Source organism: Rhinichthys klamathensis, unplaced genomic scaffold (genome assembly GCF_029890125.1).
Source record: "Rhinichthys klamathensis goyatoka isolate OS25496 unplaced genomic scaffold, OSU_Roscu_1.1 h1tg000167l_1, whole genome shotgun sequence".
Lineage (NCBI taxonomy): Eukaryota > Metazoa > Chordata > Actinopteri > Cypriniformes > Leuciscidae > Rhinichthys > Rhinichthys klamathensis.
Window position 1 is genome coordinate 609,939 of NW_026606698.1, and position 137,283 is coordinate 747,221.

General features: G+C 38.7%; 2 protein-coding genes across 18 annotated transcripts in view; one reads left to right on the top strand and one right to left on the bottom strand.

The window, feature by feature from the left end:
- Positions 1-5,975, top strand: part of mtmr3 (myotubularin related protein 3) — a 36,266-nt gene extending 30,291 nt beyond the window's left edge. For 2 of the 17 annotated variants that reach the window (XM_056259370.1, XM_056259371.1), the window contains 6 exons: positions 1-649; positions 762-872; positions 1,593-1,634; positions 2,282-2,370; positions 3,845-3,898; positions 5,794-5,975. The exon at positions 1-649 is cut by the window's left edge and continues 714 nt beyond it. In XM_056259370.1, coding sequence (XP_056115345.1) covers positions 1-649; positions 762-872; positions 1,593-1,634; positions 2,282-2,370; positions 3,845-3,898; positions 5,794-5,965 — 1,117 coding nt within the window. In that variant the 3' untranslated portion in view covers positions 5,966-5,975. Of the gene's footprint in view, positions 650-761; positions 873-1,588; positions 1,639-2,269; positions 2,371-3,230; positions 3,258-3,844; positions 3,899-5,793 lie in introns of those variants that run through there. The other 15 variants (XM_056259376.1, XM_056259385.1, XM_056259379.1 and 12 more) reach the window with 13 other exon arrangements.
- Positions 5,976-19,922: 13,947 nt separating this feature from the next.
- On the bottom strand, positions 19,923-120,337 carry LOC130091481 (citron Rho-interacting kinase). The gene is made up of 40 exons (XM_056259386.1): positions 120,033-120,337; positions 113,757-113,861; positions 113,519-113,662; positions 113,320-113,439; positions 93,724-93,894; positions 93,587-93,640; positions 93,323-93,376; positions 90,651-90,791; positions 87,356-87,481; positions 85,839-85,934; positions 85,461-85,577; positions 83,606-83,715; positions 80,946-81,120; positions 62,290-62,487; positions 57,556-57,609; positions 49,065-49,262; positions 45,376-45,569; positions 44,039-44,174; positions 43,859-43,963; positions 41,045-41,185; positions 40,084-40,191; positions 39,565-39,763; positions 38,503-38,664; positions 37,562-37,585; positions 36,460-36,597; positions 33,991-34,165; positions 33,112-33,200; positions 32,489-32,593; positions 30,155-30,324; positions 29,841-29,921; positions 28,197-28,332; positions 27,567-27,706; positions 27,341-27,433; positions 27,066-27,174; positions 26,669-26,797; positions 25,849-25,929; positions 24,653-24,731; positions 24,394-24,567; positions 20,242-20,560; positions 19,923-19,988 (listed from the first exon to the last, which is right to left on the bottom strand). Exons 3-40 carry the CDS (start codon positions 113,660-113,662, stop codon positions 19,965-19,967), a joined length of 4,869 nt encoding a protein of 1,622 aa, XP_056115361.1. The 5' UTR covers positions 113,757-113,861; positions 120,033-120,337; the 3' UTR covers positions 19,923-19,964.
- Between the last annotated feature and the right edge of the window lie 16,946 nt (positions 120,338-137,283).

Genomic DNA, 137,283 nt, shown 5'->3' on the forward strand with positions numbered 1-137,283 from the left:
ACGAGAAGTCCTTGAGCAACGTCTTTCTCTTTTGGAGAGCTCCACAGAGACGCTAACGGAGGACTTGGGCGTTGTGCAGGAGAGTCTGGCACCCTTAATTATTCCGCCTCCTCTCAAAGCCCTCGCTGAATCGTCGTGCCTCAAACAGGGTCTCCGCACAGCAGCCAACCCGCAAGGCGCTCCCAGGACTTTAAACAACACCCCTAAACGGCCGTCTCTCAGTGCCTTTCCGCCCTCCACTGACCTCCTCCACTCTGTGTATAACGGAGACTCCCCCGACCCTGAGCCCCCCACGCCACGCACAAACGGGGAACGGGCCACGCTAAGCCGACAGGTGTCACTCGCCAGCTGTGGCTCGCTGACCCTTCACGCACGGGGCGCCTGCTCCCACCATCGCTGCCTGCACTTAGGGTTTCTGGGCCGGCCGAGCTTCAGCCCTCCAGAGCCCCCTTCAGCCCGAAACCATCTCGACGATGACGGGTTGACCCTGCACACGGACGCCGTGCAGCAAAGGCTGCGGCAGATCGAAGCGGGTCACCAGCTGGAGGTGGACGCTCTGAAGAGGCAGGTACAGGAGCTCTGGAGCCGTCTGGAGAGCCATCAGGCTGCTGGGATGCTGCGACTCAACGGAGACATGGGAGATGAAGTGGTGAGCCGTGCACACTAGTGTTTAATTCCCCTCACATGGTTTGGGTTTGGGTTTTTCAGCCATGTTTGAAGGTTTATCTTAAGAGACGTTTTTTCCCCATCTTTCTTGTCAGACCTCAATCACAGACTCCGACTTCAACCTGGAGCACAACTGTCTGTCCCGCTGCAGCACTGAACTCTTTTCTGAGGCCAGCTGGGAGCAGGTGGACAAGCAGGACACTGAGGTAAAGAATTAAACTAGGTTGACTGTGTTTATTTTAAAGGTAGGGTAGGCAATTTCAGAGAGGCTAGCAATAGCAAGCTAGCTTTGAAAGCATAAGATCCCACCCTCCCTTCAGTACGCTCTCAAAAGCTACGCCTCCTCCTAAACACATGAATGAGCACAGCCAAAGCAGGATCTGCAAAGTGTTACACGTTAAATTACCTCATGTCTCAAAGCACATAACACTACAATAATAATAATAAACAAAAACAACCTGCAAAGCTCTGACTTGCACCACCTGACTGCTGCAGATTAATTTCGCCATTGATAGTATTGCCATAGAAACACACAAATCCGAGTCCGAAGATGTGATCAGCTCAGAGAAGAACGTCACGGGCTGCCATCTCGTTTACAGTTACGACATGGTGTGAACTCAACATAAGCTCATTGCTGATGACGTGTGAGGTGCGTGGAAGTATGCAAATACATAGGTTAACAGGCAGATAGGACATCGTATCATTGCATTAGAACCGAATGCAAAGTGGACTAACATTTTTTTGGTCCTGAGACTTCCACAGAAAATATATGTACATGTTTTAATATTTAGACGACTTCTATCATTGATTGCTATCAGGATGTGAAGAGAGTTTCAACCAGTATAACAAAAAGTGTTTATGAAAAACATTGCCTACCCTACCTTTAATCTTTGTTTTGTTTATATGACTGTTATTGTACTAGAAAGACTTTGGATTTGTTGCACCGGTGTATGGAGAAAGAATATAAGGTCGGTAAGTTTTTTCAATGTTTTCGAAAGTAGTCTCTTCTGCTCACCAAGGCTTCATTAATTTTATCAAAAATACAGTAAAAATAGGAATTTTGTTGAAAATAACTGCATAATATATTTCAAAATGTAATTTATTCCTGTGATCAAAGCTGAATTTTCAGCATTATTACTCCAGTCTTCAGTGTCACATGATCCTTCATTCAATATGCTGAATTGCTGCTCAAGAAACATTGATTATTATCAATATCATTTTGTGCACTTTTTTCAGGATTATTTGATTTAATAAAATTTTCAAATGAACAGCATTTATTTGAATTAAAAATCTTTACTGTCACTTTTGATCAATTTAATGCATCCTTGCTGAATGAAAAAAAGCTTACTGGCTCCAAACTTTTGAACAGTAGTGTATATAAATAATTATTTGAGAGGTTAGAATTTATGATAATAATATGTCTGCTGACTTTAAGGAAATGATGATATTAAATTAGTCCCAATTTACTTATTAAAACTGATTCCTCATTGCATGTTAGTCTAAAGAAGAAAATACATCACATTACTTTAATGCATTGTGAATGCCATGTTATGTAATGTTTTAGGTCTTTATTAGGCAGTTGGTCCCTTTATTCAGAGCTCAGTATTTGTTGCAGGTGACCCGGTGGTACCCGGACCATCTGGCTGCTCAGTGCTACGGCTGTGAGAGAGGATTCTGGCTGGCCACTAGAAAGCACCACTGCAGGTTCGACAACATCACAAACCCCTCACACAAAGAACACATCTCTACAGTCTTCTTTCTGTTACTATTTCTTTCTGGCTCTTGTAGCTTGTACATGTACCTTTTTTAGGGTCAGATGCATTAGTGTTGACTCACTTTCTTCTTGACGTCTCTCGAAAACCTTGTTTTTTCCTCTCTAAAATTCCTCTGGTCGTCCAGTAAACAGAAATGTTTGGCGAAATGTTTCATGACTCCTAACTCATTACAGCAGCACTTGTAAACACAGCAGATTAAACAAGCTGCCCAACTGTGAGGACTAGTACAAACTGCCCAATGAGTAAACAGCAATATGGTTTCCGATTGAAGTTGTGCAAATATCATGCATAGTTTCAGTTTTTAGTAGCAGAAAGCTCCTACTGAAAGCCTACATTGGCAGCTTTCTGACTGAAATGGAAGCTCATAACAAGTGACTGATTTGAAACACTCAACCTATGCAGCAACGTCCTACAACATGCACACCAAATAGTGAAGATTGCAAAAGAGAAAAAGATCATAAACGTAATAAACAAATACTTCAATTTATAGTAGTAGAGTTGTGGACTATCACCCAGTATTTGAGTGCATTATGAGTTATTTTCATTAATGCATGAAATATTTTTTGCAGTCTTTTATATTTCTTTCAACTCCATCTGCCATTTTGAAAGATTTTTTGCCACAATGCATTCTGGGATTCTGTTAAAGTATCCTTAGATTTGGCCTAAAAACAAAGGTACAGCCTTAATTGTGTGTCAGGCCAGTGATTCCTACAAATGCTTTCTAGTTAGAAATCTCACTAGGTTTTACACTACTAGGATTTGAAGTTCATTTCTCCTCCTGTACCACAGAGGCAAGGAGCGTATGGAAGAGGTTTGGTGAGAATTGTCCTCTCTCTCTGTCATTCTCAGGCTCTTGTACGTCCTGTTAACCCTGCATCGCTTCAGAGTGACCTAACCCTCCTCTCCTCCTCCATCTCTTCATAGGGTTGAAGTGGGCTGTCTCTGTTATTGTTCAGGGGGAAATGTACAGGGCGAAACTGTACCGTAGTCATTTCATCCAGAGAGCCAGTCTAAGAGAGAACACAGAGGGGTTTTGCCCTGTCTTCTGTTCATACACTAATGTTCAAAAGAGTGTAGTTAGTAAGGTTTTTTTTTTTTTTTTTTTTTTTTTGAAATTCATAAAATTAATCAGTAAAGACATTTATAATAAAAAAAATTAAATGCTCTTTTGACCTTTCTATTAATCAAAGTCTCCTGAGCAGCAGGATTGTAGTTCATCATCATATTAGAGTTTTTTCTGAAGGATCGTGTGACTAAAGGCTGGAGTAATGATGCTGAAAATTCAGCTTTGATCACAGGAATAAATTACACTTTAAAATATATTCACACAGGAAACAGTTATTTTTAAATTGTAATAATATTTCACAAAATTACTGTTTTTGCTTTATCTGTTTTTGCTTTAGATCAAATAAATGCAGCCTTGGTGAGCAGAAGACACTCCTTTCCAGACCAGTAGTGTAAATAAATCTAATCTTTTAAACAAAATGCTGTAGAAATGACACTTGAAATCACTTTCTAATGTTAGTTAAGGTTTTCCTGCACCAAATCCAGCCATAATTCAGTTTTTCTATAACCAGCATTTTCCACCCTCAATGTTTTTTAGACCTCTTAAGACTATAACATATTTGAAAAATTATTTGTTTAGTCTCTTTGCATGTAAAATGAGTGAACACTGCAACTGCACAGGCTTTGGCATGTAAATGAGGTCATATGTTAATGTACTTCTGTTCCTGGTGCCAGTACCATGATTTATGAATACACCTGCAGTATTTCTATAGACTTCATCGAACTTTACTTCATAAGTAAATCCTGTTTTCAGTGATATGGCTCAGGTAAACTGGAAGTCATGGAGATTCATGGATGGAAATTGTGATTGATTTTTATGTAAAGCCTCTCCTTTGATGTTCTCTCTGCCCATGCAGTTGTGCATGTGTGTTTGAGTATGATGGTATACATGAAGGGCTGCATGATTCTCTATAACACACAGTGTGTGGCGCTGATGATGCACCTCTTCTCACTCCTTTGTGATTACAGTAGTTTGATGTTTTCTTGCAGTAAGTCTGCATGTGTCTGGGCTTCATTTCGCCCAGACCTGAAGAAACCCCTCCCACCCTTAACACTTTAACACAGTCGTTTCCTGTTCAGGACATGATGGAGAACTTTTTAATATGTATATTTATTTTGTACAATGTTACTAGTAAAATCAAATGTGTTTAAATTAGGGCTATCAGTATGTATTTATTTGAGGAGCTTTCTTAGTGATCTTAAATGTGATGGATCTAAATAATATCAATAAGAATAATTCTTATTTTTATTATATTTAAAAATGTAGTGCATTCAGTTTGAATGCATTCATATTCTCATTATTGTTATATTAAATTATAGTGCTTTTTCTGTAGTTTTTATTTTTTTTTAAATGTAGTGCATTCAGTTCTAATGCATTCAAATCCTCTCTTAAAGAAAAAAATATGAAGAGTTTGGTTCCAAAACGCAATAAATCCATTTAGATTAATTTGAGTAAAAATATGTTTTCTTTACCAAGTGGAAAGATGAAAACCACTATTTTCTCTTTCAAACTTTCACATAGAATTTGTAGGTCGTAATAACAAACAAAAAATTAAAATCCAGGTTTTGATTTTCAAAGATTTATTATAAAAACGGATTATTTTTTCCCCCAAAATGCAATTAATCCATTGAATCAATATAAAAGTTTTTTTTTTCATATTGAAACTGTTGAAAATACACAACAACGTAAGTTTATTATTATAATATTTTTATTAAGAACTGTAAAGAAGATTGAAAACATTTTTCCTCCTCCCGAGTGCCTCATCTTCTTAATCTCCTCACGTATATGATTCGATTTCGATGCCTTACGTTTCTCACCCAACCACAGGTTCATCAATCCAGTCAAAAATAAGGCGCTGCCGTTACTGTTTACATTGCGTGGAATGGTGCGTTGTGATTGGTTGACAGCGGATATATCGCATTCTGCAGAGAAGGGAGACTGGCGTTTCTCGCGGTTTGGAAAGAAAGGGAGAAAACATGACAGAATAACACGGCGGATATCGCATTTTACTTAAATTAAACATTGACTTTTCAATACCAAGCAGATACAATACTGATTTTTGCCGTGAACTATTTTTTTTTTTTTTAGAAATGGCGTTTATCGCGTTTTGGAACCAAACTCTTCATATATAGTCTTATATAGTCTAGCTTAAATTCTAAAAGTGATTTATAAAGGTTCTAATTCTATTCTATCTTTGTTTTTCTTTCGAAACTTTTCTTTCTCTGACTCCCTACCCCTCCTCTCTGTCTCTTTCTCTACTGTCCCGACCTCTACCGCCCCCTGCAGGAATTGTGGGAATGTGTTCTGTGCCAGCTGTTGCGATCAGAAGATCCCGGTGCCAAGCCAGCAGTTGTTCGAGCCCAGTCGTGTGTGTAGGTCGTGTTTCAGCAACCTGCAGGTTCCCGCGTCGGCTCTGGAGATGGAGCTGGACAAACCCATCACGGCCAGCTCCAACTGATCCTAGACCCGCACACGGACAACTGCTGAGGACCCACAGGACGAGATGGCGAAGCTCCAGAGACTGCTTTGTGGGGGTGAAGGCGCTTCTTTCCCACCTGAAAGGGAATCATGTATATATGGAACGATGTGGAACGCACAGAGTCGTCCAGGGAGGAGAGGAGGCTTAGCACTTTCAGTTGGCGTTTAACAGAGAACTTCTTGCGGAGGCAGGTTACGATTGAGAGCTTGTCTTGATTTGCGATGAAACTTATCCTGTACCTGCTGCATAGAGGGAAGGCTTTCACCAACCAGCGGACAGCGTGCGAGAATAGGGTTTCCTCCCTCGTCATCTCACAAAGATCAGATTATCAGTGGTGTTTCTGGGAACGCCACAGGGTGAAAGGTGCTTCTGGGACGAGTCCGCAAGATCCTAGCTTTGTTTTTGAGTTCTCATCTCCGTCTTTCTACAATCTGCTTTGCGGGAACCTGCTTTTTTTCCTTTCTTTTTGAGGTTGCACAAGTGATTCTGGGTGCCAGACAGCATTCAAACTTTCTAGGGTTTGAATGCACCAAATTTCCAGATTCTTGGTTAGTTACTCCAAAGTACTTTCTCAAATAGAAAAATCATTCACCTTCTCTCTAACGTTGACTGTATAGTGACAGGAAGTGATGTCAGCACGGGCCACTAGAGGGCGCTCTCGTCTCTCTGATCTGCTGTGTGGACGCCGGCTGGTTTAGACACGGTCTGCTTCTGAGACCTTCTCACTAATGCTTTTTTTTTTTGTAACATACATGCGAGACAAATGAGATAATATATTAGAATGATATAAGAATGAGACGTATAGCATTTAAGATGAGAAATTGTATAGAATTCTTCAATAGTGGCTCACTAAATTAGTCACCAAATATAAGTTGTGTTGTTTTCCCCAGTTGTAGCCATTTGGGGGAGTAAATTTCTTTTTAATGTATTTCTTATTTTTGTCCTTCTAGTGATGCTGAACAGTTGTATGTGGAGAGAGATGTATGTGATATGCTGCATTAGGGCCCCAGATGTTGTTTTTGTTATTTTTTTTGCGCTCTCAACACTTATTTATTATCAAGTTCTTGTTTGAATTGTATGCCCAATCCTGACAATTGATACACCACAGGATAATCAGTGTTGATGGGTGTGAGCTGCCTTTGCACTGAAGATGAAGCCCCTTCCACACACACACATTTGACAAAACACAATCAAAATCTCTTTAGCTCGCTTCCCAGTTTATCCACTTTTTTTTGGAGGTTAATACTGATAATTCCCTCAATCAACCAGAGTTCACCTGATAATACATTTACTCACCCTCAGAATTCGGAGAATCTTCATGCAACTCTTTTCCATATAATGACGGGTCATATCGACTGCAAGTTTTATTGTATTGCTTTTGTCTTTTTTTGGAGCTTGATGGATGTGCTCACTATTATATGGATAACAGTTAAATGAAAAAGTAAAACTACGAGTAAATAATGACAATTTGAATTGTTTGCGGTGAACTATAACCTTGACATTGGGCTCGCCATCTGATGCTATAATGACGTGAGACCTGGAAGCTCCTGAGAGTTTAGGGCCGTGATGATGGGCGTTAATTCCTAAAGCTGATGACCTCTGCAAGAGCGCTTTCAGTGTCACCGGTGCGACAGCTTTTGCATTAACGCCAATCCATGAATGTGAATTTTTTTTTTTCAGAATGAGTAAATTCCATGGGTTTATATTTTGCACATTGGTAATCATCAGAAATACACTGTTGCAGACTTCTGTAAGAATTAAACAAAGTGGAATTCCAACTGAACCGACTCCTGGACTCAATTCACTGATCCGACTGTGTTTACACTGCACTGTTAGCCTGGGAAAACCCAGACAACTTCCGGCACATTTAGATTTGCTCTGAAAGTTAGTCTGGCAAAGAGCTCATTCAAGCCCATTTCCAATCCACCGAAATCGCGGCACCAATCAGAAGCGTTGGGGCGGGCTTTACACGATGACGACAGCGCTGGGATTTTGAAGCAGATTTTGTAGCCTACATTACAAAGATGGAGGCCGCCGTCGAACATCACTCGTTCCAATCAGCTATCGCGTCTGTTTTAAGCGATTTGAACGTTTCCTTTTAGTTAAAACCCGAGCAAAGAACAACACTCGGAGATGTTTCTCCGCCGCTCTGCATACGTCATCTCCTTCATCGCTCTGATTGGGTTTAGGTCTATCCGCGACGTCCGTTGGTGACGCCCCTCTGGAAATGATTTGTCTATGACGCTTTGCCAGACCATAACTCAGTTACAACTGAGAATGCTCTGGTTTTAACCAGGCTAGTGCACTGTCACTCAGTAGCACAAACCAAGATTCCCAAACTTTTTTCTCAGCCAAACCCCTTTTACCTAAAATGTTTACTTGAAGTCCCACTGAGATTGTAAGTTAAAATTTTAATAATGCAGGGTTTTTCCTGGCTCAAAACGAGGCGGAGGTGGTAAAATTCTGATCATGTATTTTAATAATAAGATAATTGAATTTTTATTTTTCGTAGACCATCATATACTGTTTCCCACAGTATTTTTGTGGGTGGAGCTTGGTACCTCTAGGGGGGAACTGTTTGTACATTTTAAAGATAAATTCATTAATCTGGTGCACTTTGAGTCACTCGAATCCACTGTTAAAAATAAATAATCCACCGCCAACCACCCGATCCTATGATATTCTTTGATTTAGATATCTGAATCTGATCATCACATTACAATTATTCAAATTCTCAGTGTTAAGCATGATAATAAGTAGGCTGATTTAAAATTAACATTTATTTAAAATAAAAGTTCTTCTTTTGGCAAAACTACAATTCCTTATAAGCCTAAACAGAGGCTTTGCTCCCTTCAAACTTAAATTGTCAATGTTTCATTACATCACTGTTGGAAAACACTCTTATCAAAATATTATTATTTTTTACCTTTATAAAGGGCATTTTCCCCCTAATTGTATTAAATGTATGCTCCATCTTTCATTTCAAATTCTTAATTTTGATCAATACGTTCAATTAGAATAATAAGACACTATAGGGCTGTTACCAATCAAATTAAAAAATTTACATTGAAAAATTACAACTGTATTAGCCTAAATTAGATTACTTTGAATATTTTTTTAATATACAAATAAGGAATGTTGAAAAGAATGATGCTTTGAAACTAAACCGCCAGTAGGTGGCGGCATTCATTCAAACGATTCATTCAAACGGCTAATTTATTCAGAATGAGGCAGTTTATGAATTTTTGAATCTTTGACTCAACCGATTCGTTCAAAACGCTGAGTCATTCAGAATGAGGCCGTTTATGAATGGGTAATTGAATCTTTGACTCAACCGATTCGTTCAAAACGCTGAATGAAACACGGCCGCGTGGTCCTGTGAGATGGTTCTGCTGTGATCTTTGTTTGGAACTATTTTCGCTGCTGAAACAGAACAAAAACAGTCATTTCGTCTAAAATGTAAGTGACTAAATTTGAACTTTTTGTTTATTGAACTGTTGTCAGTGTAATCAGTGTCTCGGTTTTAATAGTGATGGTTTACAGGAAAACAGTACTCTGGTATGTTATAAATAAATGCGCGAGCCTCAACAGCGCAACTTTGTTACCGTCATTAGGCCTACATTAGGTAGGCTAGTATTATAAACTATAGGCTATCAATCGCCACTTACATTAAATTAAATTAAATCAGAATCATCCTCGCGGTTTCGGTGATTGCCTAGTTATTTTTTATTTTATTTTTTGATATTGAAAGTTGCTTTAATCAGGGCATTTGTCCGGTTGGGCAAGTAAAATTCTCTTTCACTTGCCCCTTAAAAAAACACACGTGTCCCAGACAAGCGTTAAAGGGTTAGTTCACCCAAAAATGAAAATGATGTCATTAATGACTCTCCCTCATGTCGTTCCAAGCCCGTCAGACCTCCGTTCATCTTCAGAACACAGTTTAAGATATTTTAGATTTAGTCCGAGAGCTTTCTGTCCCTCCATTGTAAATGTATGTACGGTATACTGTCCTTGTCCAGAAAGGAAATAAAGACATCATCAAAGTAGTCCATGTGACATCAGTGGGTTAGTTAGAATGTTTTGAAGCATCGAAAATACATTTTGGTCCAAAAATAACAAAAACTAGGACTTTATTCAGCATTGTATTGTCTTCCGGTTCTGTTGTGGATCCGCGTTCAGTGACGCCGCTGACGTAAGACGCTGCTGACGTAAGACGCTGCTTAAACTGTGTTCTGAAGACGAACGGAGGTCTTACGGGCTTGGAATCACATGAGGGTGAGTCATTAATGGCATCATTTTCATTTTTGGGTGAACTAACCCTTTAATGTCGAGCCTTGGCATGTGTTCTCCTTGATTGGTTTTCCCTGAAGAGAATTACATTGTTGAAAACGAATGTAAAAGAGTGACGCACGTTCATTGCGGTTTACCGAAATGAGAGTTTCCGTGTCTATATTAAACTCAACACATAATGATTCATCTGATTGTGATCCGCGCATCACCATCGGCAAACAAACCTTATACAGTTTGAGAATGGACACACACAGGCCGGGAACCCGCAACAGAACCGTTACAGCGCAAGTGTGTAAAAGTGTACCTGGTAATTCTCTATGCCGTAAACAAACCTGCAGACCACTTACCATATAATCTTGGAGTAAAAAAAAAGCAAATTATAAAAATAAACAAGCTTTTGTATCTGATCTATTAAACAGCCTCGATAGGCTTTTTACAGCCTCGATATGCCATCTTTAGAAGTTTGTCTTTGACCTTGTGTTTTTGTGTTAGCTCTGTATATTTCTATGGTATCGCTGTCGAAGAATAATTAGCTGGTGAAGTGGATTTACTTTATTGGATTGCTTATTTTAACAAATTATCATGAGCATTGTAACGTTTGAAGTGGATGTCATATCAAAATGTCAGTAGAACGGGTAGATTTGAATATGAGCAGTTAATTTATAAATCTTGTTGTGTTTTTATACCGCTGTAAATCATTCTACAACATTTCCATAACCTATTTACAATCATAAATTGTCCTTAACTGCAGATTAAAGATCTGCAGTTATCTGCAGAATTGTTTATTCCATATAGATTTCAATGATTTATTTGATTTGTGAAGCTGTTTAAGATTGATTTTGAATAATATTAATTAAATCAATAGACATTTGCATTCTCAGGCTTTTCCATATGATTGTAGTAAACATTCAACCAACAAACACTCAAAATAAACTGCATCTTGATATTTACAAACTCATCTTGTTTTATAACATTTAGCTAGCAAGTATGAAAGCACATAGTCATTTGGCATACACTTCATCAAGTTGTGTCAGAGTCCTCGGCGGTTCAGTCCTGGGTCCGTTTCACTGGGCGTTTGCTTATTAATATCTAAACTACAACAAAGTAAAGATACTTCTAGGGAAAAAAATCCCTCTGAGACTTGTTTTGAAAGTTTTTCGAATCACCAAAAATTGGTTTCGTTTTACTTAAAAAAAGTTTCAGAATAAAACAAAGACAATAATTTAAAAAGGGAAAAAAATAACAGAAATGCATATAGATCTTCACCCGAATTGTGGCCCAGAGCAACAGTTCGGTATTTTACACTTAAAGCCCTGTTTTAAGATCGTTTCTGATGAAATCGGAACTGCAGAAATTCAGCTGCTCCCGACGAGCTGGATGGCGCCTTGCATGGCTGCCGTCGCCCGTCGGTGTATGAATGAGTGAGTGAATGGGTGAATGTGAGGCAAATTGTAAAGCGCTTTGGTGGCCATTGGGTCTGTGAAAGCGCTATATAAATGCAGTCCATTTACCATTTTACCAAATAGAACAGTTAAGATTAAAATTTGGACACATGCTGCTGGCCCGAGAATTTTCGGTTTCTGTGGTTGATCGTTTTGTGGTGAACAGTGCATCCATGCAAGTCAATCCACACAAAAATATTTTTTGGCTTCGTAATCTTTAATCAAAATCTGAAATTTCCCCTCCCCTCTGCATTGGAGGACCTTCCCTGATGACGTAGGTTTCATGGTTTGGGCGTCTTCTTAACATCCGTAACCACGCCCCTCCAACTGACAGTAGACAGGCTGAATGAAAACACCTACTTTTCTAGATCCAATCAGGTGCTAGTTGGAAAAAAAGCCACGCCCACTATTTTGCCTCATTTAGTATTCCGTTTCTCTCGGAAATACGTCACAACACTGGAGAAAAGTCGTTTGCAACTTCCGGTTCACGGGGACTTTAAGTGTAAAATACCGAACTTGTCCTCTAAGAGTTTGGGGCTGTACTTATAATGCAGTCATCCCCCTTACAAGGAGTAAAAGCTATTTTGAAAAAAAAAGCCCAGTATATTCTCATCTTGAATATGGGTGAATGAATATGGCCTTGAATATGGCCATATCACGCTGTAGCCCAATTTTTTTTTACAGTCTATGAGCCCAAGACTGGTTGCCCACTGAAGCTATGCTTGAGCCCTTTCCTTTTCCTTAAAGGAAAAAACCTTTCCTTTTCCTTTAAATCCTCCCTTGTCTGGCTTATGCTACTCTGAGCAATGCCTGAACTTTGTATTTTGAGCACTTCTTGCGTTGTTTTTCCCTCTTCATGATGACTCGCTTGGTTTAGTCCTCAGTTGTAAGTGGCTTTGGATAAAAGCGTCTGCTAAATGATTAAATGTAAATATACCTGGATGAGACCTTCTGGGAAAACTAGGGTGCTGCTGGCGTGGTCTTTTCTGGAGTCGTTCAAATAAAAGATCGTCCATAAATATTTCAATTTTATCAGTTACCTTTGAGATGTGTTAATCATTTAGAAGAGGTTCCAGTTTGAGGGATTTAACAGAAGATTTCATATTTGGGCCTCCTGGCAACACAACAATCTGTGTGATCTTACCTTCATGCTGTGGAATTACAAACTGGAAGACCGAACACAACCAGCTCAGAGCTAAAGAGGGTCGGGCTACTGAAGGTCTATAAAGAAGTTCGAGAAATGAGACCAATCATAGGCTACAAAAGAGTTAATAAATTAAATGTGGTGCATGTATGGACCAGGTCAATAGATGGACATTCTGTAGCATTACATTACAGTGGTGATGAAGAGCGTTGTCTTGTTTAATTACGTGTTTTTATATGAAATACTGCTGGACTGGCTGTATGTTCTACATCTACACTCACCGGCCACTTTATTAGGTACCCCATGCTAGTAACGGGTTGGACCCCCTTTTGCCTTCAGAACTGTCTCAATTCTTCGTGGCATAGATTCAACAAGGTGCTGGAAGCATTCCTCAGGGAGTTTGGTCCATATTGACATGATGGCATCACACAGTTGCCGCAGATTTGTCGGCTGCACATCCATGATGCGAATCTCCCGTTCCACCACATCCCAAAGATGCTCTATTGGGTTGAGATCTGGTGACTGTGGAGTAGGGGTGGGAATCTTTTACCATCTCACGATTCAATTCGATTCCGATTCTTGAGGCCACGATTCGATTCAAAATCGATTTTCGATTCAAAAAGATTTTCGATTTAAAACGATTCGATTTTATCCATAATGATTTCTAATCGGGTTTCTGATCATGATCTACTCTCATCTGCTTTGCTATACAGAATGACAAACGGAGACCAGTGTTTCCTCTAGGATTTTTTCCAGCTGTGGTGGCAGGCCCATTTCGCCAGGGGGAGGGGGCGTGGCCCATGAGTGATATTCCCATTGGCCACGCCCCCTTACCCCAGGTGTTTAAACCTCCCCTAAGCATTATAACATTATAACATGAAAGGCTCGAATAAGAGCGGCAAAGCGATTATGCGCATCCCGTGCGCAGAATGATGCACTTGAAGCAACGCGAAGTCACAGCGCGCAGCGCTCCGGATTGAAAAGTTCAAAGCACAAAGCGAAGAGATTATATCTGTCTATCTATGCTTAATGTATTATATATATGCAACAGTTTATTGAGCATTTTCTTTTAACAGTTTTAAATTTCAGTTACAGTGCGCATGAAGAACAATTCATAGCGCTCTCCAGTGCTGTAATACAAACACCCGGGAGAAAGGATTATGATTTAGAAAACGCTATAACGCGACGCGCTGTGTGAATGCTGAATGGAGAATGACTGAGGAGAGATGAGTTTCTATTAACTTTAACTAACGACTTAGATATTCATTTTTACCTCACATTATGCTATTGAATGACTTTAGAAGTCTTGGAATATAGTGCGAACACTTTATGGTGCTTTACAATGTTTTTTATGCCTTTAGCTTAACAATAACACAATGGTATACACATTAATATCGGACCTCACTGAGAAGCTGCAGCCGTGGCGGGATTATTTTAGGTGTGGCGGCCGGCCACGGCAGAATGAATGTAGAAGCATCATATTTAGAAGCATCAGAAGCTTCATAGAAGCATCCATATTTGCTTCCTTTGATTTGCCGCTCACGTTCAAAAACCGGCTGCGTGCATGACGTCCGGACGTCCCGTATAGGCTATAGTTACAAAAATGGAGGCGAACAGCCAGCTGATTTTATTTATTTATTAAATCGATTCTTGGGCATTTCAGATCGATTCTGAATCGTTGCAAATGTGAATCTAGATTCTTCTGTGAATCGATTTTTTGGCACACCCCTACTGTGGAGGCCATTTTAGTACAGTGAACTCATTGTCATGTTCAAGAAACCAATTTGAAATGATTAGAGCTTTGTGACATTGTGGAAGTAGCCATCAGAGGATGGGTACATGGTGGCCATAAAGGGATGGACATGGTCAGAAACAATGCTCAGGTAGGCCGTGGCATTTAAACGATGCCCAATTGGCACTAAGGGGCCTAAAGTGTGCCAGGAAAACATCCCCCACACCATTACACCACCACCACCAGCCTGCACAGTGGTAACAAGGCATGATGGTTCCATGTTCTCATTCTGTTTACGCCAAATTCTGACTCTAACATCTGAATGTCTCAACAGAAATCGAGACTCATCAGACCAGGCAACATTTTTCCAGTCTTCAACTGTTCAATTTTGGTGAGCTCTTGCAAATTGTAGCCTCTTTTTCCTATTTGTAGTGGAGATGAGTGGTACCCGGTGGAGTCTTCTGCTGTTGTAGCCCATCCGCCTCAAGGTTGTGCGTGTTGTGGCTTCACAAATGCTTTGCTGCATACCTCGGTTGTAACGAGTGGTTATTTCAGTCACTGTTGCCCTTCTATCAGCTCGAACCAGTCTGGCCATTCTCCTCTGACCTCTGGCATCAACAAGGCATTTCCGCCCACAGAACTGCCGCTCACTGGATGTTTTTTCTTTTTCGGACCATTCTCTGTAAACCCTAGAGATGGTTGTGCGTGAAAATCCCAGTAGATTAGCAGTTTCTGAAATACTCAGACCAGCCCTTCTGGCACCAACAATCATGCCACGTTCAAAGTCACTCAAATCACCTTTCTTCCCCATACTGATGCTCGGTTTGAACTGCAGGAGATTGTCTTGACCATGTCTACATGCCTAAATGCACTGAGTTGCCGCCATGTGATTGGCTGCTTAGAAATTAAGTGTTAACGAGCAGTTGGACAGGTGTACCTAATAAAGTGGCCGGTGAGTGTATATTACAAATGGTGCACATTTTTAGATAAAGTAGGCCTATTTTATATTTAAAGGGATAGTTCACCCCAAAATGAAAATTGTGTCAGTAATTACTCTCCCTCATGTTGTTCAACCCCGTAAGACTTTCGTTCATCTTCGGAACACAAATTAAGATATTTTTGATTAAATCTGAGAGCTGGATCACTCCTCCATAGGCTTCTTAAGGGATCGAAACTGGCCGGCCCAAAAGTTATTAAAGACATCGTTAAAATAGTCCGAGTGACTACAGTGGCTCAACCTTAAAGTAACAACAGGTAGTTTTTTGCTCTCGGGCTCCCCCTACAGTTGGGAAACAGTATTGTCCTCTACTACTGTCGTAAACTCTGTCATCCTACATGCACGTGCAATTGTTGACAACCAGGATAGCCCTGAACACTGTAGGAGGAGGTCACATGCAGGTGTTCTGCTTGCGTCGCGTGTGAAATGTCTTCATCCCAGGTACAGTGGCATATATTTCAGCATGTCATATGAATATAATTTCATGGGTTTTATTTTTTTCTAACGACAAATGATCGCGATGCTCACGTTTACAAGCCAGCGTCATTATAGTAGCCTAGTCTATTGGTTACCGTTTTACTGGATCTATATGATACTTCAATGCAATGTTTGAGTGGTTGATAATAACCATATATCGTCAATATTATAATATCAAGCTACCATAAATGAATCTGCAAATTTTACAAATCGATTTGCATTATAGCTTGAGGCAAGACAAATAAACAAATATCACAGACATGTTAGGTATCCTAAAATATGATTTTATTAATAATCTTCCTCCTTTCTTTGTACATGTTGAGTAGACTACACTTTTTAGGTCAAACATATGCTATTTGCATTTCATCGATTGCAAAGTTCAAATCAGAACGAGAATACTAGCGATTGCTAACCATCAAAAACTAGAATATCGTTTAGCTACCAGATTGATAATTCGCTACTACTCTAGCGAATTAGAGAGGTTAGAGAGAGGCATTCTTTTTTCGATGGAGGGTTCGATGCTCCCTGCACACGCAAGGTCTCTCGCTCGCTTTCTCTCTCTGCCGTCCGCGCGCGTTGGAGCACAGTCTCTGTCTCGCGTGCGTGCGCGCTCGCTCTAGATTCCAGGAGATTTGAACTAATTTGCGGTATAACTTGTCGATCACGAGTGGCTCAACAGGTAGATCTATAGATAAACTCATCTTTCAGGCATTTAACCGACCGGGTTGACAATTTAGCGTGAGAAACCGGGGGTGTGGCGTACGTGTGAGCGTGTGAAACCAATCAAATGCGGGTGTCTCACGGCCAATGCGTGAGAGTTGGCAGCTCTGCAATGTTGATCCTCGTTCTGCCTTTAACGCGATCACTTTCTCTTTTTCTCTTTTTGCTTTGCTCCGATAAAGCCTTTGCTTTCTTGTTTTTCTGTGCAGCTTCGGCCATGACTATAACATTTGGCTCGCAAGTCCGATTTTAAGGAAGTGGGGGTGGTGGTGGAAGTGACGTATATGCCGTAAAGCAGTCGAATTTTGTAGTTCTCTTTGTTCGCCGGTTACTACCCGAAACCCGAAGTTTAAAAGTACGATTAAAAACGCTACAGACCCCGTCAGGCTATGGCAGACGTGTCATTCAACCTATTGTAAGTCGATGTACCATCACAAGAGACTTGGAAATATATTATGAAGGTTGAAAAGTTACCTGTTGTTACTTTAAGTTTATCAAGCGACGAGAATACTTTTTGTGCGCAAAAAACAAACAAAAATAACGACTTTATTCAACAACTATTCATTTCCTTCTCTGTGGGCCTCGAGTGAGTTCACGCAGTGTAACAGCGCAGCGCTTCTGTGTTGTACGTCACACGCATCACACACATGACCAGTGTCGGCCAATAGTGAGCCTGCGTGTGACGTACAACACAGAAGCGCTGCACTGTTACACTACGTGAACTCACTCGAGGCCCACAGAGAAGGAAATGAATAGTTGAATAAAGTCGTTATTTTTGTTTTTTGCGCACAAAAAGTATTCTCGTCGCTTGATAAACTTAAGGTTGAGCCACTGTAGTCACTCGGACTATTTTAACGATGTCTTTCATAACTTTTGGGCCGGCCAGTTTCGATCCCTTAAGAAGCCTATGGAGGAGTGATCCAGCTCTCAGATTTAATCAAAAATATCTTAATTTGTGTTCTGAAGATGAACGAAAGTCTGACGGGGTTGAACAACATGAGGGAGAGTAATTACTGACAGAGTTTTCATTTTGTGGTGAACTATCCCTTTAATGCGGTTAGCTCAGAAATAACATGGCAACAATTGAAAATGAAAACTTATGGTTTTGAAATCGTAAATTATAGTAATATGTAATGTTGTTACGTAATGATGCACCGCTTTCAGATCCCTCAATCCCAGCGGTTGGACTCGGATGATGAATAGTTAATGGATTGAAAGTGAATACGTGATGTAGTTCTGACAGACCAACAAAAAAAAGACTCCACACTAAGAATACGGTGTATGGCTCATACTTTAATAGTGTTTAATATAGTGTAATTTCTTTATACAAAAAGAAAGTTCAAGGTAAGCAGCCTTGTAGGTTGAAAAACATCGATTATCAATATTAAGGTAGTACATAACGGGACGCCCCAAGTCAGATTTATCATGCGTTTGATAGGATCACTCAGGCGTTTAGTTACAATTACCCATGAAGTCGAAAAGCCGCTAACTGAGCTTTATATCCCACGAGGACGACAGGTCTTCAACAAACCTTACCGGACATCACACAGCTCAACAGGACGTCCGTTAACGCGAAAGCAGCAGACATTTCCAGAAGAGCCCCGTGGATTTGCTGCCGTGTGTCGACGAAAGCTTCGTTATTTCCAACAAAATACGATAAGTTCACTTGAACATCACAAGGACACTTGTAGCGAGAACATGACGTGTCTCCTTAAAAAGATTTACAAGCTCAAACTCTAGCATAAAAATATACAATGTGCAGTAGGTTCGATAATGTCAGTCAAATATATCTTAAAAAACTGGACAAACTGTAATTAAGAGCAGCCAAATTGACTGTTTACCACATTAGCATACAACATAAAGGGAAATAAAAGCTTTTCTGTACTTTTCTGTAGGAAACCCATTTCAACTGTCGAAACAGTTTAATAGCATAAAAAATAGACTTCATTGCTTCATCAGTCAAGTTCCGTTCAGCTATAAAAATTGAAATCACCATATTTACAATGTGCTAATCATGAGGTTAAAGGAATATTCCGGGTTCAATATAAATCTACAGCATTTGTGGTTCGCTGGTTACCACAGATCATCATTTTATCTAAACCAAAAATGGTGGTTACAGTAAGATACAATGAAAGTACATTTTTAATGCGAGCTAAAATGGCTCACTAAACTCGTCAGTGCAGTTATATATCCAATAAAATAACTTTGATTATGTAAAGCCAGTAAATGTGGGATACCAGAATGAGCCTGTTTACATGAAGAATAAATAACACCGAGTGTCCCCGACAGTAAATGGACGTGGAAGTTTTATTAGTGTTTTATTATGTTTTCTGAAAGGTAATGTCTCTTTTGCATATATAAACATGACTATTTAAATATTAACTAATGTGGATGCATTTACAGAACAGAAATATGAACATTGGAACAATATTATTAGAGTTGAAGTTTTTCATAACTCAGACTGTCAACAATATTTTCACCATGTTTTCAGGAATAAAAGGTTATACAAGTCATCAGGCAAATACTAAATGAACATTTACCTTCAGTAAATAAATGACGGGTGAAAGTGGCGAAATGGAGATTTCTGGGGGAAAAACACCACTTTTAGAGATATGTATTGTAATTAAAATCTACAGATGCTAATAGATAAAGTCTAATAAACAGTTAAATGTGTATTTTTGTATGTTTACTTTCCACAAGTCTGATAGAAAGAAGTTATGGAAGCAAAATAGCCCAAAATCTCATCCAGTGCCTGAAGGAAACGATGGGTTTTGCCTGTAGAGTCTTGCCTTAAATTCATAAAGTCCTGTTTACTTCCATTGTAAATGTATTACTGTCTGTTACCACAATTTTTACTCCAAATAAAATAACGGAAGAGTTAAAATGAGCTAAATGATTTTCTGTGGTGATGGCCATTATGCCACGAAATGCGAGTTTTTCCTACTGAACCCGAGATATTCCTTCAAGGTCTTTGCCCAAAAAACTGCAGTTCACAATGGACCTTCATGAATGGTTACAGCGTGGACAGATTTGACAACATCAGCAGCACAATGTCCCAGACTCGAGTAACACAACATGGCTCGGTTCACGGTTACAGGCATGAGATGATACAGTTCAGAGTTTTACGGAGCGCTGGAAGTGGACGATGGCTCTTACGTCATCCCTCCGGGACGTTCTCAGACTGAAGACTGGTCCCAAACCTACACCACCACCAGGATAAAGAGGTCACTTCAACACTTCCCTGTCTGACGCAGAAACATCATTACTGCTGCAAAGGATGCTGATTTTCCCAGAGACTGGGCATTAACTGTGCACCCTGTTTGAGGCCATAACTAGAAGGAATTTAACTAAGCAGCAGATGTTCATGTATTTGTGAATGCATGAAGATCGTCAAACCTGAGGTTTGTATCCCTAGAAGGATACACAGTTTACGTGGCAGTGTCTCGTGCGTACCTTGTTGACGGGCGTCAGCTGGGTGCGTACAGAGCTAGTGTGAAGCCGCGAGCGCTCTCGGTCTCTCTCGCTGCCACTGCTCTCGAAGCGCCCGGGCGAGCGCTCTCTTCGGCTGTCTAGCACAGCCCGACCGGGGGATTTCTCGCGCTCCAGAGGCCGGGCCGGAGATTTGTCCCGCCGGAACTCGGTACGGCCCTCGCGGTAGCGGTGAGGAGTGCTGGGCTCGCGGTGAAGCGGCCCCTCCTGGGCCCCGGGACCCGAGGCCAGGCGCTTGGAGATGTGCTCGTTGTACGTGGGCGGCCCACGCTTGTTTGGGCTGCTGTGGAGGTCAGATTAATGGCTGATTTGGGTAAATGCATGATGCACGGAAACGCATGTGCATGTGAAATATTCAAGCATTAAAGGGGTAGTTCACCCAAAAATGAAAATTAGCCCATGATTTACTCACCCTGAAGCCATCCTAGGTGTATATGACATTCTTCTTTCAGACGAATACAATCAGAGTTATATTAAAGGGGTCATATAATGGTACATGCACTTTTACAAGTTGATTGTACTGAAATGTGTGTTGGCAGTGCCTGTACACAACCATCATATAATGATTAAAATCCATCCAGTGTTTTTGTTTTAATCTCATATGTTTTTCCCTGCCTCAAATCGAGCCGTTCATGAGGACGCCCCGCCCACGATTGTTGATTGACAGCAGCGTTTCAACACAATCCCGCCCTGAGCGAGCTGTCATCATAGTCTGCCATTGTTGATACGCAGAATGGCGTCTAAGCGATTGTGGTGTTCTGTTCTTGGGTGCAATAACGAACACAGTCATTTTGATGTTCCTAAATCCGAACCGCTGAAGACGCAGTGGCTGAGTTTAGTTTTCGAAGGGAATATTCCCCACGAGCAACGTCAATGCTTTCATGTTTGCGCGATTCGCAAATCATTTCTCAGCAGACTGCTTTATAAACGAGGGTCAGTATAAAGCTGGTTTTGCTAAGAAGCTGCTCCTGAAAAAAGAATCGATAACTATTCATTTCCCTGCTGCACCTCCAGAAGAAGTGAGTGTAACATTTTATTAACCTTTATATTAATCTGCAAATCGCTTGCACGCTTCACAATGAATGCGTCTAAGGTTTACACTCAGGGTACATTACGGCATGTTTTCTATGTACGACGTTCTCAATATAATTCATAATCCCACGTTTATAATGAACAACGCGTTATGGTTATTGTGTTATTACAAACTGAGTAGGTATACATCAGTAAACGCATAGCGTTCGTACATCTCACTAAGTTACTCTGCCCTGCCAGTCAACAAAGATAGATCAAAGTGACATTACGTTAACCAACCATTCAGAGACCCTGTTCGAGCCTTAGTCGAACTTCTTTGCGGCCGTCATATTGTTCCAGGTCCGACTCCGGTTCAAACTGATACGGTTGCACAGATGTGTCCTCAGAGACTCCCGCTGCCATTCTTTCTCCAAAATATTTTGTGTTGCCTCAAGTGTTGTCAAGGCAACACTCCACGTGCGTTGTGTCGAAACGCCCGCAGAACAGAGGGGCGGAGTCAGCGAAGCTCATTATCATTTAAAGGCGTATGCACTGAAACGGCGTGCTGAAAACAGAGCTGTTTTTGACCAGGTAAAAGGAGTGTTTACTTACAATACTAATGAGAATTTTTAATTAAAGTATATTACAAACTTTTAATTTAGACCCTAAAGAATTAAATTAACTTGTATGAAAATGGCATTATATGACCCCTTTAAAAAATGTCCTGCCTCTTCCAAGCTTTATAATGGGAGTGAATGGGTATATTTTTTTGGAAGTCCATCAAAGTGCATCCATCCCTGATAAAAGTGCTCCACACGGCTCTGCGGGGGTTAATAACGGCCTTTTGAAGTGAAGCGATGCGTTCGTGTAAGAAAAATATTCATATTTAAAACTTTATCGACTAAAATAACTAGCTTCCGGCAGACGGCCGTGCGCAAGTCGACTTACGCCAAAAGAGTAACACTGGACGGTGTATGACGTAGATGTAGGAGTAGCGTAAGCTTTGACGCCTCTCGCGGTTCAAACACACAGGGCTGGGCAACCGCGTTCGTCATTACGTTGTGCATCAAGTTCATAGCTGTCAACATTTGGTTTTCAAAATCCGGGAGATTTGTGCGGGGACCATTCGGTGCGACGGGGGTGTGGGGATGGTATGGTGCTCGATTTCGTGTTAAGCTTTCCGCGACTGCGCAACTGGGTTATAGGTTGCCAGGTTGAGATGACAAACGGGTTGAAATTGTATATTTGTGTGTGGATTGTGTGAATATAATGCTTTTAATACAAGATCTGGCAACTGGTCAACATTAGACAAACATATTGGTCCGATTATTCATAAAGGAGTTTGGGCCATGCAAATTACGGGAGAAACCCGGGAAAAACAGGAGTGTTGACAGGTATGGTCAAGTTCAGGTGTTAAGGTGATGATACACAGGGCAACTTTTTGAGCAATGTTGCCGTCAACGGGCAACCAGATGAGACACAGGGCCCATGACCGATCTCAATTATCCAGATAGAAATGTATTGCCCATTTTTAATGGGAAAGTGCCCAAGCAACAATCTCTCGGCAAGATTGCCCAGCAACATTGCTCAAAAAGTTGCCCTGTGTATCATCACCTTTACTCTTTTGGCGTAAGTCGACTTGCGTACGGCCGTCTGCCGGAAGCTAGTTATTTTAGTCAATAAAGTTTTAAATATGGATATTTTTCTAACACGAATACATCGCTTCACTTCAGAAGGCCTTTATTAACCCCCGCAGAGCCGTGTGGAGCACTTTTATCAGGGATGGATGCTCTTTGAAGGACTTCCAAAAACATATACCCATTCACTGCCATTATAAAGCTTGGAAGAGCCAGGACATTTTTTAATATAACTGAAAGTAACTGAACTGTATTCGTCTGAAAGAAAACCGTTAGGATGGCTTCAGGGTGAGTAGGCTAAATCATGGGCTAATTTTCATTTTTGGGTGAACTATCCCTTTAAGCAACTCAACGCGTGGTGTGATTTTTCCACAGGTAAGGGATGTTCTCAGCGAGAGTCCCTTGAACCGTGGGAAGATCACTGAAATGCACAAGCTCAAATATTTGATTGCTTTTAAACAATGAAAGGAGCAGCAATATTATAACAGACGTCAATTTTTGCTGGGATTAGGAATGGAATGAAAAGTGAGTTTTGGCAGAACATGAAAGAAAGTTTCAACCGTTTCAGATTGAATGTTTTTTTAACAGAATTACATCACTTGCTATTGGCTGAATCCTTTCATTGCCTGTTTGCTTTTACGGCAGGAAGGAGTTCACCTGTCCAGTACCTGTGCTGTTATTGTTACCTAAAAATTTAAAAAATGTATATTGTTAAATGAAATAAGACTGAAGTAAAATAAAATATAAATATTAGATAAAAAATCTTAAAAATGTTGCCATGGCAAGTAATTGAAATAAAACAAGTCCACGTTGAAATCTTAAAATTACTAGAAGAAAAAATGAAATGAAAAAAAAACGTAAAAAAAAAAAGACAAAAGTTCAATAAAAAAATTATTAAACTTAAATTAAAAATAAAATATAAAAATAAAAGATCATTCAAAATATTAATACATACTAATACTATAATATCACATAAATAATATGATCATAACACGGTACAGATAACACTGTGGCAATCACGTCAGATTATAGATCTAGCAAACATGTCATCCTTTGTCTTGTCATTTTGCCAGAAGTACATAAATATACAAATAGTATGTTCAGGTTACAACATTATTGTTCATTGTATTTTAATATTTCCGGCCCTCTGTTTTCTGCTCAGAATGAACCAAAATGGAAAAACACTGAATCTCATTCACTAATGATTGCGTACATTATTCGTATTTATACATACATTTTAACTTCTCAGGAAAACTTTCCACTTAATTCACAACACATGTATACACTCATCAATCTTTTAACCTCGTTCGAATATTGATGAATTTTGAGTTTTCTAAATGAGCGCCCGTGTGTCCAGGGGTCATTAATTCACATAAAACACACCTGAACCATCTCCATATAAGAACTCATTAAATCATATTTCAAAGCGGGACGATAAGTTTAATATATTGTGGTAAATAACCCGCACCTCCTGCTGGAGCCGGTCCTCTGCAGTTCCCCAGACTCTCTCACCAGGCTGCCCTTACAGCAAATGACCCGCAGCTTGTTCTGGTAGGACGAGGCCAGATAGATGGCACCAGACGATATGGCCGGTCCCAGGTAACGGGGGTTAGGAATGTCCAGGTGAGCGAAACTGGGAGGCCTGTTTTAAAGGGGATTTAGTGTCACTCTCAAGTCCTAATGTTATTTTGGTTTCTAATAAGCATGCAGTGTTTCTGTCATCCTACCCAAGAGCTGCATGTCCCTGAATCTCGATCACATCCAGCGAGTTGAAGTTGGTCACAAACAGATACGGCTCTCTGAAAGCTGGAAACAGACAGATGCTTCAGTTAGTGATTCTGAAGATTAGAGATGCACGGTAGACTGGACATAAATTGTTTAGTTTTTTTTTTTTTGGCCAATCTCTATTCCAGACTTGCACACAAACTGCATTGCAATCATTTCCCAAAATGTATTTTGTGTGGAAATATTACGAAGTCTATAAACAGGACGTTAACTCAGGCCAGAGACGCTGAAGACGGACGCAAAGCTGAGAACACAGCAAAGCAAACACTGTGCTAGGCACAGCAAGCTCACTGTTTGCGATGCCTGAAATATTGGATGAAATATAGAAGTATTGAATTGGGGGTGGGGGTTTGTGCTTTGTGTACAGCGGTAAAAGCTATATCTCTGCTGTTCCATTAGCGCCACCTACTGTCAGAGAGTAAATCTGTAGGTGTCACAAAGCTAAAGTCAGGCCATTCTGTTTTAGCTTTAAATCTTGAAATTATACAATCCAATTATAAAAACAACTGCTCATTCTGCATGTTTGTAGCATCTTTGTTTGGGTCATGATTAAATGCAGTGGTTGCTTCTTATTTCAAATGGCTACTCGTATATATATATATATATATATATTTGGGCTGTCAAATGATTAATCGTGATTAATCACATCCAAAATAAAAGTTTTTTTTTACATAATATATGTGGGTGCACTGTGCATAATTATTTTATATATATATAAATACACACAAATGCTTGTATATATTTAAGAAATATTTTCATGTATATACTGTATTTTATATATCATTTATATCATATATAAATATAAATATTTTATATATAAATAATATTTTTTTCTTAAATATACATGTGTGTGTATTTATATATATACAAAATAATTATACACAGTGCACCCACATATATTATGTAAAAAAAACTTTTATTTTGGATGTGATTAATCGTGATTAATCATTTGACAGCCCTAATATATATATATATAAACAACAAATACATTTCCTTAAAGGAAGAAACCGAAAAAATCCAGTATTGGAATTTGCCAATTTGCTTGTAAAAAACAATCATGATCAATGCATCCATACTGAAGATGATCATTTTTACATTTTGCACATTTGGGTTTGTCAAAAAAAGAAGACTGGCTAACCGAATGTCAGGGGAAGTCGACTCCACTTCAGATCATCAGGGCGACTTCTTCGACCATAAGCATCCACGAACACACCGATCTCTGTTATCAGAAATTGAATAGAAAACTGTGTAAAAAAAAATCAATACAATTTAAGTGTTTTTAATTGTATTTTTCATCTAGGTACTGTGACTGCTGTAGCTATTGTATACTGCCCACCATTTTTAAAATATGAAAATATAAATAATAAAATATCTAAAATATAGATGTAGTAGTATGGAGTTTCCAGCAATAAAAATGTAAAAAGTGTTTCATAATGTAGCATGTTGCATTTTCGTCACATTTAATGTTTAATTCTGCAGGTGGCAGCATCCAATTCCAAATACAATTGGAGAAAAATTCTAAATACCATATTTATTTCAGTTATAAATAAGATTTTATGACCAATATAAATAGTTATTTTGTATTTTTAATCAGAGTTTGTTTGTTTTGTCTTAACTTTTGGCTAATCAAACAAATAGGTTGATTTCATTTCATTCACCACATTGACAATGGGAAGTAAAGTCAAGCATTGCACTGATAGAAAATTAAGTATTCAATAAAACAGCAATACATGCTGCATACTACTTTCTTGTATTATATACCATTATGTATGCAAAGTAATCAACATGTGCTTTTTTTTAAAGGCATAGTTCATACATAGATTACAGGAAAAAACAGCATCATACTTGTTTGGAACAACATGACGGTGAGTAAATAATGATTTTGTCTCAACTATTGCTTTAATATTGTCATGCAATAGGAGATGGCTGTAGTTTAGAAGGTGTGATGGGTGTCTGACCGTGGAAGCAGAGCAGATATTCTTCCTTCTGCGGAGTGCTAGACACCTGGACGATGGAGATGGGGAAACTGTGGGAGGATCCAGTGAACACAGCCGACGCCAGCGACACGTCATTCTTGTCCAGGAACTCTGCCAAACACAGCCCATCATGCAAAACGCTGTTTACATAATGCACAATTACAAATTATAAGTGCCTGATCATGTTCTCACAAATGGCCCGCCAGCCGGTCCAACCAGATATCTGCACTGGAACATGCAAATGTGGAGAAAATGACTGCAATGACTTAGCTGAATGCTTTTAAATTACAGATCCATCACATCTACATCCCCAATGATACAGGAGATTGAGGACTGACCCTGATCTAACTGGCTCACAGGACGTCACTGTAATACCTACCATCCAGAACACACTGCTTCATCTCAATCTCGTAGAATTTATTGGTACCAATGATGATGCTGTAGCTGGTGAAGTGGATGCAGCTGCACGGCTCGAGCGTTTCAATCTCCTGAGAGATAAAGAGACGGATCATTAGAGGTGTGTCCGTGTGAAGGAGTTCGAAAGCAAAGCACATCAAACATCGCAGCTGTTTGCGATGGAATTACGTTGCTAAGTTTGATGCGACAAAGACGAGTTCTTTTGCTTCAAGACTCAGAATCTCAAACGTTACTTGCCTTCCGTATACAGAACTTGTTCAGATTGTCGTTGTATCGCAGAATGGTGACTTTATTGGGCATTGCGGCACAAATGCATGGACCATTTTCTATCTAAAGCAAGAGTAGACACAAAATACTGTGTAAGGTACAAATTTGTTGGGTTACACGTCACAAAGGGCATGATGCAAACCAGTGCACTAAAAATAGAGTGGAAGTTGCAATGCAGTGAAACACACAGCCTTACCCTGCCTGTGGCAAACAGATGACAGCCCTTGACGGTCTCAAAGATATATGGCACAATCTCTGGCAGTGTGGGGAGGTGAGACTGGGACAAAGACTGTTTCACCTTCTTAATCTCCACCAGACACAGTGCCCGCTCATCCCCTACAACACATCATCATAATCCACTTATTTCCCATGCATCCCTTGCAAAAATGATTAGCATGATTAATGTACTAAGGTATTTTCATAAAGGTATTTACAATTTATTCTAAGAATTTGCACGGAATCCACAAACTGATAATTTTTTTTTTTACCTGAATTCACAAGTCGCTTTGGATAAAAGCCAAACAATATGCATTCAAAAAAGAATAAACCTTGCATTTTTTAATGCATTTGCCAGACGCTTTTATCTAAAGCGTATGCATTTGTATTAGTTCATGCATTCCCTTGGAATCAAAGTGTTGCAAGCACCATGCTCTACTGTTTGAGCTTCAGGAATAAAATGGTGTGTAGGACAAAAATGCATGATATTATCATGTCAAAAAAAAAAAAAAACATTGCAATACCATGGTACTTTTGTTAATGTTGCGAGTCAAAATCCTTTAGTTTTGGTTTCTGAAACCCGCAGTAATGGTTCATGATCTCTGCTCACCCACGATCATCAGCAGCTTTTCGTGGTCCTTGATGATGTGGATCTGAAACACGGATCCCAGTCCCGGGATGTGAGTGAGGGAGTTTTTAATCACGTTCAGGACGTAGAGACCCTCCTCTGAGCCTACCAACACAATCTGATGACAAAAACAAGATAACCCGATGACTGTGTATCAGACTACAACAAACAGACTGAAAATAAAGAAATAAACCTTGAATATTCAAACCGATTGAGAGTAAAATTATAGCCTGACTACGTCAGACTTCGTACTTCCGCTCAATTTCATTTAGCTTCTGTACTTAGTCTTGAGACATCGACATGTCTCTCAGTTTTCCTCCGGCCTGAAAACAGCCGGCCAATCAAGGAACAGAGGGCGGGCTGAGAGCCGTGACGTAGACGCTAAGCGCCGAGTTTAAGATTGTATTTTAGGTTAGGGAAATCGAAAACGACCGCGGATATGGAGACGCGGATGCAGTTCGCTCTGTTGTGGAGAATAATCCCGGCATTTGCAAACTGAAGCCCGAACAAGAAGAGTGTTAAACATTTTGAATGGAGGTGATGTTGTGGCCCTACTCCCGACAGGTTTTGGGAAAAGTTTAATTTATCAACTATTACAGATCGTCAGCAAGAAACTAAAGGCGATAGTTGTGATTGTGTCCCCCTTGGTTGCACTCATGGAGGATCAGGTTAAAGGAGTAGTTCACTTTTGAAAAACCTTTGCTGATAATTTACTCACCCCCATGTCATCCAAGATGCCTATGTCTTTCTTTCCTCAGTCGAAAAGAAATTACGGTTTTTGATGAAAACATTCCAGGATTTTTCTCCATATAATGGACTTAAGTGGGAACCATACGGTCCAAGGTCCAAAAATACAGTTAATAACAGTTTCAGATGCAGCTTAAAATGTCTTTAAACGACACCAGACGATGAATAAGGGTCTTATCATGCGAAACGATCGCTCATTTAAAAAATAAATAACAACGTTTAAGTTTTATAAGCTCACATGCTCGCCTTTCTCTGTTCTGTGTGACTCTCCTGTTCGAACTCGTTCATCAAAATGAACAAATCTTTTTCCGAGTCAATTCGTTCATTTCGGTCGTTAAATGAATCAAATGACTCGAAAAAAGATTTGTTCATTTTGATGAACGAGTAACTGTATTTTGGACCTTGGACCGTATGGTTCCCATTTAAGTCCATTATATGGAGAAAAATCCTGGAATGTTTTCATCAAAAACCGTAATTTCTTTTCGACTGAGGAAAGAAAGACATAGGCATCTTGGATGACATGGGGGTGAGTAAATTATCAGCAAAAGTTTTTTCAAAAGTGAACTAATCCTTTAAGGAGGCAGCAAAACTCGGTCAGCCATGTTCACTCTGGTATTTCGCTCGATGGTTTCGTTTTCGCATCATACATGTGTTTACAGTGGAAGTTCGATGCGGCTGAGCTGGCGAATAACACACGTCATAACCAAACGTTATGTGATTGGCTTAACCAATGATTTTATACTTCAGACAAGCGCCCCTCCCCCGCGAGAAAGAAAACACTTTTCAATTATGCCATGCCAAACTCCGTCTACAAGGCAAAGCGAAGAAGCAGAGTTTGGTATTACCAGGCTAGTAAAGTTAGGGGATTGACACAGATACCTGGTCAGTCAATGGAAGGGTGCAGTTGATATCCAGACGGTCGTCTCCTTCTAGCTTGAGTAAAGAGTTACCCAACAATTTCTGTACAAAACCAAAAACACCATCATGAGCATGTGTTTAAAAAGTGTATTTTATGTTTTATGCACTTCGCAGACATTTTTATTCAAAGAGACTCGCAGTGGATTCAAGATATACTGAACACTTCAGACTGCGTCAAGCTGTACAGTTACAAAGAGACAGACAGCTTTCCCCCTATATCGTCACACAGACTCTAAATGTCAGATTGAGTGGTGTTTCTGGTTCCTCTCACTCACAGCATCTGCTTCAGCTTTCTCTCTCGCTCCACGACTGCTGGCCACGATGGCTTCCAGCACGGCCACCCAGCGCTGTTTCTCCGAGAATCCTGAAGTCATGAGGTACAGAGTCTGCCCGGGCCAGCACGTCGACTGAGGAGACGACTCCAACTTCAGCACGTACGGCACATCTGAGCGCATACAAATGTGCATGTTAGAGGACAGGGAAACACTTTCTTCCTCCAGACATGGGCTGCTTTCTGAATCCACATCCAAAAAAATTCACAAATAATTACAAAGAATTGGAAAGTAATACATTAAGTTTTTGAGTAAAAAGACTGTGCTCCGATAATCATTACCAGATTTTTTTTTGGGGGGGGGGGGGGGGGGGGGGCAGCGGCTATTTGCACTAAGTGAAAATAGCATATTTTCTTAGTGACAGATGCTATTTACACTAAGTTTAAGTATCAATAGATTCTAATTACACTAAATGAAAATAGTGATAGATATTATTTAAGGCGAGACACTACAGGTGAATAGGGTAATTTTTTTAACTAGCAGATATCACCATGAAACTTTCCCAGTTGATTACCTACATTAAGATGAGAAAAAAATGTATTACAAGTTTTCTGTAATTTAATGGTTAAATATGCAAATTAGGCATAATCTAATTAAATATGCGCTACTTTGCATATATTTAAAAAAATGAAATATGAGTATTGGATAAAGCCAGGTTCAAACTTATTTTTTCATTGTGTTCACATATTAGATGGGAAAAAAATTACAGAGGGATTTATGGATATCTACTTTTGTTATCCTGTAAATCTGAATATACTGTCAATAGCCTTAAAAAAATATATTTTTGCCATGTTTTTTGGAATAAAATGTTATATAAATCGGGCTAGGAATAATATATTTACAAATCCCTCTGTAAATGTCTAGTATAATATAGTATAATAATATAACTAGGTACAAGACTGGAAAGTTTGATGTATATAGGTGCTACCGAAGTGGAGATTTCGGACTTTTAGTATGAGAGAAAAGTCATTTTGAGAAAACGGGCTTTAAAGATTTAGCATCAGCCAATAGGCTTAATGCCGAGCGTCACGTGACCAAACCGGAAAACGGGTCTCATTGCATCCGCTTGTCAGAGAAAGTGTTAACGGCCGTAATAACTAACTACGATATCTATGGATTTTTAAGGTAATCAGCTAACCTACTAAGTTCACTTTGTTATTGGTATTTTATGCTATTTAAATATCTAAACGTTAGTGTGAAGAAGAAAAATTAAAAAACTTTTAAATATCAATCTGCACATGTGAGGGACATTGGTTATGCTCATTTTTGCTTGGCTCCTTTTAAGTTATCTTGAGTAAAACCGCAAAAATTTCCATGAAGCACATACAAAAGACCTGAATCGGAAGCGATCTGATCTGTTTTCCGGCTTGGTCACGTGACGCTCGGCATAAAGCCTATGAGATTGCGCATTTGCGCCCTTTTACTTTCACGATTGGTTGCTGATAAAAAGGAAATGACCATATTTGGATCCGACAACATTGTACAGGAGAGAGAGAGCTTTCTAGCGGTGTGTGTGATGACAGGGTGCAGATCGCGATCGCGGAGCAACGGATGATTTACAACGCCAACTTTTGATGAATGTATGAGAAATCTACAGACGCAAACAGACAAAGTGCAGTAAAATAAAGACCTAAATGTGTATTTTGGACTTTTTTTCACCACAAGTCTGAAAGAAGACATGTTTTTGAAGACAAATATCCCGAAATCTCAAAATTGACCAGTGACAAAAAAAATCTATGTTTTTGCCTGCCGTGTCTCGCCTTAAACTATAGCAGTAGGCCAATTTTCTTTGCTAAATAGTAGTTAGATGCTATTTCTACTTATAAATAGTAGCAGATACTATTTGCACGAACATTAAATGGTATGCAATAATAACAGAGTAAAATTTATTAAAATGATTAAATGGATGCCACCTTATTTGGGACAATAAAGCCCTCCCTAACCGATAAACACTTTATTATTAAAAACGTGTATTTCCACTTTTCAAATATTTTCCTCATTTTTATTGAAAATAAATACTTTTACAATCTGATACATGATGGGGAAAGGGAAATCAAACTCTGGTTGATTTGCGTCAAAACTTTCGGCCACGCGTCTTCCCCTACACTAATGCTACTAACGTCGATCCAGCGTCTTCCGTAATTTGGTCCGGCCCAATCAGACGTCAGTGGGCGGAGTTAGTGTAAATAGCCTCTGCCAACAAGGCGGGCAATTTGCACTTAGTGTAAATAGACACTCTGATTTTTTTTTAGTGCAATTTCACAGAAAGTTTGTCACCTGTCTTGGCAGTGTTGGGCAGCTCAGAGGCGCCGACAGAAGAATGAACAGTCACGTCTCCATCAGAGAGACACAACTCAAACTCATCCAGCGCCTTCACCGACTCTGAGAGGACAGATTACACATCATTCACATCAAGACATACCTGTCTAACACATTCCCTGCTGGAAAATAGATCAAACTAGCTTGATTAAGGTGGTAACTAGTTTAACATGGTTTATAGCTGGTCATTTATGGTCATTCCCAGCTAGCATACAAAGTATGATGTGTAACGAAATGCTTTTTATCACTCTCCATACATTGAATAAAATAAAATGAACACATCAGAAAAAAAATCTGCAAGTTTCCATAAATCAGAAATAGAATTTACAACGTTGGCCATAAACCTGGTTTCCGCTGGTCAGGCTGGTTTGGATTAATGGTTTTAGAGGGTTTTTTTCTGCTCAGGTTGTTCTGCTCAATGTCTAGATGGTTGATTTGGATAAAACACAAGCTACTACTCTCCATCCTTCAGCAAGACCACCGTAAGCAGGTATGATTCAAGATAAACTGTTGTTCTGTTCTAACATGCAGTGTGCAAACTGAACTGATGCACATTGAGATAAGCAAGAATATTCACAGACCGTCTCTTGGTTCTGTCTCGTACGTGATCACTTTATATCCATCCAACAACACGTACTTCCTCTCCCAGCCCTGACCACGCTTCCCATTTCTGCAGGAAAACAACCACATTTAGCGTTCACGTTTTCCTCCCTTTTGGTATTTGAACCTTTTTACGGCCAGACAAGTCATTTCTTGAGGTCAATTTGTAAAGAGAGACTACACGCCTGCGCACATACAGGTGAAACTCGAAAAATTAGAATATGGTGCAAAAGTTCATTTATTTCAGTAATTCAACTTAATATATTATATAGACTCATTACATGCAAAGTGAGATATTTCAAGGCTTTATTTGTTAAATTTGGATGATTATGGCTTACAGATATGAAAACCTTTTCACAATATTCTAATTTTGACTTTGGGGTTTACCGTACATAAGATGTGAGCCATAATCATCAAAATTATAACAAATAAAGGCTTGAAATATCTCACTTTGCATGTAGTGAGTCTATATAATATATTATTTTCACCTTTTAAGTTGAATTACTGAAATAAATGAACTTTTGCACAATATTATAATTTTTCGAGTTTCACCTGTATATATTCAAATGCGCATACCTATAGACTAAACGTAATATGCATGTGCACGCCCTCATCGTTTTAGTTTTTTTAGCCACGCTAAGTTAATAAATAATGATCTTTGCAACGGAAGTGAATCAATTTTGAACTTTAGCTGGACAATAACTTTATTCTAGAGCTGCTGTAAAGCCAAAACAATCTCTGTTACTGTAATTTCCTATTATCACTGTAAAGCAGCTTTTTGAAACAATCTATAGTGTTAAAAGCACTATATAAATGAAGGTGACTTGTTTGCAGCAGGAGACCTGAGGTCACATGCTCACCTGGGCTGCTTCAGCCATCCTTCCAGCCTCATGTGTCCGCCAGCGTCTTTCAGGCCGGAGGTGCTTCCCTTCTCCCGACACAGAGCCTCGGACAGATGCAGCGCGTACTCGGTGGGAACGCCACAGGTGGCTGGGAGGTACGGGGAGCATTTCGGGTGGCACAAAGCATGGCATTCTAAACCAGGAGAAAGAAGAAACCGGATCAGCATCTTCAGCTTTAGCACAGGTTGACCTGATTGGCTCAGCAATCTATTAACAAACAACAATGGACTCTTTTCACGTTTCTGTGGTTATCAGAAACTGAAGTCATAGTTGGGTAAACTTCTATTGTGGTGAAGGGAAAGAACTGCACAGCAAATGTCATTTTTTGCATACCCATTTGCTCCAATAGCAAGAAAATAAATCCACAATAGTGTTTCTACGACTTTCCAAAACAGGAAAAAATATTGAGAGATTGATTACGTTGGTCAGAAGAGAGAAAGATGTTAAATTTGCCGTCACTCATTAATTTACACTCACAAATGTAATGCCAAGGCAATACATCACAAAGTATATAATATATATATATATATTTTTATTTAACCTTTATTTAACCAGGTTTGTCTCATTGAGATATACAATCTCTTTTTCAAGAGAGACCTAGCCAAGATAACAGAACAAATTAGATCACACAATCACAAAAAAGAGGCAAAAGACAACTCAGGTACATTTCAATTTAAATAAAAGTGCCATTAATTAAAACATTTGCACGTGTGGATGGACACATGTTCTATAGTTTTAACATAGCCTTTAAAATCACATTTATATAGCTATAAATGTCCTTTTGTTTATTAATGGAAATATGAAAACTAGATTTATTATGTTAAGCTAAAGTTTAACCTGATTGGGTCAAACAACAATGTTTGAGGAGGAAAAGGTGGTATCATCTGATTTCTATTTACTAAGCCAACTAATATTCATTCTCTGGTAACCTGCAATTGTTGCCTTACAGAACTATTTCTCCCTGATTGATTTAACAACTGCAAATTAGTTTTGTTGATATAAATGAATGTATTAGGTTGATAATTGATTCAGTGTTTAAACAGTATTTTTGACTATAGGAAAAAAACAGTTAACTTAGGCAATGCAATTCAATGAAAATACAGGTATTCGTATCAGCAAGTACCAAGAATGAATGTATATTTATTAGGGCTGTCAAATGATTAATCACATCCAAAATAAAAGTTTTTTTTACATAATATATGTGGGTGCATTGTGTATAATTATTTTATGTATATAAATACACACACATGCTTGTATATATTTAAGAAATATTTTCATGTATATAGATTTATATATAATTTATATTATATATAAATATAAATATTTTATATATAAATTATATTTTTTTTCTTAAATATACATGCATGTGTGTGTATTTATATATATACAAAATAATTATACACAGTGCACCCACATATATTATGTAAAAAAAACTTTTATTTTGGATGTGATTAATCGTGATTAAAGGTGCTCTACGTAACTTTAAGCGGCCTCTAGTGGTGATGTTTCAGATTGCAACCAAATTTTACAAGAGCGCTCGTGCTCAAATTCATAGACAATACCGTCTATTACGCAAATATCTCGGCGAATACTAGACGGATTCGGCGAGCACCGAGCTCGTTGGGACCATCTAGTCGAGCTGAAAAGAACCATATAAGTTCCATAGTTTTTGGTGGTGTTTTCGCGGAGATATTAGCAGAAAACCATCGGGCGCGCTGCAAAATTGCGGACGCCGGTGACGTCACGATCTCAGAAGAAAATCGCTCGTATCTTTGGAACGCAAAGACCCAGAGAGCTCAAATTCGGGGGAGGAGGTCCCAGGGGAACCCTTGCCCGAACGCTAGAGTGGCGGGCCTCGGGTATGCCCCCTACCGGATCGCCGTTCGCTGGGACCCCCGATTTCGAACGGCTATAACTCGGGGAGCCGGGCGAGTTGGACCTCGGGGGTGGGCTCGTTCGAAAGGCCCCGTCCAGCACTACGAACGATTAGAGTCTTGGGAATATTGATCAAAGATTGACTGAGATATAAGCCGAAAAACGTGCGCCTTTAACCAGACGTAACTCCCTGACCGTCTACAATAGACTGTATATAAGGAGAGAGGCTCGGGAGCGCGCATGCACGTCACATCCGTTGGATTTCGCGGTAAATCCGACCCGGAGACTTCACATAGAAATAGGAATACTGGCCTTCAGAGGTAATAGCAAAACTCGACAAGTGGCTCATTGTAACGTGTGATTACAACCCCTTCACACACAGGCAATAAAAAAAGGATTCATTTTAGAAGAAAAGTTCCATATAGCACCTTTAATCATTTGACAGCCCTAATATTTATCATACTCGTGGAAAAAGTGGCATCAGCACATCCCTACTTGTAAGTATAGTGATGGTGTATGTTTATTTGGAAAGGGTTTCGGTGTGATCCGTACCAATGCAGGTCGCGGCCTGCCGTCCAAAATGGACTGTGTCCAGACACACGGTGCAGCGGGCCGCCCTCATGTTGAGCCCCTGTGTGAAGCGGTGAGGAGTGTTGTGGTGGACCCTGTCCTTCACACGTCTGGTGTACTCTAGAGGATCAAACACACGCTCTTAAAAACGCACTTATACCCGTCTATATAACTTATGCAAACAGGCCAAAGCAAGCTGAAAATGTCCTCTCCTGAGAACATTTCTCCACCAAAGGCTGAAGAAATCACTGTCATTGGTAGCTTGAGTACAAACATGCAAGGATTTCGGGATTTCTCGCATTCTGCATGGCATACAGCAAGAGTATGGCCATAAATACGAGTGTATATACGAGATAAGCTCAGTGTCCTGACTGATCTTTGGATATCCAGAATCAGTCCATGATGTCCTGAGTGGAAGTCTGCAGCCATCAAACCATGATGACCCAATACAAAACGTGTTCATTCAAATAATTAAGTGTAGGACGCCCATCAAACTTCAACTGAAGCGTTCGCTAGAATGACATGTTTGGATTCGGCCAGAGAGCTTATCTCTGCAGGAATAAAAAGATCATACCAAGAAAGAATAGATAACGGAGAGACGCCTGGATCATTCTCAGGAAACAGTGCCATTAGTGTCCCTACGGCTGAACACGATCACATTATACTCTGTTTAGTGTGTATTTTTTGTGTTTTAAAAAAAATGTAATCTGAATATTAGCCAATTTGTATGTATACATTTATGTGTGTGTGTTTTCTAAAATGCTTAAAAATGCAGTTTGTCTGTGTCCCTCACTTTCTTTAAAACCCCTTTTATGCCGAGACATTTCCCCATTTTAAATATGATGAAAATAATGATTTGATCTTTATCATTCATCATATTACATCAAAGTCTTTCTGGCCACATGGTTCAAACTAAAGTTTTTGTACTTCATGATGTTTTTACTTATATCAGCCTCATCTTGAAAGCTTAGCAGTAACCTTTTGAAATGAAAACATACATAATGAAATCATCGAAAAATGTGTATATTTCAAGCACGTAAATGGCACGGTTTCTTGAGAGTGGGTCGCATAAGAATGAACTTACTTTCAGAAGTGACTCTCCTTATTTCTGTGGAACGACAACAAAGAGGACAGTGAGTGTGGACAGACATGAGCGAAAACATCTACTGTAAATACGTACGGTCTGGAGTCCTCTCATCTTATATTCAAACAGTAATAAGCATCAAATCAGCATTTTCCTACAAGCTTCTGATTTAAAGTGCACCTATTATGCTTTTTGGGATATTCCCTTTCATGTAGTGTGTAATACAGCTGTTTGTGAATGTAAAAGGTCTGCAAAGTTTCAGAGATCAAAGCACAGATCAATGGAGTTATTGTCTCCTAAAAGAAAGAATCGATTCCAAATCGACATAGTTTGAAACAAATTTGCATAATGCCAGCCTAGACTTTTCATTGGCTACTGGCAAATAATGTCTCCTTTGCCCCGCCCTCAAACACTGTAGTTGTATCTAAGACTGGAAGGGTTTGGTTCGTGTTGTTCATGTCGAGAAGCAAATCCACTTTGATGAGATTGATACGGTAAAACCCCCGCTATTGTTGCTGTTCGAATCACTGTAAATTCAGATATGATAATGAGCGTTTGTTTTCAGACATGCACTGTAAGTGGTCGACCAATCACAACAGACTGGGCCGTCTGACCAATCAGAGCAGAGCAGCTCTCAGAAAGAAGGGGTTTAGAGAGACTGAATCCTTGATCGAACCGTTTCAGACACTTTGTAAAAAGAGCTGAAGCTGCAATGTATATTATGAGAGAATTAAAGTGTTTTTTGACCTTGGATGCTTGTAAACCTATTGTAAGAGACCTTCAAAACAAAATCAGGAGCCTCTAAAATAGCATAATAGGGGCACTTTAATTTCCCTGTATTCTTAGCATGAGATGAAATGGCAAGAAGGACCAAGAGAACACAGTTTGCTTAAGTTGTGAATATTAAAAAGGCTGCAAATGTTCCATGTCTCCGCTCTGACCTTCAGGATTGGCAGCGTCTTTCCTGCGGCCGGAGCTGGACGACATCAGGCTGGGCTGGTGCTCAGGGGACTTGTTGGATTTGGTGGACATCATGAGCTGCTGGCGAGCCAGACCCGGGGTGGCTGGAGGACCGCTGTGCTCCAGAGCTTTATTAAACTGAACTGATGAGGGAACACAATACAGTGAGACCACAGAGATAAATGTCATGCGTGTGAACATTGCACTCAGTGTGCTTAATGTTTCAAAAAATTTCACTAATTTTTTATAGTACTCTATTGTTCAAAAGTGTCTTCTGCTCACCAAAGCTGCATTTATTTGATCAGAAATACAGTACACAGTAATATTGTAAAATATTATTCAAATGTAAAGTAACTGTTCGCGATTTGAATATATTTAAAAATGTAATTTATTCCTTTGATCAACGCTGAATTTTCAGCATCATTACAGACATAATTTTACATGATCCTTCAGAAATCACTCTAATATGATGATTTGCTGCTCAAGAAACATTTATGATTATTATCAGTGTTGAAAACAGTTGTGCTGCTTCATAATTTGGTGGAAATTATGATAATTTTTAAGGACACTTTGATGAATAAAAAAATTCAAAAGAACAGTATATATTTAAAAATAGAAATCTTTGTAATATAATATATTTGTAATATACATTATATGTCATAACTCGCACTTTTGATAAATTTAATGCATCCTACTGAATAAAAATATTAATATGAATAAAAATCCCAGTCTTTTGAACAGTAGTGTTTATTGCAATAATTGTAGTTATAATTATAGTCTGTTTTATAATTCTCTCATAATTTAAGCAGAGACTTTTGAACTAATATATGTGTGTGTGTGTGTGTGTGTGTGTGTATATATATATATATGTGTGTGTGTGAGTCTGTGAAATATGTAATTTCAAAGTATTCCAAACCTATTTGACTTTCTTTCTTCTGAGGAACACAAAAGGAGATTTTTATGGTGTGAAAAATGAAAACAAGCAAGCAGGTTCCAAATGTAACGACAGGGAAGATGAGTAAATGTGTGTAACGGCGTCGCACCCTCTCTGAGCTCCAGGCGTGTTTTCTGCAGCACTTCTTCAAGCTCTGAGCTGCGAGCACGCTCTTTCTCCAGCGCGGTCTTCAGGTCGCTGTACTGCAGGGGAACAGGGGTCCCGGAGGGCACAGCGGACGCCTGCGTTTGACCCTGAGCCGCGAGAGCCGCCAGCAGATCCTCTCGACGCCGGCCACCAAAAAGCCCCTGCACTCAAAACACGAGACGAAGTGAATCGCTCAGGCTCACTCCTGTGCCCAGCTACAGGAGTTCAGTATGCTAGGACTCTATCCTGCTATTCCATCCCTAGATATCCAGTCAAATTAGGTGTCCCTTTCTACAACTCACATATTCAGGGCGGCTGCATATATGGATATATATACATATGAGATTTCTGATTGGCTGACGCATTGCACGGTTAGTATGCGGTTATTGGCATATGTAGCTCCAGGGACACCTAATGCGCAGCTCAGCAAGCAGTTAGTCAGATTAGTTAATGAAGTGAATTTACAGCGGATGACTCTGACCTTTTTCTTCTTAGAGGGGTGCTCTACCTTGGCCTGCAGGAAGTCTATGAGCTTGCTCTGCTGGGTGATGGTCCCCTCCATCTTGACCTTCTCGTGAGAATACGCCGCCTGCAGGGGAGCCAGAATACTCTTAGAAAACACCTTTGGAAATGTTTGGAATGAAACACTTGGGCTGAATCCGAAATCGCCCCCCCTATATCCTCAATCACTATTCCCTACGTTAGTCCACTAATACTGTTCACATGAAGTGAGTGAATTAAAACGAGTGAGTGAATTCGGACAGCTGTTGAGTGTACGTCAGTTGTATTGCGGTGCGATGTGGGATTGAATAAGTGCACTCAAAGCACTATGGTTTCAGACACCATAGGCGATACTTTCGCCTACGTCCAGCGTGACCTTTCCATCGTGATTACATAATGCCTGGCACGTCGCAGACCAGCACAAGACGAACAATTGTGGTTAAAAAGTATATACATTTTTTTGTTTTGTTTTTTGAAAATGACCGATCGCTTCGTTAGATAAGACCCTATTCCTCGGCTGGGATCGTGCAGAGCCCTTTGAAATTGCATTGATTTGGACTTCAACAATTTGGTTCCTGTTGAAGTCCATTGTGTGGAGAAAAATCCTGAAATGTTTTCCTCAAAAAACTTAATTTCTTTTAAACTGAAGAAAGAATGAAATGAGCATCTTGGATGGCATTGGGGTGAGTAAATTATCAGGAGATTTTCATTTTGAGGTGAACTAATGAGTTACATTTATTGTTTCTATGACTTCACACTTCGTGACCCACTCAAAACTGTCTTGTGATCCACCAGTTGAGAAACACTGATCTAAAGAACCTTTTTCCACTATAAAGAACGTTTTGTGAAATGGAAAGTTACCATGCGTATGAAAGGTTCTCCATGGAACCACGAATGCCCATAAAGAGCCTTTATTTTTAAGAGTACATGTGTATGTGCACCTGTATGTTTTCCAGCTGGTACTCCAGGTCTGTTCGCTCAGTCTTCAGAAGGTCGGTCTGGTCCAGCGCGTCCTGAAGTCCTTGAGTCAGTCTGAAGATGTGGCTCTTCTGCATGTCCAGCTGCTGCTGCAGTTTCGCTTGCTGAGAAAAAAAGTTACAGCATGACACACACAGGCTATGCTATGGATGCACGATTACACATAGGGCTGCAGGATTAATCGAATTTTAATCACGATCACGATTTTACGGTGGCCGAGAGGTGCAAAACAAATCACAATTATAAAAACAAAATAACAAATCCAAAAACAAAATAACAGTTCAGAAAACAAAATAACAATTCAGAAAACACAACGGCAATTCATTCAAAACGGAAAAGGTAGGTATATTTTGAGAATGGAATACTTGTCGCTGATTGGACGAGACACCTGTCAATCAAGCCAGAACCGGAATCAAGCGATTACTGGACGTACCGAGGGTAGAAAAGCGATTCGTTTTTGGTATTTTAATCAAATAAACTGTCAAATCATGTGTACATATTTTTTCAGTACCGCATGAGCTCATATTAATTTTAATATCAACTATCTAAAAAGTGTGCATCATGCCTGACATCGCCATCATGAACAATTTACAGATGGTTTGATGACTGTAAGTCATTAAAATGCTATTGAAGTTAGAAACCTGTGTACCAATGTCGTATGTAACTTTAGAGACGGTCACGGTCCCTAAATGTACCACTATCTAGGCCAGATTAGCGAATCACTTAGCGTAAAACCAACTTTGCGCGTTACGTTCATTCTGGTCCATCTGCTTACCTGTAGCCTATTAATATAGCCTAAATCCCCAATAAGGTGGGAGTTTGGTCTTTTATTGTACCATGTTTTGTCCATTGAGTTACTTTAAGTGTCCTGACCGCAGGGTGATCAATCCTTGACAATGACGTATTGAGGGAATCCCCAATTCTGCACCACAGCGCCGAGATATAAAGTTAAGGAAACTAAACAACCGAGATAAATATAATCTACTACTTCAGATTTAACGTTTGATCTGTACATCAGCATCGGGGAATAACATTATAATCTCGTTCACGGTAGAGAAAGCTGCATGTACAAAAGTAACCGTGAAGACTTCCATGTAAAAACCTATTTTTTTACAGTCTATGGTAAAAACGAATCGCTTTTCTACCCTCGGTACTTCCAGTAATCGCTTGATTCCGGTTCTGGCTTGATTGACAGGTGTCTCGTCCAATCAGCGACAAGTATTCCATTCTCAAAAATATACCTACCTTTTCCGTTTTGAATGAATTGTCGTTGTGTTTTCTGAATTGTCGTTGTGTTTTCTGAATTGTCGTTGTGTTTTCTGAATTGTTATTTTGTTTTCTAAATTGTCGTTGTGTTTTCTGAATTGTTATTTTGTTTTCTGAATTGTTGTTGTGTTTTTTGAATTGTTGTTGTGTTTTCTGAATTGTCGTTGTGTTTTCTGAATTGTTATTTTGTTTTCTGAATTGTTGTTGTGTTTTTTGAATTGTTGTTGTGTTTTCTGAATTGTTGTTGTGTTTTCTGAATTGTCGTTGTGTTTTCTGAATTGTTATTTTGTTTTCTAAATTGTCGTTGTGTTTTCTGAATTGTTATTTTGTTTTCTAAATTGTCGTTGTGTTTTCTGAATTGTTATTTTGTTTTCTAAATTGTCGTTGTGTTTTCTGAATTGTTGTTGTGTTTTCTGAATTGTTGTTGTGTTTTCTGAACTGTTGTTGTGTTTTCTGAATTGTTGTTGTGTTTTCTGAATTGTTATTTTGTTTTCTGAATTGTTATTTTGTTTTGCACCTCTCGGCCACCGTACACGATTTTGGCTTCCCACGATCAAATTCGCGCGATCGAGCGATATTTAAAATGCCTCATTCGTTCACAGAACGCTCGCTCCGTAGCAGTTTTTTTTTTTTTTTTTGCAAAGCCAATCTAGTGCTCTGTAAACCACTATCTGAGAGAGTGCGCGTGAGAGACCGTCGTGTGAGCATTAGTAAATTGGTACATACTACATAGTAATATATAATTACTATAAAAAGAGGCATGTGGAAGTTCGATTAATGGACTCCAATAATCATAGCCTACTACAAACGTCTTGTTTTGAACTATTGTTTAATAAATAGAAATTATTCGAGCACATAAACTTTCATATGTACGATTAAATAGATTCAAGTTATGCAGTAGGCTAAGACTTCACAAATAATCACTGACACTGTACCACAACATTTTACATTTCTTAAGCGTCAAATAACAATGACTCTGAATTTCATCCATTAATCGAACTTCCATAGTGTAGTTCTGCCTTGAAATGTTCTCATTTGGTTACATTCTGTTATGGAATATTTGTTTTTATTGATTGTATATTTTCCCATGTTTATTCACATCCATTATGCAGGTACAATGTAAGTTTACATTTTGCTTCCTAAAAAATATTTACACAATGTAAAATAGTGCCCTGTTGAAGTTTTGCTACATTTTCTTTAGTTTATTTATTTTTATTTATTCTTCAAGGAGATGCACTGAATTCTAGTGAATAAGAGGACCTATTTTATTTTGATGCACATAGTTGTACATTAGCAGGAATGTAGCACAATATGGACGTGAAAGCAGTTATAATTAGCCTATGTGACAAAATTTGTTTTGGTTAAAATCAACAAATAATCGTGATAATTAATCGTGATTATCATTTTGGCCCAAATCGTGCAGCCCTAATTACACAACTTGATCATTTTAGCCCCAAATCAATCTATTTATTAGGTAAATACGTGTTTTGCGTGCTAGTAAAGTGAAGCACCTCGTCCATGAGCCTCTGTTTGAGTTCTCGTTCGCTCTCCAGCTTCTGCTGCAGGCTGCGCGCGTTCATCTCCAGCATGGCGTGCTTCTTCTCCAGATCGCCCAGCTGATGAACACAGAGTAAGTATGCATGTATGTAGTCATTCAGCAGATGCTTTTATCCACAGTGACACACACTTACGGTGTCAGAAAGACCTTCAGCTTTGAGTTTCTGGTCTTTCAGGGCCTGTTGCAGGACCAGGATTTCAGCTTTATGTTCTTTCACTGCCAGTTCGACTGTCTGACGAGACTCAGAATTGCGCTGCTCTGCGCGGAGTCTAGAGAACGAGAGAGAAGTTATCAAACAGTGACACAGTACATCTCTTACCTCAGTGTTTCTGTTATATCTATACTTAACGTTCATTATGTAACTCTTATATAACTATGAGTACTTCTGGCCCTGTGGACGTTTAGAAAATAAACTATTTTTACACCGATTATGCCCAACAGTTACATAAATATTTCAGAGGAGAATTCTGTCATTTTTCTGAAACAACAAATGTCATTTCCATTACATCTCAAAGGATTTATTGTGTTAAATAGCAATCTGCAATGGAAACATTTCAAAAATATTTTATAAACATTTTATAAACATATCTAGAATTTAATGGATCCTAAACATTTTAATATTTGCATTAAATATATGCATTTATTTATTAATTTATTTTTGCATTAATAAATGATAAAAATTTCATTATTTTAGTTTAAGCTATGACATTAATTATAACTATCTGTTAACATTATTTGCATATTATTAAAATGTAACAATTTATTATATCTTAATTTGCCGTTTTCATTGTATTAAAAATAATAATATAATTGTTTAGTAAAAAATAACAGATTTTATATAATAATATAATACAGGTGAAACTGGAAAAAATTTAATATGGTGCAAAAGTTCATTTATTTCAGTAAATAAACTTAAAAGGTGAAACTAATATATTATAGACACATTACATGCAAAGTGAGATAAGTCAAGCCTTTGTTTGTTATAATTTTGATGATTATGGCTTACAGATATGAAAACCTTTTCACAATATTCTAATTTTGAATTTGGGGTTTTCATAGCTGTAAGCCATAATTTATAACAAATAAACGCTTGAAATATCTCACTTTGCATGTAATGAGTCTATATAATATATTAGTTTCACCTTTTAAGTTGAATTACTGAAATAAATGAACTTTTGCACCATATTCTAATTTTTCGAGTTTCACCTGTATATAGTAACTATTTATATATAATAAAAAATACACAAGCATATATTTTTATATATTTTAAATTTATTTTATGCTAATTAACTTGAATAATTATTTATTATTATAAAATTAAAGAAAATTCTAAACTACAGAGAACAGAGAGACATGTGATTACTCTTTTTTTAATTTTGAGCTTTCTAGCCAGACTTCAACTAACTGCTAGACCACGGCTCTGACATTGTCCAGTTGTGTGTGTCCAAACGTGTGTGTGGGTTTCTGTACCTGTTCTGCTTCTCGTTGTCCAGCTGTCTCTGTATGTCTCTGGTTCTGCGCTCGGCCTGGTTCTTCTCCTCGTCCAGGGCAGATCTCCAGTTCTCCCACTGTCTCTCCTTCTCCAGGAGCTCATCGTTTAGTGTCTCCAACTCCAGCACCTGCTCCTCCAGCATTGTGCATGTCGTCTTCAGTGTCTCGATGTTCTACACACACACACACACGTTGGGTTTCAATGTTTTGTGGGGACTTTCCATAGACACAATGATTTTTATACTGTACAAAGTGTATATTATCTCGCCTTACACTAACCCGACCCCTAACAGAAAACTTTCTGCATTTTTGACATTTTCAAAAAACATCACTTAGTTTGATTTATTTTAAGCTGTTTTTTCTCATGGGGACCAAAAATGTCCCCAAAAGGTCAAGGATTTAATTTGGATATTGCCATCTCTGTGGGGACATTTTGTTCCCATAATGTAGGGTTTACCACACACACACTCACTCTCACACTCACACTCACACACACAGACACACACACACACACAACAGTAATCATATAATTTTCCATGTCTTTTCCAGTTGTTCATAAATGTATTTAATTTAAATGAAATACATTTTATTTAATTTTCCTTACATTTATTTTCATTATAGAAGTTTTCCACGATTTTCTAAAGATTTTATTAATTTCCAATACTTTTTCCAGGCCTGGAAAGTACCAATTTAAAGTTACCAGATATTTCCAGGTTTCTATGACACTTATAATGTTACTCAAACAGCAATCATTTAATTTTCCATGGCTTTTGTAGTTGTTCATAATTAAATTTAAATAATCAGAACAATGAAAATGGCATGTAAACGGGAGTGAATATGGTTGTTTATGTCATGTAAACATCTTACTGCAATTATGTCCTTCCTCTGATTATTGTAAAAATAATAAAATCACATAATTAGTGCACATGTAAACATAGTTAATGTGTAGCAGATAAAACCTTGAGTATTTTATAAGTATATAACATTTTATAAGTACGTTTATAAATACGTTTTATTTAAATAAATCAAATTAATATTTTAAAAAATTTAAATACATTTTCATTATAGAAGTTTCCAAGACATTTCCAGGCCTGGAAATGACCAATTTAAAGTTACCAGATATTTCCAGGTTTCTATGACACTTATAATGTTACTCAAACAGCAATCATTTAATTTTCCATGGCTTTTGTAGTTGTTCATAATACAGCAGCATTGCTGTTCATCCCTCGGTAAAATTTAAATAATCAGAATAATGAAAATGGCATGTAAACGGGAGTGAATATGGTTGTTTATGTCCTGTAAACATCTTACTGCAATTATGTCCTTCCTCTGATTATTGTAAAAAATAATAAAATCACATTATTAGTGCACATGTAAACATAGTTAATGTAGCAGATAAAACATTGAGTATTTTATAAGTATGTTTATAAATACGTTTTATTTAAATAAATCATATTAATATTTTTCAAATTTAAATACATTTTCATTATAGACGTTTCCAAGACTTTTCCAGGCCTGGAAATTACCATTTTAAAACGGCCAGATATTACGCCTAGAACCTTTGATAAGATGAAACAGATCAGCGATAACTTTTTCAATACATCTGCTGCAAACCAACAGACAGGATCTGAGGAACTGCAGGATATGACGCCAAAGTTATGCTGATAGATATGGAAAGGAAGCAGCAGATTTTTCCTTTTTGACTTTCATTAGCAGATCCGGAATTCAGAGTCGCTGCCAATCGGACTTGATTCTCGGAGCGCCGGCAGGGGCTCGAGGGTGTCTCGCATCCGGCAGATGTGCTTGGAAGTGCATCTCAGTGGCAGGACTGAAAATTACCACGTTTCACAAAGACACAGGGCCGAAAGAGAAAGAGAGAGTCTCCAAATATAGCCTGCGTGCTTTTGCCCCTGTGAAGTCCAACGCTGGCAGGGCAGAGGAGAGCAGCGAGTGAATATGACACATCTCTGCCTCCTACCAGCATCTATGATTACCATCCGCTCCTGTTATACAACAGCGAGGACTGCACACCTACACACGCGTCCCACGCGCATACATCACCACACACACACACACACACACACACACACCTCTCATCTCCCTGCGCCATCATCACGCAATACAATAGAACCTGCCAGCATCATTTTCCAGTTTATTAAACAGCTTTGTTTTAGCTCTGAGGAGGAAAGCTGTGATTTGCTGTTTATTTGTTGTGTCATCACTTTTCAAGACTGAAAAACGATCATATACGTATACCACAAACTTTAACAACTTTTATTTCTCAGGAAAGAGCTCAATAAACGGCAAATATGGACTGCAAATAAACTGCACAACTTTTTGGACATCAAAAATAAGTTCATGATCACTTTTTATGTTTTTGAAAGAAGTCTCTTTTGCTCACCAAGGCTGCATTTATTTGATCAAAAATACAGTAAAAACTGTAATATTGTGAAATATTATTACAATTTAATTTAACTGTTTTCTATGTGAATGTATTTTAAACTGTAATTTATTCCTGTGTTCAAAGCTGAATTTTCAGCATCATTACTCCAGTCTTCAGTGTCACATGATCCTTCAGAAATCATTTGAATATGCTGATTTGCTGCTCAAGAAACATTTCTCACTATCATCATAGTTGAAAAGTGCAAAAGACCAGATTTATTTGAAATTGAAATCTTGTGTAACATTATACACACTTTTACTCTGCTGCTTTTGATCATTTTAATGCATCTTTTCAGAATAAAAGTATTGATTTTTTTTCTAACTGACCCCAAACTTTTCAACAGTATTGTACGTTTACATGGCTATGACAGCTTGTTTTCACCACAGAAAAAGAAAAAAAACATTTTAAAAGATAATTGCGACTTTTTCTCTCACAATTGTGAGTTTACATAATCAGAATTGCGAGATATAAAGTCAAATTCTAAGGAAAAAAAGACAGACTTTCTTCCTCAGAATTGCAAGTTTATATCTCACAATTATGAGATAAATATTCAGAATTGCAAGATGTAAACCCGCAAAATTCAGAGGAAAAAAAGTCAAAAGTTGAGATAAAAATTACCCTTTTTTAAATTTATTCTGTGCGGAAACAAGCTTCCATACATGTCGATCATGTTATCAATACTTTATTCAGTGATACAAAATTGGCTTGCTGAAGTAATAAGGAGAAAAGAAAATTATTATTACTAAATAACAGAATAACTAAAATAAAAGTTGTAATAAATTATCATTTTGGACTTAGATGAACAATGAACTTTTAGCCCTTTAAAGTGTTCGGCTTTTTTTCTTCAATTTATTTGATTGGGACAGTGCATTTTAATGAACATAACATGGAGTACATGCATGTAAAAATGCCGGGTTTTAGCCAAAGGCTAATTTCCATCCGTAGTCCCATCCTTTGAGCTCCAAATTGCTCGTAAAGATGATTGACAGGACTGAATGTTTAAGCTCCTCCTGAACCTGCGTTTTGATTCTTACATTACGCCCCTTTATGTCACTTTTGAGATGCTAATGACAGCTAAACCTCTTTAGATTGAGCATCATCAGTTTAAACGCTGCGGTGGGCTCTTAAGTTCATCGCCATCTCTCTCCCGCCGCGTCCGCACGTGTGTGTGTGTGTGTGTGTGACTCACGCAGCTGCTGATGGGAGTTGTGTGTGTTCACTCCACCTGTTTCTGGTTGTTGAGGTGCATCTCTCGGTCGGCCACCTCGCGGCGCAGGCGCTCCAGGTCCTGCTTGAGCTGCAGTCGCTCCTCGTTCTCGTCCGTCGCCTCGTCCAGCTGTTTGGACAGGTAGAAGTTCTGTCGGTTGAGGTCTGCGTTTTCCTGCGTGAGCTGCGTCAACTGCTCCTCCAGGTCCGTGATCACCTGATGCAGGTGCAAGAAAAAAATGTTAATATGTTATATATATGACACACGCACTACTGGTTGAAAAGTACGACATTTTTCAACAAAGAAACTAATAATTTTATTCAGAAAGAGTGCATCAAATTGATCAAAAGTGACAGTAAAGACATTTATAATGTTACAAAATGTTCTTTCCAAATAATTGCTGTTCTTTTGATGCATTCTTTCTGAATAAAATTATTAGTTTCTTTGTAGAAAAATGTCTTACTTTTGAACAGCAGTGTGTCTTTTGAACTTTCTATTCATCAAAGAATCCTGAGTAAAATTGTATCACGGTTTCCACAGAAATATGAAGCAGCACAACTGTTTTCAACATTGATAATAATCAGAACTGTTTATTGAGCAGCAAATCCTCATATTAGAGCGATTTCTGAAGGATCATGTGACACTGAAGACTGGAGTAATGATGCTGAAAATTCAGCTTTGATCACAGGAATAAACTACATTTTACAATATATTCAAATGGAAAACAGCTATTTTAAATTCTAATAATATTTCACAATATTATGATTTTACAGCCTTGCTAATAAAGGCACGACTTATTTCAATCTTTTTACAGAATGATGGCCATATACAATGTAGTTTTCATACAGCATGGTAGATACATTAAGATAAGATGCAAAGTGGTCCATCTTGCTAAAAATATCAGAGGTATGTGTGCTAACAAACTGTTTCCCACTAAAGACCAGCGTGATCATATCCTGATCCCATTCCCCATGTTTCTTCCTAATGTCTAAAAAAACCCTGCAGTGTAACAGGCGTGTATTTAATCCTGTCAGAAATGTTCTTAAAGACTTTAACATCACTCCAAGCATGGTGCAGAGTGACTCTGAACTTTATCAGAAACCCTACTTCGACTAAAAACATCTTTAGAAGTGTTTTCTCGTTTCACTTCACACATTTCCAACGCTTCAGAAGAACACTTCCATCTGACAACAGAAGAGATGCAGGTTTGCATGAGATTGCAGTGCTGGTCAAGGAGAGCTGCGGTGCCAAACACTCCTCTGGTGCGGAGGAGGTTTCTGCGCTCATTATTATTGTCATTACTGGTAAAGGCACAGCGCCACGCTCACACACACACTGACCTACTTTAACTACCGACCAAAAACACACTTTTTACCCTACTCGAGTGTATTTAGCCTGTGTTTAGGCTCACCTACTAAATCCAAAAATGCATCTGTCTGTGTACTTCTGAGTGGCTGTCCACATGATGCAGTTTCTGTGGTTTCTTCGATGGTTCCTCATAGGTGTTTTATAATATTGCTCAAGTGGAAATCTGACAGATTAGAAAAGTAATAGGATAAGATGGGAAAGATGCCTCCCTTATGCAGGGTTATTATCATGAACTAAAACTATTCAAACCAGTTTTATCATTGAAATTAAATTAAATTAAATTAAATTAAATTAAATTAAATTAAATTAAATTAAATTAAATTAAATTAAATTAAATTAAATTATTAGTTGAAAATTAGAAATGTTGCCTTGGCATTAAACTAAAATAAGTTTAAATTGAAGCACTAAAACTATTATCTATAAATAAATAAAACTATAAATAAATTAAATTAAATTAAATTAAATTAAATTAATGAAATGAAATGAAAAATAAAATAAAATAAAATAAAATAAAATAAAATAAAATAAAAATAAAATTAAAAATAAAATTAAAAATAAAATTAAAAATAAAATAAAAAATAAAAAATAAAATAAAAATAAAAAATAAAAATATTAGTTGAAAATTAGAAATGTTGCCTTGGCATTAAAATGAAATAAGTTTATTGAAGCACTAAAACTATTATCTAGAAATAAATAATAAATAAAACTATAAATAAATAAAATAATACTATAAATTAAATTAAATTAATGAAAAATTAAAATTAAATTAAAATATTAGTTGAAAATTAGAAATGTTGCCTTGCCATTAAACTGAAATAAGTTTAAATTGAAGCATTAAAACTATTATCTATAAATAAATAATAAATAAAAAAGCAATATTTAAGTTTAGCACAGTATAAATAGTTAAGGTTTTTTGTAGTAATTAAAACAAATATTATTGCATTATGTTTTACAAGAAAATACTATTTCAGTCTTTCTACTTTACAATGTCATGTTTAATTAATTTTATTACTTTAAGTATTAAATGAAAACAGTAGTTATAACATGCCACTCTGTGCATTAATGAATATACACATAAAGCTTCAATAGTCAACAACCTAATATAATGTCATAGCTCACTATTTTCCAGAGACACAAAATTAGATCAGTTAACCTCAAAACTGTTTTGAATATCTAAATCTCACCAATATTGATATTTAGATTAATTGACAAAATTAAGAAGAGCATATTCATTCATTAATATATACACCTTAAAAAAATTAAGGTGTTAAAAAAACACCCTGTTTTCAGTGATGCACATGCATTTAATATGCCTTTAATAAACAAAAAAAAGTGCATAGGAATATAATATTATTTTATACACTTACTGTACCAAATACAGCTCATAAATTGAGAAGATCAAAGCATGTTTAGCGGAGAGAAGCCGTCACCCAGGGGCTGGGATTATAAGAGCTTACGAAAGACAGATCGAAGAACAAACGCCGCTCTCCTGTCTGAGACTGACAGCAAAGCTTCAGACACTTCAACGCTGAGAATAACTATTACCTTATAAGTATGAGCAACAGTAATAGTTTCCCATCTTATCAAAACAAGCCCCTATGTTTTCATTTTAATAAGCCAATGAAATTCTCATTTCCAAGTTTAGAAGTTCATCTGAGCTCCAGTTACAATTGCAAAGGAGAATAGTAATGTAATATCAGGCCTCAGCACAGAAGAAGACGAGCGCCTGAAAACAGCGCTGGGCCGGGTGAGAATATCGCATGGGTTGAGCTGGAGCGCTGGAGATGCTCAAACAGCTTGAGTGTGGGTGGACAGTGAAAGTAGGGCAGAGATGCTCTGAGCTTGATAATAATCAAACACACTCCAGGGCCAATGCAAACAAAAGCACCTATTCCTGACATCAACGACTGCAGGATGAACAACTTTCTGGATGTCTGAAAACAGATGCATTTGATAATGGTGGACGGCATTATTTTCCACTTACTTGGGGGGGGTTCTAAAAATAACATGATATATTAATATAGTAATCGTTCAATACCGTGATATATGGGTTGCTTGACATGATATCAACAACAGTGTGACATTAGCCTGGATGCCAGCCCGAACCCCGCCCACAACATTTTTGGGTCGGGAAGTTCGGTCTGGACTCGATCCATTGAGGAGTAATTATGATCGGTTCAGAAATCGTCGGGCCAATCAAATTGCCAGGGCGGGCTTTATACGATGATGGACAGATGATCTGCAGTTACGTAATCATCACGTTATCAAAGAGCGCTTGGGTTGAACTGGTTTCCCTCAGAGATGACTGCCGCTGGAGAACTGAGATGTATAGATTCCGCTATCGCGTCTGTTGTAAAAGAAATCGACAGCGCATTCATTTTAAAAGACGAACAGAGAACTGCAATCAAGGCGTTTGTCGATCGGAAAGATGTGTTTGCCGTCCTTCCTACGGGATTCAGCAAAAGTTTATTTTATCAGCTGGCTCCGATGGTCGCTAAGAAGATGGGACGCAATGAAGACCCTGTGGTCGTTGTGGTTTCTCCTTTGGTCGCACTCATGGAGGACCAAGTAAAAGAAGCAACACTCATTATTTATCTACTTCTTCCAGCGTGTGTGCAGTTGAGTTCTGTTGACAACTATGCGTAGCTCAACATACGTCACTTACTGCGCTGCTCTGATTGGTTGTAGGTCTATCCAATTGAGTGCAGAGTTTTTGTTTCCTGGTTCGGTTAAGACATGCCTCATAATCAAAGCAAAGCCCTATGGAGCATCAGACTCACATTCTGACTAGAATATGAGTATGACGAGGTCAGGCTAGTGTGACATGCTATACTTCATCTAAAACTATTTTAAATGATTTTTCTAATTCTTTTATAAATATCATACAATACATTCCGCTTTAAATTAACTGGTTTTAATTAAGAGATTATTTGTGTTGAGAGATTATTTGTATTAATTGAACTGGGGGGGGGGACTTGACTAAATGATGCATATCAAAAGCTTGAGGTCATTATAATATATATATTTTAAATTAATGAATACTATTAATTGGCAAGGATGCGTTAAATTGATTAAAAGTGACAGTTAAAACATTTAGAAATGTTACAAAAGATTTCTATTTCAAATAAATGCTGTTCTTTTGAGCTCTCTAATCATTAGAGTGATTTCTGAAGGATCATGTGACACTGAAGACTGGAGTAATGATGCTGAAAATTCAGCTTTGATCACAGGAATAAATTACATTTTACAATATATATCCAAATAGAAAGCAGCTATTTTAAATAATAATAATTCACAATATTACAATGTTTACTGTATTTCTGATAAAAAAAACGCCTTGGTAAGCAGAAGAGGCTTATTTAAAAAAAAAAAAAAAATCTTACAGCCTCAAACTTTTGAACAATAGTTTGCCGAAATTTTAAACTAAACGGTTACACCTTATTCCGTCCACTTTAGTCATTCTACATACTTTGCAACTACTGTACAAGTCAACTAACTCTTGTTAATTTGCAACTAACTCTCATTAGAGTATTAGAAGACTGTTAGGTTAGTAGAATAAGTTGACGTGTAGTTGCAAAGTTACTTATAGTTAGTAGAATGTCTAAAATGGGATATTGAAATAAAAAGTTACTAGTTAAAATCTTGATATTGGGAAAAAAGTGCTTTTTTATTCAATGATTTAGTTCCTGTTCAGGGGCCGTATTCACAAAGAATTTTAAGGCTAAAAGTAGCTCCAAACTGGCGAATTTAGGAGCAACTCCTAAAAATAATGGGCGTGTCACTCCTAACTTTAGGACTACTAATCTTTTTCACTAAGAGTAATTCATGAAGCATTTTAGCCCTAAAAGTAGCACCTAAGTCTGGGAGAGCTTAAAAGAAGTCGAGAGGACTCCTAACTCACTAAGACCTATTCACAAAGGATTGTAGCGCATCCCACCGCCTCTCGCAGTCGTCCCGGGTCCGCGACACAAGCGGGAATGCTGCATTGATCTGCAAACAAATCCTCTCCCATTCTCACGCTTAGTTTTGCTTGATATCGCAGTGCCGAATTTCCCTTTTATTATGTGTTTTTTTCAGCACCAGCTGGGCCAGCAGCAGTAACTGATCCTGCGTCCAGTTGGGCTTTCTTTTCCGTTTTGGTGAGTTCATAATCCACCGTCATTCAACTATTACATTACTTCAATAGGAGCAACATTTCCTTGCTTTAAGTAGTCTATTTAGGCTAATAGGATGTCAATTAACCAAGCAAGTGTTAATGCAAGTGTCGTTTTTCATTATTAGGCAAGTGGCGGTTTTCATTGGGGTATTAGGCTACCTTGATTTAATTTAATCGAATTGACGACTTTTCTCTCTCTCTCTGCCTTTTTAGAATTACACTTCACTGGGGCCTGCACAAACATGTCATTACATATGCATTTCGATGACATTACTATTATTATTTTGTGTAGGACACAGACATATTTAGATGTCGTAATTCCATGATTTGTTGCGTCTGTGTTATGCTCCGCATGATGGCCCTGTCATCTAACAACCAATCACCGTGATCATTGCGAGGAAGCTCGTGCATGAGAATTGACGTCATCCATAGCAACGAAGACTCACTCTTAGTTTAGGAGTTGTCATTTTTCCTTACTAAGAGTAGGTCTGAAAGGTACGGAGCCCGGGAAGTCACCTGTGGGGAAAAAAATAACAATCCGAGGCGACGGTTTTGCAATCCGTCCCCTCAGTTTATAAACTGTACTCACGAATTCTTAAACTGTTCCCTCGGTTTAACAATTCGTGCCCACGGACTAATAAACCGTACCCACGAGTTCCTAATCCGTGCTCTCAGATTTGTAAACCGTGCCCTCAGTTTTTGCAATCTGTATCCACAAATTCATAAACCGTGCCCACGCTTTCGCAATCCGTACTCACGGGTTTGTAATCCGTACTCACGGGTTTGTGGCTCGTCCCCCAGAGTGTGCCGCGTGATTCAACCAGGCCTCCTGTTTAGATGCGGGATGCATTGTTTTTAAAAGGACTTCACATACAAAAAAAAAAAATACAAAAAAAAAATATATATATATATATATAACACAAACACAAAGTTATAGGCCTATAAAAATAAAACATTCATAAATTGTTTTATGATTAACATATTCCTGTCTTAAGTGAACTCATTTAAAGTTATAAACGCAAATAATAGGCCTAATAATAATAATTAGGCTATTATTATTACATTTAGGCTACATATTTAGATATAAGACGCTTTTATCAAAAAAAAAAAGAAACAAAGCAATTCGTCAAATGTCAGTCATAATACAGGTTAGACAATAATACAGGGCTGAGATTATCACAAATAAACACAAGATTTTGACGCATATCCAAGTGTTTGTGCACAAAAAATAAATACCATTGACTTTTTGCCTTTATTAAACATTTAAAATTTTCGCAAATTAATATGGAAAAAAAATGGATTTTACTTTCTAAAAACTATATTTTGCCCGCAGTGCTAAATGAGAAGAGCATGTCTCTGGAACCATAAAGAGAGATGATTTATAGGTGATTTATAGGCTAATCATAATAAATGTTTCTGAAAAATAACGATGGATTTTTATTGTTTAAATGAACAGTTTTCTAGTGACGGGCTAAACATATCTCCATCTCCGCTGTAAAGGATGCACCTTTAGAGAAATGCAGCTTTCGGATTGTATAATCAGACGGTATTTGCTTTCGATTCGAATTTGTTCGTTTAAAAGTGGACATTTCAAGCTTTATATAGGCTTTTGTTTCAGTTCATTTATGAGACGCGCTCCGGAGATCATGAAAGCGCGCCTGATTGTTTTATTTTATTTTACAAATACACAACGTTTTCTTGTTATTGTGAGTTTACACAAATAAAAGTAGTTGCAAATAATGTATTATGTATAATGTATTTTTTCTGTATGACCAGAAATGCTAGATTATTTTAAATTGTTCCACTGTTGATAGGAACATCATATGCAAGCGTTTGCGACCGCGGCTCAGTGCGTGCTCCACACAAACACTTGGATATGCGTTAAAAACCTGTGTTTGTTTGTTATAATCTTAGCCCATTATTATTGTCTAAGACTGACATTTGACGAATTGCTTTGTTCTTTTTTTTTTTCTTTTTTTTTTTTGTGGATAAAAGCGTCTTCTAAATAGGCCTATGTAGCCTAAATGGATTTTGATAGCTAATTATTATTTGCGTTTATTACTATGAATGAGTTCACCGAAGACAGTAATATGTTTAGCCTAACATAAAATAATTTATAACTTATAACCAAATCTTTTACAGTTTTTGAACTGTGTTATTATTATTATTATTATTATTATTATTATTATTATTATTTTCGCTTACTATAGGCCTACTGAGCTTTTTCCTCTAAAAAATGGACTTTAAAGATAAAAGTAGCCTAAATGTTTTTTTTTTTAGAAAATGCAAGAAATTATCCATTTAAAAAAAAGGGGTTTAAAAACAATGCAATGCATCCCGCATCTAAACAGGAGGCCTGGTTGAATCACGCGGCACACTCTGGGGGACGAGCCACAAACCCGTGAGTACGGATTACAAACCCGTGAGTACGGATTACAAACCCGTGAGTACGGATTACAAACCCGTGAGTACGGATTACAAACCCGTGAGTACGGATTACAAACCCGCGAGTACGGATTGCGAAAGCGTGGGCACGGTTTATGAATTTGTGGGTACAGATTGCAAAAACTGAGGGCACGGTTTACAAATCTGAGAGCACGGATTAGGAACTCGTGGGTACGGTTTATTAATCCGTGGGCACGAATTGTTAAACCGAGGGAACAGTTTAAGAATTCGTGAGTACAGTTTATAAACTGAGGGGACGGATTGCAAAACCGTCGCCTCGGATTGTTTTTTTTTCCCCCACAGGTGACTTCCCGGGCTCCGTAGAAAGGCGTTGTGAATAACTTTTAAGAGAAAACTAATTTACTGCGATTTAGGAGTACTCCTAGTGGTAAGATAAAATTCTTTGTGAATACGGCCCCAGATGCTGATTATGGAAACTGAAACAGCATCCGCATATTCTGTCTGTACAGGTTAAACTGGTGTGGGTCACATGATGTCACATTTGATGAGTCAAATACAGAGAAAAGCTCATTTGCATACCGCACAGCTGTCACGCAGGGCATCAAACTTCCGCTGGATTTCATCCCGATGGGCCTTAAAAAAAGAAACAAAATGAGAGTGAAAATTGGTGTGTTTGCAAGAAGTGCACACTCTGCCAGAGCGTTCTGCACAGTAAAGTGTGTTCGAGCAGAGCGCTGTGAAATGAACTCGAGTGTCATGACAGGTGTGATGTCATGCATGAGAGCGACTGGGCGGGAGGATGAACCGCAGAGGAGCGTGGGAAGATGTTTACAGCACAGTGAAGATGAGGAGCACAATGGTCCACAGAGAGATTACACAGAAACACATGATTATTCACTACGATGAGACTAAAAAAGTCGGCAATATGATGGTATCAAATAATATAGATTATATCAACTGCTGCTCCTTCAGAAGCGAGTTTGAAACTTTAGCTTGTCAAGCTACAAACTACTTGGTTAAGTTAACTTACTTCTGTTACTTAACCCTATAAAGCCTACTGTGCCATATTTGATACGCACATTTCTAAATTATAGACATGATCAAATCTTCACTGTTGCACAAAATCTACTACATGCCTTCTGTTGTCTGATTAATAGTTTATCCTTTTTGTGCAAGAAGTATAATTGTAAAAATGTCCACCTTCAGCTCGTGGTTCACTTGTCTTTATTCTGGGAAATCTACACTGAATTACTGTATATAAAGTAAATATAAGAATAACCTTTATTTCAAGATGAACACTTATTGGACTGAAGCAACTTAGATTTATATAAAAAATTTTTTTTAGAAAAATCATGTTCAAATGTGAGTATCAAAGATGATCATTTGGCATTTGAGGAAGGTTTATTTGTTCATTTCTTAATAATGTATATGCCTTAAAACTACAGAGATTGATCATAAAACTAAACATTTAAATATCATCTTACTAAGACTATCATTGGCAGATATAGTGAGATGACTGATATTTATAAGCATTTTATGTAAGTATCTGCTGTGCTGTTATAAAGATCTCAGTGATTTACATTACAAGCATCAAAATGTCATCTTACTTTTTAAAACTTCATATAAATATCAGCATCTGCACCAAAATGCATATTTTTTTCTCCATTTGAGCCTCTGAATAAAGCTGAAGTGTTTTTCCTCCTCGAGTCTGAACTCCATGAGACTATATGAGCCATAAAAGCCTGATGCATTAAATATGATACTCAAGAAAAAAACACAAATTCCAATATTTTTTTTAAACGGTTCCATTTTTTTAAAAGGGGAAAAAGCCTTTTTTTTCACTTTTTTTTTCAAATGTCAGGTTTTACATAGTTCAAAATTAAAACTAACCCACCATTAAGCTACTTCGAGAAAAACAAATATTTTTTGCCAAGCTATTTAATGTAGCTAATGCCAAAACAATCTACCCTTTTGAAAAAGTAGTTACCTGAACGTTAAGCTACTAACAAAAAGTATATATTTATATAACTACATCCTATTAATTAATAACTGTTGTGACATTAAAATCTTTGATTATGCAATAAATACATTTGGTTCCACTTTATTTCGATAGTCCACTTTAGACATTCTACTGACTTTAAGTAACTTTGCAACTACATGTCAACTAACTCTCATTAGAGGATTAGTAGACTGTTAGGTTATGGTTAGGTGTTAGGATTCAGATTAGTAAAATAAGTTGACTTGTAGTTGCCAAGTTACTTATAGTCAGAATAATTTCTGTTTGGGGACCATCAAAACAAAAGTGTCAGCAGATATTAAAGGGTTAGTTCACCCAAAAATGAAAATTATGTCATTAATGACTCTCCCTCATGTCGTTCCAAGCCCGTCAGACCTCCGTTCATCTTCAGAACACAGTTTAAGATATTTTAGATTTAGTCTGAGAGCTTTCTGTCCCTCCATTGTAAATGTATGTACGGTATACTGTCCTTGTCCAGAAAGGAAATAAAGACATCATCAAAGTAGTCCATGTGACATCAGTGGGTTAGTTAGAGTGTTTTGAAGCATCGAAAATACATTTTGGTCCAAAAATAACAAAAACTACGACTTTATTCAGCATTGTATTGTCTTCCGGTTCTGTTGGTGATCCGCGTTCAGTGCCGCCGCTGACGTAAGACGCTGCTGACGTGTGTCTGGTGTGTGTGTGTGTTTGTGTATTCCGGTTCTGTTGTGGATCCGCGTTCAGTGCCGCTGCTGACGTGTGTCTGGTGTGTGTGTGTGTGTGTGTGTATTCTGGTTCTGTTGTGGATCCGCGTTCAGTGCCGCTGCTGACGTAAGACGCTGCTGACGTGTGTCTGGTGTGTGTGTGTGTGTGTGTGTGTGTGTGTGTGTATTCTGGTTCTGTTGTGGATCCGCGTTCAGTGCCGCTGCTGACGTAAGACGCTGCTGACGTGTGTCTGGTGTGTGTGTGTGTGTGTGTGTGTATTCTGGTTCTGTTGTGGATCCGCGTTCAGTGCCGCTGCTGACGTAAGACGCTGCTGACGTGTGTCTGGTGTGTGTGTGTGTGTGTGTGTGTGTGTGTGTATTCTGGTTCTGTTGTGGATCCGCGTTCAGTGCTGCTGCTGACGTAAGACGCTGCTGACGTGTGTCTGGTGTGTGTGTGTGTGTGTGTGTATTCTGGTTCTGTTGTGGATCCGCGTTCAGTGCCGCCGCTGGCGTAAGACGCTGCTGACGTGTGTCTGGTGTGTGTGTCTGGTGTGTGTGTGTGTATTCTGGTTCTGTTGTGGATCCGCGTTCAGTGCCGCTGCTGACGTAAGACGCTGCTGACGTGTGTCTGGTGTGTGTGTGTGTGTGTGTGTGTGTGTGTGTGTGTGTGTGTGTGTGTGTGTGTGTGTGTGTGTGTGTGTATTCTGGTTCTGTTGTGGATCCGCGTTCAGTGCCGCCGCTGACGTAAGACGCTGCTGACGTGTGTCTGGTGTGTGTGTGTGTGTGTGTGTGTGTGTATTCTGGTTCTGTTGTGGATCCGCGTTCAGTGCCGCCGCTGACGTAAGACGCTGCTGACGTGTGTCTGGTGTGTGTGTCTGGTGTGTGTGTGTGTGTATTCTGGTTCTGTTGTGGATCCGCGTTCAGTGCCGCTGCTGACGTAAGACGCTGCTGACGTGTGTCTGGTGTGTGTGTGTGTGTGTGTGTGTGTGTGTGTGTATTCTGGTTCTGTTGTGGATCCGCGTTCAGTGCCGCTGCTGACGTAAGACGCTGCTGACGTGTGTCTGGTGTGTGTGTGTGTGTGTATTCTGGTTCTGTTGTGGATCCGCGTTCAGTGCCGCTGCTGACGTAAGACGCTGCTGACGTGTGTCTGGTGTGTGTGTGTGTGTGTGTATTCTGGTTCTGTTGTGGATCCGCGTTCAGTGCCGCCGCTGACGTAAGACGCTGCTGACGTGTGTCTGGTGTGTGTGTGTGTGTGTGTGTGTATTCTGGTTCTGTTGTGGATCCGCGTTCAGTGCCGCCGCTGACGTAAGACGCTGCTGACGTGTGTCTGGTGTGTGTGTGTGTGTGTGTGTGTGTGTATTCTGGTTCTGTTGTGAATCCGCGTTCAGTGCCGCCGCTGACGTAAGACGCTGCTGACGTGTGTCTGGTGTGTGTGTCTGGTGTGTGTGTGTGTGTATTCTGGTTTTGTTGTGGATCCGCGTTCAGTGCCGCCGCTGACGTAAGACGCTGCTGACGTGTGTCTGGTGTGTGTGTGTGTGTGTGTGTGTGTGTGTGTGTGTGTGTGTGTGTGTCTGGTGTGTGTGTGTGTGTGTGTATTCTGGTTCTGTTGTGGATCCGCGTTCAGTGCCGCCGCTGACGTAAGACGCTGCTGACGTGTGTCTGGTGTGTGTGTGTGTGTGTGTGTGTGTCTGGTGCGCCCGAGCTTCGTTTACAGTCTGAGGGAGACGCACGCTGGAAACAAAACAATCTTCGCAAACATGTCTAAAGATTTCCACACAGAGGAAGACTTGCATTTTTTTGCCCAGCCATATTTATTTGAACCCGAATACACGGGCGCACCAGACACACGTCAGCAGCGTCTTACGTCAGCGGCGGCACTGAACGCGGATCCACAACAGAACCAGAATACACACACACACACACACACCAGACACACGTCAGCAGCGTCTTACGTCAGCGGCGGCACTGAACGTGGATCCACAACAGAACCAGAATACACACACACACACACACCAGACACACGTCAGCAGCGTCTTACGTCAGCGGCGTCACTGAACGCGGATCCACAACAGAACCGGAAGACAATACAATGCTGAATAAAGTCCTAGTTTTTGTTATTTTTGGACCAAAATGTATTTTCGATGCTTCAACACATTCTAACTAACCCACTGATGTCACATGGACTACTTTGATGATGTCTTTATTCCCTTTTTGGACAAGGACAGTATACCGTACATACATTTTCAATGGAGGGACAGAAAGCTCTCGGACTAAATCTAAAATATCTTAAACTGTGTTCTGAAGATGAACGGAGGTCTTACGGGCTTGGAACGACATTAATGACATAATTTTCATTTTTGGATGAACAAACCCTTTAAACACACAGTCTACTAATACTCTAATGAGAGTTAGTTGACATGTAGTTACAAAGTTACTTAAAGTCAGTAGAATGTCTAAAGTGGACTATCGAAATAAAGTGTTACCAGACATTTTAAAATGCACTGCAGATCTTAGTAAAATACAAATGTCTTCACTTTTGACATTCCGATTAAATGATGATGAGGAAGGAGATGTTACTCCTGGTTGATTGATGACGATGTGAGCCCTCACCCTGAGGACGGTGATCTCCTCCTCGGCCTCTGCAGTCGTCTCCTCCAGCTCGGTTTTGGCCTGATGGAGCTGGATCTCCAGTGCGTGACGGGCCGTCTGCAGGCTGCTGATCTGAGCTTCTCTCTCCTGCAGTGACAGCGTGAGCTCCGACACCTGCCTCTTGATCTCCAGCTTCTGCTCCTCGTATTCCAGACCCATCTGTGGAGGAACAGAGCAGGACCAGTTACTGGGTGAACCTCTGGAAAACACGTCCAGGGCACATTTCACCCCAAAATCAAAAAAAAAAAAAAATAATAATAATAATGTATTGCAAATTAAAGGGGTGGTTGATTATGATTTCACTTTTCTAACTTTAGTTAGTGTGTAATGTTGCTGTTTGAGCCTAAACAACATCTGCAAAGTTACAACGCTCAAAGTTCAAAGCAAAGGGAGATATTTGCTTTTAAAGAAATCGTTTTTAAGGACTACAACAAACGGCTGGTAGGGACTACACGAGCTTCCTCCCGGGTTAGTGACATCACTAACCCTACAATTTACATAAACCCCGGCGCCGGGAACATGCAGTCCATGTTGAGAAGAGGAAGAGCTGTTGTAGTCACTCTATTATGGAGCTAATAATATGACAAAATGATTTGAATTTGAATTGTGTAAATTTGAATTATTTGCAAGTGTAATCTAACAAAATTGAATTTTAGGTGGTAGTTTAAATAGTTCTGAATTTGTTTGTTTTTTAACGAATATTGAACATTTGAAATTTAACAAATTGAAAGGTTTTTATGGCTGAATTTTATAGCCGTATTTTCAAACAGCTAGTTTTTTTGTTCTGAATTCAAATACTGCAAATATTCAGTTTAAAAAAATACAGATTCAAGTTTTCAAGATGAAGAAATTCGGAACTTCAAATTCAGTTTTCTAAAATTCAATCTCAAAAATTCAGGTCTTACAGAAAGTAGGTCACAGGTCATCCACAGGGAAGAGTAGATGATCTCAGAAAAGCGACTGTTGCAAAGAGCTGAGACGTCTCAGCTCTTTGCAACAGTCGCTTCAAGCACTGTGTTGCGTCGCGCCGTGCCGCTCACGTCCTGTCTGTGACACGGTGGCGTTCTAATCAACTTTACACAAAATATACTTTAAAAGAAACACCAGAGACTGCTTAGACAAATGTCTAACGTGATGAGAACGCTATACCTAACATATAAACACAAAAGCATTCATGTTTAAAGCTCCAGTCCGTAACTTTAAGTTAAAAATAATCCAAAATAATTATATTAAAAAAAACTTATTCTGCCAGTGGTCAAAACTTTCTGCTTGCCATAGCTAGATTCAAAACGGTTAGCTTGTAATAATGATTTTAATTCCAGTGGTACTGGTGGGTTTCCGCGGGAAATTCGAGCATGTCTTTGCGTCATGACGTCACACCCGTACACATAAAGGAGTTTCGGCTAGCCGGCTATACTGCGCGTGACGAGATGTTTAGATGTATAGGCTTTTCTCGCAGCACTTTACATAATTAAACTTATGGCATCCAGAAAGATCCAAATAACAATCATCAGTGTCAACTGGAGATTCAGCAGTTATAAAACCCAAAAGACTTCGTACTTCGGATTTAAGGTGGCTAGAGAAAGAGAAAGAAACCGTCTCATGCGAACACAAGGATTTAAACATCGGCGGGGCTTTTGAAAAGTGCGTGAACTCCGTGTTTTGAAGGGGTTCGAAACGGAAGAAGAGACGGCTTTTTTCTGATGAACAAGTAAGACATTTCAATAGTTCAATCGTGTAACAGTACGTTTTCTTAATTCACACAGTTATGGAGTTTCCTTTGTTGTGCCTTTCTCGTTTTGCTATTATGGAGAATATGAATTCTGAACTACACAGGTAACCATAAAACACATTAAATTTAACATTAGTCACGCAATGCTGATGTGATGTTGTTAACATGAACAATTTGAGAACAAAGTAAGCTATAATTTGCACGGTTGCTGTAAATCGCGTTGATTAAATCTAACGAAGCTTATCATGTCGAATGCTTTTTCCCCCTTAGTTGGTCAGAACAAAAATGGATGTTACTTACTTGTTCAGAAGACATTTTCTTATGAAAATTCTTATGTTGGTCAAACTTTCAAAAAGTGAATCTGTGATTCTGTACGACAGTAGGCTATCCACACAGCGCGGTGACTGACAGCAGCACTCTCCTCAAAACACTGTGTTCATCCGCGCTGTTTCATGCCGATTTACAACCCACGTAAAGATAATAATTCCGCGAATCACTGCAGTTACAGATTTCGAACAGAGAGATGGCGACAAAGAGGAAAAGTTGCGGACTGGAGCTTTAACATGCTATATAAAAATATCTGTGGGGTATTTTGAGCTAAAACTTAACATACACACTCTGGGGACATCAGAGATTTATTTTACATCTTGTGAAAAGGGCATTATACCATCCCTTTAAAGGGGTGGTTGATTATGATTTTACTTTTCTAACTTTAGTCACTATGTAATGTTGCTGTCTGAGCATAAACAACATCTGCAAAGTTACAACGCTCAAATGTCAAAGCAAAGGGAGATATTTTCTTTTAAAGAAATTGCTTTTTAAGGACTACAACAAACGGCTGGTAGGAACTACACGACATTCCTTCTGGGTTAGTGACATCACTAACCCTAAAATGTACATAAACCCCCGCCCCCCGGAACGTGATTTATAGATTATCATAACAAAATATGCAAATCAATGAAAAGAAGATAACCACTCATAAGCTACAGAAATTCATCTTGTTGCATTCTACGTGTTGTCACTTCTTCTTGAGTCTCTCCATCATTGTCTGACTCCGGGTTGAACATAAAAGGCTAAAAGTTTTTGAAATTTCCAGTGCATGTCTGTGTGAGGTAAAAGGACACGAGCTCTTGAAGCTCCGCCCCCTTTGCCAGGAGCAGCAGCTCATTTGCATTTAAAGGGAAACGGTGCGTTTTTGCTCCCCCTCAAAAAGTGACAATTTTAACATACTATATAAACATATTTGTAGGGTATTTTGAGCTTAAACTTCACATACACAATCTGAGGACATCGAAGAATTATTTTAAATCTTGTGAAAAGGGGATTATACCACCCCTTTAACAAAACAGTAACAAGGTTAGAAATCAGTGACACACATATACAATACAGAAGAGAGAAAAAGCACAAAAACAAAACAAAAACAACGAAATACAAAACAGCCCAACACAGTCATCGACAAAGTGGTGTATGTAGGCACACAAGATCCTTTCTGTGACGTAAGCATAGATAGGGGCAATCCGGTAGTATCAGTAAAGTTCTAGTGAAGGTAATAATCACCCCAACAATCACAACAATATATTAATATTAGAATTAGTGGTGATATCAATGATAATATTCACAATGAAAATATTCATGACAACAATAGTAGCATTAGCTCTAGCAATTAGTAATCAATCAATTAGTTTTTTGATATTGATATGTTTGGTCTCGGCGGAATAGATCTGCTACGCTGCTTGCTACTGCCAATACACACACAACACACTGCTGTGAGCAAGTAAGATAAACTGCTGCTGTACAATATAGCGTACATGAATTACCCGTCTATACAGGTGGAGCTGGGGAAGGTGGAGGGTTTCTGAAAGAGCACTGCAACTGCTACAGCAAATTTGAAGGTTGAGCCGCAAGCTCATTGCCAACTGATAAGCAGGAATCAATCATGGTTTTTATTTTATTTAAATCAATAAATTAAAGGCAGTTTAAAGGAATTTGAAAAAATGCAGGGAATGATGCAAAACATCTTAATGGTTTAAAAAATAGACTTCAATTTCATCTTGCAAAATCTAATTTCTAATTTGATTTTGGGGGGAAATATGGTTCAGAATACATCAAGTGAATTTTATTTGTATTGCACTTTTTACAATATACACCGTTTCAAAGCTGCTTTGCAGAAATTCATGATGTCAATGAGTATAATATCTTAACATCTACATGACGTATAGTTGCATTTAACAGATTAGAGCTAAAGCATCAGTTTCCAAACTGATGTACAGCCTGGGCAGCCTATAATTGAAGATGTGAAATTCTCTAACAAATGTCTTACATTGCCTTCCCTGGAGGATTTATATATAACAAAAAGGACTGATAAATATGAAATGTTTATGGACGATCTCTTAGTTGCCCAGCTCCAGAAAGACCACGCCAAAACCCAACACAAAGCCAAGAAAAAGGACAAAAGGAAGAAGAAGTCGACCATTGATCCTGCAGCACGACCTGATATGGCAGAGCAGGAAGATGATAACCACAATTCGGAAAATGGAACAACTGAACAAACAACTGATGCATGTTGTAAAGAAGTTTGTGTTAATGAGTCAACTTAAATGTCCCAGATGTGAAATGTTAGATGTGCAGGAGAAAGTCGCATCTCTAGAGATGCAACTTTGCCCTGCTGTCTGAAGTGTTATTTTTAGTTTGCATTGTCTTTCTTTTGCGCTTGCATTGCAGAAGCTAAGCAGGTGTTACAACTGTGACCTTTCTGTATAGATAAGGTAACGCTTTTTAGGAGGCCATTGTGAGGCCAGAGGCAGGATGTGGTTTTCACACCTGTAGATGGGGGAAAAACCAGTAGAATAGCGCCATAGCTCATGTATGTAGAGTCTTAGAAGATTAACGACTTTTTGCTCAACAACAAGTGTAGGTGTTTGCTGCTTTTTGCATACCTTGTAAGGAATTATTGCTGAACTAGGACTGCCTCCCCTAATGCTTAGAGACGGCCCCAATTTAGACATATAAAAGATGATGTTTCCTGTTTCTCGGGGCCGCAACTTTTCGAGGTGAAGACTATATACGCTTTTCTTTTATTTTTCTGTTTTTGAATTTATTGTCTTTGTATCATTCTGAAAAATTTTGAGTAAAACGAAACCATAAGTTTGGTGATTCGAAAACCTTTTAAAATCAGACTCAGAGTGATTTTTCCTAAAAATATCTTTATGTGAATTGAGATATTTTATACTGAGCAAAGAGCCCTGTGACACGAACCCAAGACTGAACTGGGACGGACACCGCCGAGGATCCTATTCCACCTCCCAACATCAAGAACTATCAGGTGAGCATATGATGAAATGTGATTTGGATTGCATGTGAATGATATGAGGGAGGTTGATAGGTATTACAGCGGTATAAAAACACAACATGGCGCCCAACGTGGGGCTTTTTGCTAGTAAGGAAATTATAAGGACAATAGTTCAAGACAGAAAATAAAAACGTGTATAGCCAAAGTCCACATACTACAGTCACTGTTATTATTAGCGGTTCAAAGGAATCGAATTGGGACATATATCACTTGCAAAGTTCCAGGGGAACTAAGTGATAAATCAGCGCGCAGGCTCATATGAAGACCTGTTAAAACAGACAAAAAACTCAAAGAACCCTGAGAGGGGGGTGAGTTAGTCTAAAGATACAAACCGGTTTTGGAGTGAACCCAAACACTCGCAAAAAATAAGGGAATTTTAAGTGAACCCAAACACTTGCAGAAAATAAGGGAGTTGAATGAAGAGTCATATAGATTTGTGAAAAGGTTGCATCCTTTGAATGCGACACATGGGTGACTAGGTTTTCGGTGTACGCTTTCAACGTGGTCCGAACTGCTGCTCCCTTCGGGTTGCGTTGTCGGTGGGCATTGTTTTCCTGGTCACACGTGCCACAGGGAAATGCGAGCAGGTATTTCCTAAAAATCTATAGTGACGATTCTAGTATTTGTGAAGGAATTACAACACATAAGAAATGGGAAGCCGAATGATTACTATAGATTTAGTGACCAGCGACACTGCAGGAAAGTTAGAATGGTTGGATTTTACCAGATGTAAGTGCGGCTTTAGGGACATACCCTGGCGAGAGGTCAGAGAAATCGCTCAAGTAATAAACTTTAGGGTTGAAGAAGGAGCAGAAGCTCCAGCCTTCATTTACTCTAATAAAGGAGCAAACGATGAGGGCCCAAAAGTGCAGATTTTTAACACGACAGGGAAAGAAATGAAGGGCATCCCAACAAAAAGCTGGAACAATCTCATTGAGGATGGTTCAGGGGAAGAATCAGACAAAGGCTCCGCAACCTATAGCGTGATCTCTCAGGAAGAGATGAGAATGAACCTTGTTGAACCTGATGCTCCGCTCTATGAAGCCATACTTAGTCCTAGGGAGGAAACGTTGATAGAGTTTGAAGAGCCCCTTAGACTATATTTTGCGAAAGGAACAAATTTAGTGGTACTGAAGGCAGGGTATTTGCAGTTTGAGGAAGAGGCAGATGCGTTGGTTAACGCCGCAAACAGAGCCCTCCGCCATGAAGCTGGCGTTGCAGGAGCCTTTTTGCGACAGGCGGGGCGAAAGTTCCAAGATGAGTCCGACAAGTTGTTAGAGAACCGTACCAGCTCTCTACAGACAGGAGACATAATTCTCCAAAAAATCGGAGGACCAAATGGTAAACCGGTAATTCATGCAATAGGGTACAAGAAAGGGGGTGGTTCTGATCTTGACGAAGAATTACAAGCGATAGCCGTCCTAAATATTTTAGTCGATAAGATATGTGCATGCGCTAGGGAGAATAAATACTGCACAATAGCCATGCCAGTAATCTCAGGGGGAGAATTCGGCTTTAATGAGGTCAAATTGGGTGCATATCTAGTAACCACGCTAGTTAGAAACAGCAATGACGCTAATTGGCCTAAAACATGGATGATCTGTCATCCTCATGCGGCAGTGTTGAGAGAGATTGCAAAATTAGTAAATCAAAATGAAGCGGCTGTCGATAGGAAATCAAGTCAGAAAGCAGGACGAGGACAGGGGTCAAATAAGCTAAGAGCGACAACCTCAATTGAGGAACAAGAATCAGGGTGGCCAGTATTAAAACGAACGGCCACTTCTAGAGGTGCTAAAGACCCCGTAGAAAATCCCTTCCCTAAATTAAATCTCTGTAAAAGTTACGAGACATTTGAATTAGGCAGAGGATCGTATCGACCGACACATGCAAAAAGCAAAAAGAAAGAAACCCTTTTAGAACAAAAAGCTATGTGGGATAAAGAATATGCCCCCGGGATTACTAATGGTCAATTGTGGTGTTTGCTTAACGGAGGCGACGCAGAAGAGATTCTCTCAGATACCAGACTGACTCGCAGGGCTAAAAGAGCCATTTTAGCCCAGAAAGACCTGACTAATAGAGCAGCTCTCGAGAACATAGTTAAAGGAAACATAGGGAATGCATGTTACGAACAATATTACTCCGATGTAGACTCATTGAGTGATGATGAACCAATAAGTGAATATGACCAGGAGGAAGCTTTAGAGATCGAACCACAAGGAGCAGCCCTGATCGAAAGAGACAGCGCAGAAACCCCAGTCAGAGCCCCACAAGTCCCGCGGCAACTGCGGTTCAGAGAAACCGCTGATGATGAAGACAGGCAAGAGCCAGATGCGGAACAACCAGCTGAAGTGCCTGTGTTAAATCGACACTTAAAAGCCTTACATCTTGGCACTCCGGGGCAAAAGCCTAAAACCCCCGAGATCAAAACAAAGCTGGTTAAACAACCAGAAGTCGCTCTGACAGAAACAGGAACTACTTTAGAGGAACTGTTGAAACGCGATCAGGAGATGCGCATGTTGAAAAGGGCTAAGCTGAAAAATACTACAGTGAAAGGAAAAGTTCGGGAGATAGTCCGATATGGAGAACAGATGGGGATAACGGGTGTATCAATAGACTCATTTATTCTCGCTGAATTCGGAATTAGTGGGGGGAGAGAATTAGCGCAGACGCTAGAGAGCTTAATCCCCACAAACAAGGAGGAAATAGAACAGAAGCTGTTTGAGGAAAGATGGTCAACTGTAGGGGCCCTGTCAGCATGTCAGGAAGTGGCACACAAAGGCGTTGAGGGGCTCCTCAAACACATTTTCACTGGGGTAAAAAGTAATGCTCTTTCAGGAGCTAGAGAGTTTCTCTTATTAGGGCCTGAAACTGATCCAGAAGAACTGGAAAAAACTCTGATTAAATATGACCGCAAGACTGAATTAATTCAAAATGACAGGAGTAAATCCAACGAGAAACCGCAGGCAGCTAGAACTCAAACTAGGAAATCAGAAAGAGAAAGAAAGCCCTACAATCGCCATGAGCCAGAAAAAAGACAAATGTCAAATCAAAACCCTAGAACAGTGCCCAAGAGGAATGTAGGAGAAAACAGTTATCGTAGGAGCTCAAATAGAGAAAGTGACAGGCATAGAGATCAGTCTAGGCCTAAAATTAGGAAGGAGACAGACAGACAAGAAAAGGGTTCCTACATCAGTCCGGAGAAATGGAACAAACTTAGTCAGGAAGATAAGACCAGAATCATAAAAGAAAGGGAGAAAACCAAAGATAATCTTAAGGTTGGAAGGGTTAAGGTTGACGATAATGCCGGGGACCGAGAATCTAAGGAGGAAAAACCAAAAGAACAAAAAGCAAGAAAAACAAAGAAAACGAATGGGGATTTAGATTAGGATGAAGCGGCCCCCCTGAAGTCAGCGTTACTCAAAACAGTGGAAAAAGATAAACGACTTTATAAAACTTACGATGATACCGAGTTTCGCGTAGATACCGGAGCAGACATTAGTGTTATAAAACCCTCAGAGAATCACGGAGAATTAGTAGATTCAATAACAGTTGAAGATTTTGAAGGTCGCGTAAGTAATAAAAGCGTTTGGAAGAAGGAAAACATAAGAGTAGTGATGGGTAACGATAACTTGCTCTGCCCCGACGATTTAGTAAAAATAGGAAAATTAGGAATAGTCGATCAGAACAAAGAAATTCAGAGAATTATAAGAGACTCAGATTTAACAGATAAAGGGGGGCTGGAAATGCTTTTGGCAAAGTATCTGCCCTATTATTCAAAGAGTAAAAATGATTGTGGAAAGGTTCAAGCGAATTACGAACATGTAATTCAAGGAGGCATTCCCCCTCCCCAGAGACAATACAAAATAAATAGTAGGGCAGAGAAAGAAATTGGAGAGACCATTAGAGAACTGACTGGTCAGGGAATAATACGAAAACTGAAGAAAAATGAAAGCGCCGCGACAAATGCTCCGATCCAGGCCGTAGCTAAACCGGATGGAACTTGGCGTCTTGTTACGAATTTCAAGGCACTTAACAGACTCACAGTACCGGACACTAGATACCTAATTAATTGTGGTGAGGCTAGTGGGAGCATTGGCCGAGATAAAAAATGGTTGTCGAAAATTGATCTCGCTAACGGGTTTTGGAGTGTTCCGTTAGCCAAAGAGAGTCAGGACAAAACTGCATTCACGTTTCAGGGTGACCAGTATGTGTACACTCGATTACCACAAGGTTACAAAAACTCACCAAATGTCTTTCAAAGCATGATGATTGAAACGCTGGCAGGGATACCGGTGACAGTGTACATTGATGACATACTTGTGGCCACAGAGACGGAGGCAGAACACATGAAGTTGCTAGAGCAGACTCTAGACAGAGTGACAGCTGCAGGTCTCAAACCAAGTTTGAAGAAAATGGAAATTGGAAAACAGGAGGTGGATTTTTTAGGATTCAAGTTAGGCAGGGATTCAAAAACTCTAACCACGAGCACTAGAGGCAAGTTAGAGGAATTGTTAAAATCAGGCCCTCCAAAATCCAAAAAACAGCTGCAATCACTGTTAGGGACGCTGAATTTTATCAGGGAACTGATTCCTAAGTATTCCAGGGAGGCTAAGCTGCTATATCAGGGCACAAGAGAGGGAAAATGGCAGTGGACGAATGAGATGGAAACAGCCAGGATAAAACTGATTGAGATGGCGTTAAACAGCGGAGAGTTAGAGCGGCGAGACGAAGCGGTTCCACTGATAGTTGATGTTAGGGAAGCAGAACAGGAAGTTACCCTGACACTATCAAACCGTGATGGGAAAGGCCCCATAGCATTTCTGACTCATACACAGGAACAGAGTATGATGAAATATGAAGAGAACGGTCCTGAAAGAGTGTTAGCTGTGGTGACGAAAAGGCTATTGCAGCTGAAAGCAACAGCAAAAGAACAGCCAATTGAAATTCATTCTCAAGCAGGCGAGCTAAGCAGACTAAAAAAGAACCTTGTGATGAATCAGGCAAGAATCAATTCCCAGAGATGGGATCAGTGGAATTTAATTTTAGGCGACAACCAACTAGAATGGAGAATGATTAAACTGAAAAGGAAAGAAAAAATGACCAAGTATCATGATGCACATCAGCATTTGCCTAAATATTTCACAGACGGCAGTGAGAAAGCAGGCCAGGTAAAATGGGGTTATTTGGTCAAGAAAGATGGTCAGCTGATTACTTCCCAGAGTAGAGAAATTGAAGGAACTGCCCAGTTAGCTGAAGTCACTGCGGTGCAAAAAGCTTTGGAAAAGGCGGTCGAATTAGGACATAAAGAAATTGTCCTGACATGTGATTCGGAGTATGTAGCTGACGGTTTAAATAAAGAACTGGAGATATGGAAAGTCAACGGCTTCCATAATGCTCGTAACAAACCTATGCCACATAGAGAACCATGGGAAAAGATAGCTGAGCTGATTGAGAAGGTGACAGTACATTGTTATCACCAAGTCAGCCACACAAAACAGGAAAGTGAAGCAGCCCAAGGGAACAGGGAGATAGATAAGTTTATAGGGCGAGTTAAACTACAGGAAGTCACTGAGCTGTTTGAAAAAATGCATGATGAGTTAAACCATCCGAGCTATAACATGATTCAAATGGAACTTAGACTCCGAAATCTCAGCATACCAAATTGGAGAATGAGATATAGGGAAGTGAAGAAGGAATGTAAAATATGCAGAAAATTTATGACAGCCAAAGGAGCCCGGGAAAGCGAGCTACCGAAAGAATACAGAGGTCAAGAGGTCAGTATCGACTTCGCTGGGCCTCTTCGGCCCAAAACCACAAGAGGAAACTGTTACTTCCTCTTAGCAGTTGACAACCACACTAAGAAAAAGATGGTCTGGCCGATGCGTGCTGCGCTAGAGAAAAATGTTGTTGAGTGTTTAAAGGAATGGATCAGGTGGGAAGGAAAGATGGTGTCGATCAGAGCAGATGGAGCACATAACATTAGTGGCAAACTAGTGGAGGCATTCTGTAGAGAAAACAAAATATTGCTGGTCAAGAGCATCCCCTATCGACCAGAGACAAATGGAATTGCCGAAAGATCTATCCGGGAGGTGAAAGAATTTTTCAGTAAAAATGAGAAGCTGGGGCAGTGGGATAACCTCGTTGACACCTGTCTTTTACATCTCAACAGATGTGATTACGTGACAGCCAGGGAAAAGGAGGTAAAGCAGAACCCGAGATTCAAACCTGGAGACAGTGTGATAATCACTAGACGGAAAAAGGTAGGGAGATTCAACCAAGGATCAGGGACAGTAGACACAGTCAAAGCAATTACAGGATCAAATACGGTAGAGTTAGAAAATAACGGAATCCAATCAAATAAAGACCTGATTAAAAAATAAAAACATAAAAAATGGAAGAAATCATCAGAGTCACAAACAGGAGAGGGCTGATTAGGGTAGAGCACGGTCAACATGGTTCAAAAGCTATGCTGTGGTTAGAGCCAGAACTTCAGAGGGTTTTGGGCTTCGGAGGAACTGAGACCACACCTGTGGAGGTTCGAGTCCGTCCATATATGTGTGTACTTTGTGACAAGGCAGTGGCTTTGCCTACTCTGGCCCCTGATGAAAAGAAATCTATGGGCCTAGAGTGGACAGTTAAAGATCATGGCCATATTGAGATAGGAGGCATCCTAATATGTAAAAATTGTTGGCCACTCCATCCTAAGATGAGAGTAGATTCGTTCCGTGTGTCCGGTGGGACAGCTGAAAAGTGCAGTTGCACTTTTGATGGAAATAACAGTTGGACGTGTGTAGTATGTGGCACGAAGGATAGGACACTTATGTCATCAAGATACATATGGGAGGCTATAAGAGTTATGAAACCCATAGGGCTATTTCAGGATGGCATAATCACGAGATTTTCCAGACATCCCTGGATAGGGATGAGGAAACATGAAAGAGCAGCGTTTCTGGAAACTAGAATCCCCATCTTTCCCAATGATGATAAAGAAATTAAAAATCAGGCATTACGGGAGAGGGAGGCACTAGTCAAAGAAATAGTGAACAGAGATCGCGAGAGCGATCTGTCTCTGGCTGACCTAGAGTCTGCCAGATGGAACCTCTCTTTATGGCATACACCCATTATAAGATGTTTCCCAGAAGTTGAAATGAAGAGAGGCTCCTCGGGAAAGCTTGCTTGGGTGTATGTTAAGAGGGGACAAGAGTGGCAAGTAAGGACCTGGATCTCCCTAGCATTAGAAATAGCACAGGAAGGAGGATGGGAAGAAACTCCCAAGTACAAGAAGGATTATCGAGGCACACTGTGTAGGTCAAATGTCACTAAAGAAAAAAGACAATCAAACAGGAAGGAGAAGTTTGTGGAGCTTTTAGTAGCCCCTCCCAAAGACATGAAAGAGCACAGAGTCTGGCAGGCTAGTGAGAAAAAATTTCAGATCGGAAACTTCTACGGGGATGATCAGATCACCGAGGAACCAGAGAAACAATTCAAAATTGTATTGCATTTGAAAATTAATGTACTGACTAGCGCACACCCTGACTTTGATTGGATTGGGGGAATTGAAGCTGAACTGCATGAGAAACAACCCGAAATCAGAGTGATCAAGAAAGGTCTGTTTAGGCGTGTTAAACGGCTCGTCTCCGAGCCAAAGAACTAACCTGTGATTTCAGACGATGGGGAAGGCGAGAGCAAAGGACGATCTGGCAGAGGAATTGGAAGGAGCGAGAGAAAACATCAGGAGACTGAAGCAACAACGAAATTGTTGGAAATGGATAAGTACATTTTTATGGGTTTTTCTAGGATTAGGGATAATTGTTCTGGCTGTAGTGCGGGTTAGTTATGTATTACAATGGGAAATATTAACTGGCCAAGTAATATTAGCCGAAGTACAAGTAGACAGAGAGAATGTCTCTGGATTTGATGTAATTGTACGTGCAACGGAAAACAAAAACAAAAATGAAGTAGAGAGAAATAATGGAAATTTCTGGAAATGGATAAATGGTAATTTGAATGATAAAAATCGAAATAATGATTTGCTTTATTACTTAATCAGAGAACCGAAAGTTAAGGTTAAAAGTACCGTAAAATTGAGGCACTGGTATAGTAAAGAAGTAGAAATTTATGAGACCAATAGTTATATTACGGATAAGTGGAAGAATGAAACGTACAAATATTTTGTTGGATCGACAAGCAGAACAAGTTCAAACGAAGAACTAGGGGGATGTTGGATATTCAAAACGAGTAAAGAATTTAATCCGTGGAAAATAGGCCAGTGCAAAAACAAAGGAACGGTTATGAGAAGAAAAGTGCGAAGCTTAGACACTGAACAAATAAAACGAGAATCTGAAATGGAAAAGACAATAAAAGAATGGCTAATATCTAGTAAGTTGTTAAATCCTCAAGGTGATTTTGTATTGCTAACAACGACGCACGGGCGATATTTGGAGTCGCGATTGTCTCCAAATATGGATAACCGACTGGCGATGGAACTAATTGAAGCAGAGAAATATTACGCAACCAAAATTGATTTAGAACTGAATAAAACTGTTCCATGGATATGGTCAAAGAAATTAAAAATACCTCGAGTAAAGTATAATTATAAAAAGGAATCGTGGGAGGTAGATAGCCGACGAAGAGAAACTGAAGTTTATTTAATTAAAATGGTGTTGAATGAATCGTTGAAAACGGAAGAAGATTTGAAGAGTTACTATGAAAGTAAAATGATGATAATGGATAAATGCGTCAGACTAGCAATAGGCGATAAAAATCACAAAAACAAATATAAATACAACAACAATGGTTATAACGATTTTGCATATTCCAGCTTTTGTGATAAGCGAGGAGAATTGATGGATTGCAGTGATCTACTAAATGGCAGTGACCCAATATCAGGAAACCGTTCGGCAGGTGTTCTTAATATTAAAAGAAAATTGAGATTAAAAAGAGTAGGTATGAAACAACGGAAAGAGGAGGATGGAAAATATAGAATGAAATTGATTTTCCATGATGATGAATTATTGGGGGTAACAGGCAAGGAATGTGGTGAAATAATTAAGAATTGTTCGCGGGGACATGATCACATAACTATTAATCAAATGTTGTCAATAATATGTTATTGGTCTAATGGAATAGTACCATTGCCGTGGACTGTTTTAAAAAACAATCTGTCTGATAGTTACCAAATGTCTTATGGCCCCAACGGTGTTGTCAGAACAGTGAGCAAAGATTTGCAGTGGAAAGTTATGCATGATCCAGACAGAATAGACGAAAATATTTGGCTGAGATATGAACTAAGAAAAGAGAGCCCGTTGAAAATAGCCAATTTAGAGTTGATAGCCCTAGACGATTTAGAACAGGTAATCTCAAGAAAGTCGTGGACAAAATTATGGTTCAAAGGTTTAGACCAGAATTATTATCTAGGAATGGAGTGGATGAGAAAAACTATTTGTAACCGTAGTGTTGAAATTATTGGGGCAGATAGCTTTCCAAGATGGTTTGATGAACCTAGACTATTTGTTGAAACAGGAATAAAGATGGTAGTGAATGCCACTACAGCCGTGACTAAATTTGTAACAAAGGATGTTTGGGAATGGCTAATAAGTTTTATGATCAGTCTAGGATGGTATGCTTTATATTGTGCCGCAGGAATAGTAGGATTCATGTTATTACTGATCATAATTAAATGTTCTTGTAATATGATAGGGCGGAGAATATGTTCAAGACGGGACAGAATAGATCAATTGGCAGTTTTAGAAAAAATTGTAAAGCTGCAAAGCTCTCAAATGAAGAGGAGGAGTCTCTCCGAGAAATCGCTGTTGCAACAGTGAATGGTCAGGAAACGTGTCAGATGACAAACTTGAGTGACAGGAGGAGTCAGGGTGATATAATTCTAGAGACAAAGGGAAAAGGGGGTCAAACTTTTTCTTTGCCAACTGTGAAGTTGATCATCGAACGACAAACCTTGTCACTTATTTCATTTTGAAATAACTCAAACGAAAATTTGTTCCAGTAAGACCAACAGTAGATCTAAATTGATAATTGCATAACATGGCATCCAACGGGACGAAAAACGGAACTTCAATGGAAACCGCCAACGAGATTGAGAGTTTCCAAGGAACCTCTGACAACTCGTTCGCGCAGGTTAGTGAATTGGGGACTTATATCATATGGATGGTGTTAAATGGTTACAACCGGAATCTCTGTTGGCATGTTTTAATTTCTATGTTTCAAATTGTTAGAATTTCATTGATTGGCAAATTGAGCAAATTAATATTAGTTTGCATAATGTTAATAAATTCTGATGGGTGGTCCAAATTGATTGAGCTAAGGGGAACAATAGCCTTATATTTCTTAAGTGGATCAAAATTAGCAATTGATATATGTTTAAAATTCACAAAGAGACATGATATCACCTATTGGTGCGAAATGTCAATGGTTGCAGTGACTACTTTGTATCTGACTGGGCTATTGATATTTCGACATGGAAAAGAAGCAAGGCTATGGATTGTAATAGGATCCTTGACCTTGTGCATTTTCTCTTTAGGGGTTTATATTCCCAGTGAAAATATGTTGTTATTGGGAATATTGATCCTTTTCAATAGATGGGACAAACTTAAAAGACCAATGAAAGTGTGCAGGGATTGTTGGGCAGATGTCAGTTTTGGAGGTTCTAATTAATTTTATAACCAAATTACAGGAGCTGACAAGATTAATTGAAGTAGAGGAAAACAAGCGAGATAACGGGATTGAGCCTTGCATTGAACTGCCTTCTGGGAATGGACATTGGGGTGAAAGATGTCATGAATGTAACAGATTGATAAAACGTCTGTATTTTGAATTGATTAATGGAGAAAAATGGTGTGGATCATGCATGAATGATAAAAATAAGTGTGTAAAGAAATCGTCAACTGGAGTAACTTATATGTGGGACTTAGTTATAAAAGCGAGTGTTAGAAAAGGGCTTTGCCCTAGAAATGAATTGAAATTAAATGGGTTCTCAGAAGAATTATTGTGCCTGGATGGAAACAGGAGATATGTGTTTCCACCATGGTTGAAATTGTGTATTCCTGGGCGACAGTGGGAAACGATCTCAAATGAGGGGAGATCGATATGTACTTTTCAAGTTATAGAATTCTTAAATGATGAAGAAATTTTAACTTTTGACGGAGTGACTTTACAAAAGAGAGTCAAACATGTGGGCTCAGGGGCCTTTGGATTGGCGTTTGTTGACAAATCGCATGTCTTCTATAAATGCCTCAGGTGTTGATCCAGGAGACCGGGGGCCGAATGGCTGGAGAGACCTACGAGCAGTTTCTAAAACGGGCGAAAACCCGACCGGAAGCAGCAGAGCGGGTCTGGTTCTCCATGGTTGTCTTGAGGTTTTGTGTGGAGGATGGCGATGTGAATGACAACTATATCCATGAGGCCCCTAGATTCAAAGACCCGACAGTAATTTGGCCAATGAATCGATTTTGTGAGGTCACCCTAATTAGAAAAGAGGGACTTTTCTTTAAGTTGTATGTCGAACAGGAATACCAAAGTGTAATGAAAGGAATAATCTTAATGATTGACTGTCCCGTAGATAGAATTCCAATAACGGCAAAATTTACAAGAGATATTAAAAGTGACATTTATCATAGAATCCCAGGAGTGGGTGATGTACAGCCTGGGCAGCCTATAATTGAAGATGTGAAATTCTCTAACAAATGTCTTACATTGCCTTCCCTGGAGGATTTATATATAACAAAAAGGACTGATAAATATGAAATGTTTATGGACGATCTCTTAGTTGCCCAGCTCCAGAAAGACCACGCCAAAACCCAACACAAAGCCAAGAAAAAGGACAAAAGGAAGAAGAAGTCGACCATTGATCCTGCAGCACGACCTGATATGGCAGAGCAGGAAGATGATAACCACAATTCGGAAAATGGAACAACTGAACAAACAACTGATGCATGTTGTAAAGAAGTTTGTGTTAATGAGTCAACTTAAATGTCCCAGATGTGAAATGTTAGATGTGCAGGAGAAAGTCGCATCTCTAGAGATGCAACTTTGCCCTGCTGTCTGAAGTGTTATTTTTAGTTTGCATTGTCTTTCTTTTGCGCTTGCATTGCAGAAGCTAAGCAGGTGTTACAACTGTGACCTTTCTGTATAGATAAGGTAACGCTTTTTAGGAGGCCATTGTGAGGCCAGAGGCAGGATGTGGTTTTCACACCTGTAGATGGGGGAAAAACCAGTAGAATAGCGCCATAGCTCATGTATGTAGAGTCTTAGAAGATTAACGACTTTTTGCTCAACAACAAGTGTAGGTGTTTGCTGCTTTTTGCATACCTTGTAAGGAATTATTGCTGAACTAGGACTGCCTCCCCTAATGCTTAGAGACGGCCCCAATTTAGACATATAAAAGATGATGTTTCCTGTTTCTCGGGGCCGCAACTTTTCGAGGTGAAGACTATATACGCTTTTCTTTTATTTTTCTGTTTTTGAATTTATTGTCTTTGTATCATTCTGAAAAATTTTGAGTAAAACGAAACCATAAGTTTGGTGATTCGAAAACCTTTTAAAATCAGACTCAGAGTGATTTTTCCTAAAAATATCTTTATGTGAATTGAGATATTTTATACTGAGCAAAGAGCCCTGTGACACGAACCCAAGACTGAACTGGGACGGACACCGCCGAGGATCCTATTCCACCTCCCAACATCAAGAACTATCAGGTGAGCATATGATGAAATGTGATTTGGATTGCATGTGAATGATATGAGGGAGGTTGATAGGTATTACAGCGGTATAAAAACACAACAAAACTCATAATAATCCTTCATCAGCCCCACTGCAGATTAGAAACTATGGGACAGAGAGCTTTCTCTCGTGCCGCCCCGAGGTTGGGGAATGAGCTTCCTTTGATTGTTCGTAGTGCTCCCACATTAAGCACTTTTAAGAAACTGTTGAAAACCCACCTTTTTAAAATTGCTTACCATGTTTAAGTGTTAGTTCAGGGTATTAGGGTATTGACTTGTTTTGTATTGTTTGTTGTATGTTGTATTGTATTGTATTCAGGGCTTGACATTAACTTTTCCGGAGTAAATAAAATGAGTGAGTAAAGGGTTGGTGTGTCGACTCGCTGTCGGAGAGATTAGAGAGCGAGAACACGCAGCTGGTATCTTTTGTATCTATTCTGCGGAAGAGTTTCAGATATTTCCGTATCAATATGTATCGAAAAATCTAAATTACTGCCAACATTGCACTTAGTTTATTATTTCAGATGCCTTTTTAAAAGACTACAATTGAAAAATGTATATTATATCAAATTCAACCCGCCAAAGTGGCTAGTAGCAGAGACTGCGTTACACGCCAACGCTGAAATACACACGCATTTGGCGGGTTGGCGGGTGTTAATGTCAAGCCCTGATTGTATTGTATTGTATTATTTGTGTCTTTTACTCTGTTAACGCTTTGGGTGTAAGAAAATCGCATTATTAAATAAAATGTATTATTATTATTATTTTGATATTGGGCTGAAATAAAATGGTCTCTCACCTCTCTGAGTCTGGCCTCTAGCTCCAGCACTCTGCTCTTGTTAGTCTGTTCCTGTTGTGTCAGCTTCTCCAGATGTTCCTCCAGCTTTGCATTCTGGGCCTCCAGTTTTCCAGCCTGAGATTCCAGATAGAACTTCTGCTGCCTGAGTTCAGATATCATCTCCTCTTGGGCTTTCCTAAAGATTATAAACAAAACTTCTAGGAGAAATGCCCCTAGCTGCATCATCTCCACACCGGGTCAGCCGAGGTAATCTAACCAGGTTGGCCTTGACCTTACATTGCGGTTCAGCGCTTTTGACAAATCAGTCAAATCAGCTTTCATTAGGGTTTCTAAAACCTAGTAAAGCTGATTAACCATAGAAGTCCTGCTAGTTAAGCTAGCCTAGGGTAACTCGCTGCTTCACTATCATAGTACGATGCATCGTTGAAGAAATCAACTAGCTAGTCACGACTGTTTCCCAAAACCGAATTATTGCAAATTGGTCGTTCAACCATGTTGGATAATGATGTCACGCAGGTGGTGGAGTAATAACTTCTTTTAATGAATCTGTTTGAGATCGAATTAATGCGAGATGTTTTGCTATAAATTACGGACATTGCATCTGAGGAATATTTCTCATTTTTCTCAGTTATTTCGCTTTATTTCCAGATTCAATCATAAGCTCTTTCTTACATAGTAGAGCACGTTAGTTCGCACATGCGCAGTCTTCAAAAACGATGCTTTAAATCTGTTGACAAACTCAAAGTCGTAAATTAAATTTCTATGTATTCTAAATAAAAGATAAAGATTGCACTGAATGTCAGCTTTCTTATTTGGGTCAAGGTAAGGATTTATTGAGTCCACATGTCAAGCAAACAATAAAAACTCTGCTTCAAACCACAGATCGAGAGCTGTCGTTCCAAACACACAACTCTGCGATGCTGTTTGCGAATGTTCGTTGGAACGATGGTTTCGGGAAACACCGACTCGTTGAACTTTGCTGATAATGACAGAACTTGCGACCATAGTTGGCTAACGATGCTTTCGGGAAACGCACCCCTGGTGGGGACATCTTTAGCACACCAGCATCTAAAACACGACACATACTCTCTATGTTGTTCTTTTTCAGCAGGGATAATATGAAGCTGCTATTAAAGCCTTAATATAATGCAAATACTAGGTCATCGTTCATTAAATTTGTGCTTAACCCAGAAAATCTGCCTTCATTGCACATTAGCCTGAAATGAACCTTTACATTCACCCATTTCAAATGCAAATATCCATGGTTCGTTCATGTGAATGGCATGTAAATACTATTATGTGAGAACACGAGACCGTTGCAAAAAAATACTGTGGTGGTACTAAAGACATCTACACTTGACCTCTAATGCAAACTACTTATAAAGAATACCATGGTATTTGTCCAAACAAATGAGTCTTACTGTGTATTTTACCCCTCTACAGTATATGGCACAACATGAATCAGAATGGCTGATTGCTTTTATATAACAACAGGCAACTGCAATATGATAAAAGACAACTATTCAATAAATAATTAAGGGCCAGGTGTACTAACAGCACAAACCCTCTTTTGGCGTTAAAAAACTACTGTCAGGATTTACTAAAGACACGCAGTGAAAAATTAGCGCTGAAAAGGGTTGTGTACACGGTTATTTTTGCAGCTGACCTTATTGCATATGCATTTGTAGGAGTTTCACTTTCAGACGCAATATTTATGGGAGGAGAGTATTTAAAGGGTTAGTTCCACCAAAAATGAAAATCATGTCATTAATGACTCACCCTCATGTCGTTCCAAGCCCGTAAGACCTCCGTTCATCTTCGGGACACAGTTTAAAGTCCCCATGAATTCAAAATTGACCATACTTACTTTGTTTGCCTAAATTGATCGTTTTGTGGTGAACAATTCATCCATGCAAGTCAATCCACACAAAAAAATGTTTTGGCTTCGTAATCTTTAATCAAAATCTGAAATTTCCCCTCCCCTCTGCGTTGGAGGACCTTGCCTGATGACGTAGGTTTCACGGTTTGGGCGTCTTCTTAACATCCGTAACCACGCCCCTCCAACTGACAGTAGACAGGCTGAATGAAAACACCTACTTTTCTAGATCCAATCAGGTGCTAGTTGGGGAAAAAGCCACGCCCACCATTTTGCCTCATTTAGTATTCCGTTTCTCTCGGAAATACGTCACAACACTGGAGAAAAGTCGTTTGCAACTTCCGGTTCACGGGGACTTTAAGATATTTTAGATTTAGTCTGAGAGCTTTCTGTCCCTCCATTGAAAATGTATGTACGGTATACTGTCCTTGTCCAGAAAGGAAATAAAGACATCATCAAAGTAGTCCATGTAACATCAGTGGGTTAGTTAGAATGTTTTGAAGCATCGAAAATACATTTTGGTCCAAAAATAACAAAAAACTAGGACTTTATTCAGCATTGTATTGTCTTCCGGTTCTGTTGTGGATCTGCGTTCAGTGCCGCTTGGGACGACATGAGGGAGAGTCATTAATGACATCATTTTAATTTTTGGGTGAACTAACCCTTAAAATGTATCGTGCAAGGTGATTTACTAAGGTTTGCGCTAGTCAAGTTACTGGTATTTGCACCATTATTTAACGTCTTAACCCATATCACTGAGTCATCTCCATGCATGTGAACTCACATGTTTTTCTGCGTGTAAAGGCTGCTGTTGGCTGCCAGTTTGTTGGCCTCGGACAGCTCAGCGATTCTCTGCTCCAGATTGGTCATCTTTGACTCCATGGCATTGATCGTCTACATGAAACAAGTAAATTACACCACATCATTTAGAGTAGAACCTTGGTTAACAAGTATGCTGTCCTATGGTAACCGTGATTTTGCCAAGTAAGACATGGTCCTGGATCAACATTCCTGTCCCAAAATGTAGTCCTTACCCAATCCCTACCCCTAAACCTAACCCTACCCATAACTTTTCCCTAAAATCAGAGGGTAATGAAAGGTGAATAGCACTGATGTGTAAGTACTTCACCCTGGTTCTAAGCCTAAACTTGACATAAACTGTAAACTTGTCCCTCAAATCTGATTGGTTGATTGGAAAGATGTTCCAGGAATGTTGATCCAGGAACATGTGGTACTTGGTGAAATCACGTTCACCGCTGTTCTATACACCTGATTTCACCAAGTACCACATGTTCCTGGATCAACATTCCTGGAACATCTTTCCAATCAACCAATCAGATTTGAGGGACAAGTTTACAGTTTATGTCAAGTTTAGGCTTAGAACCAGGGCTAGGTGCTTCTACATCAGTGTTATTCACCGATCATATCCCTCTGATTTTACTTATGGATAGGGTTAGGTTTAGGGATATGGCTAGGATAAAATTTTCGGACAGTAATGTTGCTCAAGGATCAACCAGGAACGCGTCAAAATCAGGATGTGCATGCAAGTATAATATAGTACAGTCTTGTCAAAATTACTGGTAAATTTAAAAAAAATCTAACGATACCAGCCTTTCTAGAGTATTAGTAGTTCCAAGCAGGTTATTATAGTTAACTAAAACTAAAACCATAAAAAATATGTTACAAAATAAATTACATTTAAATACATGTAAACATTTCAGCTAGATTCCAAAGAAAACCATTTAGTTTAACTTGATGTACTAAAATAACTAAAACTGAAATAAAAATTAATACAAACTATATAGACATATTGAAATAAATGTAATAAAAATTACAAAAACATAAAACAACAACAAAAAATAAAAACGAATTCAAACTATAAAAACTATAATAGTATCTCAATGATACTAAAATAACACTGGCACCGAGAACCAATTCGATTAATAAGTCAATTCGGGTCTGAGTTTTTCATTTTATTACCAACTTTTCACTTGACCTTTTTAAAGCAAAGTTTAAAAGAAAAATATTTGATCGCTACATGCAAAGATTTTAATGTATAATTTACTGTAAGATTAGAAACAGGCTGATGGTAAAACCTGCTGGGCATTACTGCCTGACGCACCTACTAATAATTAGTTATTATTAACTCATTTAATTTATTTAATATCATTTAAAATTTTTTTTAAATAAAAAAATTTAAATTAAAATTTCGTACTTCTTTTTTTTATCTGATTGTTTGTTTTTAATGTCTGTAACTCTTGTTTTGAATTCTTTTATATATTTGGATGTAAAGCACTTTGGATGGGACGTTTGCTCTAGAAATAAAAATATAATATTTTCAAATATAAAAAAAAAAAAAAAAAAGTTAGATTTGGCTGTTGTAGTGAATCGTGACATTTTACTGGTATTGGTGCCAACTACAGATATTTTGCTTTTGTGACAATACTAAAGTAGTATTATAGTATTACTTATTTGTTATTTTGCGAATGCTTTTTATGTAAATTGACTGATTTACTAGAAGGAAAGCTTTCATTTAGAATGATTGTCTTGCACAAGGATCAGTGTTAATGTGTCACACTTTGTCATTCCCCAACTAAAATACACTAGGCTCTCAGGAAAAGCAAAAGAACATGTGGTACCGCTGTCTGGTCACTGATCACTTTTCCCCGCTCGCGAGCCTCCTCCTCAAAAGCGCTCTGCTTGGACTCCAGCAATTCCTTTTCAGCCAAATCAGCCTTCATTTGAGTCTCTAACACCTACGAAACACACAAGCACTGGGTTATTACTGTACACCTGACAAATGAACAGAGACTATCTTCAAAATGAGGCCTTTAAAAGCTTAATCTGAATCCAAAGACAAACATGAGTCAGTTTTGAATTTAATAACGCACACTAAAGCTGGAGTATATTAGTCCTGTGCAAACGCCACGATGGAGGTAAACCGCTCTGTTGACTCTGTGAAACATCTCTGATATTTGTCAGTGTGTGTGTGTGCGTATGTGTGTGTTTGGCCCGACCTTGATCTTGTCTTCGTAAAGCCTTTCCTTCTGTTCCAGGTGTGCTTCCATTCGCTGAGCTGTTGCTTGTGTGTCTCGCAAGTTCTCTTCCAGTTCCTGTAAACAGACAGACAACAGAGGAGCATTTTATTGCTCACGAGTCTCAGTTATGTTTCATTTTCTGTGAGTATTGCCTTGTCTAAGATGTTTCTCCTAAAAGGAGAAATAAAAAGAAAAGCGAGAGACTCCAAGTAATCTTGGTTATTGCTGATGCGTAGGAAAACCAATAGATCATTTTTAAATTGTTAACATATTTCCTTAACGGGTCTACAGCAGTGTTATTTTAGTATTACTATTATAGCATTTATTAATATTTTGAATTATCATTTATTTTATATTTTCATTTTGAATTAAAATCTTTGTTTTAGTCATTTTGTTATGTGCTTTTGCCATTTTTATTACATTACTTAAAATAATACAAAATATTTCCCATTTTAGACATTTTGTTATGTGTTTGTCATTTTTATTATATTTAAAAAATATATATACAGTATATGTATAGTTTAGCTGTAATTTAATTGTATTTCAGTTTTAGTCATTTTAGTACTTATTTATTTCAGTTAGGCAACATTTCAAATTTTCATCTAAGTTTTTTTTAAGCTGATATTTTCCATCTAATATTTATGTTTTATTAATATTTATTTTCAAGATTATATGGACAAAGTAACTAGCATATGTTTTTATCCAAACAGTCCATGAAAGCCTGACATGAAAAAAATAGTCAGAATCTATTTTTATTTTAATTGAACAATTTATTGAACCTTTACTCAATAATAAAAATAAAAAAACATTTGTATATGTATTTTGTAGAGTATCATTTTTGGTATTTTGTAGTACTTTAAACTTATTTATTTCAGTTATAGGCACATTTCAGTTTTTTAAGTTGAAGTTTTTCCATCTAATATTTATATTTTTATATTTATATTATTTCAGCTTTATTTCAATGAATGAAAACGATATAAAAATAGTTTTAGTTACTGGTTTCCAGATCAAATTAAAATGTGGCATTCGTTTTTAAGCACTATTTAATCAGGACTAAATCAATAATGCACAGTATAAATCATCAGGTTTAAAACACATCGTCATTGTGACACACATGATCATGGCCAAAGACTGAGATGATCCACTCCTGCAATCTGTCACTTTTGGAGCCATGACAGGGCCAGAAAGCATGCTGGGAGCTGAGGAAAAGAAGCAGTGTAACTGCCAGGCTAAGCAGGTTGAAGAAAAACGAATAAAAGCAGAAAGTCTGTGTTTAATAATGCAACCGCGAGTGTTTGAGGAGGTGTATCGCACGTGACTAATAAGTGTTACGCGTCTTAATTAAGTAGCTTTACTGCAAGCATGTGACACCTCCATCTCATCGACATGTGGCGTCCTCATCGCTCCAGTGTTTACCTGTTTGCTTGTGTGTGTGTTTTAGATACAGTATGTGTAAATCAGCAGGAGTTCAGCACTCGCTCGAGTCTCAGTCTTACCATGATTTTATCAGCCATCTGTTGGATCTGCTGTGACTTGGTCTGAATGTCTTCTTTCAGTTTAGTTTCTCTCCGCTCCACCATCTCCAGTCTCTTCACCTGGTTCTCCAGGGATTTCCTACCATCCTGTTCCATCCAAAAAAACAATAAATATCTCACATTGATGATGCATTGCCATGTTATCATGGCAGCTCACACTGAAAAAAAAAAGTGCATGAAAACAACTAAATTAATTAGTCAAAAATATTACTTAGCATCACTGAATCAACATAAATACATTAAGTTGCATCAACAAAATCACATTTTATAGTTACAGTAGATCAGAATTTGGTCGTGCAACAACGTTTAGTTTAGATATTAACCATATTTAGTTCCATCGATTAAATGGAAATTTACATCAAAATATTCATAAGTTTGAGGCTAAACATCAGCAACAGTGGATTGCAATGGGTGAATATTGAGTTGTTTATATTTCCATTTTTGCATTTGGCAGATGCTTTTATCCAAAGCGACAAACATAGCATTCAAGGTCTACATTTTTTTTTCAGTTCATGCATCCCTGAGAATATGTTTGTTTGTTTGTTTGTTTGTTTGTTTGTTTGTGCTATGCCAGCTTCTGTGACTATTGTCAAAAATTTATGGAAGACTGTTATTTGCTGATTTTTAAAATCTATTTTTGCTAAAAACTCTAAAGGCCCGTTCACACCAATGATGATAACTCGAAACATTAGAATATTGTGCAAAAGTTATAATTTTGATGATTATGGCTTACAGCTTATGAAAACCCCAAATTCCAAATCTCAGAAAATTAGAATATTACATGAAATCAATAAAAAAAAAAAAATTAATAATACAGAAATGTCGGCCCTCTGAAAAGTATAATCATGCATATGTATATAGTTATATATATGAAATATATTAGTTTCACCTTTAAATTTGAATTACTGAAATACATGAACTTTTGCACGATATTCAAATTTTTTGAGTTTCACTTGTATAGTTAAACTATACAGTGATAACAATTGTTCAATCGTTCAAAATATAAAAGTTCATACCACAACTATAACGATAACGGCACAGATAACGGCACATTGACAGCCAATCAGAATCCATCCTGCTTTAAAGAACTGGAGCATTTCAAGAGGCAGGCGACAAAAGCGTGCTTAGCGTAAACAGAATGATATTATCCGCTGGTGTGAACTAGTGTTGTCACGATACTAGAATTTCTAACTTCGATACGATACCTTGAAAAATATCGATATTCGATACCATTTTCGATACCACGGAGATAAAACTGCCACAATATTAAGTTTTTTTTTTTTTTTTTTTTAAAGCTAAATATAACTAGTCTAGAACATGACAATGAGGTATATTTTACATGAACAAAAATGTCCTGAGTTCTATTTGTTTATATTTTTTAATTGGACCAGAGCTAACATGATGTATTTTTATTACCTACTGTTATCAAAGATTAAAATATACTGTAACAAAAAAGCACTTAACAGTATCAAATTGGAGGATAGAGAGTCAGTAATGTATAATAATAAGATTAAACATTCAATTTTCAGTTAAAGGCATGTCATTATTGAATTCAGAGATGCCATTGTCTAGCTGTTTAGTTTAATTAATATCTGTGTAATCAAATTGATGATAATCGCTAATGAAGGAAAATTGCAGAATTAAATAATAATTTCTGAATAAAGTTAAATAGGCACCAGTTAATTTACATTTGACCACAGTTACAATATTTACTTGTCTAAGATTCCTCAGTCAGATTATGTTAACTTTAAGAATTAAAACGAGACAACACAGACTCTTATCAACAACAATACTAGGCCATCTTGGTTAATGTTTCAGAAAAGTTCAAATGAGAAGAGTTACAGTGTTTCCTTGAGGATTTGTTTTAGCAGTGGGGGCAGGTCTGTCCAAACAACAAACACCCCTAATGCTGAGCATATGCTGCTAAATAGTAGCCTACCCCTGGAGCCTGTTCCTTAAGTCTGTTTTCACCTATACAATAATTTTAAAAAATGAGTGATGTGAGGGATTGTTGATAGTCAAACAATCTGTTGGGTGCCCGCAGCCCGCTCGCGTGTCCGCGCTATTCTCCGACATGCCCGCTCGCGGTGTGTAGCTCGTGTCCGCGCTATTCTCCGACTCCGACATGCCCGCTCGCGGTGTGTAGCTCGTGTCCGCGCTATTCTCCGACTCCGACATGCCCGCTCGCGGTGTGTTTTTTACGCGTGTCCGCGCTATTCTCCGACATGCCCGCTCGCGGTGTTCTTTATCAATCAACCAAAGGCGGTCGCGGGGGCGCCGCCCTCGCCATCTTTCCATTCACTTCACTTTTGCTATTTAACCAGAGCGAATGAGACGAGTGCGTCACGTGTGGTGTTTGTCAACGCGCCTTTTGAGAGAAGTGAAAGTGACTGCTCGGCTAGTATCGATACTTCGGGAAATTAGTATTGGTACCGTTCAGATATTTCAGTATCGATATTTATCGAAATATCGATATTTTTGACAACACTAGTGTGAACGCTAATATAGTAGTTATCACTCTTGGTGTAAACGGGCCTTAAAACTATATTTGGTTTAAGTTTGTTAAAAAGTGTTAAGTGAAAAAAAACCCGTTTCTCACAGGGTTAAAAACTAATAACTCATGCATCAGGGATAAAGGATTTTGACAAAGCGAACATGTTGTTGGATCTTCTCCAAGTATTAAAGACTTGTGTGTCATTCTGGAACGGCCTATTCAGCAACTGGTATAAATAATCTGGTCTCATCGATTTAAAAAAATTATAGAAACTTCTCCTAACTTTGGGACTAATTTCATGGGGTTTGTTCATGGTTTATAGATCCCACTTGTTATGAATATAGGAATTTATTATGGGTTTTAGATCCATATTAGGCAGTAGCACCTCATTGCAGTACACGAGATCCAGGGGGCGGAGTTGGATCCAGATCTAAGGGGTGGAGATGGGTAGGATTAGGGGTGGGGTTAGGGATCAGGGGGCGGAGATGGGTAGGTTTAGGTATATGGATCTAGATCCAACTCCTCCCCCTGGATTTCGTGTTCTGCAGTGAGGACCATCTCATATTAGGGGGTATTGTGCAATTTTGAATGTCTTCCCTGTGAATCAGACCCATAACCTACTAGCGTCACACTCTGATGTTTGAGCTACAGGAATTGTTTCCTACTTATTCTCAGTGTAATAATAATAAAGTTAAATCTAATTCCAATCATAATCATGATATTTGTAGACGGTGAAAAGGAAGTGGCTGGAGTCGCTGTGACCTCAGTCTCTCGCAGGCGTCTGCGCAGGCTGTCGGTGGAGTCCTCTTTAGTCTGCAGACGCTCCAGGTCTCGCTCCAGACGCTCTTTAGCATGACGTACGTTCTGCAGGAGATCCGTGGCTTCTGTGCTCGCCTTCACGGCCTGGAAGAAAAGGAAGCTGCCAGGTCAAAAATGTCACTTAAAATGCTACAGTAAAAACATTTTGGTAAACTGAATATTAATCAGAAAATAGGAAAGAATGGTTGACTGTAAATTACCTTACCATATACGAGAGTGTTTAATGTTTAAGTTTGGCCTTGCATGTAATTTTACTGTAAAATAATGTCAATTGTATTGTTTCTGGAAGAACAAACCATATCATTTCAAATTAAAAACAGTAGAAGGGCAGCTTTGTTTCTTTTTATCATTATAGTGTGTTTGTTTTCTTTTCTTTCTATTTCATTATGGTGTTTCATGTTACATTTTCTGTAATGTAGTTGATGTTTATTGCATGTATGGTTTATTGAAGCTACTCTGATGGTGTTTTGAGTGTGATTACTGATGTCTATATACGAGTATTGGCCGTGCTTTATGGACAGTAGTATTATTCATCATGTGGATTGCTGTTTTACCACATGTATTATTATGGTGGTTATCACATTTGAAGGTAATAAGTAGATTTTGGTAGATTTTAACATTATATCACTTAATTAAATATACAGTTAAAGGGGTGGTTCAGAATTTTGGACATCGGGCCTCATTTCCAAGTTAGCCTTAGTGTTATTTATCAGTGGAGACAGTTTTAAAAAATTTCCATCCAGTCGTTCCAGTTGCATAGTTCGCCGGTGCTAGGCTAGCGCGAGTCAACGGTAACTGCTAGCCTGCCATTAAAAACAGTTTTATCCACTCCACAGTACACCAAAAGCAAATTAATTATAATGCCAGACTATTGATGTAAATGTCTGTTGAGAGAATAATGTTAGAAATCAAACTACTCTTTCATTGCATTGCAATAGTTATACTTTGTTCCCTGTATTTATTAGCACAGTCTACAGCAGCGGCGGAGGGATATGTAGTTACCTAGACAACCGAGAGAGGTAGTGAGAGAGAGAGGTAGAGAGAGAGTGAGAGAGAGAGGTAGAGAGAGGTAGTGAGAGAGAGAGGTAGAGAGAGGTAGTGAGAGAGAGAGGTAGAGAGAGGTAGTGAGAGAGAGAGGTAGAGAGAGGTAGTGAGAGAGAGAGGTAGAGAGAGGTAGTGAGAGAGAGAGGTAGAGAGAGGTAGTGAGAGAGAGGTAGTGAGAGAGAGAGAGAGAGAGAGGTAGAGAGAGGTAGTGAGAGAGAGAGGTAGAGAGAGGTGGAGAGAGAGAGAGAGAGGTAGTGAGAGGTAGAGAGAGAGAGAGGTAGAGAGAGGTAGTGAGAGAGAGAGGTAGAGAGAGGTACTGAGAGAGAGAGGTAGAGAGAGGTAGTGAGAGAGAGAGGTAGAGAGAGGTAGTGAGAGAGAGAGGTAGAGAGAGAGAGAGAGAGAGGTAGAGAGAGAGAGAGAGAGAGAGAGAGAGAGAGAGAGAGAGAGAGAGAGAGAGAGAGAGAGAGAGAGAGAGAGAGAGAGAGAGAGAGAGAGAGAGAGAGAGAGAGTGAGAGAGAGATAGAGAGAGGTAGTGCAGGTAGTCCCGACTGTAGTGCGCTTCGGTTCTCTGTTTACTTTTCGGCGCAGGACTACTAACCGGAGCAAAGTAAAATCCCGCCGCTGCTGAGAAACTAGTTCCTGTAAATGTATTGCGATCATTGAGATGAAAGAGTAGTTTTGATTTTTAACATTATTCTCTCAACAGACATTTACATCAATAGTCTGGCGTTATAATTGATCTGCTTTTGCTGTACTGTGGAGTGGGTAAAACTGTTTTTAATGGCAGGCTAGCAGTTACCGTTGACTAGCGCTAGCCTAGCACCGGCGAACTATGCAATTGGAACGACTGGATGAAAATTTGTGAAAACTGTCTCCACTGATAAATAACACTAAGGCTAACTTGGAAATGAGGACCGATGTCCAAAATTCTGAACCACCCCTTTAAACTTTGTAAAATAAACAGCCACTAATATGCCATTCTGTAATACCGGAAACATTGTCACTGTGTTTTTATGGTGAATTTCTGGTAACTGGGACTAACAGATTTACTGAAAATGACACTATTACGCTATAAATATCAATCATAGATATCATAGGTCATATGTCCATGAAAAGTCAAGTAAAATTTCTATATTACTTTATACAATACAGACTGTTTCAAAGCAGCTTCACGTGAATAAACTGGAAAATGATGATATCAAAGCTGCAAAATTGATCAACTTTGGAATAAATTAAATTTCAGCTGTAAAGCAGCTCTTCAGAAAGTAATAGCATCATTATTCTGCTCAATTTAGTTAACTGTGTCACTGTTCACTGTCAGTGAGTTCAGTTCAGTTATAAGTAGCTCCAGAGAAAATAACGATGTAATTATTCAGCTCAAGTCAGTTCAATGTTGATTCAGTTCAGTTCAATAACAGTGTTGATGTTGCGAAGTCAGTGTCATTATCAAGCTCAATTCAGTTCAAGTTTTGTTCTCATGCTATAGTGTCAATGCAGTAAATATCACTGAATATTAATTTAAAACAATCAAAACAAATCTTCAAGCAGGGCTGAATTTAAAATACATGTACCTTGGTAAGCTTCTCCTGGAGTTCCTCTGTCTTTACTTGTTGCTCTGCATTGGTCTGAGACATTTACAAATAAAGAAGCTTAAATACAAAAACAGCTGCATTAGCAATTTGATGAAAAACAGCATGAATTTCTGGGCCAGACTGGTTAATTCTGGTTCGTGCTATATTGTCGGTTACACTAGTACCAAATATGTTGGTCTTCTCAACGGTTTGTCTCCAAAAGTTAAATGGAAATAATGAGTTGTGGTGTGGGACTGGATGTACCTTCTGTAATTTGGTCAGAAGCTCCTCCATCTCAGCTTTGCCTTGTTCTTTAGCCTAAAAAACAGAAGAATATAGACTGATCAAACCTCGTCTAGCGTGCATCAGCTGGACAGTTCTTGTGTTGAACTTGAATTAACCTTCTGAATCTTCTGCTGGTATTCCACAGCCTTCCTCTTGAGCTCCTCGCTGGTCTGACGAGACTCTTTCAGCTCAGATTCGTACAGGTCACTGCGACGGCGAGCAGCGGACAGGTTCTCTTCCAGCTGACGAATAGACACTCGCATCTCCTCCAGCTGAGCGTGGTACTCCTGCAGGGTCATTAATGGTTAAAATAGCACTTTAGTTTCTCTGTGTCCATGTCTATCAGAAAGAACAGAAACAATGTGTCTATTATTTAGTACACACTCTTAAAAAATAAAGGAGATTTTCTCTGCAATGCCATAGAAGAACCATTTTTTGGTTCCCCAAAGAACCTTTTTCAGGCATCACTTTTTAAAAGAACAATTTTTTCTTAATGTGAAGAATTTTGATCAATTTCCCACTATAAAAAAAACTCATTGTGACCTCAAACTGAGCAAAGATATGCAATTTAGTGCAGATGCTGAGATTTTTATGGCCAATAAGTAAGCTTCTAATGTAGATCAGTGAGATCTTTATAACAGCACAGCAGATACTTACATAAAATGCATATGAATATCGGTCGTCACTATATATCTGCTAATGTAAAGTCTTAGTAACATGATATAAATGCTTAGTTTTATGATCAAAGCTGTAGTTTTAAAAAGTAAAATGAAATGCAATACACTGATGATTGATAGATGAACAAATAAACCTTCCTCAAAAGCGCTTGGCTCATATTTGATACTCATATTTTAACATGATTCTTGTAAAAAATGATGGGTAACACTTTAGATTACAGCCCGGAAAGTACTGCGTAATTAAAGCAATTTTACAGCGTAACCTTCGGTAATTATAGTGTACCTATAATGTACTTACAATATAAGTATAAGGGAACAATATTTTAAGTTTGGGGAATAAAGGGGTAACAACCAGGAGTATTAAAAAATTATTTATATTGTGAGTATTATAAAACCTAGGGGTACTTATTCTACTATTATGATCCAACAATCTTACGATCAATTTAGCAAGAACATACACTGCGTACCTTTTTGAAATAATGGTGAACCAGTACATACTGTATAGGCTTTATAAATGCATAGATATGTATCCTGTAATTTTTTAAATGTAATATTTTTAACAAAAGTGCACTGAAAACGAAAACTATTGCAACTTTTGCTTAAATATTGGGGAAAGATACTCTTGTTTCATGTAGCTTGTTACCCTCTTGTTCCATGTAGTTACAGGGTAAGAACTAAGTACCATAAAAATGCATACACACAATCTTATATCACTGACTCGGAAACCTTTATTTATTATCCAAGTACCACTTACCCTGTAACCACATGAAACAAAATATATTTCCCAGTATTTAAAAAAAATGGCAGTAGTCTTAGCTTTTCTTGCCTTGAAACATGTTAGCCCAAACTTAAACATCTGCACTTTTGCTATCAAAAAAATAAATAAATAAAAGTATAAATGCATAGATATGTACCCTGTAATTTTGAAAAAGCCTATACAGTATGTATTGGTAGTACACAATTATTACAAAAAGGTACGCAGTGTATGTTCTCGCTAAATTGCTCCCAAATATAAGATTGTTGTATCATAATAGTAGAATAAGTTCCCCTTAGTTCTATAATACTTACAGTATAAATATTTTTTTAATTCTCCTGGTTGTTACCCCTTTATTCCCCAAACTTTACATATTGTTACATTATACTTACATGCAAGTACGTTATAGGTACACTATAATTACCGAAAGTTACTCTGTAAATTCCACTTAATTACACAGTACTTTCCGGGCTGTAATCTAAAGCGTTACCAAATGATGTATGGATAATCAAGTAAACCTGAGTTGCTTCAGTCCAGTAAGTGTTCATCTTGAAATATTACTGACAGTGATAGTATAAAAGTTATTCTTATGATTACACCAGTGCAGATTTCACATTAAAAAGACACGTGATCCACAAGCTGAAGGTGAACGTTTGTATAGTTACACTTAAAGGCCTTTTACTTGCTAAAAAAAGTCAAAACAATCAATCAGAAGACATGTAGTAGCCTAGATTGTGTGCAACAGGTTTTAAGCAACATTTTGACTAAACTAATAGATGTTTCGTATCAAATATGATACTGTAGGCTTTATAGAGTTAATATGTTTAGTGATTGTTTAATATACTTGAGCTTTAACAGACACACCATCCCCCATATGGGAGAAAAGTATTACAAAAAGTACAAAGGATTCCAGTGAAGTACTTAGTTGGTAATTTTGTACTGTAATCAAATAAAACAGGCGAATTAGAAGACCTTGTGTGAGAACATGAGGCAGAGAGGAGATGAAATCAGTCTGAGTAACCGACCATGTGATCACAGAGAGAGACCAGCACATGAAAAGCAGAGCGGAGAAGTGGATAAATAAGTGTGCTGAGTGGGTGAAAGGGCAGAGAGTGGGCGAATGCAGTGAGTGTGCCAGTCCGAGACCGATCGGCTCCGGTCGTTTCATCAGCCATTAGCTACAGGTCACAAACCGCATGCCTTACGAAGCCATAATCGTCTAACGAGATGTCTTACGGTATTTTACGATAAATGGAAGCCTTGAGCTATAACTAGAGGGGAAAAAGAAATCCGGCACGACAAGCATAGAAGATACAATCAGTAACTGCCTCTGTTTATTAAACATGGTAGTAAAGGATGATGTTAAACCATGGGGAAAGGGACGTGTCACACTTGTAATATAGAAAGCGGGGTTAATGTAACGTAGGCCAGTAATAGCTGTGCGTGTAAACCTCACTCCCCTGGCCTCAAGTATGGAGGACCAAACCTATAAAAATTAAAAATAAATAAATAAATACGCGAAGAAATGTAAAAAAAAACAAAATGAAATGACTATTTATGCTTTTATTTCCCTATTTAGTGTATGTATAATTATATAGTTTCTCACATTTATTTATTTTTTCATTTATTTATTTATGCATTTATTTATTTCCACTTTTATTTATTTTCACTTTTATGTATATATGCATTTACGTCTACATTTATTTATTTATACATTTATTTATTCATTTATTGCTCTGTATGCTAATGAGGGGGGCGTGTTTTACCTCAGACATAGCAATCGAGCTCAGAGAGGCAGTGCTGAAGCTTTGAGGCCACAGTGACACCTTGTGGTGTGAGCAAACACAACGCAAGAGGTTTGTGGACGTGACTTTACAGGTGTCACAGGAAATAAATGACTTAGAGATGGGCAATAGGGCCAAAATCTTTTATCACGGTTTATGTCCCTTAACTTTACTTAGCTATTTAGGCCTACCATACATAGGTCTACTCTTTATTCCGGACATGGCCGTAAAACATCAGCTGGTCGGGATTTCTAAAATGACGTAAATGCATATATACATAAATAAAAGTAAAAAAATAAATAAAAGTGGAAATAAATAAATGCATAAATAAATAAATGAAAAAATAAATAAATGTGGGAAAATATATAATTATACATAAATAGGGAAATTTATGAAAATTTATTTATAAAGTATAACTAGTCATTTATTTTAGTTTACATTTCTTCGCGTATTTATTTATTTATTTATTCATTTTTAATTTTTATAGGTTTGGTCCTCCATACTTGAGGCCAGGGGAGTGAGGTTTACACGCACAGCTATTACTGGCCTACGTATATATATAAATATATAATCATACATAAATAGGGAAATAAAAAAATAATTAGTCATTCATTTCTTCACAGTCTTTAGCGTCCTTGTTAGCGCGCCCGCCGGAGACCCCACCGCTTTTGTGGTGCCAAACTTGTACGTGTGAAACAATGCGGTGTGTTAGACCATAGATATCCATAATAAAGGCTGAATGTCTTGTCCGCGCTGCTGGCCAATGGAGGTCGACGTCCGCACCTGGCGGCCATCTTGTCACAGGCAGCTCGCTCACTCGTAACATTGCGTTTTAATGCTGCATGTACTTTTTAAATAACCATAACTTGCTTAATTTTCTACCGATTTTCAAACGGTTTGGTTTGTTATAAACGTCAGAGATGTAGTTATGACACTGCACACTTATGAATAATAAGTGTATAAATAAATAATCATCCAGAATTATAGCCACGTTAATAACGTTTGTAACAAACCAAACCGTTTGTAAATCCGTCAAGATTTCAACGAGATGAGAGTATTTGTGTTCGTGCTGATCACTCATCTGACATCAGGCACCACAGAGCCCGCCAGAAAGCTTGCCTGTGACAAGATGGCCGCCGGTGATGACGATAGAGACTCCGCCGTAAGACATCTACACTGTAAAAAAAATCTGTAGAAATTACAGTATTACTGGCAGGCAGCTGTTTGCCAGTAACTTACTGTAGTATTAAATTGATGTTATTTACTGGCAACAGTTTGTTCAAAGTTAAATGAACATTAAACATTAACAAGTCTTTATCTTTACAGAATAAAACTAAAATAACAGCCTCATGCAAAGCATTCTGGGAACCAAAATCTGAAGGAAAAAAACAGAAAAAGGTTGATGAAGATTTCTGGTTCCCAGAATGCTTTGCATTAGATTGTTATTTTATCATTTTATTCTATAAAGACAAAGACTTGTTAATGTTTAATGTTCATTTAACTTTGAACAAACTGTTGCCAGTTAATATACATCAATTTAAATCTACAGTAAGTTACTGGCAAACAGCTGCATAACTACAGCAATTTTTTTACAGTGTAGCCTTTATTATGGATATCTATGTGTTAGACAGTGACGTGCTTTGGACGGTGACGGAGATGCCATGCATTGTATAAACAATGGCTGTGTCCAAAATCATCCCCCATACCCTTAAATAGGACACTATTTGAGGGGACAGCCATTTGTAGTGGTGTCCAAAACCATAGTGTGCGTTATCAAGTGCACTCATTTAATTCCATGATGCACCGACGTACACTCAACGGCAAGAGTATATATCCATAATGCACTGTGACGGTCGACCCCTTCCACATGTAGTCGAAAACGCATCCAACCAGCTTACTTTCGTAGTGTAAACTCTCATGTGTCCGAACAGCCCCAAAAGAAGCCTACTCTCCGCCTACAGTATCCGTGAACATTATGGGAAGTGCACTGGACAGACGGGTTTAAAACTTTGTTGGCAGGAGACCCACGTTTAGTTTGAAGATGAAAAATGTACCAAGCTCAATTTTCTCTCACCATTTCTGATTTCTGGTCTTGCGGCCGTCAGAGCAGAAACAAAAGCTGCTGCTCTCCGTGTGTTTCTCTGTATTTTCAGTGTCAGAATTCCCTCACTCGGTGTCATTCACTCCATCAAGTGGACTATATTAGTGGAGTTTTATAGGGAATAGTGAATGAGGGTTTGGGGGTGATTTCGGACACAGCAAGTCATTCAGGGTTTGAGGGGACAAATTAAGTAAAAAAGAAAGAAACCATTTAATTCTTAACTTTAATAGTCCGAAAAGTCCATTCAGTTACAGTCGGTAATAAGTAATACGTGGATGCGCAATGCAAGAGCTTTTATGTAAACAGGTCGCGTGCTTTATTCATCCAATCAGTGACACTGACACCACAAATATGCTAATTAACCCAGGGTTTAGGAAAGTACAGTGAGACGACATCTTATGAATACACTGGATTAATTGCTAGCCTGGGTGAATTATGGTCAATGTGCTAAATAATCCAGGATTGTGTTTACCCTGGGCTAAGATAAGAATGACCCAGGGTTAAAAGCCCTTGAGATCAACTATTAACTTTGCTGTTTCCCTTATATTTTTACAATGCATGTAACAAAAGCAATAAGGCACTTGAGGCTGTGCTATATTGTGAATGTGGAGAGGAAAAACAACCAAGTGCTCAAAAACAGATATAGAAGAGCATGTTTGTGATTTTTGCTTTATATTATCATAATGAAGATTATAATTATTCACCAGAAACGACAGAAAAGAGGTGCTTGACATTTTGTGAAATTGCCTCCCAAATGAAATTCATAATATGAAAAAAATCAGCTCAGAGTGAGTCAACACAATCTCCTTCTGTCAGTCGTCTATGCTAATGTGACTGCCTAATTATCAATAGTGAGCTAATTGCACAAATAACGTCAATTGTGACTATAGCATTTAGCGGTGTGTGCTGGAATCAAAACATTTGCATTAGTTGCAAGCACTAAAATAGATCCATCCATCGCAAAGAAAAATTACAAATGAGATCTCTTGAATATCTCAATTGTCCAATCAGATTAAAATGGAAAGCCAATTGAAGCTTTTGATTAAATCTCATTTTTCTTTGGAAATGTTTGTATTTTCAGCAATTCAGAAATACAACACTTTAGATATCATTAATCGGGCATTGAAAAAAACATTATGATCAAACACCACATAATCTCATATGCGTCTCTTCAAGAGTTTAACAACAGATCTTGACATTGACAATGTCTTAAAATGTGGCGCATTAACGTCTATTTATTTTCAAGAGAAATATCAGAGACAAAGTGTATACCTTGAAGAAAAATACAATAGAATAAGAGTTTAGTTTAAGATGAACTATAATTGAAATTAGTTCAACTGAACAATTGCTTTAGTTCATGACTCCAAGAAAAGGAATGCAGTAAATAAACATTTTAACTTTTTAAGACTGAATTTACATTATTCAAAGCAACTTTCAAATGAGTCAGTCCACTAAATGGCAAAAAACTAAAAGCACAAATAAATCTGTCAGCCACTAAAACTTCCATCTGAACTGGAAATCACCCTCTAAAAGCAGCTCTCTGAAATGACAGCTTAATGGGCCGGTTCCCTCTGAGCTTAACAAACCAATAAGGAACTTCATATATTCATGAAACTGAAAAAAACCTTTCTGTGCCACTTTATTTTTTTATTTTTTTTAAGCACGAGAGAGCCCAAAAGCCAGTCATTTTCCCCCATAGGTGTTTCAAAACCCTCTTCAATAAAAAAAACTTAACCAAAACCTGTTCTAAGATGAATCACAATATTCCAAACTTTGATTAAAAGCTAAAAAAAAATTGTTTTTAAAAGTCTGGAAAAGGACGAAGGTATAACACTGATGAGGAACTACTACTATTCCCTAAAGTATTGCCAAAGTCGTTATCAAATCAGGCAAAACTGTTGATTACAAGTCACATGATATGAGTATAAGACTATGAGTATAAGTAAACACAGTCTGAATTAGTGGTGGGGATTTTTAAGTGAATCTTTCTGCAAGTTACATTGTTACACAAATTAGGTGCGTCAAGTGACCCTCTTTAAGAGAGAGTCATTCGAATCATTCACTCAACTGATTCATTTAAACATACAGATTTATTAAAGAACGACACAAGTGACTGTTTTTAAGAGGGAGTCCTTTGAATCATTCACTCAACTGATTCGTTCAAACGTACAGATTCATTAAGGAATGACAAGTGACTGTTTTAAGAGAGATTCATTAAATCATTCACTCAACTGATTTGTTCAAACGTACCGATTCATTAAGGAATGACAAGTGACTTTTTAAGAGGGAGTATTTGAATCATTCACTCAACTGATTCATTTAAACATACAGATTTATTAAAGAACGATGTAGATAATGTTGATGACGTGTAAGATGACGTAGGAGGTCTGGTAAGAAGCGGAAACTATTCAGAAGTGTATGATAATAATAAAGAGCAGACCTGAGTTCTACACGAGGTGTCAGTGAGTTTGTACACACATCTACATGGTGTCAGAAGTCAGCCTAAAGTGACGATGGCACAAGGACTTCGTAAGATCGACCCCCTCATCTTTGACGAGAATATTGCGGACAATTGGACTAAGTTTAAGCGCGAATGGCGCATATACAGCAACGCCGGTCTCTCAGCAGCAACCGAAAAAGTGCGAGCATACACGTTTCTCAACCTCGCTGGTCCCGATGCCCAAGATAAATATGACACATTCACTTTCGAGGAGGAGGAAGATGCGGAGGATTCAGAGGTACTGGTAAAGAAATTTGAAGAAATCTGCCTGCCTGTAAAGAATGTAATTATGGACAGACATGCATTCAATACAACGAACCAGAAGCCACATGAAACAATCCAGTCCTACGTTGCCACGTTAAAGACACTAGCCAGAAAATGCGAATTTGGGACGTTACACGACGAACTGTTAAGAGATCGATTGGTATGTGGCATTCACAATGACAACATCCGCACACAGCTGTTGAAAGAAAAAAATCTAACTTTAAACTCAGCTATCGAAATATGCATGTTACATGAGCAGTCTGAAAAAGGAAACAAAGAAATAAAAAAAGAAGCAGGTACCAAAGAACTAAAGAAGGAAAGTGAAGTTTGTGCAGTGCAATATTTTACGTGTTCGAACTGTGGTGGCCAGCATTCATCTGACCGCAGCAGCTGTCCAGCCTTCAACAAGCGCTGCAATGCGTGTGGCAAGTGGAATCACTTCTCTAAATGCTGCAGATCAAACAAAACACGCATTTACAACAGATCAGAGCAAGGTCCATCTCAGTCAAACAGAGCACCCCACACCATACGCAGAGGAGGACAGACACATAGAATTAGTGAACTTGATGCACAAATTGCATATGAACCAGCAGATCTGTTTTACTGTGAAAGTGTAGAGGTGCCAGCTGATAAGGGAGAGATATTTACCATCCTGTCCACTTCCAACACAGGGAAGCAACTTGAGGTGAAGATTGACACTGGAGCCCGGTGCAATGTACTGTCTAGAGGCGTTCTCCAGCACATCGACCCAGGCGCTCATGTCGACCACAGCCATGTAGTCAACCTTGTGGCCTATGGTGGTCAGATTATAAGGACTTTAGGTGTCACTAATGTAAACTTCACATGTGGGACACTACAGTTCCACGTTGTTGACAATGATGTAAAACCCCTATTGGGCCTCAGAGACAGCGTCAAATTAGGCTTTGTGCATCTTGGCCCGAATGTGCACAATCTCCAACAAGGCTCTCCAGCCGAGCTCGCAGAGTATAAAGATCTCTTTGACTGCAGCAGCATAGGCAAACTGCCTGTAGTGTATCACATGCGTTTGGACCCCTCTGTGCACCCTACAATATGTGCTCCCAGACGAGTGCCGTTGGCAATGAAAGACAAAATAATCAATGAACTCAACAGAATGACTGAACTGGGAGTCATTAAGTCAGTTCAGGAGCCCACTGAGTGGGTCTCGTCTATGGTGGCGGCACGTAAGAAAGATGGTGCCGTAAGACTGTGTATTGACCCTGTCCACCTCAACAAAGCCCTCCTCAGGCCACATCATCCCATGAAAACAGTGGAACAGGTGATCGCCGACATGCCAGGAGCCAAGGTGTTCAGCATCCTTGATGCTAAGTGTGGGTTCTGGCAGGTGCCACTCAGTGAGGAGTCATCAAAGCTGACAACCTTCATGACCCCAGTGGGCCGATATGCCTTCCTCCGAATGCCTTATGGGATATCCACGGGTAGTGAAGTCTTCCAAAGGTGTATGGAGCAGCTCTTTGAAGGACAACCATGTGCAATCGTGGTTGATGACATCCTCGTTTGGGGCAGCACAAGAGAAGAGCATGATCTGCGCCTCCGCCAGGTCATGGACAGAATACGTGCTGTAAACCTTAAGCTTAACCCTGACAAGTGCCGTTTTCGGGTGTCTGAGGTGTCGTATGTGGGTCACCTTCTAACTGACCAGGGCATAAAGCCCGACCCTACAAAGACAGATGCTGTCCGTTCAATGCCAACCCCAGCAGACAAGCATGGAGTCCAAAGGTTCTTAGGTATGACAAACTATTTGTCAAAATTCATCCCGGGCTATAGCGAAACCACAGCACCCCTCCGCCAACTCCTGCTTCAGGATGTAGAGTGGTGTTGGCAGGAACACCACATGGCAGCATTCACCAGACTCAAAGAACTACTCACAAGTCCTCCTGTACTTCAGTACTTTGACGTGCATCAGCCGGTGGTGTTATCTGCAGATGCCTCGCAGCATGGTTTGGGTGCTGTCTGCCTCCAGAACAACAAACCGGTGGCGTTTGCCTCAAGAGCACTTACAGAGACTGAGTCACGCTACGCTCAGATAGAGAAGGAGCTGTTGGCCCTTGTCTATGCTTGTCAGAAATTCCATGACTACATATATGGCCGTCCAGTGACTGTCGAAACTGATCATCAGCCTCTCATCACTATTCTAAGAAAACCACTACACTCAGCTTCTGCACGCCTTCAGAGGATGATGCTTAAGCTGCAGCGCTACAACCTCAATGTCATTTACAAGAGAGGCAAAGAGCTATACCTAGCAGACGCGCTGTCGCGTGCACACCTGCCCTCCACTGACTTGGCCGAAACTAGTGAGGACTACGATGTGATGACAGTGGAAGCTCTTTCGTCAAGAAGAATTGTGGAACTGAGGCAGGAAACACAGGCAGACCACCTGTGCAGGCGCTTATCTGAGGTCGTTGCGGAGGGCTGGCCTGACTCATCAAAGAAGCTGCCACATGACCTCAGGCAGTTCTATGCCATAAGAGACGAACTCACGGTTGATAATGGCCTATTGCTCCGTGGTCAGCGTTTCGTCATTCCCCACTCACTGCAACCCTATTATATCAGACAGCTGCATCAGGGCCACCCGGGCCTAGAAGCAACAAAACGCAGGGCCAGAGAAACCATGTTTTGGCCCAGCATATACCAGGACATTGAACATGAAATCTCCAGGTGTGCTCCTTGTAATGCCCTCAGACCGCACCAAACAAAGGAGCCCCTTCAATTGCATTATATACCAGACTTGCCATGGGCTCTCACCGCCGCAGACGTTTTTGAGTGGGGGGGGAAAGAACATCTGGTGCTCGTTGACTCATACTCCGGCTGGTTTGAAATAGACCAACTCCCAAACGTGACCAGCGCGACCATCATAAGCAGGCTAAAGCGCCACTTTGCCACCCATGGAGCGCCTCAACAGCTAATGACTGACAATGCAGCATATTTCACAAGCAGGGAGTTCCAAGAATTTGCCCACATATGGGACATTTGCCATGTCACCAGCAGCCCCCACTACCCTCAATCAAATGGGCTAGCTGAGAGGGCTGTACGCTCGGCTAAACACCTGCTGGAAAAATGCGCACGTGATGGTACAGATGTGTATGTGGCACTGCTCAATTTGCGCAACATACCAAGAGATGGGCTGCCCTCACCAGCCCAGCGGCTGTTTTCTCGGCGCACTAAGACCCTCATTCCCATGACCAAGGTTATGTATGTGCCAAAGGTAGAAACACAGGTCCGGGCAGCTCTGACACGGACAAGACAGAGAGGAAAGACACATTATGACAGATCAGCCAGACCTTTGGTTCCATTGCAAGCAGGGCAGACAATAAGAATACAGACGAGTAGGGGATATGACAGATTGGCGACGGTAATAGGAAGAGCACCGCAGCCAAACAGCTACCAGGTCCAGTCCGGAGATGCGACATATGTGAGAAACAGGCGCCACCTCCTACACACACCTGAACAATACAACCCGCCCACAACAACAGAGGCCCCACTCAACCCCGATAGTGAACCCCTGCCAGAACCCCAGCCTAATGTCGAACAGCCGCAAAGGGAACATGTGCAGGAACCACCCGTAGTTATCACCCGTTCAGGAAGAATATCAAAGCCCAACCCCCGATACAAAGACTACACGACATAAGCTTAGAGAGTTCTCTACCTATATTTCAGAAAAAAAAAAAAAAAAAAAAAAAAAAAAAAAAAAAAAGTTAAACGTTGTATTTTGTTGTGCAGTGTTGTATCATATTTTGGTACACATGTTAGGTTGTACACTGTTTTCCAGTTTCACTGCACTTATATAGCAGATAAAGTTAAGGGCTAACGGTTATATATATATACTCATCATTAAGAAGGGGGATGTAGATAATGTTGATGACGTGTAAGATGACGTAGGAGGTCTGGTAAGAAGCGGAAACTATTCAGAAGTGTATGATAATAATAAAGAGCAGACCTGAGTTCTACACGAGGTGTCAGTGAGTTTGTACACACATCTACAAACGACACAAGAGACTGTTTTTAAGAGGGAGTCCTTTGAATCATTCACTCAACTGATTCGTTCAAACGTACCGATTCATTAAGGAATGACAAGTGACTGTTTTAAGAGGTAGTATTCGAATCATTCACTCAACTGATTCATTTAAACATTCAGAATTATTAAAGAACGACACAAGTGACGGTCTTTAAGAGAGTAATTCGAATCATTCACTCAACTGATTCGTTCAAACGTACAGATTCATTAAGGAATGACAAGTGACTGTTTTAAGAGCTAGTATTCGAATCATTCACTCAACTGATTAATTTAAACATACAGATTTATTAAAGAACGACACAAGTGACGGTCTTTAAGAGAGAGTAATTCGAATCATTCACTCAACTGATTCGTTCAAACGTGCCGATTCATTAAGTAATGACAAGTGACTTTTTAAGAGGTAGTATTCGAATCATTCACTCAACTGATTCATTTAAACATACAGATTTATTAAAGAACGACACAAGTGACGGTCTTTAAGAGAGAGTAATTCGAATCATTCACTCAACTGATTCGTTCAAACGTGCCGATTCATTAAGGAATGACAAGTGACTTTTTAAGAGGTAGTATTCGAATCATTCACTCAACTGATTCATTTAAACATACAGATTTATTAAAAAACGACACAAGAGACTGTTTTTAAGAGGGAGTCCTTTGAATCATTCACTCAACTGATTCGTTCAAACGTACAGAGAAAAGAAACACATTGCTCAGAGAAAAAGCAGTTGTTCCTGCTTTGACTTTATTTGGAAATATTTTTCTTGCCGGAGCAAAAAATAGACAAAGTAACTGTAAATATTATGTCTAAAACGTATGCTATTTAACATTAACTTATTGAACTATTGTAAGACTGGGAAACTGGTTGAAGATGGAAATTAACATTTGGCCTTGTAAGAACTGGTTGGAGACACTGTCTTGACCACATGGTCTATTGAAACAAAGGAACTTGCTGAAATAGCATTCGACCTCCCCCTCACGCAGTCTCACCTGATTTACATTTCACCCAGTAACAGCTAAAACTCACATAAGAATATATATATGGTTTAATGTGAATGATTATCATTGAGTATTGTGTTTAGTATCATTTAAACTGTCGCAGGGTAAGTGATACATATGTCTCATTTCCAAATAAGTAAAACAAAAGGAAATAAGGTTTTTAAGAGTTTAGGGATATCTGGCACACAAATGAATGTGGTCTCCTACTCCCAGAAGGTGTGAACTCAATGCTAATTTCCACTGTTAGCAAATTGTACCATGTAAATCAACTTCGGCCCCCAGTAAGTCTGGGGGGATGAACACAGTAAATTTCCACTGTGAATACAGGTTTACATATGAAATGAGGTCTGGCTATTTAATGGAAGGCAGCAAGTGATCGTGGCTTTTTCTGTATTTCAGATAGCCCGTGAGGTTTAGCTCATGTAGTTCTTAAATGTTGGGTTTGCATCTATTTCTCTTATCCTAGAGCATTTGATGTTTTGTATTGATGATATTTGAACTGATTATGAAATTGGCATAATACTTTTACCTGACATAATAAATTGTTATATTTGATTATTCTAACAGACTTTGATATTATTTTCATTGGAGTTAAAAGGAACAGTCAAACATTAACGTATACTTAATGATGCACAGATATCATTGAAAAAACACTTTCATTTTATGGAGTCAGATGAAAAGAGTTAATACATAATAAGATAATGTATTGCATTTAATTAAAAATCCCTTTGCCATTGGAAGAGACGGAACGCGCATGTGACCTTCACCGCTAATTTGAATGCCGCCCTTGGATTGAATTAGTCGGACTTACACTATTTAAAAGTTTTTACATTGCAAGTTCACATATGTTACAACAATTTAAGTCCTTACAGACTGAGTTACACATTAATAATGCATACTGAAAACAGGACATGTAGACTATGCGGCAGAGTTTGAAAGCATCAAACTAGTAGCAAAGTCCTGCAGAAACAAACTAACAGTTTGATCAAATCTGTAGGATAAAACGAAAAGTGAACACTTAATTTAAAGTCTGATTGCTGCTAATTCGAGACCTTTGCCAGCATGTCACGACAGCATTTCCACTGCATCTGCAACATCCTTCACTGCTAGGTACCATTTTTGTCTCCATGGCAACCGCAGTGCGATGGAGTCTGGCTCTGGGGGAGACGTGCGAGAAGCGGCAGAAAGCAGGCTGTTTTTCTATCATGTTCTTACCTTCACAATCTCATTCTTCAGTCTTACGTTCTACATCACTTTACTCATGGCTATAAGTGGCCATCGCTATTTCAGATAGTGTTTCAGAAGCTGAGACGGACAGAGTTCATTTGTATTATCAGCAGGGGTCTTACTAGCAGAAGCTCTATAATAATAAATAATCTGAGAAATCCGTGAAATACTCCCCCCCCCCATCGTGGATCATTAATATATAGACATAAATTAATGAACCACGATGCACACACAAAAACTTTCCCGAAACCTCCGGTTATGTCATTCAGACTTACAGAAACCACTGCATTCAGACACACACAACGAATCCAGTTCCTTTTCCAGATCTAAAATCAAACACCTCCACACTCTATATAATACAAAATCTTTTATTTTTCCATGCATCCAGTACAGCAGCATGCAGGAGTCATTTCTAGCTTTACATTTAATTTATAAATCTCATTTTTATAGTCATTTTTTTATTATTTAAAAACTAAAAAAAAGACACTGTTTTGCTTGTATTGTGTGTTTGTGCTATGCTTCTGTACAATAAATGACATTTACAGTGATTGCAATACAATTTCTTAGTCTAAAATTCTCCAAAAACAAGTCGATAATACTTTAAAATGAGTTTCCAGTATTTAACATTAGATAATGCATTAACTAAAATTGTTAGTTTATGTTAGCTCAGGACTATTAATTAATATTAATAAATACACCTTTTAATTTTTTTAAGTAAATGTTGAAATTAACATTAAGAATAATACATGCTTTAGAAGTAGGGCTGGGTATTGACACATATTTCACATTTCAATTCAATTTCGATTCACAAGCTTGAATTTGATACAATTCTGATTCAATTCGACTCAAAAATCTCTCTCACCTTATGCTGTAAACTATTCAGGAAGTCAGTTAGGCTAAATTATTATAATATTGAAGGTTAAAATTGGTTTGAATTAGTGCTGTCAAATCGATTAATCACGATTAATCGCATCTAACATGAACGTTTTTTGTTTATATAATATACGTGTGTATATATTATTATATTCATACTGTATATGTGTGTATGTATATTTATGCGAGCACACACACACACATACAGGTGAAACTCGAAAAATTAGAATATGGGGGCAAAAGTTCATTTATTTCAGTAATTCAACTTAAAAGGTGAAACTAATATATTATATAGACTCATTACATGCAAAGTGAGATATTTCAAGCCTTTATTTGTTATAATTTTGATGATTATGGCTTACAGATATGAAAACCTTTTCACAATATTCTAATTTTGAATTTGGGGTTTTCATAAGCTGTGAGCCATAATCATCAAAACTATAACAAAATAAAGGCTTGAAATATCTCACTTTGCATGTAACGAGTCTATATAATATATTAGTTTCACCTTTTAAGTTGAATTACTGAAATAAATGAACTTTTGCACCAAATTCTAATTTTTCGAGTTTCACCTGTATAATATATACGTATAAGTATAATAATATATATAGGCCTACACACATTTATTATATAAACAAAAACTTTTATGTTAGATGCGATTAATCGCAATTAATCAATTTGACAGCTCTAGTTTGAATAAAAAAAAATGTAATTGCACACAATGACGTTTTTATAATAATAAAGTTCAACTTTATAATTACATAATTATGTTTCTACTCCAATTCGTTTTTTGGTGGCTGACTGGCTGTCATAAAAACTCGACAGATTTATTCCAATATACATTAAATATTGAGGAACAGAGAACAATTAAAATGAATTTGTAATATGGTGCATATATTTAGCAAAATGCTCCTCTCTAGAGTCCTCTTCTAGCTGACTATCGAGTTTACGGTCGCTTACATTTACACACAAACCGCAACTTTCAGACGCCATCTTTGTTTTTCTAACTCAACTGTCACAGAATGGAAAGCACAGGATTATGGGATATTGAAGGCAGTGAAGGATACATCTGTGCTGCCTTCAAATACCAATCAGATGAAGGAATCTCAGGAGACAGGAAGTGAAGCGCACATTGGATGCCTTCCTACATTGGAACGCGTCCTCCGAAGACATGATTTGTAAGTCTTCGGACACAGCCTAAGGCCCTGTCCCAAATGGCACACTCCGGACTTGTGGACTTCCTCAGAGTCCACACTTCGGTGACGTCATGTAGTGCAGACCTATAGGGCCCTTAGCGCGAGTCCGCGAGGGCGCATTGAGAGGTATTTTTGGGACAGACTCGATTGTCACGCCGGAAACAGGAAGACGGTCTGATTGTTGTTATGGACAGGAGCTGCAGGTTCGGGGAAATATGCTGCCTATTGTTGTTGTGTTTACACATGACTCAGTAAAGACCTGACATTGTGTTCTATTTATTTAATGAATCATAATGCGATCGCATTATTCAGCTCGCTATTATTAGCCTATGTTTGAGACATCAACCACTGGTCGATGATCATAATGTTTGTATAAACTCGTCATAAAAACCGTAATGATAATTACACTTAAATATTTTCTTCTCAGCCATGTTAACAATTGTCCGTGAGCAAAATCTCCTGCCATCCGTCGTCTGATTGGCCTTCCGCAAGGATTCCTGGGTAGTTAAAGTGCGTGGAGCCTGCGTCTCTGCGGACTTCGCGGAAGACCGCTTCAAGGGTACACAGGGGGCGCTGCTGAGCACACTTCAGAGCGTTAACATGCTAAATGGGACGGCCTACAGACTCGTAGACTCGGCGAGCACGCGCAATTTAAGTCCACGAGACCGAAAGCCCGCATGAAGTGCGCCATTTGGGACAGGGCCAATGTAGCGTGTGCTCAGTTCTCATTTTTGCAAATCATACATTATTACAAGGAAAAATATTAACACACGAGGTGTCCATGAAGATGTGAAAAAATAGGCATAAATCTAGCTTACCCATTTACCCAAATTATTATAAGCCTGTTTAACCGAAGCTAATTTGGGTGGGTTTCTCCCGTCCCCATACAACGTCACTTCTCTGTGTTTTACGGCCCTGACGAGAACGTCTGTCTCCTCGGCTGTGAACCGCTGCTGGCGCGCGCCTGGAAAACCCGCCATTATAATAGCAATCCGCCATGGAACAAGCGTGCCTGCTCTTAAAGGGAATGTGAAAAGACGCTCTGATTGGTTTATTGCACGTTACGCCCAAACCACACCTATGAGTAATGTAGCGACTTCAGACCAACACATTTTAGATTTGCGTCGGACACAAGAGTAATTTATCCCGCCGGTAAAATAGCAACAGCGCTTGAGATCCGCCCACAAAGTTACTTGCGTTTCGCGTTTGATACTCGCGTTTCAGATCGTTAAAATAGGGCCCATATTGTTTACAAGCTGTTTTACTGACATCTTTCCACAGTTGAAACACTGATTTGAGCGATTACATGAGACATGATACGGATTTCGGTAAGTTGTACTGTATCTTTTAGCATACCTTCTGATGTTCATTCATGTTAATTTCATGCTATAACTAGTAAAGTATATTATATATATTTATACCAGTATGATATTACGCTGTACCCACATTGGACCAGCTTTTTGGAAAATTAATGGATGGATGATTCAGCTGAGGGCACCACTCTCACAGTGCATTATGGGTATTCTCTAGCCGTCGAGTGTACATCGGTTGTACACTCATTTTTGCGGTGCATTGTGGGATTAAATGAGTGCACTCGATAACGTTTCGGACACCACTACAAATGGCTGTACCCTCAAATAATGCCCTATTTAATGGTATCCACCTTATTCCTGCGTTTTGAATTATGGGTGGCACTTCCGGTTTGGGGAACTTCCATTCAAAAAGGCTAAAACTAATCATTTCAAATCATAAGGTTGCCCTACAAATAAAGCTGATCCGTCAGTTTGACTGGATGAGCTGTCAATTTTCCTTCATGATTTATTTTCAGACATCATGAGAATAACGTTATACTTGGTATTTTAACGTGACATGTTATAACAAGAATATCTATGGCAAGAGCTCTTTTCAGTCGCTGCTTTCTTTTCCTCATGATGATTTTTATTTTTTCCTTTGCAATCCGCTGTAAAAGTATGAAAAAGGACAACATATACGGCACATCTGTGGTCTGTTCTCCCGAATTTAATTTACGATATTCCATTAATAATTTACTGGAATGCACGAAGAATCTCTCGTTATTCTCCCTTAAATCCTCACGTCTCTTTCCAGGTTTGTTTTCACAGATAAATGCAATTTATAATCTGTCAAAATGACCGAAATCACTTTGATATAGTGTCACGTAATGCTGAAGTTAATGAACATTTTTGATTAAGGCTTGTTATACAATACAGATATATATTTGTCTACAACAGTGATATTTAACCAAAGACTAGCGCTTTCGGGGCTATTTTTGGTCTGTTGAAAATACCTTGTTGATTCTTTTAAACTTTTAAATTTCATTTTAATGTTCGATGGTTGAAGGGTGAGTCGATTAATGTCATCTCATTGTGACACTTTTTTAACATATTGCGTTCATAGGGTCTCATTCATGAAACATTCGTAAAGTAAATATGAGAGTGATTTGCGCGTAAAGAGACCTTCCCGAAAACTCATCTCCTGATTCACAAATACTTCGTAAACGTCAGATGTGATAGTGAAATGTGTGTGTGTGTTAATGAATTCCAATCAGTCGTAAATGGGACACGCGTGCACGCTCATTCTCAATTACCATAAATCCCGCCCATTAAATCCGACTGACAACTATATATGGGCATCATATTATGACACCAAACAAAGGATTTCAACATGTCTTCTCAAAAGCGAAAGAAAAAGAGAAATTTCTCAGATGCAGAAATCGAAGTTTTATTATCAGAAGTTCGTTCAAAACACCACATTTTATTTTCAAGCGTAGGCTACATAGTGGCGTATCAGGTCCTAAAGAAAAACAAGCTTGGCAGCATATTACAGATGCAGTTACTGGAGTTTCATCTGCTAATCAAATTACTATATATAATATTTTTTCAAAATGCTGTGTAAATATGTACCCGATTAAGGTGAATTAAAATGCAGCCTGAGCAAAACGTTCGGATGTTAAACTCACTATTTACGCGTGGCCGGGAGCAGGTGTAGATTTCTTTCGTACCAACTAACATTTGGAAAATATTTACATTTTAATGAATCCGAAAATTTACGCCAGAACCACTTTACACAAGATTTACACACAAATTCGTTCTGCTCGTGTTTCATGAATGAGACCCATAGAGCGAGCCTTTCACTGATCGTTTACAGCTTAACGGAAGTTACACCCATAATTCGCGCAAAGCGTCATGGGGCGTAGGAATAAGGTGGATAGAGGTCGATTCCAAACACAGCCAATACGCTGAAATGAAAAGGTGCATCGAATCCGAACCTGTTCTTTGATTTCCTGCAGTTTGTTGCTCTGTTCCCGTATATCGTGCAGCAGCTGCAGAGCTTTATCATCCTCCTGCGACACCTCCATGCGGGCCTGCTCCAAACTGCGCTTCAAACTCTGAAATGCACACACAAACAAAAATAAATTAGTGCAATTCAGATCACGGCACATTTCCACATCTGGACAGTATACCCACACTGCACTCTGTGATGTAGGTGGCCAGGTCTTGTTCTAAAATGGTCCTCTGGGTTTCTGAAGCCTGAAGCTCCACGTCTTTCTGCTGCAAAACTGACTCCAGGTCCGACATCTTGCGCTGCACTTTTGAAATCTCCTGTTCCATCTTCCAAAACAACAAGGACAATATGCACACGCCTGAGGGATTGAATTATCCATAAAATAATATAAGGCTTCACTGTGTAGTGCTGCAGACGTACCTTTATATATGATTGTCTACGCTTCCTCTAGCAGTCTGAAAGCTTCGGCTCTAAAGCTCTTGTTCTCGGTGAGCTGGTAAGGCTGAAAGACGAGGTCTGAATAAACTTTCCCTTTCTAGAAGAAATAAAGTTGAGAAAAGCAACAAGAAACCACATTTAAACTTTAATTATACCAAAACAAATTGCTTGTATAGTAAACTAAACAAAAAAATTAAGCCAGCAGATTTGTAAATTGATTAAACTCTTCTGCGCAAATCTCAGAAGCTTCAACAATATGAGTACAAACAATAAATAATTAAACACTGCAATTATAATATTGCACATGATTTGACTCCAAAAACAAAGAGAACTAAAAGGCAAATCAGAGTAAGAGAGAAATATTATGCCAGGACACATTTCACTTCCATTTATTTTATCATCAAACTAGATTTTTACACAAGCTGCACAATTTGAGGAATCGTTCATATACATTACTGTTTAAAAGTTTTGGGTCAGTCAGATTTTTTTTTAAAGAAACATATTTATTCAATTAGAATGATTTCTGAAGGATCATGTGACACTGAAGACTGGAGTAATGATGCTGAAAATTCAGCTTTGATCACAGGATATAAATTACATTTTAAATTATATCACATAGAAAACAGTTATTTGAAATTGTAATAATATTTCACAATATTACTGTTTTTACTGTATTTGTGATTTAAAAAAAATGCAGCCTTGGTGAGCAGAAGAGATTCTTTCAAAAATATATATTGACCCCAAACTTTTGAACAGCAGTAGATGTAGCACAAGCGGCACAGGGAAGAGTTCATGAACAGCATTTCTCTGACATAAAACTAAACCAAAATAATAATAATCATCTTGCACTGATCATCTTGAACTTTTCATCTAGTCAAGTGCTCTCTGGTTTCTAGAACGAGAACATACCGAAATCCTTACTGCCATTTTGCTTTCCGAATCCCACAAAACTGTGTGCTGTACGTGCATATGAGCTCAGCACGGAGTGTATAGTGCGGTCTATTTTTAACAAGCCCAATCATATTAGATATGCACAGACTGTTTCTAACTGCCACTCTCGACTTGGCATCCTTGGAGATGGAGAGAAAAAATGAACGACAGAAGAAAAGAGCTCCTAATAAAAGCACAAGCATCTCTACTCCTCCATATCATTCCCTCTCTCTCTCTCTCTCTCTCTCTCTCTCTCTCTCTCTCTCTCTCTCTCTCTCTCTCTCTCTCTCTCTCTCTCTCTCTCTCTCTCTCTCTCTCTCTCTCTCTCTCTCTCTCTCTCTCTCTCTCTCTCTCTCTCTCTCTCTCTCTCTCTCTCTCTCTCTCTCTCTCTCTCTCTCTCTCTCTCTCTCTCTCTCTCGCTTTCAGTAGCCTGAAGCTTTACAATTCAGCGTTAGGAGGCTTATAGATTACAAAACACACACACACACACACACAAAACCCAAAAGATGCTTATGGAATCGTTTTCCAAACCCAAAGCAGCAGAATGAACTCATGTTCACATTCGCAGAAACGTGCAGCCTGAAGGATCACACACACACACACACACACACACACAACAAACATGTAAAACCTGCTGAAAGTCCCGTGACTCAGTTTCAAACGTGCGCTACAGACTCAAACCCGTGACTACAGGTGTTATAAATACACACACTGCACATCCAATGAGTGTATCACATCCTCGCATGTACACAGGTGTTATTTATGAGATTAAACTATATATGCACCATCAGTTTTTACTGAAGTCTAAATGCCCCAACAATGTCCGTGCATTAGATCAAGTGTATCTGTGTGTCTCAAAGGCTGCAGGGTCTTTTCTCTTCACTTTTCTGTGAATCAGCTGGTGTTTTAGTGTGTGTTAGGTGTCTAGCAGAGGAACCACATTAACCATGAGAAGCACATTATTAACTACGAACATGATTCACTACATTAAACTACATTCAAAACGAACTTTGATGATGATGATTTCAACTATGAATATGAATTCTGTCTGATTTTCATTTGAAGTGTTGAAGTGAACTAATCTGTGGTCAAAGATTATCACATATATGGTGAGAGGTGAACATGTAATACAGTATTTCATGATTTTCTTCTCAAAATGAACACAATCTGCATCCACCATAAAACATACTGTATAGGTTACATAACCAGAACATGCAAATGGTCATGCAAAAATATGATTATACTTCTGAAGCCAGCTGGATGCATAATTTAGTATGTAGAAAATCAACACAGTGTTTCAAGAGGAGACATGTTTTAATTATTCTGATCTCTCGGCTAACACTGATCTCTTGGGGAGGGAGAATAAGAGAAATTCAGCTGTAAAGAAACAGGAAACTAAACAAGAAACTCTGACCGAAGGGGGTGAAAATCACAACCGTTCTCAAAGCAGAATATTTTTCAAAGTTCTGACACACTGACATGCTGAAGGCAAGAATGAATATTAACTCACTGATCTTGTAACATCACGTGAACAAGAGCTCATCTGATTGACAGATGAGGTCATCAGTCATCATATTGATATGTTCAATATCTGTACAACATGTCTAACACTTGACTGTCATTTTTTTAAATGGCTAGAACTAATTAAATAAATAAAATTACCAAATGAAAATAAATAAATTCAATGAAATAAAACAAAATAAAAAATATAATGAACTAAGTGCTGAGTGCTGTCAAATCGATTAATCATGATTAATCGCATCTAAAAGTCTGTGTTTATATGTTTGTGTGTGTGTGTGTAAATATATGATCGCGATTAATCGATTTGACAGCACTATAATGAACACATTCAAATAAATAAATATTATAAAATAAAAAATAAATAAATAAATAATTGTGATTAATCGATTTGACAGCACTAATGAACACATTAAAGTCAATAAATTCCATAAAATAAAATAATTAATTGCGATTAATCGATTTGACAGAACTATAATGAACACATTAAATTAAATGAATTCTATAAAATAAAATAATTAATTGCGATTAATCGATTTGACAGAACTATAATGAACACATTCAAATAAATAAATAAATAAATAAATAATTGCGATTAATCGATTTGACAGCACTATAATGAACACATTAAAGTCAATAAATTCTATAAAATAAAATAATTAATTGCGATTAATCGATTTGACAGAACTATAATGAACACATTAAATTAAATGAATTCTATAAAATAAAATAATTAATTGCGATTAATCGATTTGACAGAACTATAATGAACACATTCAAATAAATAAATATTATAAAATAATAAATAAATAAATAATTGCGATTAATCGATTTTACAGCACTATAATGAACACATTCAAATAAATAAATATTATAAAATAAATAATTGCGATTAATCGATTTGACAGCACTATAATGAACACATTCAAATAAATAAATAATTGCGATTAATCGATTTGACAGCACTATAATGAACACATTAAAGTCAATAAATTCTATAAAATAAACAAAACAATAATACATAAATTGAACCAATTAAAATAAAATAATAAATTCAATAAAATTAACAAAATAAAATAAATAAAATTAACAAATTAAAATAAATAAATAAATAAATAATGAAGCAAATTTAATAAATACAGTAATAAATTATGCACCAATTAAAATAAATAAATAATCAAACAAACAGTTTTGAGTGATCACTTAAATTTTAACCAGACGCACTTGTGGACGGACAGACAGACAGACAGACAGACAGACAGATAAACAGATGCACAAACATCCACATGCATGCATCAGGTATCACTGAGTTCATTCACACCAATAAAGTGACACTTTCTGTTTGTAAAGATAACAGTCAGTTTCTCATGCTCGACTCTATAGATGCCGTCTGAGCTGCAGTCACGACCACACCAATCCCTTTACCTGATCAACACTTGTGCGTGAGTGCTCACATTAATCACATTGTTATTTCTCAAAAATAATATTCAGTTATCTCTCTCTGTATGTGTGTGTGTGGGATCGTGTTTGGGAGCGGATGAAAAGCTCTCGAGGATTACTGAGCGTGAGCATCACGACACACCGCAGGCTGCAGCATGAAATCGTCTCACTGTCAAACTTACACTTTCAGACAGCTCTGCATTAATGTTAATGTGGATCACAGTGTCCTTAAAATCACTGCATATCATTAATGCTATTCAAATACTGTATCAGAATCATGCAATACTGATCTCTGCATACTGAGCCTGTATAACATATTGTGTCGATTTTGTCTAATAGAGGAAAATCCAAATTATGACAATTTAAAGTTTATTAGGAGTGTTAGCTGGTTTAGGATTATGAGAGCAATTAAAACCTGAACTGACTAAATATACTATATTAGTAGGTTGTTTAACAAGGTTTAAAGTCCCAAATGTTGATCTGTTTGCTTCGGCATGTGTTCTTCTGAAACTGAGCCAATCCAGTGTGAGATTCAGACAGTTTAAGTGGCTTAATAACAGCTTGAGAGACAGAAAGACACGTTTCCCCTGAAATCTCCAACAGCCGGATTAAAGGACTTCACGTCAGCACTAACAGAAGGAGGTAAACACAGGAAGTGATGCGTTATGGGCGTGTCCGAGCTCATCTTTTTGGTAACTTTTTTGTTGGCCATTCCGAATTCAACAGAAAGTGTCAAAAATCATCTGCTTTTGTTGATGCATGTCCCTCCAGAAATGCAACCAAACTACATTATCGAATTCTTTCCGATGAGCTTGATTATAAACAGAAAAACATTTATATGAGTCTTCAGTGGCAGTAGAGAGAGAGAGAGAGAGAGAGAGAGAGAGAGAGAGAGAGAGAGAGAGAGAGAGAGAGAGAGAGAGAGAGAGAGAGAGAGAGACAGAGACAGAGACAGAGACAGAGACAGAGAGAGAGAGAGAGAGAGAGAGAGAGAGAGAGAGAGAGACAGAGACAGAGACAGAGAGAGAGAGAGAGAGAGAGAGAGAGAGAGAGAGAGAGAGAGAGAGAGAGAGAGACAGAGACAGAGAGAGAGAGAGAGAGAGAGAGAGAGAGAGAGAGAGAGAGAGAGAGAGACAGAGACAGAGACAGAGACAGAGAGAGAGAGACAGAGACAGAGACAGAGACAGAGACAGAGACAGAGAGAGAGAGAGAGAGAGAGAGAGAGAGACAGAGACAGAGACAGAGACAGAGACAGAGACAGAGAGAGAGAGAGAGAGAGAGAGAGAGAGAGAGAGAGAGAGAGAGAAAGTGAAGGGATATGCTGTTTCCATAGAAATACGTCAATTCTGTCACCTTCTTGCTACTCTTTTGCTCATACATTTCTATTTCACAACACACCCACATACTCTATCTGAACAGCGCACAGACCTGAACACAGTTACCAGAACTACACCGCCAGGAATCAATACATATTTGATTTTCCTGCTGAAAATGTGAGTGGTGCAAAACTTGCTGTCACGATGCCAGTGTTGGCATTGCTATGCGGATGCTAGGGTCAAAAGACTCGGGTCTCTCCTTTGGGATTTTTCCACCTGTTTTAAGTTCCAGCAGGGGAATATAATGCATCTGAAAGTACCAGCACACCTTGATTTGAGGAATCATTCACGTCTGGAGAACAAACGCTGCTCTTATACACTCAACACTAATACTTAGTGTTAGTAGTTTGATCAAATCCTTACAAAATAAGGCAAAATGAAGGTTGGTCGTGCTTTCTCTGTCGCTGGTCCGAAATTGTGGAATAATCTGCCACTGGATGTTAGATCTTCCTTGCCTCTAAATCCATTTAAGGACCGCTTAAAATCATATTTGTATTCCTTGGCATTTTAGTACATTAGTACATGGATGTTTTTATGTTTTGTCTTGTTGTTCTTGTACAGCACTTTGGAACTAGCCTGTCAGGTGCTATATAAATAACTGAACGAAACGAAACGAGAGTGGTTGTGTTGCGCTGTAATTTCTAATGATCAGTGCAGTGGTGCTGTTCTCCAGACCTGGTGTCATGACACACTCTGAGAGTTCACACGCTGACAGTGTTGGCATCTGTGTTGGCACCAACAGTCTCTCTGCACCCATCTGAGACGCCACCTGGACGTAATCTCAGCTTTTGTAAGGTCACAAATGACAATATGCAACAAGGAGTCGCATTTATTTATGATCCTCAACCGCAAACTGAACTGCAATGCCATTGTTTACACAAACAAAGCCAAGATCAAACAAACATCCTTAATCTCTCTCTCTCTCTCTCTCTCTCTCTCTCTCTCTCTCTCTGTGCGGTTGTTAACAAACTCAAATGCTGTCACTGATACTCACCCTAAAGGAGCCACGCTTGAGCTTGTGTTCTGCTGAGGATCCACTTTAGAGAGGGCAGGTCCGCACCAGGGAAGCCCACGCGAGTTGAGTGGTCCTGGGCAGCCATGAGCTGGGGAACGGGCATCTGTGGCTGGAGCTTTCTGGAGGACTCATCCTCGGAGAGTTGTGCCGGAGAGCCGGATCAGATACACTTGAGTGGGAAGAGAGAGAAGCACTGAGACGAGGAGGGAAGCGAGCAGTATCCTAGAGAAGACAGTGAATCGTGCACACCTCTCTCTCTCTCTCTCTCGCTCGCTCACTCTCTCTCTCTCTCCACTGCAGAAGCTCTCTATAATCACAGTAATACAAGCAGACTGACTCACTGTTGAAACTGCTGAAGCTCTCTCTCTCTCTCTCTCTCTCTCTCACACACTCTCTCTCCCTCTCTCTCCCTCTCTCTTTCTCACTCAGAACCGATATTTATCTTTTATCCCCACATGTGATTCCAGTTTAGACATTTTGTGCCTCACTGCTTCTGCCCATAATTATTTGATTTCCATATTTTATATTCTGAGAAAAATCTATCTATCTATCTATCTATCTATCTATCTATCTATCTATCTATCTATCTATCTATCTATCTATCTATCTATCTATCTATCTATCTATCTATCTATCTATCTATCTATCTATCTATCTATCTATAGTATATCTATCTATCACTCTGTTCTATCTGTCTATCTATCTATCATCTGTCTATCTATCTATCTATCTATCTATCTATCTATCTATCTATCTATATATCTGTCTATCTATCTATCTGTCTGTCTATCTATCTATCTATCTATCTATCTATCTATCTATCTATCTATCTATCTATCTATCTATAGTATATCTATCTATCACTCTGTTCTATCTATCTATCTATATATCTATAGTATATATCTATCTATCACTCTGTTCTATCTATCTAAACAGAAAGTCAGATAAAAGCTAGATAAAATGATTGCACTATTTATATGAATATTGATATTGCATTCATATAATTTATAATCTGCTAGGACATACATAATAATCTTAGTATGACGACATCATTGAGCTCCATTAAGTTCAACTTTTGACAAACTTTAAAATGGCATCATGACATCTTTTCCTGTCATGTTTTCCTTGCAATGATTCCCACATCTGAGTAAAGCTGCCTTTCTGGCATTAACCGAGTTACATCTGGATAATTTTCATTGATGACAAACTCGACTGTGCAAATTAACGTGTTCATTAGCTGCTGTTGGCACTGCCATCGGGAACTCTTTATGAATTCATTCTCAGCCAAAACTCATTAAAGCTGCAGTTGTCCTAGTCAATTTCACATCTAAGGACCGTCACATTTCTTAATGAAAGACTAGCTTATTTTACACCACTCTATGACTTATTGACTGAGGAGAGAGAGAGTGTTCATTACAGTTTTTCTCAACCGCTTCGGCAAATTTAGGATTCTCTAAACTGTAAGTGCAAATGTCACAACTGTTTGCTGGAACATCAGAACTCTATTGCATGTCTGCAAAATGTCATTACTGTACTCACACAAAACATTTAATTCATGCTTCAAAACCTAGTTAATGTGTCAGTAAATTGGCCAAAGCCAGCAAAATAAAAAGTATTTGTGTCATTGTGTGAGCCACACTGGTCAACATGTTTAGATGTATTTTTTCACAATGGAAATATTCATTATTTACAAATATCATTTTCTGTTTTCTACATTGTACAAGAATATCATATTATTATCATAATATTTGCCTTGATGAATGCTCTTGTGAACAGATTTCAGCAGAAGGTAAAAATGTAGAAGGAAAAGTCAATACTGTAGTACACAAAAAGAAAATGGACAAAATGTTACAAATGTGTTACTGAAAATTCAGAGTTGCTTGTTCATTTTTACACACTCTATTATTATGTCTTCCCCTAACACCACCACTAACACAAGTAACTGTGAATTTTGAGATTACATGTAATATTTCTACAAAAATAAACTGCTGATCTGTTTAGGGTGGGCAAACTCCATTATTGTAACTTTATTGGTTGATTGGTAAGATTGTGATTTCTATTTCATTGCAATGGCAGGGCGAGGCCATTTGCCAATTTGGCAGACATAACAAACAATCGATGACCTGGAATATACATGCCTTTCCGACAGATTTTGATAATTTAACGGATAATTTTGCATGTGAACACTCATTGATGAAAGAATGTTTAGAAGTTGTGAAGAGTTTGACAATTTCACTGAGAATCAATTCATCAGTTTTGATCAACAAGCCATGTGCATTTAGTCATTGTGCAAATTGTAGACAATAATACTTACTCTTTTGCACACATATGCCAAAACACATGCAATTTGCTTAAATCAATAAGAAATTCAAATCTGATGTGAACAAGTTTGGAGATCTGAACTTATTGTTTTGAGAATTCAAGAATTGAGCCAAAGCGATTGTGAAAAACTGTGATAGCCAGTGAAGTGTGATATGCATTTCAAAGTTTTGGCATGTGATGTGATGCTTGCTGTCAGCTTTTTCATTATGATTCATATCAAGCTGCTAAATAATTTCACTGATAACAGATTGCAAAATAATGTCCTCGTTTCATATAAAGGACCATCATCAGTGGGCGTGCTGTTAGAAATTTAGATGGGTGTGTAGTATAAACATTATTGTTAGAAAAATAAAGGAAAACAGGGACACAGAGACACAAAAGCAGCGTTTCTCTCTCAAACACAAGCATTATTCTACTGATGTTACCAGGCAACAGGCTATTGCTGTTATCTGAGCCAATGGCAGAGGAGTATTTATGAGGGAAATGGTGGACTGTGGGAAAAAAGTGTGATTTCTATTCATATTTTAAGAATGGATTGTTTAGGGCAACAATTACATCATTTCCCATTTACGTCATAGCATGTCATCCCTGCATAATGCATGCTGAAAATACCAAAATGTCACATGGATATATTTAATGTAATTGATTTTTTAAGATATTACTCACCCAAAATGATGATTGTTTGGCAGTCAGATGACATGTTGAGATGATTTGTCAAATACCTTTAAATGAATAAAAAAAGTAATTTACTGTATAACAAATGCATTTTTTTAAAGAATCTCCACACAACTTATACTGTACCATGACTGCCAACTTAAAAAATGGACAAAAAGAAGCATAAATGAGTCATAAAAGTATCATAAGTAGTACATGTGACTTGTGTGCAATATTCCAAGTCTTCTGAAGTCACGTGATTCTTTGTGTGATAAACAGACTGACGTTTAAGTCAAATCACTATTAAAAGTCCCTGAGAAAATGATATTAGTTTAAAATAGATTATTTATTTGACGATAAAGTATTCATTGCGTGTATTCATTGTAACCTGAACAAGTGTAGCAGGATATAAAAACAAAATGGTGGATTCACTGGTGTAAATTGTGCATTGTACTAATAAGTTCTTAGTCTGCTGTGAAAGTGTGCAATGATAGACCCTTGAGGAGAAAGAGAATGATCACCTGCTGGTTAATTGCAGTCTCAAGTTGTTTGTGTGGGATGGAAGAAGTCTTCAAACATTTCTCACCAGCTCTATAAAACACGACAGTGGTGTTGGGATTTACTTATTTCAGCTGCTTGTTCATTCAACTTAATATTTAATCAATTTTAGGAAAGCAAGAGTGCTGTTGTTCAGTGAATGTCTTTGTTGTTGTTGTTTTATTCTGCCACTGGAAATAGTGCCAAAAAACGCCAAAGGAAGATACCGAAAGTAGCGAACACAAACAAGCGGAGCGATACTAACGGTGAAATGTCATAGTGCTGCTGATAGACTCTTGGCCAATCAAATTTGACTGGGCGGAGATCCAGGAGCGCGAATATCCCAGTTCAACAGTGTTGGGACTATTTCACCGTTTGTATCGCTCCTGTTGTCTGAGTCTACACGTTTTATTAGACAGACTGTCAAGTTTGCGGATTAGCCTGTCGGTGGGGATTTCTACCAAGTGTGTGTGTGTATCTGCAGATTGGAGTAATGGGCGTGACGAAAGTTTGGGGCGTGGAGAAAGGTCTTGGTCTTGTTCATTGGTCGTGAAAGCTGTCAGTCAGGGTGTGGGGTAGGGTTATGGGTTCGGGGTTATTTTCTGTTGTAGCAATTCACTTTTCTGCACGCCCCCTACTTCAAACTGCCCATTACTCTACTCGACTCTATTCGCAGGTTACAATGTTACACCAATAGGTGGCGCCAAGTGACAAGTTTTCGAATCATTCACACAATTTAATCTTTCAAACGAACCGATATGCTAAAGAACGAAACTTCTGCTGAATTCAGAGCTGCATACTAGCACACTACTCAGTCTCTTACTATTTTCCCTATATCTTTCTATGGCAAAAATAGTAAGATTAGTATGCAAGTATGTGGTTCCGAATTCAGCATTCTTTGAGTGAGTCATTGAATCGTTCATTCAACTGATTGGTTCAAAAACACTGCATTATTCAGTGATCTTTATGAGCAAGTGATTACAGCAGTAACTTAATTTAATATAATAACATTTTCATAAAAAATATGTCCTAAATAGTTTATTATATTTAGTTGTGCTAGAGGCTGCGGTCTTTAATCAAGTCACCTTTATATAGCGCTTTCTACATAGATTGTTTCAAAGCAGCTTTACAGAGATAACAGGAAAATAATGCAACAAAGTTTTTTTCTAGAAGAAAATTTTAGTTATTAATTTAGTTCATATATATATATATATATATATATATATATATATATATAGCCGCTCTAGAGAAAACAATGATGTCATCCTCCAGCTCAGGTCAGTTTTTTATATAATGGTGTCAATGCAGGCAGATAATAATATTGTTGAATATTAAATTAAATGTCCCCAACTAAGCAAGCCAAAAGCCTGCCCAACGGCGAAATAAGGCAACGGCAGCAAGGAACCAAAACTCCATCAGGGACAGAATGGAGAAAAAAGCCTTGGGAGAAACCAGACTCAGTCGCTCAGTTCTCCTCTGGCCAACGAACGAACAGTATATGATTATGATTCAGGCATTACAGGTCAGAAGTCAGATTGAATCGGAACATTCAGAATATTATCCAGTTCCATCTGGTTGAAGATCGGAGTCAAGCCGGTATGGAGATGGGTTTGTTGAGGATCAGTGCCAATGAGGCCTTCACAGGGGAGAGTCTAGTTGACACAATCTCTGCTGACACTTCAGGGATTCGTTGTGGTCGTGTCTAGGCGCAGGTCCACCATCTGATCTGGATACGGCCTGGATCCGGCTGACTACATCATGCGTTGTGGGTCCTCCATCTGATCTGGATACGGCCCGGATCCGGCTGACTACATCATGCGTTGTGGGTCCTCCATCTGATCTGGATACGGCCCGGATCCGGCTGACTACATCATGCGTTGTGGGTCCTCCATCTGATCTGGATACGGCCCGGATCCGGCTGACTGCATCATGCGTTGTGGTCGTGTCTAGGCGCAGGTCCTCCATCTGATCTGGATACGGCCCGGATCCGGCTGACTACATCATGCGTTGTGGTCGTGTCTAGGCGCAGGTCCTCCATCTGATCTGGATACGGCCCGGATCCGGCTGACTACATCATGCGTTGTGGTCGTGTCTAGGCGCAGGTGCACCATCTGATCTGGATACGGCCCGGATCCGGCTGACTACATCATGCGTTGTGGTCATGTCTAGGCACAGGTCCTCCATCTGATCTGGATACGGCCCGGATCCGGCTGACTACATCATGCGTTGTGGTCATGTCTAGGCACAGGTCCTCCATCTGATCTGGATACGGCCCGGATCCGGCTGACTACATCATGCGTTGTGGTCATGTCTAGGCACAGGTCCTCCATCTGATCTGGATACGGCCCGGATCCGGCTGACTGCATCATGCGTTGTGGTCGTGTCTAGGCGCAGGTCCACCATCTGATCTGGATACGGCCTGGATCCGGCTGACTACATCATGCGTTGTGGTCGTGTCTAGGCGCAGGTCCTCCATCTGATCTGGATACGGCCCGGATCCGGCTGACTACATCATGCGTTGTGGTCATGTCTAGGCACAGGTCCTCCATCTGATCTGGATACGGCCCGGATCCGGCTGACTGCATCATGCGTTGTGGTCGTGTATAGGCGCAGGTCCACCATCTGATCTGGATACGGCCTGGATCCGGCTGACTACATCATGCGTTGTGGTCGTGTCTAGGCGCAGGTCCTCCATCTGATCTGGATACGGCCCGGATCCGGCTGACTGCATCATGCGTTGTGGTCGTGTCTAGGCTCAGGTCCTCCATCTGATCTGGATACGGCCCGGATCCGGCTGACTACATCATGCGTTGTGGTCGTGTCTAGGCGCAGGTCCTCCATCTGATCTGGATACGGCCTGGATCCGGCTGACTGCATCATGCGTTGTGGTCGTGTATAGGCGCAGGTCCTCCATCTGATCTGGATACGGCCTCTAGCATCCTTGTTAGCATGCCCACCTCCCCTGCCGGAGACCCCGGTTTGAATCCTTCTCGGAGTGGGTCGAATAGGACCTGTTACATTTGTTGCCGTGACCCGGATAGGAGTTTAGGGGGGTAAGTTTAACGGATGTAGGCCAATAAGAGTTGTGCGTGTAAACCTCACTCCCCTGCCTCTCACGCTGTTTGAATCCTGCTTGGAGCAGATCGAGTAGGACCGGTTACATCAGCAATTACCTGCTTTAAAAAAAAACATCTTAAAACCAGCCTAAATTGGTATGCTGGTCTTAGCCTGGGTCTGGGCTTTCAGCTGGTTTTAAATGGTGAAAACCAGCTAAACAACAGCTTGGCCAGGCATGGAGACTGGCTTAAAACTGCTAAGACCCGATTTAATCAGGTAAAACCAGCAGTGAAGCTTATCATTTAGTATGAATGTGGCAACAGCTTTATGAAATCATAAATTAGCTTTATTTTGCACTCAGCAGCAGCAGAATGACTATGGGAAAATATGTTCAGATGAGGAAGAGCACAGCTCCCTCCAAAGGGCTAGGAAGGAATTGCACGGGAAGATTGGGGTGCTTATATAAGTGCTGTATGCTTGAGATTGAGAAGATGCTTCTTCAGCAGCACATCTGTAAAAGTGTGGATTGTGTAACAGCATTGAGAGTCTTTGTATTTTCTCTTAGGAAGAGAGCCGTGGGATAGTCTCTAGTTCAGGACTATGACTCAGAGCATTATATAAACCCTAATGTATTCAGCAAAGAGCTTCCACAAATGCATCATAAATCAATCAGACTGGAATAATACTCATCAGAGCTTGTGTCCTCCAGAGCTTTCAAGAGCAACAGAAAACAAGCAAATTAAACTGATGCCACTGAACAGTTGATATGTAAATTGATTCATAGGCCTATTTAAATGTATTGCCAATACAACATAAGAAAAGTATGTAATAAATATTTTAATTGAATGTAACTGTGAATGTGTAGTAATGTACAGATTTAGCATGCATTCAGAGGACGTTGCTTTAGCATGGAACAAATTATGATGTTGCCTTGTATACTGGTGCAGCTATTTAGGCGATATATTAATTATTCACATTATCTTCATGAATAAATGTATCACTCTTGCACTTTTTTAAGGCTGACTCAGAAGAGAGAGTTCAGCATTTATATATGTATATTTATGTATTAAACACACTTGTTTTCCAGCAGATGGCAGTATTGCTCTTTGTGTCTGTGGTTCAGAGTCATGGCTGTAACTGCTTTTTACACACACACACACACACACACACACACACACACACACACACACACACACACACACACACACACACACACACACACACACACACACACACACACACACACACACACACACACACACACACACACACACACACACACACAGTATATACTGTACACTGCCTAAAAGTTTAATTTTGTATGGAAATGTATTTTGGCAGATCAGATAATGATTCAACAAAAATATGTTAAAATTAATTAAGATATTTCCATTTAAAGTGGAATATTTTTTACATGATATTTCCACATTTCCCCTGTGGTGAAAATCCAGCATTTAATGTTTTTTAGATGTTTAAGTGGTGTTTTTAATATTCTTTAAGACAAACCATGTGTAAATTCATAAGTCGACAGCATTAGCTACTGAGTATTTTCTGCTTAAAACTGCAGTGAACCAAAGACAGTCTCAAAAACCATAGACAGTATAAGAAATGGACAGAGCCATCTCATTGGAACTCAGTTGAGACAGTTGAAGCCCATTTTTAGCGATTTCTGAGCACTTCCGTTCCTGACGTGCAGACTCAAACCAAGGGGGTAATCCATCGACCGGAAGTTGAAGTCGGCCGGGTGCCGCCATCTTGTAGCAGAACTTCACTTGCGTTAGCATTTCCATTGACTCCCATTCATTTTGGCGTCACTTTGACAGCGAATAACTTTACATCTGAGGCGTTTAAAGACTCAATTTGTCCATTATTTATTTCTAAAGAAATACGACAATGTATAAAAGGCTCCATTACCTTCTATGTTGCGTTATGGCCCCGTAGAAACAGATTTAGTAAAAATAGGCTAACGATTGCGTCATAACCACTCGACTCTCTGTCGCGCTGTACAGAAATTACCGTATAGACAGAAGTAGAAACTCGCGCGCAATCGGGGGGACGTCGAGGCATTAAGTCAAGGGAGAAGCCCATAGAGAGTTGTAAAGCTGCTCCTGCTGCGAGCTCATGGACAGCTAATACTCACGATCTCCGGCTCTGCAAGTTTCGGAAGGGAATGATTCAGATTCCTCTTGGCACAGCTACTAGAAGATTAACGTCTGTCAGACAGGTTGCTCACGTCATCAAGCTTAGTTTGAGTCGGTTTGAGTCTGCGCGTCAGGAACGGAAGTGCTCAAAAATCGCTAAAAATGGGCTTCAACTGTCTCAACTGAGTTCCAATGAGATGGCTCTGTCCATTTCTTTTACTGTCTATGACTCAAACCGACTCAAACTAAGCTTGATGACGTGAGCAACCTGTCTGACAGACGTTACTCTTAGCTAGCTGTGCGTGAAAATTGCCAACGTTAATCTTGCAGAGACGGGGAACTTGAGCAAAGAGTTCTTTGGCGTGAGTGAGCAGGAGTAAGTATTCCGTTGCTTTTACGGACTCATTATCTATGGGCTTCTCCCTTGACGGGACGTCCCCCTGATTGCCTGCGAGCTTCTCCTCCTGTCTGTACGGTAATTTCTGTACAGCGCGACAGAGAGTCGAGTGGTTATGACGCAATCGTTAGCCTATTTTTACTAAATCTGCTTCTACGGGGCCATAATGTAACATAGAAGGTAATGGAGCCTTTTATACATTGTCGTGTTTCTTTAGAAATAAATAATGGACAAATGGAGTCTTTAAACGCCTCAGATGTAAAGTTATTCGCTGTCAAAGTGATGCCAAAATGAATGGGAGTCAATGGAAATGCTAACGCAAGTGAAGTTCTGCTACAACATGGCGGCACCCGGCCGGCTTCAACTTCCGGTCGATGGATTACCCCCTTGTCAAAAACACGGTTTGAAATCGCAGGTGTTTCTGACGTCACAAACGACCTTGTAACCAATCAGATCAACGTGATCGTCAACGAGTGGATCTCTGAGTTGGTGTGAGTGAGTGGAGGCGGGGCTAATTTGCATATGACCTCGTATACTAAATGAGGCAAGGGTGTTGCTATTTTAAAAAATAAAAGTTATAAAAATAAATAAATAAAAGTTATTTTAAGAATGAAGAAATGTTTTCAAGGAAAAACGTTTAAATGTGTCATTTTGGTGATCAAATATGAGTTTTAAAGGATCAAATTATTGACTACAGAGGGACTTAAAAATGGAAGGTCAAGTCAATTTGGAAAATATTTTTCATCTGGTACTTTATGAGTGCAAACAAATAAAATAACAGATTGAAGCATCTCTCAAAAAATATTTATTTATTTGTTCGTTTGTTTGTTTAACAGCACGTTTTTATTAAAATTTTTATATATTCATTTTTACCACAAAAAAAAAGTTTATTTATTCACTATTTATTTTTCTCCTACATATTTTTTATTTATCTATGGCTCATTTGTTTACTTTGCTTAACAACAAAAAATTCCCTAGCATTCGCTATATTTTTCCTCTTTTAAATGAATAAGTTTCTATCATTTAATATTATTATAATTCATTATTTCATCTCTCACTTGACCGTTTTCCTGCTTAAAAATTAGTATCATAAAAAATATCTTTACATCCAAATATAATTTGTAATTCATATGTGATTCTGCAGTGCTTTAAAAAACTCTTAAAGTCTCCATGAAATCAATTCGACAATTCTTGTTTTTATGGAATATTGCAGTATTTATTATAGATGATTTATCCATGCACATCATTATTTTTTAATCATTTAATCTTTAATTAAAATGACTTCCCCTCCCTCTTGCAGCACATCTCTTCTCTGATGACGTGTTTACTGGCGCGAGGGCGGGGCAAACTGTCACTCACATGAGATCCACCAATAGCAAACCGCCCTACATTTCTTCTTGTTCCAGAAGCCACAATCGGGAAGAAAAGACTATCGCAACTTTGTTTCATGCCGACTTCTACAAAAGCTCAGCAGATTGACCATCAACATCAAGCATGTGTTGAAGAGCGACTGCGTTTTAATCACAAGGATTACAAAAGGCACTTTCAATCCTCTGAAGCTCCTGTTCCTCCTCCTCCAAACATGTTGTTTCTGCCGTTCATCCTTCAGTAAATGAGCTACAGTGATTGGATGGCCAGTTGTGGGGTTTGTGCTCTGGAATGACAGTGACCCACTTTCCTTTGTATGTCAATATTATGGTCCACAAGTACAGTCTTTGTTTCTCAATAATCCCTCATTCTTTCCTGTATGTTTCCATCTCTCAGTGAAACACATTTATCACATGGTGAAGGAGGAGCACTGAACCATTAGAAAACAAGTGCTTTAGCTTGAAGCACGGAGGCATCTCTCTCACATACTGTCATGATTGCGCTCAATATTGTGAGATGAGATGAAATGAGAACAGTAGTCAAGCAGATTGAATCACTGGGAATCATGTTTCCCGACAGTACCGATGTGCTGCTGCTGTTGGGGAATGCTTTTAGTAATCTGAATGTTTGTAATCTGGTATTTGTATGATCTTGCAGAAACCTCCCTGTAAAATAATGAGGTCAAACCCTTTCAAAACACAATGACGGTCTGTGTGCAGCTGTCATGATAATTACATTCCTGTCATTTAGCACATTTTTCTACTGTGGTCAAACAAAGTTTAAAACTATTTGAACTCAACTAAAATCCTGCAATAGTTAAATATACTAATTAAATAAAACAAATAATACACTAAATAAAATAACTCAATGTCTTTGGAAATGAATTGCTGGAACATTCATTGATATTCTTTCAAGAGACCTAAAATATATTTAGATTCTAATTTCAGCCCTATACATTTTTGTATCATATTGTCATATTCCACTCAATTTTTTTTTTTTAATTGACATCATTTGTAGTAGCCTATGTATTCACCAAGCGTAGCGTTTTCTCTGAGTTCACTGTGTAGCTGCTCTAGCCAAGGTCTGAACCTCCCCTGAATCACCGCGCTTATTCATTTGTGGATGTTAACTGAATCTGTATGTCAGTTACACTGTTTAATTCTGGATATTATATTTTATTCTGGTGCGTTTAACGTTATCATTTTCTCAGAGTTTAGGCTCCTGTGTAGTAGTAGGGGAGACCAGGGGATGGTTGTAACATTTTTGACCTTTCTGTCTATATCTTGGAAAACTTTTAAGCCAGTGTGTTCAAAATGTGATTCAAACTAGTTACAAGTGTCTGCTATCAAATGACATAACTATTATCTTTGCAACACAAACAGAAAATGCATGGTTTTGTTTCAAACACGAGGAGTGAAATGTTACAATACACCCCATATATAGTCTGGGTTAGTTGTAACATACCCTGGGGTGAGATGTAACATTATTAAATAAGGATTTTGACCAAAAAAAAAAAAAAAAGTAGGATTTTGAAAGCTTTTTATTCAACACTGACTTTTCAATATAACTGATGTGTGTGTGTCTGTGTGTGTGTCACTCTTAGTCATAGTAATTGACCATTATACATTTAACTTGAACACAAAACATTGTTTGTGTGTAAGCTTGTTTGTTACTGTCAGTCATAGTATTGGCCATAATAAAATTGAAATTGAACATTGTGTGTGTGTGTGTGTGTGTGTGTGTGTGTGTGTGTGTGTGTGTGTGTGTGTGTGTGTGTGTGTGTGTGTGTGTGTGTTACTTTTAAGGTTGTTACTCTCAGTCATAGTAATTGACCATAATAAATTGAAATTGAACACTTGTGTTGGTGTAAGCACGTTTGTTACTGTCAGTTATAGTATTGGCCATCATACAGTTTAAATTGAACGTGTGTGTGACATGTGTGACGTGTGTAAGGTGTTAGGGTTGTAACGTTTCATTGTTGTTACAACGAACTAACCCAGAGTCGTGTAGCCATGAACTAGCTCACCTTACAGCTAACAGGCAAAACATTAGCACTAACAACTTGCATGAAAAATATCTACACAGACACACAATAAACATAATTTAAATTTGATGAGTTTAACTATAAAGCAGAAATTCCCATAACAAAAATAAACAAAGTAAAAAAAGTTACTTTCATACCTCAAAATCGGGTTTTCCACTCAAACATCTGCTGTGTTTGCCACATGTGGAATAAAGACTAAACTGAGCATGTGCGAAGTGAATCAGGGGATTTGTAACTAGTTCCTGATTGGACAGATTGGGAATTGTCACAACTGTTACGACCCGTGTTACAACCATCCCCGGTCGCCTGGGCTATTCAGCAACTCAAACAATACCAAACCAACAATTACTAAAAACAGATTTTGCACGGGCATTGCACTAGTATAAACAGAACACACACGTCATTAACATTTTTAAATCAAAACAATAATCATTTTCTGCGGCACTGAAGCGCTGCTGCGTGACGTCATCGGAATGCATTCTATTCGACACGTCACTGCACTGGAGGCTTTAAAGGCTGTTCTCACTGAAAACTCACTTACGGGTGACCCGTTGCTTTATGCTATTTAGTGTCGATTTATTGGCGATATACGATATTTGCATCAGTCTACAGCTTTTGATTAGTGTGCAATTTTGAATCAGCTAAGTGTACGACTCGGCATCTGATAGTGAATCTGCATTTTTATTCAGTGTGCCGTTTTATAACCGTTTTGATCTGTGTTCATTTCCAGATCTGTGTACAAGTACAGTTGAATTGCACATTGCAGCGTTCTGATCTGTATCTGGTTTCAGATCACAACATTTTATTTGATTGTAGGATTTTGGATCAGCATACTATTTTAGATCAGAAAATGTATGGCAATACATTTCGCAAGCTCAGGCCCCAGACATGCGTCAGTCCTGCTCAGACTGCACAACCTTTGCCTAGACTGACACCACGACCACCGCCTCAAAGACACCCAGAAGGCATTGCGACGATGAGGGTAAGAAGGCTATCATAGTATTCAGGGGCGTAATTTGTGGGGGGGATGGGGCCCCCCAATATTTAAATCTATGCATTACAACCCCCCCATTATTTATACCATGATCACAATATCAGGAGGCATACCCAAACTTCAACCCCCCCAATGTTCAAACCAAATCTACGCCCTTGATAGTATTGAATGTGTTTTTTCATCCATCATCGGTTACTATTAATATTAAGCCTGCATTCATATGTTGGGCGTAGTATTAAGGTGTTTTCTTATTCTGATTTATCATCAACAGGAGTTTGCCAGCCAGAACAGAATTATTATGAGGGAGAAGTCCACGATCTCCAGCCGACCGCAGTCTGTCAAGCTTCCTCCTGTCTTTGGTCCTTCCCGTGCCAGAGGTGAGCTAGTCCTGCAATCTGAAACTGCTTTGCTACATTTGTATTCAAAACATCCCACTTGAGTATGAAGTAAACATAAGTTTCTTTATGACAACCATATTATATGATGTTTTATACAGGACTGTGTCCACACCCACCAGCTCAGAGGAAGACGACGACTATAGTTGAATACGGCATCAGGGCTGTGCAACGCAAGGCTGAGCTTTCACGACAAATTCCCTATAAAGTACGTGAATTTGGTATATTCTGGTTTGTTCCAGTTCAAATGAATATGATATTTTGAAATATGAAATATCTACATGCTTGTAAATTGTGTGGATTAGGTTGTTCATTTGTGTGTAGCGTCTGCAGTCTTCAAACCTTTCTCTCTTTTTCTTTCTCAGTATTATAGACAGGAAAGAAAAGAAAAGCTTTGTGTTCGGGCCCAACGTATATCTCAGAAGGAAAGTGTCATATCTAAAAGAGAGCTGAAGGTGGGAAATGAGGCCTGTCTTGAACCCTGTCTTGAAGTCCTGTATGCATCAGAGGCCAAACTAGTGTAATTACTTTTCAATCATTGTTAAAAGTTGGTTTGTAAAAAATAATCCATTTTCATTTTACATAGCTCTGTTTGCCAGACACTGATTTGTTCTTCATTTCGTCACGTTTCAGGACTCGGGATGCGAACAGGACACGGATAAAAACAGAAAAAAATCTTGAAGCTCTTGAAAGGTCAGCACAATAGTACTGACATGCCAATGTTTTTGCATATCCCAGATACTGAAGATACTGCTTCTGATATAACATTATTCATATCCATCTCTGTTCCTGTAATCTCTTTCAGAAAAATATGTGAAAATAAAATGGAAGGGGTGGTTTTGGCAGAACCTGAAGAGAAAGTGGATGAGGAAAAGGTGATGGACCTTTCAGTTAATATAATGTGGGAAAATATTAACTTTGTGGACGAAATGGATGAAGAGAAAAAGCTCATTAAGAGTACAAAGTGTAAAAAGAAAAAGATGTACGTTTCTTGTGGACAATCATGAGTTTCATTTCTTCACACTTTCTGATCTGTGGGAACTGACGACAGTGTTTTGACCCTGTTTTTGCTTTGTGTGTTTTTGTGCAGGCAAGAGAAGGCCGCCCGCAGTAAAGAGGAGATGCAGAACATGGCTCTCCTCATTGAACGAAAGAAAGAGGAACTAAAAAAACTAAACTACCGACTGAGAAGCAAGTCGGACGTCATCTCTAGAAAACTGAAAGTAAGTCCCCAACGTGTCCCATCACACACATCCAGATGTAATAAAAGACTGTGCGGCTGATCTGTCATATGTGATCTCATAACTCTGCTTTTGTCTCACCAGGACAGACAATACTGTGAGAAGATGGCGGACGTTTACATAGACATCTTTAACCGTTCCTGCAGCCCGTATTTTCCATTTGAAATTCTGTCAGACTTTAATGACTGGAGTTTAGACTTGTTTGAAAACACGCGACCTGAGACAATCCGCAAACGACTGAAGGAGATTTTGAAAGACTATGCTATGTGGTAAGATATAAAAATACAAGTGATAAAGCTACTTTGATGATCATCAGTGGCTATTACAATTTGATGGTTTGAGTGACCTCTTGATAATCTCGCTCTTGCTTTCTCTCTTTCACAGTAACAGGCTACAGAAACAAGCTGAGGCGGATGCACTGCGAGAGGAACGGAGGGAGAAAAGACTGGCGAGAGCTTTTTCTCCTCCAGTGAAAATAGTAAGTGGCACACAGAACCTGCACTACTTCCCTCACACTTGTGTCTCGCTCATTAAATATTTTAATATGAATCAATAGTGTGATGCTGACTTAAAAATCACATCTCTATTGCAGGTCGGAAAAAAGCTGATGCCACGCAGCCAGCCTCCGAAGAAGGTTAAGAAAGAGGAACCAGTGGAAACACTGTAAAACATACACTGCCTTCTCCAGGCTCCAGACGGAGGGATGAAGGGGGGTCTGTGTACGTTGCGTTCTTTATATTAGATCCTTATTATATGAAAATATAATAAGAATCTAATATTATCGACCGGTCCAATGGAGGCATCCGGTCAGCGGGTGAAGGTCTCTGCGTGTTACTGTCTTTTCTCGTGGCAAAGTATTTTTGATTAAATGCAATACATTTTTCATATGTATTCTCTCGTTATTTCATCTGACTCCATAAATGAAAAGGTTTTTAATGATATCTGTGCATCATTAAATATAAGCGAAAGTTTGACTGTTCCTTTTAACTCAAGGTCAGTTAGAATCATCAAATGTAACAATTTATTATGTCAGGTAAATTTATCATCAGTTCAAAGATAATCAATACAAAACATCAAATGTTCTGCAAACCGTCCACCCTCCTTTGTGTGTATGTTATCTCTAAACTCTTAAAACCTTATTACCTTTTGTTTTACTTATTTGGAAATAAGACATTTGTACCAGTCGCACTGAGACATTTCAAATAATACTAAACATGTATAATACTCGATGATAATCATCCACATTAAACCATTTAGATTCTTGTGTGAGTTTGGGTGACTTCCCATGTGGGATGAGGGGGAGTTCAAATGTTAATTTGCTTTGTTCTCTCAGAGAGTTGCGCTGTCTTCCAGTTTTTCCAGTCTTACACAGTCATAAGACTCATCCTTTTTTTAAAAACATTTGTTACATTTGTTATTTAAATTATATATATATACTACCGTTCAAAAGTTTGGGGTCAGTGAGAATTTTATTTTTATTTTTTGGAGGAAAGAAATCAATACTTTTATTTATCAAGGACAGTAAAGACATTTATAATGTTACAAAAGATTCTATTTCAAACAAATGCTGTTCTTTTGAACTTCCTATTCATCAAAGAATCCAAAATAAAAAATAAAAACTGTACAACTGACAGACCAACAACTGTTTCAACATTGATAATAATAATAAAAGTTTCTTGAGCATCAAATCCTCATATTATACTGATTTGTGAAGGATCATTTGACACTGAAGACACTGACACTGGTGATGCTGAAAATTCAGCTTTGATCACAGGAATAAATTACACTTTACTATATATTCACACAGAAAACAGCTGATTTACACTGGAATAATATTTAATACTATAACTGATTTTTGTTGTATTTTTAATCAAATAAGCGCAGCCATGGTTAGCAGAAGAGAATTCTTTTAAAAGTATTTAAAATCGTACCGACCCCAAACTTTTGAACGGTAGTGTATATATATATATATATAATTTTTTATATCTTTTTTATATTATGTAATATTTTAATATATGTTTAGATGTAAAAAAAAAAAGTAAAAACTGCAGAAAGTTTTGTGTGATGGGTAGGTTTAGGG

What these genes read in the sequence shown, in the direction of transcription:
- LOC130091481 (XM_056259386.1), bottom strand. Translation starts at nt 113,662, where the DNA reads ATGGAACAGGAGATTTCAAAAGTGCAGCGCAAGATGTCGGACCTGGAG. An exon ending in TAGAGGCCAGACTCAGAGAG is followed by an intron (nt 62,488 to 80,945) that starts GTGAGAGACCAT and finishes GTTCCTCCACAG; the next exon opens with ATGGGTCTGGAATACGAGGA. An exon ending in GAAGCAGTGTGTTCTGGATG is followed by an intron (nt 26,798 to 27,065) that starts GTAGGTATTACA and finishes TGTGTTTGGCAG; the next exon opens with AGTTCCTGGACAAGAATGAC.